The following is a 144,179-nucleotide window of genomic DNA, read 5'->3' on the forward strand; positions in this document are numbered from 1 at the left end:
AGATCCACAGTTGTCTGCAGGACTCTACATTGTCATTTGGAGGCATCTCTACTGACATTACAAGGTGCAGACACATACAGTGTGTTACAGTATAGTAGATGTGTGCAGTCACTGATTGTACTGCAGTACACTGTTACCACTTACGTATGCCTCTCTGGTGCACCTGTGAATTTGACTGAAGAATACAGATCCATATAAATGTGTCATGGCTCATGTTATATACCCACATGGAGCAATTAGCTACACTTTTTCAGGCCAGCAGTATCATCCATCGTCACGATTCAATATGCAAGTGAGTCATTGTAGCCACTAGCATTTGGCAGCCATGAATTTGTTTCTGTCTTAAAGTGTGTTGGTCATTTTTATAACCACCTTTTTCAGTCAGTTTCATTCCCCATAATATTCCTCCTGTTAAAACTGCAAGTTGTTTTCAAAACATGAAGATTATAATGTGCAGTTTGACTTTTAGTTTTATTGTTTATTTAGTTTTTATTTATAACCCCACCAAGAAAATTATGTCATGATATTTGGCAATAAATTACATGCAACTGAAATTTTTATGGTTAAACACAACCACTTTACCTGTTTAGAGAACAGCTTATTACTCACATTCTTGGTCCACTTTTACCAGATCTTGTTTGTTCATTTTCAGTGTGAGGTGGTACACCTTTAAGACTTAACTCAATAGCAGTAAAGCGAACAATTCTGACTTTACATTTGATTTTTCTCTGTATGACATTGATGAGGAAGCCATTCGTACTGGTGCCAAACCTAAGGAATTTCCACCCATAGTAGTGGGGAAAACTAACATGCAGAATAAAGGTACTGTTTTATCACAATCCATTTCCCACAACCACACAGGTGGATATGGGAATGATAACAAGGACACTTATTTAAATAAATTTTTAACTAGCAATTGTAACCTTGATAATGCTAATGGTAGAGGAGAAGGTTCCTTACATTTTAATCAAGAAAACACAGGAACCTTAAAGGATATGATCTACCTGTTGGGTAAGAAATTAAATGCTATCAATGGACTAAAAGTGGACAATGCATATTTGCACAAGTGTTTAGATTTAAAAATTGCTCCCACAGGCTTAAGATTTTTTAAGGTGCCAATGGGAATAGAAATAAATGATACAACTATTAATGAGTTTAATCAACTATTTAATGAATGTGGCTTCAATTTTATGAGGCTCATAATTAAATATAATGATGAGAAGCTTTGTAAGTTAGTCCAGGATATTGAATTGTTAAATAACAAGATAATAAATGATCTGTTGTTTTCCAAATGGGAAAGGCTATATAAACAGTACACATTAGCGGAAAAAAGATGCTAAGTATTAGCGAAAGGAAACATAGGAAAATTTCAAGGGACATGGATCAATATAAAAAAGGACAAGCATATAAATGGATAAGTGATAGAGATACAGAAATGATAAGTAACAAAGCATATAATGGTCAACACACTGGGAGTAATACACAGTGTAACACATATAATCAGGAAATAATTCACATTTTTACCAAGTAGGAGACAGACAAATGGAATCATATGGGAACAGGAACCCAGCAAACATGAATCAGTCAAGAAATTACAAGAAAACAAAGCCAGAAACATTGGGTGAAGGGCAAAAAGTGGAATCAAGTAAGATATTAAAAGAAACGAAAGGAAGCAACAACAGTTGATGGGCATATGTATAGTTGCAACAATTTCAACATTTTCAATTATTCTAGTGCACAAATACAGTTGGTACATTTTGACTTGTTAGCAAAGGGAATGAAATTCATACCCACTCCCACTTTTGATTTAGTTGATTGTTTATGTGAGATAAAGAAGTTTGTGAGGAAGATAAATTTGTCTATTTTGTTCAAAGATAGTCAGAAGTTGCAAAATAGTGGTACTTTGGAATTCAAAATAAAGAATAAAGTACTTTCATTCCCCCCAGCAACCCTCATGTAGACATTTATGAAAAATTGGTGATGCGGGAGATATATCAACTTTATTCTATGGTGAAAAATAACAAATCAGGAAACAATTTAACCAATGAAGAAATACAGACCTTAAGGACTCTACAAATGGACAACAATATTAGAGTAATGAAACCAGATAAAGGGGGAGGGGTGGTTATCTATGATAATTTATATATTAAAAAAAAGTATGATATTTTATATCAGTCAGGTAATTCTGAAACTATATCCCTCAATGAGGTTCATATTGCATACCAGTGTATAGATTCATATCTAGAGGAATTTCTTATTGATGGAAGAATAACAGATGTAGTATCTGATTGTTTGAAGGTTAAATATCCGAGACTTGCGACTTTGGTAGGCATTCCCAAAGTCCATAAAAATGTATCAGATCCACCCCTCTGACCGATAGTTTCAGGTAGCAAATCAAAAACTTTTCCAATTGGAAAAATTATAGATATCTGGCTTAAACCTATATACGACAATATAGTTCATATGGTGAAGGATTCTTGGGAATTTCTAAGCAACTCTCCGGTAAACACATGGAAATAAGAATGCATAGTAGTTACTATAGATGTTATAGATTTATATTCATGCATCACCAAACAGGAAGGGCTGGATGCCCTCTGTAATAGTATTAGAAGACATACCAATTTTGATTGGGATAAAACTTGTTTGATAATGGAATGTATGTCTATAATATTAGACAATAATTTCATTTATTATGAAGGTGAACATTTTCATCAAATTAGGGGAGTGGCGATGGGCGCTGCATGCACACCCATTTTTGCAAATATGGTTATGTTAGATTGGGAGAATACCATATTGTTTCCCAGCAAACATTTAAGAAAATTAAACATTACTCCAGATACCTAGATGATATTTATATACTATGGGATGATAGTATAGAGAATTTACTCAAGTTTATTGATTTCATCAATAACAGTAGTACATTTTTAAAATTTACTCATGCCTATAGTCAAGTTGGGCTGCCCTTTTTAGATACTTATATATACAGACATGAAGGGGAAATCAAATCCCGTATACATCAAAAAGGTACTTTCTCTAATGATTGCTTAGAATATGAGAGTTACCATCCAGAGAAAATGAAGTATAATATATTTAAGGGTCAATGTATAAGAGCTGTACGTATGACCTCACATTATACTGAGATGGTAGAAGAAGTAACTTTTATTACACATTTATTTGAAGAGAGGGGATATCTCCCAGGGGTGATGGAAAAAATAGGACAAAATATTAAATATGAGTGAGGAAGAAAATACAAACCATTATTAGGATCTGGAGATATTCATAGGTTTAGATTTAATAAGGTAAGTGATACAAAAAAGGATAATCAAATAGACACCATCCAATATGAGAGATCTTGCATATTAACATATAACTTGGAGGTAGAACAGGTTATGAACATATTAACTAAATATTGGTTTATGATGTTGAGAGATATGAGCTGGACAGATATAATAGGAACAAAACCTAGATTTGTGTTCAAAATGGGTCACAACATTAAATGGTATCTGGAGAGATATAATCAAACGACATCTATAATGAAAAATAACAGAGACAAAGGGAAATACACTGTAAAATGTGGGATGTGCAATCAATGTGGATACATATTAAAAGCAGCTAGTATAATGATAGATAATATAGTTCATACAAGGATTAAATTTAAATATGGTAACTGTAAGACCAAAATGATTATTTATCTGGCTAAATGTATAGCATGTTTGGGTTTTTATATAGGCAAAACCGAAAGATGTTTTAGAAAACATATATATGATCATGTTTACTGTATAAGAAGGAAATATACTACTAATGCATTATACAGGCATATTGAAAAGATGGGAGACACTCATGAATTTAGGTTTGCCATATTGGAAATTATTAATGCAGATCCCAGAGGGTGTGACCACAAAGCATTACTAGCATTCAAAGAAACATGGTGGCAACTATATTTAGATGCCACAAATCCACCTGGACTTAATGATTATATTTTCTGTAAATCTATTTTAGAAATGCTTTAGATTTATTTGCATTTGTGACTAGCAGTGTACAATTTGGTCATACATAATTTAAAAAAAAAAATTTTTTTTTAATTAATTCATCCCTAATCATACAGGGAGCGTTTAGTTTTTATATTTTTTTTCAATCATATAATATGATTATTTACAATAAGCCAGACATACATTATTCATAGAGTACAGGGGTATTGTGTGTATGAATTTATTTCTATAACAATATTCACATTATAGTTGATTATACAACATTTTTCAATGTATTGTATGTCATAGGTTTTTAGGATTTAGTAATGATTTTATTCATGTGATGAGTATATATTTTGATATGTATTAGATTCATAAGTTATATTTTTATGCATTCCATCCAACTTTCATTCATGAAGTAGATGCAATATCACTAGATGTTTATGTTTTATAAGATGTTTTTGTACACATTCTTTTGGGGATGCAGTACTGCTTGCTATGAGAGCATTAGTATACGGCTTTAAATGCCGGTTTTATTTTTGGCGCCAAATTTTAAATAAAAGGAGTCTTGTTTATCGTTTTTAGTGTTCTGAAGAAGTCCACATTGTAGTGGGTGAAAGAGCTCAACACTGTTTTTTATGGCTTAATGTGCTTGGAATAAAATCCGTTTTTTTACAAGAAGAAAAGGTTTGTGCACTTATTGGTGATATTGTGGTTGTATACCTTTAAGACTTAATTGACAACTTGTCTTTCTAGGAAGTAAGAAACTACTACTGATACATTTAGCATGGAAATACAGTAGCATATACATTAAATCAGGTAATAATGCATTATGGGCTCAGTCTTTCATGATGTCATGGCAGGGATTTTCAGCTCAGAGAAAACAATCAGGAGGCTGTTTTTATCAACAAAATTACATGTAAAAAAATAATCTAATTTTTGCATCAAAAATTGTATAATTCAGTTTTCAATATAGGAAGGAGATTATATCTAATTTAAAAGGTCTGTTACCTAGCCATGCTTCAGAACTTGACAAATACACTTTAAATTACTTGCTGTATCAGCTGAATATGTTTACCTGTGGAATGGTAATGTTGGCAGGGTGTGGTATGTGTGTACATTGCCTCAAACTGTGTAGACTATCACCCTTTTACTTTTTAACCTCACCCAATCATGCACTCCTTGTGATGCTGACAATTGTTCATGTGGGAGAGTTTTCCTCTCTTTTCCGCAGTTTAGTCTTTGTGTTGGATCACATACCTATTAGGGACTCATGGCACTGCTGTGGTACTTAGTAATCTATGCAACACTGACAGTATGATTATTCCTGTGCAACAATTATGCACACTGAATTTTTGTGCATGCCTGTGACTCGTGTGCATTTAATCACATTTGTGGGTTGTGTCTCCTCAAAGCATATGCATTCCAAATTTCAGGTTATTATGCAATGTTGCACAGAGCCATAGTAAAGGTGTATATAACCTTCACATGCATGTAAATGTACATGGCCCTGTTGACCACTTGTGGGTTCAATTCTTCCTCACAGTTACTTGCATCATATTTTGGACACTAGTGTCTACGCATCATGACATTGCAATGTTTATTCATGAGTTACACTATGACATTTTTGTATATTCCATTTCCTCCACATACAGTGGCACACTGCTGCATGACAATTTCACATGTTTCACATATTAATACCAAGGCCACTTATGGCCATGTAATGCAAAGTGTGCTGTACATATGTGTTCAATACCATATAATGTGACTCTTCATTTTAGCACATGCATTTTCCTACGTAGCTTCTCTCACATATGTAGGATTTTTGTTTCATATTCTTATGGGCATGGCATCTTTTACACTGTGTTTGCTATGTGGTGTTCTATCATTTCAGTAGCATTTATTTGAAGGTTCATCTATTTATGAAGCGATGGCTGTCTGCTGAGCCAGTTGCATTTTATTGCTGTGTTGTCAGAGCACTATGTACATCAGCAACTATCATGCTTGCACAATTACTTAGTGTGAGCTGTTTGCCTTCCTATCTCTGTAGTTATATATCTCTTTATAGCACTTATGATCCTACTGTGTCTGGATTTTCATTACATGTAGTATATTCTGTTACTGTACATGCACCACTCTATATACCCAGGGCATGTCTGCCTATGCTGTGTTTCCTTTTTGGACATGTATTACTCCACATGCCATGATTTTGTGCCATCCCATGTAAGTCTTCTGTGCGTCTGCATTTTTATTGTATATGCATCACATGCTTTCCCTTTTCATTGCACTGCCAGGTGTTTCTGTTTTGAGGTGTTCTTCATATTATGTATTTCTTCCTGACCCAGTTCTCCTCCATAATTACAAACAGCTCACAAAATCCTTCTTCTCTCTCAAAAAAAAAGTACTCCACAGCATTCCAATCATTCAATTTTGTATATGTCCATATGTTTACATCCATCCATCCACAACCCCTTATTCTCATTTTTGCATATGGGGTTGGGGTGTCACTTCAATGGTGACAATCATATAGAGCCAAGGTTTACATCACCAGGTGGCTAGCTCTGCAGCAGTAGAACTTACACATCACACACTGTCTGGCATGCACAATCATACCTATGCGAATTTAGAGTGTCTAATCCATTTACCGCATATCTTTGAAATGTGGAAGGAAACAGAATCACCCAGAGGAAATCCATGTGAACAATAGGAGGACATGCAAACTTTTCACAGAAGGCACCGTGCCCATATGTTTGTTTAATTAACATAATATAGATATGCACTTAGCCATATAATATATATTTTAGAGTATAACTGTATATGAAGCCTTTATTTCATGTATTTACCAAACCAAATTTATATAAAAAACCTCTTATTTCATTAGCATTTGCGACATATCTATGGGCAATTTTATATATGTAACATTTTAAAATTGACTTTTGTTTCCATTGAAGTGATAATGTTCCTGTATTTTTGCCTTTGTACTTACACTGACTTACCTGAACTACTACATTGTCCTTCAGTACTTAGTGAAGACTGCCTATATGTTAATTCTGCACAACATTTCATTTGCGTATCACGATGCTTGGTGTGTTTCTTCTGTGATACTCAATGCAGACCTCAGAGTTGTGCCAATATTTTGAAATCTAGCCCTCTTTCACAGAATATGGTGAATTGTGCAGATTTATTAAAAAGTTTAGAAAATGAACCACTGTGGCAACAAAGTGCTTATCAACATCACCCACTGTTTAATGTAAGATATGGATATTTAGCAAACAAAAAAACAATGTGATGGATTTGTGAATGTCTGCACTTATTGCTGATACTTGGTATTCATTGAACAGATCTGCACTTCATACCCACCCTCAATACAAGGGTATGTGGAAAATATGTTAATGAAGGCATACGTTGCTGTATTACTTGTTAATTAAGCAACCCAGTATGGCAGATCTATTCAATAATGTATAACATGAGAGTGTACACTCATTGCTCTATTTTGCCTGGAAATGTAATATTCTTTGTAATGCAACCAATAAGACACTTAGAAAAAAAATGTTAGGGGTTGCTGCTGCCATCATTGACCTGTATGCGCAACAAGCTTTAGTTCAAGGTGCTGCTGCTGCTGCTTCCAGACCGTGGCTTAGAAGGAGAAGGGAGTTCCAACTCCATTTGATATATCATGCACTGCATAATGCAGAAATTGTAGCGTGATACAGGGTGGACAGGGGTACACTAGGGAAAATACATAACCTATGCCGCCCTCACCTGAGGTCCCAGGAAAATTGTGAGAACCCATCCCATTAGCAACAAAAGTATGTGCAGCACTATGTATACTAGTTACAGGTACTATCTAGAGACCAACAGGGGCTTTATTAGGGGTGTCAGAGGCATCAGCTTCTAGAATCTTACATAAGTTTCTAAATGCAGTGCTACAGCATGCAAGGAGTCATATCTGTTTATTATGCACCCCAGAGGAGACAACAACAACCATGCAGCAATGGTATACCATAGCATGCTTCCCTGAGGTTCTTGAGGTCATAGACTGCACACAGACAAAAAATAAAAGCTCCACCTGGTGAACAGGGAAGAAGTTGTATAAACAGGAATGGATACCCTTCTGTTAACTGACAGGTTGTCTGTAATGCCCAAGAGATAATCTAGAATGTGTGTGTGCAGATAGCCCTGGCATTTTTTCCACAATTCACACATATGGCACATGATATTTAATGTGTGTGTGTGTGGGTCTGCATGAACACAATCAAAGCACTTGTCTTGGCACAACAGACAGTTGTGAGACGAGCATGGTAGACTAGTTTGTTTACCCTTGTCAATAAGAATTATCTCTGCCAGTTCATAGATAGATTAGTACTAAGCTAACTGCCCTTGTGAGCCATTTTTAGCCTAGCCAATTATCCCTTGTGAGATTCAAACTCTGCACCTTGTGTTTGTAAGGCAAACATCTTAACCATTAGGCCACCCTCCCAAGCCTGTTATCAGTTATTTCACTGCTAATTCCATGGCCCTGGCTAGAAGTCAGGGTGCTACCTGAACATGAACACTGTCTCCTGGAAGAGCTCCCATCTCAACTACATCCATGATCATGATTATCTGACCTACAAAGTCTGGGTGTGGACACATCAGTCACTGATGGAGCAGTGGAAGTAGTGCCACTGTGGGAATGGGATCTGGCATGGTCAGTTCAGGTAACGCCTGATGATGTAGCACATCTCCAGCCATGTGTCTGCTGACCCTCCTCCAGCAGATGTCACACACATGGTTCAGATAGTCCTGCATGTCAGAATGAACAACATTTAGTACTTGGATTATTTCTTCTGAGGCCCTGGAAGAATATGCCTGTACATCCATGGCTGCCCTTTACATACGTTGTCTAGCACCTCCTGACACACCGTTATCAGAAAGAGGGTGGGCAGCAGGCCTCCTCTAAGCACATCTACCACCACCCCTGTGTGGTACATCACCCTCACAATGACTAGGAGGAGACTCAGCCAGCTCTGCAACTAGAGTAACCACACTACCATCATCATCCTTCAACCTGCCCTGTCTGATGGCTCCGTGTAATGGCTATGTGTAGGCATTATGACTGTGTCCAAAACATAGGCAACAGATGTGGGAGCCACAATCTCAATGTCAGACTGAAAGTCTGCATCCCCAGAATGTATCACTTCATCACCACCATCATTATGAGAGGCTACTGATAGCAATTCCACAGTTCTGGTGGCAGGCTCACCAAAGATAATAAGTAATGAATGCAACAAAGAGAAAAATAGAATAAAAAAGATCAAACTTATGTTATGCAAAAATTAAGTAATAATACATTCAACTGTAGATAAAAATGACTTAAACAAGCCAACTTTATGTATATTACTATTAAAAAAACATGTATGTGACTAACATTTGCATGTGGCCATTGCACATCAGTGCCAAATGTTCCTACACAGAAGAAAAGGAGATGAAAGAGGATTTATAAGCAGTAAAATGGAAATGGCACCATAAACAGCAACAAGTCTACATATACCATACATCTGCATATTAAGAAACATCCTTTACAGCAATCAGCACTCCACTTTCCTTTTCTCTCCCCTTCTCTCTCTCTCTCTCTCTGTCACTCTCCCTTTCCCTGTCACTCACTTACTCTCTCTCTCTATACATATACATGGTTCCCTTTCACAAAGTCGAATGCTCAGAAACTCAAAATGCATATGTCCGAAGCCATATGCTCGAGTTTCTGAAACTTGACTTCATGAAAGGGAGCTAAGAAAAGAAAAACGTAACACAACAAAGTGTTTCTGCAGGGGGGCAAGGCCCCCTGCACACCCACACCCCCCACTACTTATTTATTCCAACTCCTAGATCGCACTACAGTGCAGAAAGGGAAATCTTCCATTCTGAGCTATATGCCGTTCCCCATTCACAGAGTCGAGCTTCCACAATTTCGAGCATATGGTCTCGGCCATATGACTTTCTAGATTGGGGCCGTTCGACTTTGTGAAGGGGAACCATATACATATATACCTATATACATATATATATATATATATATATATATATATATATATATATATATATATATATCTATATCGACATGTATATCTATATATATATATCTATATCGACATGTATAGATATATATATATATATATATATATATATATATATATATATATATGGGTTCATGTCAGACGGTCGACAAGTCATAACATCGACATTACCATGTTCGAGATGAAATGAATGACAAGTCAGATGAACGACAGTTGAAATTACCGACTTTCACTTCTTCGACAACTGAAAATGATTACGAAGGACATCCTTGTGTGACCTGCACACCACCTTTAAACTGAGTACATTATAGCACTTACAAACGGTTGCTTTTCAATCTGTAATGCTTACTTAATGTCCTGGTGAGTTACCATTTGTAGGAAGTGTTTTGTGTTTACGTTGTACGGCGAAGTGCTAACATAACCATAGTGCATTGCATAGCGCACTGTTGTCGGACTCTTCATTTTCAGTTGTCGAAGAAGTGAAAGTCGGTAATTTCAACTGTCGTTCATATGACTTGTCGTTCATTCCATCTCAAACATGGTAATGTCGATGTTATGACTTGTCGACCATCTGACATGAACCCATATATATATATATATATATATATATATATATATATATATATATATATATATATATATAAAATTATTAATATGGCATACCTGGAAGTTTACCACTAGCCACAATTAGCTCATCCTCCACCTCTGCACCTATGTCAACCATGAATCTGGAACTCACTGATGAGTTTTTCGGTCTCATACAGTGTACATTAACTCCACTTTCTCATTCAGTGGTAATTTGGCAGCAGGACCACCACCAGTTGCCCTCCATTCCAGTGTAATAGCAGCTGCACAGTTTTTGGTTTATGTAGCTGTCCCTATGTCTGATTTCCACATAATCATGGCCATGTCCTTCCATCACATGGACATCACTGACCACCCCCTACCAAATACGGTCACAGGATGACTTGCTGGCTTTGTGTCTGTCTAACAGGTATGGGCCATGTCAACATAGGGCCTAAACAATCACCTCATTTTTATATCTGGGAATGGTGGTTTATATGAACCAGATGTTTTTGGTACCATATTCCTGTATGTAATAAAAAAATAAGAAAAAAAGAGAAAATTAAGCAAAGTGACTGATAAAAGGTATATGGATGTGTGCATTCAATTATGACAAAATATAATTAAATGTATGACTCTCTAGAACTACACACAGGTAGTACAAAACTGTAAGAACTTCCACAAAAATATTAATAGCAATGATAAAACTTTTCTATGAGAATGACAAGATATTTGTAACTCTTTAATAGATAGCATCCTTAACTAAATTAGTTTGCTTAAAATTAAGGCATTTAGATATGTTTAACATGTTGGAGATCCCCTAGGTTGATGTCAGGCATACATCACAGTTTGAACACATTTGGCGGAGTACAGTTGTAACACTGCCATTGTTACTAGTCATATTACACTATTTTTATGACAACTATTCAGATTTCCCAGAGAAATGTTGCTACAAAAACAGGTAACATTACTTGAGTTTACTTAACAGAAACATAAATACCTATCAATGGACTAAACGCAGACAGCAAATAATTGCTACTGAGAAATGAATGTCATGTTAAAAATATTCTTTTGCAAATAAACATCACATGCCTTTACAGAAGGAATATTCTGGGCCAGATTCATGAAGGCTTACACGGAGTCTAAGATTAGAGTCTAAGATTAGAGCCAACATGTCCACCGAGCAATCCAGGAACAGCCGGTAGGGGCGTGCAAGAGAGCTCCTAAAACGTCTCTTACATGGACAGTGCTAGGTTATGCAGATTAGCTCATTTGCTGCTGAAAGCTATGCAGATGAGGTACATTTGCGATCCAGGAAACCATAACCTGTCTGAGTAAGAGTAGTGTTATTTGCAGAACTGTACTCCATTGACAACTGAGTACCTTTCTGCAAATAGCAAAATGGAGCCGTGACAGCTCCAAAAAAAGGATGCATCAGTTGAAGAAGCATGCCAATGGCTACAAATATGGCCACTGGCAATGTTCCCTGCTGCAAAATAAAAAAAAATGAATTTTTTTATCTCGATCTCCGAAATTTAAGCATAGCGCAGTGCTGCGCAAACCTGCTGTGCTTTAAAAACCAGAAAACCAATAATTAAAAGCCACAAATAGGGATTTTATTGAAAATCTTAATTTTCAATGCAAGGGAATGGCAGGCTGAAGACAACATGGCTACCGAATAGAGGTTGCTAAGGGGGGAAACTCAGTCTAAGAGATGTAACCAATCATTAGTAGGCAATCCTATGCAAATGAGGGTAAGAATAGTGAATCCCAAGTTTACATAGTAAATGAGCACAGTCAGTGGAGTGTATGAGTAGGATAAGGGCAGTATCAGAGTAGAAAATAGGGGAAATCACGAGGGGGGGTATGTATGAAAGAATGTAAGCTCATTGGAGCAGAGTAGCATGTGTTTGCTGTCAGTTACTCATCACTGGAAGAGGTATGTCAACAGGTATCCTAGCTAAAGGCAAGAAATCAAAGGTGTATGCCGTGGATAACACTAAAGTTTCTTGTTGAATAGCCTGCAACATGTTTGCATGTGGGTGCATGCCTGTATATCCGAGTAAGACTGTGTGCACGCGTGTGCGCCTTTGTGCGTGCGTTTAAGCCAGAGTAAGTATGTGTAAGGTTGTTGAAATGTGTGTAAGCACATATGCACCTGTGTGCACGCATTTAAGCAGGAATTAGCAAGTGTTAGGTGATGTAAGCATGTGTGCATACATGTGAACTGGTGTGCATGTGTTTGCGCTTGTGTGCGCGGTGCTGCCCCCTGTGGAAATAGAAAGGGAAAAGGAAGCACAACAAATAGTAGGACATTAACCAGGGAGAACTAGCAGAGCTAGCAGGTGAAAACAATCAGAATCAAGCAATTACACAGGCAGTACAGTAGCCCAGCCCAGCACTTAAAACTCTGCAAACAACTTTCCACCGTGTTTTCCTCAGAGACACTGCAACACTCAGTAAACTAAGAGACGTGAAAACTTAAAAAGCTTTACTGAGACAAAAAATGTTAGGGGCTGCCAATGTTGTTATAAGGCGATATATGCAACATGCTGAGGGTGGTGACAATGCGAATGCTGCTGAACAACCCACAGTGAGGAGACGGAGAAGAGTGTAACCTATTAGGGGCAACATGAGCTGGAGATAGTGGAGCGCTATAGAGTGGACAGAGATGCAGCAAATTGTTGAGCTGTGCAGGCCACGCCTCACACACAGAACCAACAGAGGGGAACCCATCCCAGTGGAAACCAAGGTATGTGTTGGCCTAAGAATACTAGCAGCAGGTACCTTCCAGAGATCAACTGGTGATATGATGGGGATATCACAGGCATCAGCATCCAGGGTACTGCACCAGTTCCTGGATGCCATGTCAGCACATGTCAGTGATCATGTATATTTCTCCAATTCCCGTGAGGTATTGGCCAGCAATATGCATCTTTTCCAGCAAATAGCGGAATACCCTGAGGTAGTGGGTGCAATAGACTGCACGCACATATGCATCAAAGCACCAGCCGTTGAGCGGGGTAAGGTCTACTTTAACCGCAAGGGCTTCCCCTCCATCAACTGCCAGGTCATGTGTGATGCCCAGGGCATAATACTGAATGTGTGTGCTGACTGCCCTGGAAGCTACCATGATTCCCATATCTGGCATCTGACACAGCTGTACCAGACATTTGCCAATAGGGACATCCCTCATGGTCACCTAGTGGGGGATGCTGGATATGCACTGGAGTCATGGCTGATGACACCCATCAGAAATGCACACACACCTGAACAGGAATGCCATAATGAGGCTCATGCACAAACACGAAATGTAATCGAGCGTGTGTTTGGGCTGCTCAAGTCACGGTTCCGGTGCCTGGACACATCTGGTGGAGCCTTGCAGTACTCATCAACTACATGTACCCAAATTGTCATGGTATGTGCTATGCTACATAATATGATCCTGTGAAAACAGCTGCAGCAGGAGCAGCATAGGGCCAGGCCAAACAGACCCCCACCATTGCCAAGGCCATCACAGGCAGAGCGTGACTCGGAGGAGGAACAACCTGAGCCTGCCCCAGTAGGCAGAAGGAGGCATGCCCAGTATGCTTTGGCCTTGGCAAAGAGGCAACGCATAGCACATACACTGGCTCAGTAGGAACCCTGGAAATGATACCTCTCTCTGACTCGCACATAAAGTAAAAGGGATGCCTAACTTGACACTACCTGTTTCTAAACATGTATAGGGAATGTACTATGTGCATCTGACATAGGCAGCCCTGCAGCACCACCTGAGGCATGATTGCCATATTTTAAGCAATATAAAGCAATGCTAAACAGCTTTTACCACTATTTAGTATATGTAAACAAAATTGCACACACTAACTAGCACAACTTTGGGCAATGTTCAGCAATATTGGGCAATGTTCAGCAATGTTGGTTAACGTTGAGCAATGTTGGGCAAGTTCGGTCAAAGTTGGCATAGTTGAGCAAAAGCAGGTAAACATGCTCATATTTGCTTTACTGGTCCTTAAGCAGTCTGGTCTGCCCAGTATGAAAATATAAAGCAGTGACAGGCCTCAAACCCAGAATATTGTGCACTATAGTCACAGTACTGAACCACTAAACCATGACAGCATTTCACTGGTCAGCCTGTATGAAGAAATGTTGATAAGTCTATGCAAAGTGTCTCATGGAAACCTGCAGGCACAGCATAATCCCTGTCGAGTTATGACATAAAGGTGAGCCCTGCAGTAAAAATATAACTTGATTTTCAACACACATATAGTATAAATGTTAATATTGGGCATGTTCACACACGTTAACAAATGTAGTGGGCTTCAGACAGCAACATACTGAAAGGTTAAACTGGGCATGTTCACACATTTGAATAAATGAGACAAATGTCAGGCAACAAAATACTGAAAGGCCAAACTGGGCATGCTCACACACTTAGGCCATGTCTGAGTACAGCAGTGGGCCACACATATCTGGCAGTTGCATGTGTTTACCCAGGAACCTCTCATTATTCAACAATCCTGCCTTGTGCACACAGTTATATGACAACAGACACATATATAATATGTTGGAACCCTGTCATAATCAAATATGTACTACAGATACTTAGGTTGTTCATAGAAAGTGGGAAAGCAAAGAAGATAAGATCCATGTGCAACTAACAGTGGGCAAAACTAATTTGCAGTTTATAGCATGCTACAGACCACCCTCTCAAAATCAGGAATCCCACTCAGCTTTCCTGAAAACATTGGAGAACATGAAGAGCTCTCCAAACACCATCATATTGGGAGATTTCAACTACCCAAACATAGACTGGGGGCAATACTCAAGCCCCAACACCCTAGCCCAAAGGTTCCTGGAATTTATAAACTAAAATGCCATGGAACAACTAATCACCACTCCCACAAGAGAGGAAAACATACTGGACCTGATCATCACCAACATGGGGACTCTATGCTCCAGACCAGAAGTGTATCCCTCACTGGTAAGATCAGACCATAAACTAATCTCACTGGATATTCACATCCCGACCCCACCCCCTGCCCAAAAAACCACACTGAAAAACTTCTCTAAAGCAAATTTCACACTCCTCAAAACCGAGGTTAAATCCTTCAAAGTCCCCGGGCCTGTGGAAAATATGGCCCAGACCGCAGAATCTTTTATAAACGCATTCTATGAACACCTTCAGGAATGCATGGATCATGCAATCCCAAATAAAACCAAGATCCAATCCTCCAAAGGCAGACATCCTGTCTGGTGGATCCCAGCCTTAAATAAACTATACAATAGAAGGAGGAAGCTACTACATGACAGAGCAAAATCCCCAAAAGGTAAGGCATCTCTGATCAGTATTAGCAAAAAACTACGGGCACTCATAAAATCGTCCAAGGCCAGCTTAGAAAGAAAAATCGCACAGGACACTAAAGATAATCACACGGCTTTCTTTAGTTATGTTAGGAACCTGGGTGGGAATTCCCAGATATGCTCAGAATTAGTACAAAATGACAAAAAATACACCGAACCCACAGTCATTGCCAACATCCTAGCTGAAAGGTTCAGCGCAAATTTCTCACCCCCCCTCACCACCAAAAGAGCAAATATCTATCCCAGCAGAGTGCTGCCCCCCTGACATCTCAGAAGCTCAGGTAAGAGCCACCCTCTCCAAAGCAAAAAACACAGCATCAATGGGACCAGACGGTGTCCCGGGTTGTGTCCTACATGAACTCCAAGAAGAGCTAAACCCAAACATAAAACTACTGTTCAATCTCAGCCTTACTACAGGATATGTACCCAAAGAGTGGCGTACAGCAACAGTGGTCCCTCTCCACAAAGGTGGCATCTCAACGGATCCTGGAAACTATCGCACCATAAGCCTGACTAGCCTGGTCTGCAAAGCTATGGAAAGGATCATCATGGACCTCATAAATAAAGACATTGGGGACCTACAGACACAGGATCCTACCCAGTTCAGCTTTGTTAAGGGCAGATCCTGCCTCTTAAACCTGGTCGATTTCTTTGAAACAGTCACCAAGGCCATTGACGAGGGGAAGGCGGTCCACACAGCCTACCTGGACCTCGCAAAAGCCTTTGATACAATACCCCACTCGGGCATTATAGATAAGCTCACCAGCTTAAATATAAACCCTTATGTCACTAGATGGGTTGCAAACTGGCTCAAGGACAGAACCCACATGGTTAGAATTGCTGGAGCCATGTCAGACTCTAAACCAGTTACAAGTGGCATCCCACAAGGCTCAGTCCTGGGACCTCTCTTGTTCGGTATATATTTCTCGGAGGTACAGGCCAACATGGAAGGACTGTGGCTGACCAAGTTCGCAGATGACTGCAAACTGGGTGCCATAATTGACTTTCCAGCTGACAGAAGCATCCTCCAAACACACAACCCTAGCAACTTTGGTTTGGTCATGGGCAGATCATGGTTCCCAAACCTACTAGACTGTTTGCAAAGCAGCCACCCAGGACATACAATCACTGAAATGAGCTACACATGCCCACATAGACTTTGAATAGCCCTTTTCCAACATCGCAGACACATGTCTTATCCACAAAATCAACAATCTGTGCATAAATATGTATTGTCATATGATGGACTGGCAACTGGTCCACAGATAGATCACACAAGCTAAGAATTGTGGAGTCCTGTTCAAGCTGTTAACACCTGCTGTCCCCACATGGCTCAGTCCTAGGATTGCATAAAACAAAGTGCACACACATTACCATGTCTAGTCTGATGATGTCAGCATCCTACAAATATAGCAGGGAAATGGAAACACCCATTAAAGCATATAGCGTGTCGTGTCAATGCGTATCTCTCTAGTGTTATAACATAGTTATGTAGGGGTTTGAATCCTGCAGTTGCTGTTTGTGGGGGTCTATGTTTGTGTGTGATTTCATTTGAGAGGAGTGCCCTTTTTGGAGACTAGGAAAACACCTTAAAAGAGGTAAATTCCTCCTTGGCAAGTCTGATGATGTCAACATCCCACAAATACAGCAGTGTACATAAACACTCCCAGTAAAGAATATAGCGCGTTGTGTTAATGCGTATCTCTCTAGTATCGTAACATAGTTAGGTAGGGATTTGAATCTTACAATTGCTGAGTGTGTGTGTGGGGGGTGTATGTTTGTGTGTGATTTCCTTTGAGAGGAGTGCCCTTTTTGGAGACTAGGAAAATACCTTAAAAGAGGTAAATTCCTCTTTGGCAAGTCTGATGATGTCAACATCCCAGAAATACAGCAGTGTACATAAAAACTCCCAGTAAAGCATATAGTGCATCGTGTTAATATGTATATCTCTAGTATCATAAAATAGCTAGGTAAAGATTTGAATCCTGCAATTGCTGAGTGTGTGTGTGTGTGTGTGTGTGTGTGTGTGTGTGTGTGTGTGTGTGTGTGTGTGTGTGTGTGTGTGTGTGAGAGACACTGTTAGTCAATGTGTTGTGGGTTTTGCTTTTACTACTGTATGACATATCAGTAAGACAACAGTATGTGCATTGCACACTTCAGGTATCTGTGTAGCAAATACATATATGTACATGTGACCTCAATTAGTTCATAGGTGTGAAGCCTGCTTTCTACATGAATACATCCGTTACCTTTGACAGATTGTGCTGCTGCTTCTCAGACTTTAGGTCACATATGTATGTTTGTGACAAGGCCAGCCACTGTAGTGATCTGTGGCCTAGGTCATCTGTGTCACACACACCCATGACAGTTTCTATAGAATAGTGTGAGTGAAGGTTCATGCCTGGGGTATATTTCAGACATGTTCAAACACAACAAAGTCTGTCAATAATGGAGATTCATTATAGGTGTACAACTTTGTGGATATGCATACAGACCCCTTATTGCTTATGTGATACACCGAGGGACTTCAGAATACCTTGGGAAATGTGAATAGCAAAGGACAGATGACATAACATGTGGCTGTATGTATACATCGGTACCCCTTCTACATGTTGTGGGCTACTACCTATGTGCTACTGTCGGGATACTATGTTTAGTAAATGTGGATGACTATGCTATAGTTGGCTTATAGCTTTACAGCATGGGTTGGACAGCAGGTATCTGTCTGTATGATACCCTTGTGGAGGATAAGTGTCACATCCGGAGAGTGCATTGCAGGCCACTGTATGCATTACCAGATGTGGACGGACATATCCCTAGTGTGTTTGCTTGTACCTAAGAGGGCTACATGCCAAACAGGAGTGGTCCCTGGAATGGGTGGTGGTCAATACTACTGGTTACTGGTATAGTATAGTACCAGAAGGATCCAAATGCTACTGTGTTTCCTACATCTGTGTGTCAGTTGTTGGGCGGACAATACATTTTTGGAATTAACACTGGTGCAAACAATACTACATTGATAATCATAGCTTTAATGCATCATGCCTGCTCAGATATACCTACAAGGATATAATTATACTTTACTGTTGACAACATGCTAACATTGCTACACTGCTATTAAGTCACCCTGTGCATCAGCACCATGTTAGCCTGTTCCTGCATCAATGTTACAGATGACAGGAGGTGGCACAGTTTCATCATATGCACAGGGTGTGTTGTTGGTTTGCCAGAACCTGACATTGACCCATCCAGTCGACGTGTGTGTGTGTGTGTGTGTGTGTGTGTGTGTGTGTGTGTGTGTGTGTGTGTGTGTGTGTGTGTGTGTGTGTGTGTGTGTGTGTGTGAGGGACAACAGTACAGCATGGGTCAATGTTGATGTAATGTGTGTGTGTATGTGTTAGCCCTAGGTGTTTGGTTTATGAGTGTGTGTCTGCATGCACACAGTTCCACCATGTGGCTGACAAATATGGGAGGTTGTGGGACAGCCACAGACTGTACCTGCCAGGTTGTACAGATCACAGTCTCTGGCCACGGACACAGTACCTGTGCCTGGCAGGGGTGCCACGGACAGTATCGGATACTAAGCCAGACTGGGTATTATCATCAGAGCCAGAGGGATGTTGACTGGACCCATGTCCCTGCTGGGACTGGCCAGAGCCACATGCACGTGGCCTTCTAGGATGGTCTATTGACAGCTCAGCCCCAACATTGCTGGTACTGCCACTACGGGGCTGGTACTGCCACTACGGGAGTGACTGTGACTTGTGTGTCGTCTGCGATGACTGCGATGACTGCCAGCTGGAGATGTTGCTGGCATACATCCACATTGACATCTCAGCCATCCTGCACTCTCCTGGCACATGGACATGACATTGTAGAGGACATCTAGTGTGTCCGCCCAATGTCTATCAATGACCTCGGTGTAATTACAGATGGCACCGGCAAGGTCACAGATACTGTCATTGATAGTGGTGTTATGGGCCCTCTGCACCCTTAGTCCCTGTCTGGTGTACCGTTCCATACGTGCCTGTGCCTGCATTACAGCCCGGAACATACCTGAGTTTGTAAGACCTGTGGGGGCATGTCTACCAGGGGCATTATGACCAGCAGAGCTCCCACGAGAACCCCTGGACATCTGCCTATGTGGTACAATTCCAGGAGTCTGGGTATGGCTGCTGTGAGGGGATGCATGTGCCATAGATACCACACTATCCTGGTCAATGCCTACTGTATGCTGTCCCTCAGCTAAGGCCATTGGTGATGAGGGATGTATTGGCAGTATGAATGTGCGCATAGATGGGGTGGAAAGCTGTGTACTGTTGATTGGCGGACCAACGACAGACCCTGTCAAACCTGCCTGTGCCACAACACATGTATCATCATTTCCACTATTTGTGGCAGTGACTTCAGGTTCCCTGCTGCACTCAACCAACACAACCTCAGCACCTGTGAGAGGAAGACAGGAAACACACTTTACAATCTGTACAATATGTTAGCACACATGAACACATGCACATGAACGCATGCACACATGCTCACATGCACACATGAACACATGAACACATGCACACATGCACACATGAACACAAATACACTACTCACTAAAGTTGACACACACATACACACACACACACACACACACACACACACACACACACACACACACACACACACCAACAGCAATCCAGAACATACTCATTAGTGGTTGATGGTGGAGTACAGTATCACAAGCCAAAGAGTCCTATGTGTGTTGCTCAACAGCATGCAGTGCGAGTGTAGAGAGTCCTTGCTAATAACAGTATACATGTCTTTGATGTATGTGTGTTGTTCAATGATTAGCCTCACCCTGGAACACAATGTGTACATGGACACAACATTGCTGTGCAAGTATTAAATGCTTTACAATCTCCTGTGCACCATCACTCATAGGTATACATACCATGGCCGGATGCACACAACTGTCAGGTGTATAGCAATGAATGCTATGTGTAGTACTGTAGTTACTGTAACCGGATGTAGTGTAGTACCATGAGCCATCATCCGGCAGCATCATGTGGTCACTCAAGGCCACTAATATGTGCCACACTGGCAACTATCTTGCTGTACCTGAACTGCACCACTTTGGCTACATTAACCATTTCACAGGCAGCTGTTACATGGGTATGTAAGGTGTTCAATAGGGAGCATTGCGTAACATGAATGTGTTGTGTGTTGAAGAGTATCGCACTGCCCCATGATAGGCCTCTACCCCTCAGGCATAGTATGTGTGCTGTGTGGATGACATTTGGGATACTGGAGTCTGACCTTACAGCAGGTGTCTAAATTCACCATGTGTATCATATTAACACTTACTGCGTATGACAAAGTGGTGTATGTTGTGTGCATGTGTATTGACTCTGCCTATACAATGTCCACTACAATGTACCACAATTGGTTGGGATGCTCTGTGTATTGCATGTGTTTGAGGCAGCTTCTCATGTTACTGGGATATGCATAGTCCCACAGAGAACATGCAGAGCATGCATTATGTGTAGGTGTTTTACATGTGTATATGGCTTACAACTCTCCTATGACATGCACATGTTATTTGTTATATTAAATGTAGAACACTCACTAGCATGGGTCTGCTGTCTTGCTGTTACACCGGAGGGACCTACAAGGATATGAGACAGTTTGTCAGTGTCAACAACTATGGCATTGCTGCTGTGAGTTTTAAGTTTTACAGTAGTACAATGGGTGACACTCACAGGCATTATGTTCCAAATTATCAGTATTGCACAACACCAGGCTCCACATCTTCTAAATACACAGTACACATCTGACATATGCATGTTCTAACAATCGAGCTAACAGTATTCTACAGATATGCCATGTTACCTGCACGCTCTGAGTCAACTTGCTGGGTGACTCTGGCCTCCATGATGACACATGTCTGTTGTAGTGGTTGGCCAGGAGACACTACTCTGAGGAGCAGCTCTTCCACTCTGGTGAGGGGTGGATGTGATACTGCACCACCACCTGTGGTAAGCTGTTGTCTGCAGACATCGGAGGCATGCTGCCGGACATGTCTAATTAAATCACTGCAGTGATGGCGTACCCGCTCATAAGTCTGGTTATGCATGCCTACGTCATTCACCCGACGGACAATGGTGAGACATGTCCCTGGAAGACAATAAAACAATAATTGTGAGCAAGTCATGTGGCACACTTAACATTCTGAAGTACAGACATTACTGAAATGCCATATATAGCAACCTATTGGCTGTCAGTAGATACACACTTTTAATACCACATATCAGTGCTCAGCCCACAACTGCCTGACAGTGCCTGGCACATTCTATATATTAAACCATGTTCTGCACAGCAACAAAGTGAAACCAGTATGTAAGACTATACAACAATACATGGCACACTGTATGTGACACAATGCACCACCTAGCCACAGGAGGTATATATCAAGCTAATGGATGAAGAAAGATGTCATCCATTGCAATGAATGTAAAGTACAGTTACAGTGTTACCAGTATACCACAGTAGTCTTTGATGCCAAACTCCTGCCTAACATATGTGCACAGTTGTTGATATAGGTGGCATACTGCTGTACTAGACTATACATGTTGCTAGATACACACGTATACCTTGTAACACAGATATGATTGAGGGCATGGTACAGGCATAATTACACACACATCAGACATACATACAGCACACAAATGTATAACCCAGGTGAGCTTTACCTGTGTATCATACATTACTGTGTGTCACTACTTACAAAACCTTATGCCTGAGGTATGTAATCTGTGAGGACTACAGGGAAGACACAAAACAGTGTTTCCAAGCAATGTGAACATACACCATACTGTACTGTTTAGGCCTACAGCTTCAGGTAGTACTACAGTTCATATGGGAGTTGGATTCACCAGCAGTACCACTCACTAAGCATACATGTGTTGCTTTAGCCTACAATGGGACACCACAGTCGACAACAAGGGACTACGTCACACCGTATGCCATACTACTTTTTTTGCCTAGCAATAGCATACACATCTTTTGCTGGGATCACAGCTAGGACACAAACTACCATGACAGAAACAATTTCACACTAAGCTATCACACCTTTACAGTCCTTGCACACATTCACCAACACATTCAGCATCACACTCAGTCAACCTCACATAGCAATTATTGCACTAAATACATATCTGTGTGCTTCGTGTCATGGGTAGGTAATACGTTATTGGCCCAGGGGCCTATAGCAGCCTAGCCATATGCTACCCTGGCCTTTGACACACATGTAATTTAATTTCACTTGCCCCTGTCAACCAGAGCAACAGAGGTGATTCCCGGGGTGTATTTCCTATCTCACAAACAATCATCAGGAGTATTTATGACAACTGCTAATGAGGAGCTTTGTTTGCTATTGATAGGTGGTTTGTTCCAGAGTATGGCATGTCTCTGAGTTAGGACTCTATCCCTCCAGCATGTGCTGTTTAGTGAGCTGAGAAGGTGTAGGGTCCTAGAGCGTGTATCTGGGAGGGATTGCAATATGTTTATGTGGAGGATGTCCAACAGCTATGGGTATGTCATAGCTCAGTATGTTAGGCAGAGGTCACCTCTGGGTAGGCGCTATGCAACACAGTGTAGCTGTGGTTTTGTGAGTCAGTCTGCATAGGCATCTGTTTGAGGCCGGTATTATTCTTTGTGAGGTATGTCTGTGTCCTTTCCAGTTGCTGTAGTTGGCATTGTACTCTCTAATGGGTTTTAAGTGTGATAAGTAGAGGGGAACACTGACCTATATTTTCCTAGATGACACACCTTTTGTGATGACGTGTACCATGTAGACAGAGTACATGACCAGTGTGGCACTGTGATTATCAAAGGGGAGGCTACTGTCCGCCTGTGTCCCATGTTCCTTTATCACACCTTCAGTGTTAGGTAGACTACCACCTATGTGGTAGTTAATGGGTACAGTGTTCTGGCAAGAAGGGATGGCACTGCAGTGTCAACATTGAGCTTCAGTCCATACCTTGGTCGCCAGGCACCTGTCACAGTAAGTATGCCCCATGTCACACACACATACATATAAACATCCATTGCTGTACATATAGATGTACATATAAGCACATATACAGTCCACTATTCATGGTGGGAATATCACTTATGCGACAGTTGTGAGATATACAGTTATGTAATAATATTGCACAGTATTGTGCAGACTGCATTGAAGGTGTCCTCAGCCCATGTAGCTTTAGCAGGCCTCACTAGCTGCAACACTGGAAAACTGACAGAGCATACCCACAGCGTTTAACCATCATATGTCATATACCAGACCAGCACTGCATGCCATTTTCTTTGCCACACACTACAATCTACATAGAAATATGCACATAACAACCTTCAACAACGTATATATGTACACCCTTCACAGTTGCAGTATGTCCCTTGCCCTATGCACATGTACAGATACATAGAGATACATACTGTTGCCACATATGGATGATTCACAGTATGTAGAGTATTCTTCATATACATCTACTACATGCCAGCAAATACATATGTGTTACATAGCTTTCGTTTGTATTGCTGTGTTCCATTTGTTTTTAAAGGAAATGTTTGTTGCTCTTTCATTTTCTGTGTTTCTCTGTCTGTCTTTGTCTGTGTCTGTGTCTCTGCCTCTGTCTCTGTCTCTCTCTCTCTCTCTCTCTCTTGCTGCAATGAGATTATTGCATGTGTAGACAGCAAGTACAGCCTGCTTTTCTAGGTATCTGCACATGTGCATGTGATGGCCTCGGCACCAATTGGTGCCCACCATTTACTAATTGCATACAGCCTGCTGTGTGGTAATTGCACTACTCACTGTCATAGCAGCCCACTGCTATAAAATGCTAGGTTAGGTAGGCATAGCCCTTTCAGCTTTCCAAAGTTGGGCCCATGCTTGTTTGCTGTGGACACTGTTGTGTCAGTCAGAAGGTTGGTATATTACTTATCTCTGAAGCTAGGGTTGTAGTCAGTGATTTGCATGTTGTACTCAAATCTGACTGTTGCTGCTTCTAGTACACGCTTGTCAGTGTAAAATTTTACTCAGCCCTCTACATGCTTGCACAAGATACATGGGAGTATGTACTTTCTTTTCTAATTAGACAATTAACTGCCATACAAAAGTAGTTATTGCAATGTATTCCTCTGGCACATGAACTGTTTGTGAACTACTATACTGTAAATATTAATTACCTCACTTCTGAACAGTTTGTTGTTTATTTGTGTTGACATTAGCACGGGCTGCTCAAGACAACTGGACACATTTCAGTACTGAGTATGCCTACCTACATCCTTGGTAGAGCCTGAATACACAGGTATATTGTTATTTTGGGTAGGGGTGCAGAAGTACAGAGAGCATTATATATTATTGTGTGGTGTTTATCTTGCTGAACATACAGGGTTGCTGTGTACCTGTTAGTCTAACAAGGAAAGTAGTCTGTCTGTGTAGCTCCCACTTGTGGACATATCCAGATGGTAGCCAGAGGTTAGCCTATTATTCTTTGTCTGTGCACCACACTGGTCTTTTCTGCACTGGAACAATGGCATTGTCACAGTTGGTTGCTAACAGTACATGGTTACATCCTTTGATATTTCTGTGTTGTACTCCTACATAAGGGAATGCTTGTGGGACTCGTTTCAAAGGTATTTGCAGATTGTGTAACTGCAGACAAGCTGAAATGCCTGTGTGTTTCTGCCTCTGCCAGACCTCTGATACACTCAGGTATATATTTGAACAGCCTCAGGGAAAGGTACATATAAGTGGGGTACACCTGTAATATAACAGACATTAAGTTGAGACTGTGAGAGAATCAGAGCATATGCATTAATACACCTTTTCTGACATGCATGCAGTGTGTACTATTACTTATTGACATTATTCATTAAGTGTAATTCCCCACTCTTCGGCCTACCGTCAGAAGTTTTCAGAGGGATTCTGAGGGACAAAGCTAACATTTGTTTATGAATCAGGGATATCCCTGAAAAGCAGTCACAGTTGGGAAGTATGGCCTCTGCCCTATTCAAATATGCCAGTGTTTATCCTGCTGTGATACTGTGTGGGGTTTGTAAAGTGCTACTGTAACATTATTTCCTGCTAGGATGGCTGTTTCTCTTTTCACAGTCATGTCATGCAATTCCACAACAACTGCTGGTAAAGATCCACAGAACAAGATTTGTGTTATGACATTCCTATTTTCCCTTTACATTCACTCTTTGTAATGCATGATATATTTATTACAGCACCAACTTGTTGTAAATTTACTGTGGACTAGTGGTACTTCATGCAGTGTAGTGTGTCCAAGGTCCGGGGTTCAAGACTGATGGAGGTGTTTTATTTTGCTGCTCAGCAGAACAAGGGCCCTGCCATGTAGAGTGACTAAGGCACTTTTAAACAGTTGTAAGTGGGTTTGTGTGGGTTTGCGCGATGCTTAACAATACTTAGCTAAGTGCACACATGCTCACACTCACTTAAACCCGCTGACTACTGCTTAAAAGTGCTTACTCCCACTAACCCCCACACTAATTTCTTTGAAAGAAAAGAAAATGGGGAGATAGGAAAGTGGTGAAAAAGGGGGCACAAAGAGGGAAAGACAGTAAGGAAACAAGCTTGGGATGTGCAGAACAGGTGTAGGGAAGGTCCATAGCTGCCCATTTCTTTACCAGCAACAGCTGTGCATATGCAATAAATTTGGAGTGAAATTTGAAACCTTTCACCCCTGAGAGAGGGGTGAGGACAACAAAGTATGTTGTACTGCCAATTATAATTATCAGTTTACATGTCCAGCGGACATGTGTGCAAAATGGGCAGCTATGTATGGGGCGTATTTTTTTTTGTGGGAACAGATTGCCCTTTTTTTGTTTCAGGTGAGAATGGAAAGTGAGGTAGAGGAAGTAAGTATATTTGGGGAGGTAGGTTGGGGAGGTAAACAGACAAGACAAACAAGATGCATACAGGGGTGGAGTATGACACATGGGGTGGGTGAACACAATTGACAGGGACGGATGCTTGGAAATCACAAGCCCATGAGCCCACAGATGGTAACAGTGGAACTGAGATCCCCACCCATGGGCAGTCACCACTGCATCTTCACAGCCCCGAGGGTGGCTGTGCTGGGGGCTGCGTAGGAGGGGCAGGCTAAACCGTGAGTCGCGCCACTCTCCCCTTGAACTGGCGTAGGGGATCAGCGACTGAACGCTGGATCTCCCTACGCACCACAGTCCAGACCGTTCGGAGGGTGACAGGTGACCCTTCTCTGCCCACACTTGCACGGGGGGATGAGCCCCATCCCCTGAAGTGCTTCCACTCAAAGGTGGCACAGGACCAATGGAGGAGGTGAGCCCGGGCTGGGCACCGGACCTGCTGGTGTCAGGTGCAATTGCCAGCTGAGGAGGGACAGGTGGGTCTGCTGGGGCTGGCCTTCCCATACATTCTGTGATTAGGTGTGTTTAACTGCAACATAAACAACAGCATTCCAAATTAGTTGTAACAGCATGCAGTAATATTCCCATTAACCTAACACATCAAGGTTCCAACAGTTGAACAGCAAGCATAACACATGCATATATTGAATGACAGTGGACATTCCAACGGCATGCAGGGATGATTAGTGGCAACAGGCCACCAAGATTGTGGTGTTTGAACAGGGCACATGCATCAAAGTAAATGTAGATATTTATAGAACAATAGAACATATGTCCCAACAAATGTTTTGAGATTAGACATACCCATTGAGATGTGGAATTGCATTGTTTATGCACATACAGTAGGGTGTAGAAAGAAACCTCAATTAACATCTTATAAGTACTTTTAGTCTACACTACATTCCTATTGACTGCAGGTGTATATCCCCTACATGTATTATTACACTTGGCAACATGCATTAGGTTGAGTAATGGGTTTGGCTAGTTCATTATATACCTGACCTATATCTGACATACTAACTGTCTGAGATGCAGATGTTACTGCTTCATAGTTATTTATTTTATTTATATTTATATATCTACATATCTGGATGTGTTCCCGTGACATTTTCAGTTACATTCCTACAGAAACCTAAATTTTGTGTAGCACACTCATATTTCTGGGAAACACATTAACAAGCTACTCGTGTGCCAGATTTACCTATGCATGCCAGCCATTAACCGACTATTGAGGACTGTATATATGCTTCACAACTACTGGCACTTCCATCAACCACTTTATATGGGACTGCCCAACTGTGGGTTGACAGCACTTAATACAGCAGTACTATTTATATAATGCAAGGGTACAACAACATTTCAAAGTAAGTGACACAGACACACTCCAAGTATTATACCTTTATTAATTACATTACACACTTTTCTACAGGCTCTCTCATTTATTTGATATTACAGTGCATACAGAAGACTTATTCAAGACGTATTATACCTTTATTAATAGGTTATAACACTCTTTTTCAGGCTCACTCACTTATTTTATATAACAGTACATGCAGAGATATTATTCCAGACTTATTTTACCTTTATTAATGGGTTACTACACTCTTTTTCTGGCTCTCTGACTTATTTTAAATAACACTACATGCATTGAAATTATTCAGGGCATTTTATGCCTTTATTATTGGGCTACAACACTTTTTTCAGGCTCTCTCAACTATTTTATATAACAATACATGCAGAATAATTACTAACCTGCCTGGTGGCACAGCCTTAGCAGCCTATCTGCATAGGCTTGCTGATTTACAGCACGGACACCTGCAGCTGTGAAGTAAATGAAGGGATATTGAGACATACCTATCCATTATATAGACTAAATTAGCATGTCTTACATACTGCATTCCATGGCTACCTACTCAGTAGTGGGACATCTTGCATCCCACGGGCCTCCTGTATCCATCGGTTCAGTAGGTCCTGCTTCTATCTCTTCAGGTCTGCATGGTGGTGATGGATCTGCTCACCAGTCTGAGGGATGCCTGTGGCACTGGTGAGATCATGAGCTAACCGGTTCCAAGCCTCTGCTTTGTACTCCGTCCCTTAGAACTGGCCCTGCAGGAGTCTTGACTCATGACGGTGGACAAGGAGCCAAACCATGTATTTTGACTCCTCGATGCCCCAGCATTGCGCTCGAAAGCATGTACCCTCTCCAGCACCAGCCATTCTGACTGCAGATGGGAGCTACAATCAGTTATGGCAAGTATTCCTGCCTATGGAGCTTTAATATGCTGCATTTCCTGCACTTTTTTGTGATTGGCCATTTTTGAAAATTCTCGGCTGACTGCAGACCTGCTTAGCAATGGTTAATCTACCATTTATAAGTATATGTATGTTAACAGTGGCTGTTTATCCAAAGCAGCAAAGCTTTCGGGTAAAACCCTTTCTCAATACTAAAACAATTACATTCAAAACATCACTTGTTTTAAATAAGAGCCCACGAATCACATGATAGCAGCCCATATCATGTGACCAAAACACCAAATCAAATTGGTCACATGATATGGGCTGCTATCTTGTGATTCATGGGCTCTTGTTTAAAGGAAGTGATGTTTTGAATGTAATTGTTTTAGTATTGAGAAAGGGTTTTACCCGAAAGCTTTGCTGTTTTGATAAAGTTACTTTTTTCCAACGTGCTGTGTTTTCTTCATTGGATTTTTTCTTATTCAGCGCCTGTTTTGTTGATGTTTATTCAAAGCTGTCATGGCTTAGTGGTTCAGTACTTTGATTATGGTGCACAGTGTCCTGGGTTTGAACCTTGTCATTGCTTTTTATTTTACTACTGTCCAGACAAGGTAGGGGGTGTGGCTGTGTTTAGGCAACTTTGCTCTACGTTGCTTCACGTTGCCCTACGGTGCGTTGGTTGGCACGGTGCTCACCTCCGTGCAAACTGATTGTGCTGGGTAAAGTGCTATTTAGCTGTGGGCAACTATATTCCGCTGGGTAAAGCACTGCTTAACTACGGGCGACTATATTGCGCTGGGTAAAGAGCTGCTTAACTACAGGCAACTATATTGCACTGGGTAAAGCACATTTTAGCTATGGGCAAATATGTTGCGCTGGGTAAAGCGCTGCTTAAGTACTGGCAATTACATGTCAGGATCCTTCTTATATTTATAAATATACATTTTTGTTCACTGATACATAGGCCATTTTAATGCTTTTTAATAAAAGTTTATTCATATATGTCGGGAATTATTGCATGTACTAATTTAAAACATAAAATAGAAAGGGAGTGGTGAGACTCAGACCGTGCATGCCTCCTCTTTGTGCAAAGGCTCTACCACTACGCTATTGCTATTTGGCATAATTCACATAAACATTCCTTATTATGCTCTTCAATGTCGAAATTGCTAACTGCAGCTTAGCAATGGGCACACACGTGCAAACATATGCAAATACGGGCAGCTATATCGAGAATTAGAAAAAAAATTAAAAGTTTTACTTTTTATAACTGTACTGGGGGTTTACAATGTGAGGGAGTGTAGTGTTGGGTATGTAGACATTTGAGCGGACTCACTCCTGTGTGTTAACATTTCACAATTCAGACACTTGCAGGGGCGTGGACCTTTGGACTGCTCGGCAGTCGGACACACCCCCTGCCTTCCTGCACGGTCCATGTTAGACTTGGAGTGGAGTCAGCATGCCCTCATGAATATGCATGGCACGCTGATGTCATACCGTTCAACTGCAGTCTCCGAGTAAGACTTATTTAGTCTTACACGGAGGATTTGTGAATCCGGGGGTCTGTATGAAAGTACACAATTACAATTCAAGTAGTGAAACAGCAATATCAAACTCTGAATCCAGTATGATTATACAAGTACCTTACCAACACGATTAGCTTATACAGTGCAGATTCAACCCTGTGAGAACTGTAAATATATTAAAATCAGGTGTGAACTCATTAGCATTCATAAATCCCACTGTTCTTTCTAAGTGCTGGGCAGATAAACATGATGTGAGGACCTTCACAATTCCATGGACATGCCTCAGCAGCACAGGAATGCACATTGAGACAAGTTACTTGCTAAGGCTTTGCAGGTGAGAATGATTAGTCTGACTGCATGAATAATTAGTGCTTCACACTCCTGCCACTTTGATATACATTTTCTGAGGGTCTGTCAGGGAGAATAGAGTTACGAAAAAGTCAGGGATTACATTGACTAAGATAGGATACAAATCTTTATAACAAGTTTATAAATACATACTTATGACTACACTGTGCCTCTGAGTAAAACATTTTCTGTATCTCAAATTAAGTACTTATCCCATTGAAATATATTAACAGATATCATAATTAGCTCAAATGGCATTGTATTCATGTAAGAAAACTATAGAAAAGAGAATGCTGCTTACAAAACAAAGAGAATAAAACATCTGTAGTATTGCAAATATCAGTTGCTACGGTGACAGGAAGTAATAGCTTAAGTGTTGTAAATATACCATTCATCTACACATTTACAAATCTACTGGCAAATGCTTATACGACACATCTAATGCCAAGTAATAAAGTGTCACATCTTGAGTATATGTAATCGACTTTCTCTCTTTCATAGTATGTATAAATACTGAAAATAATCTCAACTGCGTCTTGTTATGGCCATGGTTTAAAGGTTCAGATCTGGAGAGGATGCTGGTTGTGTAAAAGTAGTAATGTTTAAGCAGCATATGCTTATGTTATAAGACAAACTGGAGAAAACATCAGAAAGTTACATATGAAAACCTTGTTTTGTAATTTTTTTCTCTCTCTTCATCATTGTGTACCTCTTGAAACTGCATAGTGTTGAGTGACAGCAGTTACTAGCAATGAATGACAGTTCACTTTTTAAGGTAAAAACTCTCAAATTTAATTTAGAATGCCTTCAGTAATGTAAATGAGCTTAGTGCTAGTATGCTTCCAGCTGCACTCTGGATAGTACTGGCAAAGAATATGCATCTATCTCTTATTTATCTTTGTGGCATAAGATGTAATGCAGTGTGTTAAATAAATTGTTAAAATCAGACTGTAAAAATCATTAGGCATTTTAAAATGACAGTCAATAACAGACAGTAATGCAGGAAACTCAAGTATTTACTATACGTATACTCTAATGTACATTAGGAGGCAAAAAACCATACACAAACTTGTACAGAATTTTGTCTAACTTTATTTAGGCAGTGTTTGCCATTTTATATCATTTACAATCAGCTTTTGCCCACCTCACTGACGTGGTCAGTGACAGGGTCTTTACATCATAGTAACTTATGAAAAAGTGCTGAGATAGTGCTTTTCAAAAATCTTTTTCCCATGAGAATATTACAGCCTTGCAAAGCACCTGGTCAATCACAATGTCCTTCCGAGGATGTAGCCAATTCAAGGCTCTTAGATTAGCTCGAATACAATGGATGAATGTCTCTTTAATACATTTCTTTGTCTCTCTGTTCACCAGCTGGACATTATCTCTGATAGTGCGCACAAGGCCATTCTTCTTGGTGGAAGCAGGAAAAAGATACACATGCAGACAGATTCATTATTTTCTAACTTTGCAAATAATTACTCACTGAAAGACATGTTTCAGCTGAGCTGGCTGCCTTCAGGGTCAAGCCTTATTCACACTGCAACTTAAGCTTCAGCAATAATATGCAAGTTCATTTTTACTATTATTTTAGTAAAACAGAATTAAATGCATTACATATTATACTATTTTTCAACCTTTGCTCTTCATATAGATTTGAGCACATTTATTCCTGTCTAAAGCACACATTTCCCTAACAGTTTATAGATGTTTGAATACATATTTTTCTGACATTCTCCCTCCTGTTAATGCATTTCATTCTATTAGAAACATAAACAATATTATTTTATTTTTTTAGCTTTTTTCCTTTGAGGACTTTCAGCTAAGTTAGTTATTGGTTTTATATTTCAGAAAAAGCATCATCTGAAATTAATCTTTTAATTTCAACACTTTGGTAAAAAGCTTTAGTAACAGATATATTAACAAATTTTTGATTAATCTTTTCATGCAGGGAATTTTACAGTAAACACATGCTCCTATTAGGAGTATACCCACACAAATAGCAATTAAATGTTTAATAGGATGGAACCCCACCCCCCCAAACAGATTCTGGAAAAAGTCCGTCAGTGGGTTTGGGCCTGGTTTAGTCATTGCTGATACTTGCTGAATTACCTCTAGGTGGTCATTGATTTCATGTTGGTTGTCTGGAATGTATGCACAGCATTCTTCTTCGTGTACCACCTCTTGCCGCTAGGGTGAAGTAAAGAGCCATTCGATTTTGTAGCACAACAGTTTTTATTGCATTCAGTTCATTAGTCACCAATTCTAGGGTGGAAAAGTTGCATTGCTCATGACTTCTTGACAGCTTCCTCAGCTCCCAGATCGATTTGACTGCTCCATAGGCTGGTGGTATTCCTGCCCTGGATATAACACTGTTGCCCAAGTCCATATGAGTCAATTTACTTTTGTCTTTCACTGAATTATGGTCTTTTCAACCAGCTTCGATTTTACCAACTGGATTCACAGGTTTTTTAACTGGACCTTCAGATTCTTGAGCTGTTTTCCTTACGTTTTGTATTTTACCCAAAGGTAATTCTGCAGTATGTCTTATTGCTGAAACCAGATAACCCAAAAAACAACTGCCGGACCAATTCTCAGGTAACCATTTATATGCCTTTTTCCCACAAATAAAATCATTACTTTGGTACTAATACGTGTTATCCCTGCATGAAACATTTTTCTATCCTTAATAGACAATTGCTTAGTTAAGACTGGATTGTCACATACTGCATTTAATGTAGTTTTCATTGAACTCAGATATGAATCATGGTTAGTATCACAAACAGTACCCCCACTTTTGATTTTAATGTAACATTTATAAGACATTGTTATATTACCATTACTCCAGCCCACCTGGAGGGTATCACTTTTGTAGAAACATACAACTCCTTTTTGTGTGACAGGTAAAAATAAAGTTATTTTGTCCTGTGATCTCACAGTTTCTGTATAAAAAAACTTTCCAAAGTCTCATTTTATCCCCAGAGGGACAGTGGTCATTACAGTCTTTTATATGCTGTTGGTATAGCTGTACAAACCCAGCAATTTGAAAAGTTTATAGTCTCTGTATACACTTGCTTTATGGCCAGGTATGTGTTAAAGTTTGGATGCCAGTCTATAAACAGTTCATCACGTCTTCTCACTTTCACTTGTGTGGTTGAGTACAGGGAAAAACCACAATAAGAGAAAAAATTGTCACACTTATAGTTAACAAATGCACAGTTAACAAAATAATTATGCAATAGTTCTGGGGTTGCTCTGCTTTTTTGTTTGCTTTACTCTTGGCCATTTTGCCCTTGTGTATCAGTCACAAAGTTTTTATTCAGCTGAAAGTTCTTTTGTCTGAAAAAGAGTTAAACTGCAAAACAGATTTATTTATTAACAGTTTCTTTATATAATTAGCTAGTGAACTGTCAGCCTCCAGCTCTGCAGGCATGAGAGCTTTTTACTGAGGCACATAATATGCCCTTCCAAATACTACTTTAAAGGGGATCAAACCCTTTACATTTGTTACTGTTTTCATGCTCAGCAATGCTAGAGGTAAACAGCAAATCCAATTCTTCTGAGTCTCACTCATCAACTTTCTTAACTTGTTTTTTTTTTAAATTCCATTGTACCTCTCCACCAGTCCTGCTGACTGTGGGTGGTAAGCACAGTGATTCCTTAAGGAAATCCCAAAAAAATCTCCCAAGTTGTTGAATTGTCTGATTGACAAAATGTGTCCCATTGTCACTATAGATTCTTTCCGGTATGCCAAATCTAGGAATTATTTCCTTTACTAGGGCCTTTGCCACTGTTGCTGCATCCGGATTCCTGGTTGGAAAAGCTTCTACCCATTTTGAAAACATATCTATGATCACTAAACAGTATTTCTTTCCTTCACATTTATTCAACTCTATGAAGTCCATACAAATAGTATGGAATGGATATGGTGGTGTAGGGAAACTTCCTTGCTTGTTTTTAAATGCTCCTTGTGCATGGTGCTTGTTACAAGTGTGACAAGCTGCACAAAATTTTATTGTATAATTTATGTATCCATATATTTGGAATATTCTATTTACTAACTGTACCATCCCCCCTGTTGAGACATGGCTCTGCCCATGGCTCAACAAAGCTGCATATTTAAATAATTTAGACGGCAATATTGTTTTTTTTTTCTTTGGAAATGTACAGTCCATTTTCAAAAATTGCACCTTGTTTTACCCAGTTTTGTTTTTCTGCTTTTGTAGTAAGCATTTGCATTGTTTTTAACATGTCTAAATCTAAAATCTCAAAGGGTTGTAATTTTTCATTTAAAAGTAAAGTTTCTGAGTCTGAGGCTGCTTGCTTTGCAGCTGCATCAGCTCGTGCATTACCTTTTGAAATCTTATCCTGTTGTTTTGTATGAGCTACACATTTACAAATAGCTACTTTGGTAGGCAACTGAATAGATTCTAATAGCTTTAAAATAAATTGCGCATGATTAATAGGTTTTTTACTGGATGTAATCATCCCTCTATTTTCTTTATTGTTGTGCAAACACATGCACTGTAGAAAAAGCATACTGATTATCAGTATATATGTTTACTTTTTTGCCTTTTACTAAAATACATGCTCCTGTCAAAGCTACCAGTTCTGCTGCTTGAGCATACAAGTTGTGTGGCAAAGTTTGTGCTTCTAAAATTTTAGTGTCTGTAACTACTGCATACCCCACCAGATTTTTTCCTGTAGGACCCCTTCTGCATGAGCCATTCACGTAATATGTCACCTCAGCATCATTCAAGGGCATATCTGTAAGATCTTGTCTAGGTAAAGCTAACTGTTCATATGAGGTTGACTCAGCAGTATGGTCATACATGAAAGATGTCTAGCAGGAGAAAGGTATGCAACTTTTTCTTGTAGCAGAATTATTGCAACTGCATGAGGCATTCTCAATGTGAGAGGGTGGAATAACACCACTGAGGCTGAAGCCTGCACTGCCATTGCTGCTGCAACTACTGCTTGTACACAGTGAGGCAAAGATTGCACCACTGGGTCTAACTGTGATGAATAGTAAGCTATGGGGCATTGCTTATCCCCATGTTGTTGCTTTAATACTGATGTCATGTACCATTGCTTACAATCTATGGTCTAAAAAAACGTTTGTGATAACTTGGAAGTCTTAAAACTAATGAAGAAGCTATTAACTGCTTCAACCTGCAGAAAGCCATTTCTGCTTTTGTTTTCCATCGTAAAATAATTTGGTACCCAGCTTCAACAAAAATTAGTTGTACCTAAGAAAGACATTATTTCTTTTTTAGTTGTTGGTTTGGGTGCTTGCAAAATTGCTGTTTTTTTTTTTTTTTTTTCTCTTTTCCATTATCTAGTATTTTACCTTTATTGAATATCACATATCCCAGGTATCTAACCTGTGTTTTTTTTTTTTTCCCAAAGTTGTAACTTACTTCTGTTTACTTTGTGTCCTTGTATCACTAAAAATTTTAATAATGCTACTGTATCCACCCTGCACTGCTGCTGGGTGCTGCTAGCAAGATGTCATTTACATAAAGTAAAATTTGACTACCTTCTGGTGGGGTAAACCCTGCCAGGTTGCTAGCCATTTTTTGTGCAAATATTATTGGGCTCTTACAATATCCCTGTGGTAGTCGAGTATATGTATACCTTTTACCCTGAAATGTAAATGCAAACCAATATTGACTATCAGGATGTATAGGTATTGAAAAGAAAGCATTGCTTATATCTACCACAGTAAAATACTTCTGTTGTGGCTTTAAATCATTTAACAAGGTATGTGGGTCTGGCACCGTAGGTGCTCTAGGTATTACTGCATTATTTACAGCTCATAAATCTTGTACCATCTGCCATTCCCGTTGCTTTTTAACAGGAAATAGGGGTGTATTACATGGTGAATCAGGAGATTCTACCAGTACTCCTTTTTTGAGTAATGCTGCTTATTATAGGCTTAATTTTTACTTTTGCATTCTTTTTCAAAATGTATTGTCTTTTCTGTGGTCTAAAAGCTGACTTTGGGGTAATTGTAACTGGTCCTGCTGCTTGAATAAGCCCTACATTTAACTTGCCTGTTGACCACAGAGTTGTTGGAATTTTACACAAGGCCTCTTTTTTTTTTAATAAAAATGCTAATCAGCTGTCCTTACTAGATTGCAAGTGTACAGCTGTATGTGTCTGTGTCAACCAATTCAGTTTTGTTTTTATATCCCTTGTCCTGACATTTTTAAATCAGTCTGTTTTCCCATTTTGTTACCTTTTTTTCTAAGTCTGCCCATTTAACACTTTTGTTTTTTGTCAAGCTGACATGTGGCAGTCTATTGGACTTATACAATCTCATGAACTCCTGAGGTAATGAACAGCTTACTACACTGTTTCCCTCAGTATTCCAACATAAAGTTCGTAATATTAATTTGTCAGCAGGATTCTTACTTATATTTCTTATTAGGTCCTGGTGTGCTACAGTAGTATGGAGTACAATGTAACAAGTGCTGCTGATCAGTGTCAAGGGAGGGTACCTTACTGATGGCTACGTTTATCAGTTTTTTGGTTACTGCCCTTGGACCAGTCATAACTAGGTCCTGGCTGTACCAATAATAGGCTTTACCCTCTGATCACACCACAAAAGCATCTATTTGTCTTTGTGCTTCCATACCCTGCATGGTAGGAACTACTGCTATGCCAAATATCTGCACAAGGTCTTTTCCCAGTAAGTTTACTGGATATTTTTGCAGAAACTACAATTTTACTTTTCTGAGTCATACTTGAAACAGGGTCAGTTATTGCTATATTATGGGAAAGTGGTTCCCTGTATAGCTGTCCATTTGCTGCTTTTACTAATATATAATCAGGTGATTCAGAATGTTTTGGTATCTTGGAGGGGTGTATCAAAGTCCGTGACGCTCCTGAGTCACACAGGAATTTGACTTTTCTTTTTTCCACCAGAAGTGTTACTTCTGGTTTTGTATCTGCTAGGTAGAGCTCCAGGCTCAACAATGCTAAATCTAAAATTTTATTTTCATTTTTATTCTCTACATCTGTTTGTACTTCCTCTATTCCCTCTACTACATTCACATTTTCTTTTTGTTTATTAACCTTTCCTGATGATTTTTGGTTATTATCACTATCATATAGTCAGTCCACATCTCCTTTATCTTCTGTCATTGCTTTCTTATTTTGTTTATAGTCCCTAGCTAGATGCCCTTTTTACCTGACTGTAATACAAATACTTCAGCTCCGTCTTCAGCAGTGAAGACTTGTGCCCTTTCTTTTTTTTTTTTTTACTATTAAAGTGTCTTTTAGTACGTCTAGCATACTCAAGTAAGGCTTGCAGCCTGCTTGTTTAGTGATCTATCATATGCCTTGTAATAAAGCTACTGACAGAGGCAATGCAACCTTTTAAAAATGTATTTTTTTAATTGTTGTTTAAAGCATTCTAATAATCTAGCATAATATCCATCTACTGTCTCATTTTCCTGTTGTATGCATTAATTAATGCAAGTCCAGTCTGCTTTAAGTTTTCATTTTTCAGAGATTCTGTCTGTCAGACCTTTCACTCTGTTGTCTAAAAATGTTTCAGAATTTTTTAAGCTTCTGTTTTTTTACAATTTGCTTCCTCAATCCACCTATGTGCTTGAGGTATGCCTAGTTGGTGCTGTTTTTCTTTTGCCTGACGCCCTGCATCAGATTAAAGCTTGTTTAAGGAGTTTAACTAGTGAAAGTTTATCTAGTTTACTATCAAATTTATAGTTGTTAACACATTTTGCAAAATATCTCACATTATCTGCTTACTGCAATTGCATATGCTTCACATTATCCGTTAGGGGCGGATCTCATGATCTCTTAGTGCACTGATCTCCCATGTCTTAAAAAGACTGTTACGTAACCCTTCTCTTGTACCACGTGGTATCTTATTTCCCCATATCCACAGTAGTTTCTAGAATGACTGTTTACTTTGCTTCGTTATTCCCTGATCTATGACTCAAGATACAATACTTTGACTATTTTTCTCCCTGCTATCACAAACCTTAGCAATAGCACAGTGTAACCTGGTCCCTGATCTAAAACAAAGACAAAGAGGGAAATTCTTCTTACCTGAGCCTCCCGCTTTATGACTGTCTTTTTTTCTCTTGGGGCCCAGTCTTCCGCTTTTCAGCCACAGATCAGAAAGTGGACAGCCTCTTTACACACAACAATTCAGTCGGAGGTCTTTTCACTTTAAGAAGAACCATTTTGGTTTGGCAGCTTCTCCTGCGCAGATTTATAACCACCCATGCACTCTGTGACCTGCAGCTTACCAAGGGAATTCCGGCACGATTAGGACCAAAATGTTAAATAAATTGTTAAAATCAGACTGTAAAAATCATTAGGCATTTTAAAATGACAGTCAATAACAGACAGTAATGCAGGAAACTCAAGTATTTACTATACGTATACTCTAATGTACATTAGGAGGCAAAACCATACACAAACTTGTACAGAATTTTGTCTAACTTTATTTAGGCAGTGTTTGCCATTTTATATCATTTACAATCAGCTTTTGCCCACCTCACTGACGTGGTCAGTGACAGGGTCTTTACATCATAGTAACTTATGAAAAGTGCTGAGATAGTGCTTTTCAAAAATCTTTTTCCCATGAGAATATTACAGCCTTGCAAAGCACCTGGTCAATCACAATGTCCTTCCGAGGATGTAGCCAATTCAAGGCTCTTAGATTAGCTCGAATACAATGGATGAATGTCTCTTTAATACATTTCTTTGTCTCTCTGTTCACCAGCTGGACATTATCTCTGATAGTGCGCACAAGGCCATTCTTCTTGGTGGAAGCAGGAAAAAGATACACATGCAGACAGATTCATTATTTTCTAACTTTGCAAATAATTACTCACTGAAAGACATGTTTCAGCCGAGCTGGCTGCCTTCAGGGTCAAGCCTTATTCACACTGCAACTTAAGCTTCAGCAATAATATGCAAGTTCATTTTTACTATTATTTTAGTAAAACAAAATTAAATGCATTACATATTATACTATTTTTCAACCTTTGCTCTTCATATAGATTTGAGCACATTTATTCCTGTCTAAAGCACACATTTCCCTAACAGTTTATAGATGTTTGAATACATATTTTTCTGACACAGTGAGCTTAGAGAAAGACGACAGGCAACCCTGGGTTTAAATCCAGTTTATGGATATTTTTTTGAGAGGGTTCAGAATAAATACTGACACACAATTTTGTATATGAAATAAACAGTGTAAAGTATGTGTGATAAATGCTAAAACTCCTTTGGAATTTCTGTTACAAATGTATTGTTTTTGGAAACTCTGCTCTAATTATTAAGAACAATGTGCTATGAATGATGTAATAAATGTCAGTTTATAAAGCTTGATAACACAAGAAGCATCCGCATCTGAAATGTGAACATATTTCTCATATATCATTTAGTAATGATCCATATGTCACAAGTTGTAATCTTGACAGTAACCGATTTCATTTGAAATGTCATTGTTAATAGTATATACTGTGTCTTTAATGAGCTAATGTAATTTTCTTTTGTGACACCTTTGTAAAGAATCAGCATTGCATGAAAGCATTATGATGTGTAACAGAAAGGCCATTTGTGAATTGGCAAGCAGATGTTAAAAGTATGATTGTGTCATGTTAAAGTTTTAAGTTCTTTGTTCATTTCTAGATATACCCTTTAATTGTGTTAGTTTTTACTTATAATTTATTTGTATAGTTGCTATGGTAATTTTTTTTTTGTTTGCATTTTGCACTTGCAGGCCACTCAGCAGGATACAAAGGGTCTATATCATATAATAGAATGTTGAAAATGTCGAACGTTGTAAAGAGCAAAAATGCCAGAACTTGAACTCCTTATTGTGGGAGACTGCACCACCCACACCCCCCGCTAAATATATATTCCAACTCTGAGATCACACTACAGTGAGGAAAGGCAAACATTCCAATATTCACTGTACTGCAATCTCAATAAAAGAACTTCGAGTTCAGGCATTTTCGCTCTTTAGAGTGTTCGACTTTTTCAACATTCGAACATATGATAGAGACCCGATTCAAACACAGTTGATGGCTGAAGGAAAAAATTAAAACTTTAATTAGGACTGGACAGTTCTGAGTGAAGAAAATACACCTGTCTCCTACTTATCTTTGTGGCACAAAGTGTAAGTACGGTGAGTTTAAAGAAACAGGACAAGAAATGCAACATTTGGATGCAGTTTAGGGATAGTTTTACTGAAGGGGGTCAGAATACCCTCTGTCACAAATTTTGATTAGGAATGATTTTGGCCTAGCACTAAAGTGTGGGGTCATTTATTGCACTGTTGTGATTATTTTGCTGCTTGTGTATCTCTGCTACCTTTAAACTACAACAAAAAGAAAAAAAAAAAAATCTTGCTTTTTTCCCACTTTCTGAAAGTTAAGAAAGTTCAGTTACAGATTTGCTGTTCTGAACTGTTTGGAAGTTTCTAGAAGGCCAGTGCTTGCTTGGGCTAAAGGGAAGTCTCTGTGTTCACCAGTGGGAGTGGTTAACACTGAACAGCCTGCCTGTCCCTGGAGGAATGGTTACTACCTAGAAGCTGTAGTTTTATTGGCCATTTTGGGTCAATTCTAAACTCCTTGATCTCTCTCTCTTAAAACCCTACAACTCTCTTTTTGTGCGGTTTTGCGCACTGAGCAGCATCGGGCAGCACCGCCTAAACAGGTTTAAACTATTCCAGGCTCCACAAAGTCTGCTCTTCACTTTTCCCCTTAGAACTGTTCAAACTCTCAAAGTAATCACTCTATTCTCTTTCTAAAGCCCTGCACTTTCTCATCTCTTATAAGGAAACACTAACTAACTAAAGCACTACACCCTCCTTGACTTCTCATAAGTATTAGGCTCCTGATTGGTCCTTCCTGATCAAGTGAAAAATCAGTTCCCTTCCCTAATCTGATCAGTAAAAAAACAGTTCCCTATACTAATCTGGTATGTCCAAGGGTCAGTTTCAAGGTTACTCTCCAGTCCAGCTGGTGAATCTGGGAATTTTGAGGCAATGTTACAATTGCCTTATGTACACAGACAACCCTCTCCTCCTTCCAACAAACTCTAATACATGTGAGAAATGCAGTTACACAGCCAAACTGGAGGCAGAGCTCTCTCAACCCAAAACTGGCACAGTCAGGAGGAAAAGGTAACCACCCACACCACAAATCCAGTCTCACACAGACCTATTGCATCTGCATACCCAACACATAAACACACAAAAACATACCTGGAGGCTCTAAATAAAAATCTGCCTAAACAGCAAAGACCTCCTAAGCAGATATCCAAGCAACAGCCACCCCTCAACAATACCCATGAATCACATATCTCACAAAATCAGTGTGCCTCACAGTCACAGCCCTTAAGGCCAAACAACACACCAAATACACTGGTTATAGGGGACTCTATTGTCTGACACACTGACGTCCCGCTCACCAGACTGAACAAGGAGAAGGTCACTGTAAGCTGCCTGTCGGGTGCCAGGATCCGCCACATAACGCAAGCACTCAAGTCACTCCAAAGCAAGTACAAGTATGACTTCGTCATTGTCCATGCTGGTGTGAATGACCTGAGACATACCTCCCTGGACTACATGAAAAGAGACATAGAGGAGCTCCCTGACCATGTAGCCCAGGCTGGTATGACCCTGACCTTGAGTAGCATCTTGCCCTCACCAAGAATGATGCCACAGTATAAAGACAAAATGATCAGTTTCAACAATTGGCTAAAGTATTGGTGTCATTCAAAGGGGATCCAGTGTCTGTCAGCCTGGAATGACATGCTTGACAAGCCACGTTGCTTCACTAGGGATGGCTTGCACCTGTCACCCTTAGGTTTTCGTATACTGGCCAAGGCTCTTGCCACCCCCATAGTGCCTTTTTTAGGCAAGGTTCAAAGGACAAACCCACCTCCATAGACAACCCAAGGATAAAAAAACTAAAGGTAATGCTACTCAATGCCAGAAGTCTAAACCTCAAGATGCACGCACTCGAGGCTCTCCTCAGTATGGAGAAAATTGATGTCTGTGCAATAACAGAAACCTGGTTCAAGGATCCTGAGAGCACACCAGCACTACCAGGTTATAACTCATACCATGCGTTTCAGCTCCAAAACTCGGATCAAAGCACAAAAGGAGGGGGAGTATCTATATTCATCAAAGATACCTACACCTCCAGGTTAGTGGCACTGCACGAAGCATCGGAAACCATCCATGTGCAACTAACAGCGGGCAAAACTGCCTTTCAGTTTGTAGCCTGCTACAAAACACCCTCCCTATTACAGGAACCCCACTTGGCATTTCTGAGAACACTGGAGAATATGAAGGTCTCTCCAAACACTATGTTATTGGGTGACTTCAACTACCCAAGCACTGACTGGGAAAACTACTCAAGCCCAAACACCCTCGCCCAATGGTTCCTTGAATTTATAAACTCTAATGCAATGGAACAACTGGTCACCACTCCCAAAAAAAGGAACATATTGGACCTGGTCATCACCAACATGGGGACTCTATGCTCCACACCAGAGGTAAACCCCTCATTGGTAAGATCAGACCATAAACAAATTTCCCTGGACACCATATCCCGTCCCCACCCCCAGCCAAGGAAATCACTGTAAAGAATTTCTCAAAAGCCAACTTTGCACTTCTCAAGACTGAGGTGGAATCCTTCAAAGCCCCTGGGTCAGAGGATAATACAGCCCAATCCGCAGAATCCTTTACAAATGCATTCTATGAGCACCTGCAGGATTGCATGGATCGTGCTATCCCAAATAAAACCAAGACTCACTCCTCCAAAAACAGGAGACCGGTCTGGTGGATCTTGGCCATAAATAAGCTATACAACAGAAGGAGGAAGCTACTACATGACAGAGCAAAATCCCAAAAAGGGAAGGCATCTCTGATCAGTATTAGCAAGAAACTTTGATCCCTCATAAAATCATCAAAGGCCAGCTTCGAAAGAAAAATTGCCCTAGACACTAAAGATAATCACAAGGCCTTCTTTAGTTATGTCAGGAACATGGGCGGAAACTCCCAGATATGCTCTGAATTGTTGCATAATGGTACAAAATATACCAATCCTACAGACATAGCCAACATCCTGGCAGACAGATTCAGAGCAAACTTTCCCCCCCTTCCCCCCAAAGGAGCAAATGTCTATCTCAACTGAATGTAACCTCCCTGACATCACAGATGCACAGGTGAAAGCTGCCCTCTCCAAAGCAAAAAACACAGCATCTATGGGACCGGACAGTGTCCCAGGCTGTGTCTTACATGAGCTCCAAGAAGAACTGAACCCTCACATTAAGTCACTGTGCAAACTTAGCCTTACTACAGGATATGTACCCAAAGAATGGCGTACAGCTACAGTGGTCCCACTCCACAAAGGTGGTGCCACAATGGACCGCGGAAACTATTGCCCCATAAGCCTGACTAGTCTGGTCTGTAAAGCTATGGAGAGTATTATCATGGAACACATAAACAAAGACATTGGGAGCCTCCAGACACTGGACCCTACTCAATTCAGCTTTGTTAAGGGCAGATCTTGCCTCTTAAACCTACTTGATTTCTTTGAAACAGTTACCAAAGCCATAGATGAGGGCAAGGTAGTCCACACAGCCTACCTGGACCTCACAAAAGCCTTCAACACAATACCCCACTTGGGCATCATAAATAAGCTTACCAGCTTAAATATCAACCCCTATAATCACAAGATGGGTTGCAAACTGGCTCAGAGATAGAACCCACATGGTCAGAATCGCAGGTGCCATGTCCGAATCCAAACCAGTTACAAGTGGCATCCCACAGGGCTCAGTTCTGGGACCTCTCTTGTTCGGTATATACTTCTCTGAGGTTCAGGCTAACATGGGGGGGGGGATTATGGCTGACAAATTTCGCAGATGACTGCAAACTGGGGGCCATAATCGAATCTCCAGCTGACACAAGCATCCTCCAAAAGGGTCTCACAGAGACGGATGCTTGGTGCCAGAGCCACGGCCTCAAGCTAAATGCTAAAAAGTGCATAGTCATCCTCTTTGGGAAAAACAAGGCGTCCACAAATTACCACATAGGTGGTAATCCATTAAGTACGGAAGAAGTAATTAGAGATTTGGGGACCAACGTAGATAGTAATTTCTCCTTTGATAATCACGTTGCCAAAGTGGTTAGAAAGACCTTCTATATAGCCCACCTTATCACGAAAGGGTTCTCATCTACATCAGGCGAGGTCATTGTGCCCCTCTACTCGTCACTCATCAGGCCCATAATTGAATACAATGCCCCTTTTGGGATGTACCTTACCCGACACCTGCAGCAACTGGAGAGACCCCAAAAGTACCTAACCAAGTGGATCATGGGCTACAAACAGATGTCCTATGCAGCTCGACTAAAGAAACTCCAGCTCAACTCAGTTGCTTACCGCCTACTCAGAGGCGATCTAAGCCTGACATACAAAGCCATGTCAAACCCAGAATTAAGGGACATGCTCCACCTCAAAAAATCCAAGTCCCTTAGAGCTACATGCTCCAGGGACCTAAACCTCAGCACAAAAATAAATAGGACATGCTGGAGGGACAGATTTATTTCCCAGAGGCTCCCCTCACTCTGGAATAGAATCCCAGTACATGTTAGACATAGCCCCTCGCTGACCCTCTTCAAGCGAAATCTGGACGCATGGATGGGAAATCGCAAATTCACCCCAGGGATCTCTTCTGTGTCCCTGCTAGACAGAGGCACAGTAAACTAATCTTAAAAGCGTACCTTCTGTGACCTACTTTACAGAGGCACAGTAGGCTAATCTAATAGGGAGGCGGAAGCCAAATACACTCTGGCTAGGCTTATAAATGCCCTAGGGCAGATAGCCTAGTATCTACCTATGAACCTATGAACCTATGAACAGTATATACAAATGAGTGTCATAAATGATTTTTGCAACAAATTTATCCAATAAAATGTGTGTATGTTAAACATGACAATGATAGTAATTCAAAATACACCTGCACAGATGTGATGTACACAATAGTTTGTTATAATTATTATATATTTGTTTAGTAATTTGTAATCATTGTTATAATTACTGTGCTGGCCATGGACAGATGCTGTTGAATGTATAGGCTTATTTAGCAGTTTGCATTTTCAAATCACATAGTCTTAGCACAAAGTATACATGATTGTTAATGAATCCCTAGGAATATTTAATTCTGGATATGTCCGGCAAAGCACAAGGAAGTAAATGCTCCACATTATGCAAAAATACAACTTAATTATTGAAAAAGACAATGCCTGTATATATATATATATATATGCCTATATATATATATATATATATATATATATATATATAGGGTCCCTATCAAATGATAGAAAGCTCATTTGATAGAATAGAAAGCACAAAACACTGAAAACTCATTTGACTGAAACTCAAAACACTGAAAATGCTATATGCCCTTTTCCTCACTGTAGTGCGATCCTGGAGTTAGTATATATAGTTAGGAAGGGTGTGGGGGGCATAGCCCCCCCCCACATAGTTTATGTAAATATTGTTTTCTCCAAACAGTTATTCATTGTAGTTATAAGTATCCATGTGTAGGGTTTAAAATGTATGAAGTATGTGGGGGGCTATGCCCCCCCACCCTCCCAACTATATATACTAACTCCAGGATCGCACTACTGTGAAGAAAAGGGCATATAGCATTTTCCGTGATTTGAGTTTCAGTCAAATGAGTTTTCATTGTTTTGAGCTTTCTATGTTTTGGTATCAGACAAATGATTTTCCATCAAATGAGCTTTCTATCATTTGATAAGGACCCATATATATATATATATATATATATATATATATATATATATATATATATACACACACACACACACACACATATATATATATATATACACACACACACACACACACACACACACACACACACACATATATATATACATATATATATATATATATATATATATATATATATATATATATATATATATATATATATATATATATATATATACATATATATATATATTTATATATGAAAATGCCAGTCGTGAACAGAGGGAGTCTGAGAGAGAGAGAAACCCTGGCCAAAAAAAAAGTTTGCAATGAGTGATCTGTTCAGTTAATTTTTGTTGGGTAATGAAGCATTGTGTGTTGTGTTAGCCAGATCAGCTATTTTTTTTTCTTTCCTCTTCATAGCATTTTGCAACAGTCTGTGCAAAAGAGCACTTATATCATACTTCTTTCTAAATATTGCTGTTGACATTTTAATAAATCCCTTTAACTGACTTAAATAACGCAGTACTTTATTCTGAGATGACTTTACTCTTGGTATTGGCTGATCAGAAGTGGTTGTAGAGGAGTCGCTGCTGTAACACCTGGTAAATTTCCATAAAAAAGTCCCTGTAGCATGTTATTAGATATTACTATAGTTAACACTGTAATCAGCAACAGAGGACTTAATCAGAACAAGCTACAAAAGACGTTATATTTCTTGAGCCGAGAGGTGACAGTATAAAAGCTGCTTTAAACATTTGGATTGCATTAAGTAATAAGAGATGATCCAGAGCTACATTATATGTAAACTACCATTGCTAGGAATATCTCACCAAAAGTCATTTAAATGGTTTGTGTGTACCCATTAAAGCACCTTTATTGCCATCTTCAGTATAAATTGCCATATATATATATATATATATATATATATATATATATATATATATATATATGAAAACACTCCCTTTTAACTGTCCACTTTCTGTCATAAACAACTACACTGTGGTAAACAGCACATGAAATGGTTATCATCTAAGAAAAAATAAACTTCTTACTGCGAATCATTTCCAAATATTCATTGTAAGGCATGATCGTAGTATTAACAAGCTTTTCATCCTGGCTGACAGGCAATCAATACCTGGTCTGCTGTCCTCAGAAATCTACATGTTGGGACTTGTTATGTGTAAACCTAATCGTCCCATACCTTGTGAAAATGTCCCCTATTATAGTTATGAAATAATCTCCCATACTAACTTAGAATGTTAGCTTCCATTATAGTCTGTGTGTAATAGATTTGTAATTGTTAAAAATAGTGAGTCATCTCCTTTAATGTCATATAAACAGGCGGCTCCCTAATTAATAGCATAACTACAAGCAACTCTTTCCAATGATGCACTTGTTCAAGAAAAACATTAAATTAAACTTACTCAATGAATACAATTAACCATCAAAAACTGAGGTGCAGCCAACTACTTTAAACAAATTGAATAATAACCAGCTTATCGCGTGTCCAAGAAATGGGTGTCAACTTGATAGGTGAGTCTTGGTATCTATGTCAAGAACACAAAATAACATGTTATAATCTTAGACATGATTATAATTCTTTGTAGGTATGCAGGGTTGCTACATTTTCATGCTGCCATTTACTGGCAAATAATCCACACACCCTGTGTAATATAAACACAATCCTTGTCTAAGTAGCAACAACTTTTAACAAACCACATCCAGAAGCACCGACTTCAAATACCATATATATTAGTTGCAGGAGCAGCCTTAAGTGAAATGGAGACAACAACCAATCCCTCATTGTCTACTGTTCACTTGGCATACCTTTACTTTTCAGCTTGTTTATGTATCCTTTCAGAATATCTTATCTGGTCAAAACTGCTCCATAATAACTGTGGTGGAAACAACTTAATTTAGCTAGGAGTTTGGGGTTTTGCTGGGGCCCCAGAAACCACGGCATTCTAGATGCCCCGAGGAGCATTTTAAAAATGTTTTACGACCAAAGATGACCTGAACAAAAATAATGAAACAGGAAAAAATTGGCTTATTGTTTTCAAAAAAGAAAAAATTGTGTCCAGAGCTTTCTTCTCAAAATTGACAAAGCAGTTACCTATAGGCTGAGTAGTTACCATAAACTGAGAATACAAATGCTTGCAAAGACTCCTACGCAGAAAAAAGGTTGTCACCTTCTGTGTTCCCCACTGGTGTTAGGCTGGGATGAACGTGAAAAAAAAAGGTCAGAGTCACATATTTCAAATTGCTGTCATACATCTACACAGCATGTGCCCTCATCCCTATCCCAAAAAAGACAAATTGCTTCTGTGTACGCTTCTCATTTCAGACTGGGATGAAAGTGAAAGAAACAGAACACAGTAACATACTGTGTGATGCTCGCTTGTGAGGAAAGTGAAAAAATAACCATCATAATAATAATATAATCTAAGTTGTTGATCTTAAAAGAGGTAAGTTCCTCTTTGGCAAGTCTGATGATGTCAACATCCCACAAATAAAGCAGTGTACATAAAAGCTCCCAGTAAAGCATATAGCGCGTCATGGTAATGTGTATCTCTGTAGTATCATAGCATAGCTAGGTAGGGGTTTGAATCCTGCAATTGCTGAGTGTGTGAGTGTGGCACTGTTAGTCAATGTGTTGTGGGTTTTGCTTTTACTACTGTATGACATATCAGTAAAACAACAGTATGTGCATTGCACACTTCAGATATCTGTGTAGCAAATACATATATGTACATGTGACCTCAATTAGTTCATAGGTGTGAAGCCTGCTTTCTACATGAATACATCTGTTACCTTTGACAGATTGTGCTGCTGCTTCTCAGACCTTAGGTCACATATGTATGTTTATGACAAGGCCAGCCACTGTAGTGATCTGTGGCCTAGGTCATCTGTGTCACACACACCCATGACAGTTTCTATAGAATAGTGTGAGTGAGGGTTCATGCCTGGGGTATATTTCAGACATGTTCAAACACAACAAAGTCTGTCAATAATGAACATTCATTATAGGTGTACAACAACTTTGTGGATATGCATACAGACCCCTTATTGCTTATGTGATACACCGAGGGACTTCAGAATACCTTTGGAAATGTGAATAGCAAAGGACAGATGACATAACATGTGGCTGTATGTACACATCGGTACCCCTTCTACATGTTGTGGGCTACTACCTATGTGCTACTGTCAGGATACTATGCTTAGTAAATGTGGATGACTATGCTATAGTTGGCTTATAGCTTTACAGCATGGGTTGGACAACAGGTATCTGTCTGTATGATACCCTTGTGGAGGATAAGTGTCGCATCAGGACAGTGCGTTGTAGGCCACTGTATGCATTACCAGATGTGAACGGACATATCCCTAGTGTGTTTGCTTGTACCTAAGAGGGCTACATGCCAAACAGGAGTGGTTCCAGGAATGGGTGGCGGTCAATACCACTGGTTACTGGTATAGTAGAGTACCGGAAGGATCCAACTGCTACTGTGTTTCCTACATCTGTGTGTCTGTTGTCAAGACATCATCTAACGATTGGTTATAGTCAGGCTGTTGAGGTTGTGTATACTACCAGAATGCAAACCAATGACCAATATTAACAGTATCACCCACAGCATAGCGTCAAATCATGTCATACACACGTGTACCCAATTTAAAACATACGTGTAGTAAAATGCATACTGGCCACCAATAGAAACTATGAAGTGTTAACACTGTATAATACAGGGCATGTCACCCTTCCCATGTGTCCACTATGCACGTACATGCAGAGAGTGCACCTCCACCATGTTCACAAATGTACACCTGCAAATCTGTACTGCACACATCACACACGCACTGTCCACTCACCAACACATGCTGCCAGAACTACACACATCAGCCAAGTGGCACATGGGCGGACAATACATTTTTGGAATTAACACTGGAGCAAACAATACTACATTGATAATCATAGCTTTAATGCATCATGCCTGCTCAGATATACCTACAAGGATATCATTACACCTTACTGTTGTCAACATGCTAACATTGCTACACTGCTATTAAGTCACCCTGTGCATCAGACTGGGATGAAACTGAAAGAAACAGAACACTGTGTGATGCTCACTTGTGAGGAAAGTGAAAAAATAACCATAATAATAATAATATAATCTAAGTTGTTGATCTTAGAGTGTACATTGATCCTAAACAAGCTATAGTAACATTCTGTTTATACCACCGTGGTTTGATTTCTTTTTAGGAAAGATAAAGAAACAGCAACCACATAATCCCTGGTACTCATACATGTTATAGCAAACTTCTGTACCTCCTTGGTTTTAATCTAGGCAGGGCCCATAGCAGAGGTCCCTCCTAAGTTTGCATTAAAATTCACTTATATAGCCAGGGTTCAGGCATGTGCAACATACACGCACGTGCATATGCGTGCCCACACACACACACACACACACACACACACACACAGTGCCTCTGACAAGTCAGGAATATCACAAGCTACACTAATAATAGTAACAACAGGTACCAGTTGGAGGTGTCTGAACAAACCACAAAAGAAATGTGTAGCAGCAGCAAAAGGTTTAATACATAAATGCAAACGCCAAATACTCCAATGCATTTTCATCCACCAAACTTCATCAGATGTAACAACAAACCTTTAATTAAAGCAGCTTTTATACCCTCCCTTCCACATTTGCATTAATTAACCTAATAGAATAATTTATTTAAATAGTTCCCAAATTAGAGCAACTAAACATCTACTCTTAAAATTCTAAAAATATTCATTAAAAACATCAAAAAGTGCTTGTGCATAAATGAACAAATATACAAACACTACATGTTAAAAAATATATATTAAATAAGAGACTCCATGTTAATACAATCAAACTTCTGTATGATAAGTGACCAATTTAAAACAATGCTTTTACTAATGTAACGTGAATGCATACTAAAAACCTGTAAATACTCTTATTAAAATAATAGAAGCAATATATTAAAAATATAAGATAATATTTATACTGTATATAGGAAAAAATAAATGTAAATAGTATTAATATTATATGCAAAAAAATTTAATAAACATCAACACAATTACAATTTTGCAGCCTTCATTCTCAATATATGGGCAATGGAAATATGTTCATTGAGCCCAGGGAATCTATTAGCTTCCAAAAGTAATTGCCAATATACTTCTCTTACTTCTATCCTATTCTCCCATGGCCCCCCCTAGTGTCCTGGTGTACCATTTCAATTACAAAAAAGCCCCATTTTGCCTTGGGACATAACAAAGTGTGTTTGTATAATGCATTATTACCATTTTCTCTTCTTATAGCATTTAAATGTTCATAAATTTTCCTTTTTACTTTTCGTGTAGTTTTACCAATATAAAGCACAGTACACTCCTTACATAGACCTAAATAGATCAGCCCTTCACTATTACAATTGGAAAAACTACTACTTTTGACTAAATAATCCCTGTCCCTAATGTATACTGAATCTTCTCTAAGAATAAAAGAACATTGTGCACAAGATCCACACTTGTAAGTCCCTGGTTTTCTTCCATTCTGCCCCTTATAATTGTCTCCAACAACAAGAAGCTACACTAATGTTTCACACATGCACAGACATGCTGACATTGCCCATAGTAATCCAGTTCTATCATAAAATGCACAAACGCGCACACTGCATGCTTACCAGCAGGCAAACTGAGGGAATACCAATTCACCTACTCCATGCGTTTGTTGTGTTTGTTGGAGGAACCAGAGCACCTGGCTAAAACCCACACAGTGACAGGGAGCACATCCAGACTTTACATAAAAAGAGGCACAGTCAAGAACTCAGTCAGAGAGACAACTACTGCAAGATGAAAAACTTACAGTTGTATAAGATCTTACCATAACTCTAGATATTCTACTTCTAACTGTTGTAGTATTTTTTAGTCTCGGGAGATATCCTGCTGAGGATAGCCTAATGTCTGGGCAGCATACCAAACATTCTACACCTTCCAGGTATCGTATGTCAGACATATGTCCTATGAGCAAGGCATAAAGTACATATGTGATGTATGGGCACCTAATCCTCAGAAATGAAGTGCCTCAGGAGAACTCGTGCAAGCCCAGGGAAACAATAATATGCATATATAGGAAGGGAATGAAAATGAGAGAAGAAAAGAAGGATGGAAACGGAACCTCTCTGCCAGAAGTAGGGAACAAAATATAATAGGGAGCAGGAGGGAGAGAAGAATACACAGGGTGAATACGAATATGGAGGTAAGTGTCCTTCAAATCCATACAGACCAGATAAGCTCGGAGAAGCAAAAGAGAGAAAAGTTTCTGAAGAGTCAACACCCTAAAGGAAGGAACCTTGAGAAACATGCTGAAAAAGCATAGGTCTAAGATAAGCCTCCAGGACCCCTCCTTCCTGGGAACCAGAAACATTCTGGAATAAAAACCTGTTCCCTGATGAGACAAGAGAACAGGGTGGGTGGCTCCTTGTTCTGCCAGATCCTGCAGAACCAAAGGAAATGTGGAAGCTGGCAAGGAGTAGGCTAAGGAAGGCTAGAAACTGGAGAAAGGGACTTCCAAGCTATAAAATAACAGTGCAGGATGATAGAGAGAACCCAGGCATCTGTGGTTATCTGTTCTCAAACAGGAAAAGGAAGGGTTAGCCTGAGGGACAGAGGAATCTGGCCAAGGGGTGTGGAGGCTGGATGTCAGATAAGGGCAGATTTGTCAGAAAAGAAAGGATTTGGGAAAATCTGCTTGTAAGCCATCTTAATCCTAGTCTGCCTATGGACAAAGGAAGATTTTGATGGATAGTTCCTCTGAAAATTAGTTATAGGAGGAACAAAATTTAGTTGTAGGTCTTTCACAGCCTTGCCCTTATCCTGCAGAGTTGTAAACAATTCTGCAGCAACAGTGCCAAAATGATTCTAATTATCTAAGGGAGAAACTAAAGGTTTGGCCTTAATGTCCTCAGGTAAGCCTTGCAGGCACAACTAGGAATATCTCCTCATGATAAAAGCAGATACACCTGCCCTAGAAGAGACATCACCTGCATCATAGCTGCACTTAATGGAATGATGAGCCACATGACAGGCAGAGCTCAGCAAAGAAGATCATAAATCTTACTGTTGAAATCCTACACATCAGTTAAACCCCCCTCAGCTGAAATAGAGAAGCCAGGATATATCTATTCGAGTCTATATTACATGTTCGAAGTTTGAAAACTTTGAACGTTAAATAATCAAATTTAAATGTTCAAAGTTTCAAACATCAAACATATAATAAATAAAAAAAAAAACAAACATAATTAACTTGACTAGTGTAGGCCCCCTGCACCCCCACACCCCCTGGTCTTTAAATATACCAACTCTGAGACCACACTATAGTGTGGTAAAGGGAAAATTTCCCTTACTGCACTGTAGTGCGGTCTCGGAGTTGGTATATTTAAAGAGTGGGGGGTGTGGGGGTGCAGGAGGGCTTGCCCCCCTGCCTACAGCCATTAGTTTTGGGTTTGGGTTTTTTTTTAACATATGTTCAAAGTTTTATAACTTCAATCAGTTAAATTCAATATTTTAATGTTCAAAGTTATAAAACTTCGAACATATGATATAGATCCATCTAGTCATATGGGTCTGATAACTAATGGCCTTAAAAGCCAAAGTAGCAAAAGTATACACTTTTTTCCATACCTTTCCATAACATGGCTGCCCTTATCAGAAGGTAAAAGCTTGTAGTTGTTATCTGTTGACATGAAAATAACAGCAGGATCAGATGATGGACTTTTATACAAGTATTTATGATCCTCAGGAACTTTATAAAATCTGTCTGGCTTTTTAGGCACCAGAGATTGAGAGTCAAGAGCCTGAGAAGCTGCTGTAAATGTATCTAAAAGGGCAGCTAAAATAAAAGGGACTGCAGAAGGCCTGGGTGAGTCAATTTGTAAGAATTCATAATTTTTCTTTTGAACCACTGAAACCTGGGAAAAGTCCCACTTAAAGTGTTGCATAATATCAACCACTGTGTCCCCAAAAGATAGTTCCTCAAAAGGAGACCCAAGGGCAAAGGAGAATGTATCTGGGAGGAGTATGCTAAGGATTCTATATGAGAGTCCAACTCTTTATAAGAAGAATAAGATTTCCTAGCTTTCTTAGATGGGATGGAAGACCAGTGAATAGCAGCAGCACTGGGGACAGAAAATCCCTGTGAGAGTTTCAGAGCTATATGGGCATTTACAACTCCCTGAATAAGGTACTGCCACTCTTTGTGAGGATCCTTAGCCACAGTAACCACACATTTGGTTTTCTGTTTCTTTTTTAAAGGAACATCTGCCTTGAGAAAGCTAGGAGGTTCAGACCCCTGTATAGATTCAGTGAAGGTACCAGGCACGTCTTCCCTAACTGCAATTTGCTGAGATCAACTAGGCCCTTCAGATATAGTCATCTGTTATTCCCCCTCTGCGTCTGTACCAGACATATGCATAGCATCAGTGGACATGTGAACAGGTAGCGCCACATTGGCCTACAACTGGGCTGCAGAGGGAACTGGCATAGACACTAGCAGGTCCTTGGGTTCTTCATTTGACCTGAGGGTGGCATCCGGTAGAAGATGACCATCTTTAGGTTCAGAATTTGGTTTTTTAGATTTTTTTCTTAAGTGGTGGATGAACATTGGAACAGGCAGATTCGGCCATGGTACCCTGAGTCAATAATTTCAGGTGCTGGTTTTCCAAATAAATAGAAAAGTCTGACAGACAGCTGCAGAGTGTGTTAGTGACAAATGTCACAATGCAAATGGTCATGCATAGCACCAAGACAAAAAAGGCACTCCTCATGTTTATCTTTATAGGGCATCTGGCTCCCATACTCACATTTTCCCTTCATGGATGACATGAACACAAACTACAAGGAGAACAAAAGAAAGGAAGGAACCCCAATGGGACACTTATCTTTAGAAAGCTTGGTAGATGAAACAGCTCAGGATAAAGCCAAAATAATAGGGACTAAGACCCCAAATCAGGGACAGATGTTAAATATTGCTCTGATGTACTCAGAAAGTAGATAGAATAACAGACTTTCAAACATCTATCATTATTTATTAAATGCAATCCTCAACATTTTTCAAGAATGCCACCACTCTTTTGAGGAACAAAACAAAAACCTGAAACATCAGTAACATTCTTTGAAATTACTAATAGTTAGATATATGTGCTCATCATGTCTTAATTAATTTGCTCAAGAATTCTGGAAAAAGCCAAAAGTAATGAATGCAAGGACAAAGACCCCAGATCTGGGACAATTTTTTCAACATTAATCTATTTAAACAAGTAGTGAAATTACCAGGTTTTGCACAAATAAGATGCATTTTCTAAACAATAAGGCATACGAAACTCTAATGTCTGGCATTATTGACTGGCAATAATCCTCAGGGATTTAGCAGAAAAATCTAAAATTTTACAGGATAGAGTACATAAATATGAGGCTGAACTCAAGGACATTTGTACCTGTTTGCTTGCCAAAAAAAAAAAAAAAAAACACTTCGCTCACACTACCACCAATTACTCCATTGCAAAGAGGTTCACATCTTTTCCCCACCGATGAATTCGGTCTGTGTCAAAAATGCAAGGAACAAGGCCTTGTATTTATTGTTTAAACATCACAGTCTTCACAGCATTATTTTCTTCTTTCTGTTTTTCTTCAGTCATATTGACCCTTTCAGCCAGTCAGCAATAGGGAGGCAAATGCAATCAGGAAATAGGTGTTTGTTAAATGTCAGTGCTCCTTGTTTGTGTGACGACACTCTTAACATTTTAAATAAACACTGATGGCCCTATAGAAGCACACAAAATGCTCCAGAAACTGTATCATGCAGTTTGACAATCAGAAAACCAGACAAGCTGCTCAAATTCTGGATACATGGTAGAAAGCTGGACTGCCTTCAGTGCTTAGTTACAGATATGGGTGGAGCTGTATTGAAGATATGGAAGTTGGCTGTGTATGCCCAGGACTACACATGCTTGTGTGGTATTGAGTAGTATAAATCCCATACCTCTCTGTGAGATGGCTTACTTTAAGCTATCTTTAAAAAAAGATTGAATTCCCAGGTGGGAAACCATTTTTATCTGAAATTACAAAACTTCCCATATTAAAATCACCTGAACAGTAAATAGTGTGGGAAGAAATAGCCAGGGAATTGTTATGGCTAGGCTTGTATAGGCCCTAGGGCTGATAGCCGAGTACCAACCTATGAACCTATGAACCTATGAACCTATGAACACCTAAAACAGATAACTACAAACATAATTTTGAAGGACAATACACAAAACTATGACCTCACAAAATCAAGCAATCCTTATAAAACTGAGAAATCTACAAACGTTTCTTTTCTGTATAAAAATCAAACATGATAAAAATTGTTAACATACACATGATCTCTAGCCTGTATTTTATGTACATAGTTCTGCATATAAAATTATAATCTCAAATATTCAACATTAGTCCACGGCTGTGTAAAGTCCTATTATGTTAGCTCCAACAGGGTAAAAGATATACCTTAAAGTAAAATTAGACCCTTCTGCAACAGGCTTGGTTGAAATCCCAGTTAGACTTGCAGAACAAGGAAAGATATGAAAGTGTAGGGTGATGAGAACCCTCTCAGCCAAGAATAGAATGACAGAAGACAAGACCAGCTTCATTAATAGATGTGAACAGATGCAATAAAATAGATGGGGCAAACATATTTGGGCAGATATAGTGAAATAGAAGGAGAAACGTTATAGAAAGTGAATAAGACAGAATGTGTTAGAAAACTGGTAAAACAGATGAACACCATAGTCAGAACTATTAGGATAGCTTCATGTGATTAAACAGAAATAAATTTAGTATATTACTGTGCAGCTGAACTAATAACACATAAAGTGCTACCACCAGACCACAAAGGAAAGGACCAGAACAAGAAGAATACTGCTATGGAAGCATTGAACAGAGAACTATAAATTAACTAAAGCAAGAAGTGTCATTACTAGGAGACTATAGAAAAGGAAAGAGATCATGGAGAGGCAAGAAGAAATCGACAGAAAATGAGGAGGTCCAACCAAGCAATGACTGTTTTAGAAAGTAGGAGACTGGCATTAAATCAACAAATGTGGTGACCGTTGATACAAGCACCCCAATACTATGTAGGAAAAATGGGGTGAGGTAAGTGTGAGGGCGTTGACAGTGATGATGAATGATTCAGAAAGCTAGTGCTAAAGCAGCAAACTGAACTGAGGAAGCATGAAAACAATAAAAGGTCAGTGCCACTACAAACCTAACGGCTCTCCCTGGGCAAGTGTTCCTTTTCATATTCTCAGTATTGAAAGACAACAAGAGTTTTCTTAATAACATGATGAGCATAAAAGATTTAAGGTGTCCTGCAAATAGCTCATTCTCCTATTGGTTGGTGCTCTACATACATGTAAAAATGAGCAACCTTCAGATAAGCAAGTGGCCCGAAAGTCAGAAGTCTGACGCTAGCCTTCTGTGAAAAATGCAAGAAGTGTGTTTGTTTGCATTGTGACAGTATTGTAGTTTGAAGATATTTACAGCATCAAACTGATTTACCATTACTTGTATGTAGTGCAGATGTGAACATGTCTGTAGTGAATGAAACATATTGGTTAAAGAACACAAACTTCACATATTTGCTACTTTGCATGGTATCTGCCTAATTACAATAGCTACTACTTTTTGCCACACTGTCACTTCAAAATAGCCCAGTTGAGTACAATTGTCCATCTTATACAGTATCTAGAAATCTACAAAACCCAATAGTCATGACACAGAAAACCCTGCCTTTCCACTGATTAATGAATCCTCAGACATGGCGGATGCAGGCATTTTGTAAGTTCACTTTTTCTGACTTTCTTCTAAGGAGATCCAGTATTTTTCTACCTGGGACAACATGATCGACAGACCACGATGCTTTGCCACAGATGGCCTGCACCTGTCACCCTTGGGATTCCGGATACTGGCTAAGGCTCTTGCCACCCCTATAGTGCCATTTTTAGGCAAGGTTAAAATAACAAATTCACCACCGTAACAGGTACAAGCAAGCAAAATCTGAGGGTAATGCTACTCAATGCTAGAAGTCTAAACCTCAAAATGTACTCAGTTGAGGCACACCTTAAAATGGAGAACATCGACATATGTGAAGTGACAGAGACCTGGTTCAAAGCTCCAGAGAGCACCCCTGCATTACCAGGCTATAATTCATACCACACCTTTCGGCCACCTAACCCAGAATGAAGCACTAAAGGTGGAGGCATGTCCATATTCATTAAGGATATCCACACCTCCAGGCTAGTTGCACAGCATAATGCATCCAAGATTATCCAAGTGCAACTAACTCTGGGCAAGACCACAATCCAAGTTGTAGCTTTCTACAGACACCCCACCATGCCCCAGGATTCCCACTCCTCATTTCTTGATACACTGGAAAGTATTAGAGTACAACCCAACACCCTAATAATGGGCGATTTCAACTACCCCACCATTAACTGGGAAAACTATTCATGTACCAACTCTTTTGCTCAACGTTTTCTGGAATTCATAAATTCCAACACCTTGGATCAACTTATTCACACCCCCACCACGGGCAGCAATATCCTAGACCTGGTCATTACCAACATGGGCAACCGGTGTTCCACACCAGAGGTCAATTTCTCATTGGTGAGATCCAACCATATGCTAATCACCCTAGACATCCACATCCCGCCCCCACCCCCAATTAGGGAAACCACCGTAAAAAACTTCTCCAAAGCCAACTTCACACTTCTTAAGACAGAAATGGCAAACTTCATGACACCCATGCAGATGGGCAATAGAGGTACAACTGCTGAACCCTACACAAATGCACTTTATAAACACTTACACGAGTGCATGGATCATGCTATCCCTAACAGAACCAAGATGCTTTCCTCCAAAAAAAGGAAGCCAACCTGGTGGTTCTCTGCCATAAACAAACTCTACAACAGAAGAAAGAAACTGTTGCAAAAAAGAGTAAAATCCCATGACTGGAGGAACTCCCTGGTTAAAAGCTGAGATCCCTCATAAAATCCTCCAAAGCGAGTTATGAAAACAAATTGCCACTGGCTCTATAGACAACCACAAAGCATTCTATAACTATGTCAAGAATCTCAATGGCAACACTCACATCTGCTCTGAGTTACAGCACAATGGCGCTAAATATACAGAACCAACTGATATTGCCAACATCCTGGCAGATAGGTTCAGTACTAACTTTACCCCACTCTCACCCCCTAGAGGGCCCATCTCTATACTGGATGAATGCAAAGTTCCTGTAATCACGGCTGCACAGGTAAAAACACACTCACCAAAGCCAAGAACACACCATCCATGGGACCTGACAATATCCTAGGCTGCATTCTACATGAACTACAGAATGAACTGGCATCCTACCTAAGTACCATGTTCAGTCATAGCCTTACCTCAGGCTTTGTGCCTTCTGAATGGTGCACTGTGACTGTTATCCCACTCCACAAAGGGGAAGCCACAATGGACCCCAGGAACTACTGCCCCATTAGCCTGATGAGCCTGGTCTGCAAGGCCATGAAATGTATCATCATGGAACTCATAAACAAAGACATTGGCAATCTCCAAACTCTAGACCCTACCCAGTTCGGGTTTGCAAAAGGCAGATCGTGTCTCCTAAACCTGATAAACTTCTTTGAAGTAGTCACCAAAGCCATAGGTGAGGGTAAGGTTGTTCACACAGCTTATCTAGATCTCGCCAAGGCTTTCAACACCATCCCCCTCTCTGGAATTATAGATAAGCTCACTAAACAAGGTATAAATCCCTATGTCACAAGATGGGTTGCCAACTGGCTCATGGACAGAACCCACATTGTGAAAGTAGCAGACACCAAATCCGACTTCAGACCAGTGACAAGTGGAGTAACACAGGGTTCAGTCCTGGGTCCTCTCCTGTTTGGTATCTACTTCTCTGAAGTACAGGCTAACACAGAAGGTCTTTGGCTAACAAAGTTTGCAGATGACCTCAAACTAGGAGCCATAATCGAAACTCCTAATGATGTGGACATACTACAAAAGGGCCTCACTGAGACAGATGCCTGGTGTCAAAGCCATGACCTGAAGCTCAATGCCAAAAAGTGTATTGTCATCCCCTTTGGTAAAAACTCTGCACCTATGAACTACCACATAAGTGGTAGTCTACTTAATGCAGTGATAAGAGACCTTGGGACACACGTGGACAATAGTCTCTCTTTTAATAATCACATTGCCACAGTGGTCAGGAAATCCTTCTATGTGGCTCACCTTATCACAAAAGGTTTCTCATCCAGAAAAAAAGAAGTCATTGTTCCCCTCTACTCATCACTAATTAGATCCATTATAGAGTACAACACCCCTTTTGGTATGTACCTCACAAGACATCTACAACTGGAAAAGGCCACAGAAATACCTCACAAAGAGGATTACTAGCCTCAAACAGATGTCCTATGCAAACCATCTTAAAAAACTCCAGCTTTACTCTGTCACATATCGCCTACTCAGAGGCGATCTCTGCCTAACATACAAAGCTATGTCAAACCCAGAGCTGTTGGACATGCTCCATTTAAAAAAATCCCAATTCCTCTGAGCTATACGCTCTAGGGACCTAAACCTTGTCACCACAATAAACATAACATGCTGGAGGGATAGATTCCTGTCCCAGAGACGTCCCATACTCTGGGACAGACTACCTATCTGTGTCAAACAGAGCTCCTCATTAGCACTCTTCAAGAAAAATCTTGATGATTGGATGGAAAATAGGAAATTCACCCCAGGGATCACTTCTGTGGCTCTGCTCGACCCAGAAAAATAATTTTCTTGGGTGGCAAAAGCCAGGGTACCTTTTTGGCTAGGCTTATATAGGCCCTAGGGCTAATAGCCTAGTACCTACCTATGAACCTATACATTTATCAGATACTGTAGAAACTGCCTAATGTTTTATAATAGGAATACTTTACTTGTTTACAGTGAGACCATATCGGAGCAGCACAAAAATAGCAGCATACTTATTGCAAAACTCTTTCTGTATTTGAAGATATCGGTAAGCAACCCATTTCCACAGATCTTATGTTCAGACTCCCAGTACCTCATAACATTTCCAAGTTATGTTAGCAGGTAGGGACAATAATGTCAGGATATATTTCCATTTGTATTAAAACAGTTTGTTTAATATTGTACAAAATGGCAGCACAAAGAATAATAGTTTCTTCATGCATTACAAACTCGCCTGCAACTGGGAAACCAGCCTCACTGCAGTATAGGCGACAATACATCTTAAACCAGCAAGTTTATACATTACTTCTTAAAATGTAAATGCTATTTTTCAAATTCACTGTATAAACATGTGCATAGTAGCTATACATTTCTTATCACATTATCAACCCACTGAGGAGACAGAGAGCTTTCTCTGAAAATTACAAAGAAGTGATTATGTGCACATTCTGATACACAATTATGACAAAGAAATGAGGATATCAGAGCAGAAGCCCAAGTAGCTCTAATTGCAGAAAAGGTCAAATAGAACAGATTATGGTGTTTCAGACAGATGTACAGGAAAGCAGAAGACAATCTGGCAAAGAAGATTTGGAATAGACATACATAGAGGAATAAGGCAAGAGGAATCAAGGGTGTCCGACAAAGAGATGGATGGATTGTGTGAGAGAAGACCTACAACAGTCAGTCATGACTATTGAATAAGGTAGGGAGTGGCACTGAATTGAGAGAGATGGTGACAGTTGATGTGACACCCCAACTACATGTAGATAACAAATGTGGGAAAAGGGGGTGATGATGATGATGATGATTATGATGATTCAGTAATTTGAATGTTATTGTCTTAAGTGTTCTAAACCTTTACACATGCTAAACAAGCAATTAGTCATGAACTAGGAACAAGGGAGGCATATTACTCTTAGGAGAAATACCTTCTATATGAGAAAAAAATTGAAAACTGTTACTTATCACTCCATATTATTCATATATAATCTTAGTACCATGATGGAGTTTTGACTTTTCATCTACAATGGAACTTGGAACCCATGGAAAAAATGGTTACAGGAACAATTATGATGAATAGCAATTTATCTAGAATCATTTTATAGAATAGTCTGGATAGGGACAGGTACAGTCACACTAGGACTGACAGTACACGGACTGTCATCACACACTGTAGATTCAGGATCTTCATCCCTGTCTTAGATACTGGGTAGTCGTATTACTACCAAGGAAACCAGAACAGTCAGACTAACTGAAGACCATGTTATTCTTGACTCAGACACCCAAAGCTAACTCTCAGGAACTTAGCATTCATCTAAAGCTTATCTGGACTGGCTTAAATATGCTTCAGATTGCATCTATCTATAGCACACTTGGTTTGCACCATGTATGACCCTGACTCATTGTTTTTTTTTTTTTTCACTGCTGCACCAGTTCTCCCCAATGTCTCTCCCTGAATAACCTGAGGTGCACTACCTGGCCTAGTTGAGAGTTAGTAAGTGGTTGCGTAGTGTTGTCTGTTATAGCATTACCTTTCGGAAGCTTTATCTTTTTGGTCATTTTGTACTACAGACTCATATATGGAATGTTTTTTGGCTGAAGTTTTGAATCCAACATTGGCATGCTTATTCTTATTTGTCTTTCAAACATTAGCTGGGATGGGCTTACTGTTGTGACACTGTATGGAGTACATCAGTAGGACATTAAAGGTCTCTCTGTATCAGTCATTACTGGCAAATTGTTTAGTTGTTTGGACAGTTCTGACTGAGGACACTGAGGACTAGAGTACAAGTACAGTATAATAGTTAACAAACTATTGGAATTTGGTTGACACAAACTGTGTACCATTGTCTGTAACCATTTCAAGTGGACATTTTATATCTTGTGAATATGGTCTTGAGCCTTATTATCATTTATTTATTTAATTACTTGCAGTTTGTTAACCGGGAAAAGTCCATTGGGCCGAACAGTGCCCGTTTTCAGTGGAGGCCTGGGGAGAAAAGCTCCTTAGTTCAATAAAAAAGTAGAATTAAATAAAACTGTATACATTGGTAGTATACCACTATCTAACATGTTGGGTTACAAAGTTAAAAACACACACTTAACAATTTATTGGATAACGGTAGCCAGCACATGTAATATGGTTATGTTTATAGGTGAATACTCGGCTAAATGTCCTGACGTACCATTCTGAGCATAACTAATAACCTGAAGTACCATTCTGAGCCTAATCAATAACCTGGAGTTAGGCTCAAACCTTATACTTTGTGTTTATGAGGTAAAGACCTTAACCTTTATGCCAAACTCTCCCTGAGAATAATAGCCTGCTATTATCAATAAGCTTTTGCCCTTGACTCACACAGATCAGCAACTATCTTTTACCAAGGACCTTGTGGTAAGGATGGTTTATAGACAATAAAAAAATAACATATTGACACAACTTTTTAATGTCTAGATTAATGTTTGATGACCACACTTAACTTTTTTTTTTTTATGACATTTTGTTAGGCCTTTGTGTCCTTCATATATTTTCTTTCACACCTCAGTATATTGTGAAGAGAGTACTGCTGGTCTGTCTTGGTAGAGTAGCAAACCATCATTTTCAATAATTGTGCTCTAACTGTGCAGTACTTGTACATGAGATGTCATGTTTGCATCCAGCTGTTGGGACATCCCTCTTGGACATATCTGATAACAGTTCATAACTCATTGTTATTCATGGCAGCTTGTTTATCTAGTCTTTGTTAGCACTGATCATGCTATCATAATGCTCTGCACATAGATGGCAGCACCTTCCATTTCTGACTGCTGTTGATCACATATGGGACTTCTTTTTAAGCATATCAGTAATAACCAACTGTTTTCCAAGGACATGCATTGCTCTAAGTTGCCCCATCTCAGCTTCATGATTAGACTCTGACATCTAGATGTCCAGATCATAAGAACTGATCAGCGGATCCAATGGCTTGTAATCAGTTTGGAAATAAATACTCTCTAATCTTACCAAGTACATGAAATCTCAAACTTGCCCATACACTCACAAGGCCCTCCTCAATCTGGGAGTATCTCTTTTCAGCATCAGTTAGCATTATGGACAAGAAAGCAACAGGGTTTAACACTTCTTTATCCATCTGGAATAAGACTGCACCAGGCCATAGTTATTAGTATCAGCACTTGCTATTATCGTCTTGATAACAGCATAGTGTGCTAGCACTGGAGCTGTCATTAGAATTTACTGTACCATGCTGAAAGCTTGGCCTTGAACATCTCCCCATGACCCTGATGCATCTTTCTTTAATAGGTCTCTCAGTGGACATTTGACTGGTACAAATTTGCCCAAGACTGAAGAAGTTAAGCTTGCCATAACTCTGTCACACCAGCTGGACTTTTTAGCTCTGGTATTACACTGACACACTGGCCTCAGTCATATCTGGACCAATTACACTAGCGTCTATACTGCGAATAAACTATTGATATTAAGTCTTTGCAAAGCAGCATTTGTCTTGGTTTAGTTGAAATCCTGAATCTTTAGTGGTTTGTAACACTGCTTCTAATGTCACGTGTTTTTCTTTTCTTTCTTTCTTTCTTTCTTTCTTTCTTTCTTTCTTTCTTTCTTAATTTATCTGGAACCACCAGTAGTCAACAATAGCATGTCCTTTTAGCAAGTCACTTATTTTATGTTGAAAGATTTCTGATGTTGAGGTTATACCAAATGGTAGTTTCTTGAGACAGAACCTTCCCACTGGAGTAATGAACATTGTCCTCTAGGAATTTTAGCCAGAATCCACTGCAATATTTAATAAGGAAAACATTTTACACTGACTAATTTAAATACTAGATCTTCTTTTGCAGTTATTATGAATCTCGTTTGCATAACTGCATCATTAAGCTTTTACATTTCAACACATATTTGTACGTTGCCATTCTTTTTTTATAACTGGGACCACTGGCGTATACCACACAGTCATTTCAGTTACACTCTCTGCTATACACAGTTGTTATACCCTTTCATACCTCTCAACCTCTTAGAACAAGAAATCTGGCCAAAGACATAAATAAAAGTGGGGCAAAGACATCAAGTTAGGGACATTATTTAAATATTGCTCTTACAAACTTAAAATGTTGATAAAATATCAGGTTTTGCATTAGCATGTATTTTCTGAAGGGCGTGAAGTCAGAAACTCAAATGTCTGCCATTATTTTCTATTTTCAATCTTTAAAAAATTGCCACTAATTTGGCAGAAAAAACACAATTTTATGAAAAACAGACCAAAAATATAAGGCAAAAATCTTGACATTCTGCGAAAATCTGTACAGTTGAGAGGTATGCTGAGCCTTTTCACATCTGCTTCTACTTTACACAGACTAGGGAATGTTAGGCTTCTGGGTGTGGTCCAAGCAAGAATGGGACAGCATTTCATTTTAATTTTATTTTTACTGGATCACAGTTAAAGCAAATGAAATTCACCAAATACATCCACTCGACAATTTATCCTGTCAATCAGCCCTGTTTACATGCCACAGCTCTACTTAGCAGTTCATTCGTGTACACATAAATCTATAACTCATACATGTCTCCTTTCCACTTAGACATGACTAGAAATCTACTAATACACATACATTTTATTGCAGGCCTTCATATTTCTGTGTCTACTTCTTGCAACTACAGTCACTTCAAGGATCAGCCTCTGTATCAATCTTGAAATTCACTAGATTTCCATGAATAGTTTGACTGGCAAGCCTGACTTAGTATTAGGCATAGCAGTTTCTGAATCCAAGTAAAAACACTTTCTGAAAAAAAAAAACTTTCAGTTTTAGACTAAGAAGCAACTTTCTTGATTAACTTAGTCTTATAACCGAAAGCAAAATGTCACAGTCTTTTACATCTCTTACACCTTCTGCCATTCTGCTTTGATGTGACTCAGTTTCACCTCATACATTTGCCAGGTTTACCCTCAGTCTGCGTCTCATGTACATGCTTACTTTGACCAGAATTATATTTCTCTTTAAACTTTTTATTTTTCTCTGTATTTAACCTCTTACACATCATTTGTCATCTTTAAGGCAGCAGTTTGTTTTGTTACTCATTCAGCCTTTTTAGTGATTTTTTTTTTGCAAAGTTAAATCAACTTCTCATTGAAGACACTTCAACATTTTCCAGGCCATTTGCATCTCTATTCATCTTTCATTTCATTTATCCCACAGTTTTCAGCCACTTCATATATACACCTTACAAAAAGCATTAACACATTTACTTCTAGCTTATAAATGTCTGAAGAAGCATGTCCTTTCATATATTTTATTTCTTTTTATTAAAAACATTGATTATTTACTCATATGTAACACTTTGTCTCTCTCAGAATGAAAACAAATGTATAATATGTACATTTATTTTCTCATGGCATATAACAAAGTGCTCATCTGAATTTCGTCAGTTTCTTTGTTCAACATGGTTACTACTGTCAAATCTATGAACCCGCCTTCATGCTGGTCAGGTGAATGGTTTTGCAAATTCAAATGGCTACAGTTTGTTAATCTTTATCATATTTTAAAAATTTGGTTTTCAAGGACTAAATGGCTTAAAATTTAGTAAAACAACTACCTATAGGTTCATAGGTTGTTACTATACTAATGACTCCTGGGGAGAGGGAATTTTAAGCCTATCCATGTTTCATATATTTGGCAGGTTTTCATACCCTAGGGTTGTTTTATGGGGTATATGTAGGCTTGGGCTTGGTCATGGCTCATTAAGCATCTACAGGGCTGTCTCTATCAAGTCACATCTGAATTGGATTAGGGAAGAACTCTTCACATAGATGGTAAGCCTGTTCCAGAGAAGGGGTAGTCCATGAGACATATACATGTCCCTCCACTATGTCCTATTTTTGATGCAGGCAAGGTTTAAGTCGCTAGACTGGGTAATTCTGATGCTGTTGCAGATGTGCAACAGGTCTATTAGAATTGGATAATAGGCTGCTTTGTAGCCAAGCATAGATTGCCTCACAGCAGCCTGGAGGATACTGTATGCAGGGATAGGGCTTTGAGTCAGACTGCATAGGACAATGCTATTTATACCCTGTATTCATTTTGTGAGGAACCTCTGTGAATGGTCCAGTTGTATATACCAGGTCAAGTGAATACGGAAGGGGACATTGTCCTCAATGACTGATCTGATGAGGGCCAAGTGCAGCAGAGTAATGGCATTCTTACACCTAGATGCTGTACCATTGCTTATAAGTTGTGCAATATAGAACGATCTCCCTACAACCAAAGAGATATGATGGTCAAATGCCAGATTACTCCCTACACATGTTCTCAAATCCCTGACCACTGGGCCTACTCTTAGAGGTGTATTACCACTGTGGTAGTTTCCAGGGGCAGCCATCTTCCAAAAGATACTATCATGCATTTTGGCATTTAGTTTTAGACCCTGGCTCTGGTACCATTTATTTGTCTGGGTGAGGCCTTCTTGGAAAGTATGTATGCCTTTTGGGAATTCTATAACTGCTCCCAATTTGCAATAATCTGCAAACTTGGTCAGACAGAGATCCATGACGTTGCTTGAAATCAGAAAAGTAGATGACAAAAAGGAGTGGCCCCCACACTGAGCCTTATTAGTCTCTGATAGTGACTGGTCTCTTTGTGGAGGTAGACTTCCTCATCCTAACTTCTTGGGGCATATCTGCCATCTGCTATTCAGCAGGTGATAAAGGAGTTTTATACTTAATTTCATGTGTTTGCCAACATATTGTGTTGAATACTTTGGTTAGGTCAAAGTAAGCAGCATAACCCATTTTTCCCTAATCCATTGCTTTGATGACTTTCTCAAAAATGTTCACCAGGTTGAGTAGGCATGACCTGCCCTTGATGAAACCAGCCTGGGTTGGATCCAGTATCTGAAGGTTTCCTATGCCACTGTTTATTATTTCCATGATATCTCTGTCTATGATTTTATGCATGGCATCAGTCAGACTTATGGGCATGTACCTGGTCAGACTTATGGGCATGTACCTGGGTCTGTAAATGACTGGCTCTTGAACAGAGGGATGACAGTTGCATTCCTCTATTTACTGGGCATGAAGCCTGTTTGGAGTCTACTGTTAAATAGGTTTTATAGTGGTCCCAACTGGTCATGTTTTATGTTATTAAGGAGGCATCCTGAGATATTTTCTGGGTACACTGATGAAATGTTCTTGGTTTTGAAGAGTATATTAAGCACCTGTTCCCTAGCGATAGTTGGGGAAGTTTTTGTTCAGGGTATTTCCTGAGGGATGTCTGGGAGGAGGTAAAATTGGAGCTAAAATTCTCAACCTGTAGATTTGCTGTACCTTTCAGATCAATATTGTGGTTTAATTTAAAATTAGTTTGGCACATTGCTGTGTATTGCCTCTGAGGTTGCAGATATAGCTGAAGAAAGCCTTGTGATTGTCCAGGTTGGGGAGGTTATTTTTTTACCTCAAATTTGTCTTTGGTGACTTGGGTAGCCCTCTGAGTTATTTGTTTAGATTTATAATAAAGTTTTAACCTTGCTGAGCCTGTATTTCCTAATTTTTGCCATGATTTTCTTCCTTTTTATACAGTATATTGATGCAGGAATTCCATCACAGTGGCTTATTTTTAGAGTTTGGCATCGTTATGTACAGCTGTCTCTCTACAGATATTGACATGATTGTACAGGGTTTCTGTGAACAATTCCAGATAGTCAGCAGCATTCTCAGGGTTTGGGGGAGCTAGGGATTTTGCCATTGTATCATTTAATAATAGGAAGTTTGCCTTAGAATAATTCCTAAAAGTACCAGAGTTAGCTGGTGTCTTAGGTTTTATTTTTATTTCAAAGGATACAGATTTATAATCTGATCTGACCAGTGAGGACATTATCCTGGGGGCATGCAACTTTCTTAGATAGCAGTTTACACCAGGATTATCATGTGTGTCCCAGCTCAATCTGGGATGTGTGCACTTTCATGGGCTCAAGGTGACAAGAACTTTTAGTTGTATCTCCTTGAAGGTTTCTATGACTAGGCCCTTAATGGCTCCTGTGATTGTTTGCTTAGTATTGTTCCCATGTTCCTGTCATACGTTTCACAATCAAACCTATGAAGTAAATCATATTTGAAACCATTCTTTAAATGAAGTTAGCACATTTTCTGGAGTTTTATATTTTTTGTGTATCGGCCATGTTTTTGGACTTTCTTTTGAACAAAACAGACATATTTTCCTTCCTCTATCAAGAGTGTCATGAGTAAAGATTATAATTGTTATGTGCCTGCAGAGAGGTGATTGTAAAAGTACACCAGTAATCCACCCGTCTTAATCGTATAATTCATGTACAACTACCCTCTGCATGTAGACTTTATGAAGGCTTTTACCAATAACCCACCCCAATTAAGTCTTATCTTTTTATTAACTTTTTCATGGTACCCTCTCTGATTACTTCCTGAAATCTAAACAGACTATGCCCACAATCCATTAAACATCTAGCCAAAGATTTAATTAGATTATGTCAACCTGTTCTGTTAGAACATAGCTTTCTTGTTTTTGGCGTATTATAGTTCATCAGAAAGTTTTATACCTTTGCCTATCTTAATCTTAAAAGCTTTACCAATACACATCAGGGTATATTTAAAAAAAAAAACTAAGTGGCATCTGTTATGAGTACTATGGCAGGCACCAGCACAACTGCTCAGATATGTGCTGTGGAGTATCTGTGTAGTCTAGTCATCTAACTTACACAGGAAATTCTTTATCTCATTCTTCAAGGCTGAGATTTAGCATTTTAAGGTCTCGCTGTTTGACATACCTTGTGTGCTACGAGGTACTGCAGATCAATTTCACAGGGAGGGAATCTCAGTCTTTCTTCCTTTACTTTTATGGCGTACTTTTCAATGTCCATCAAAGAAATTCTTATTCTCTACACTGCAGCAAATCACCCAGTCTTTCCTACCCTTTCATCCTAAATTAATTCTTTCCATTCATTAGTGATTGTTTAAATCATTTTAAAGTACTAGCTCATTTTACTGCAAAAATGTAAGTGATGGTCTGTGGCATGTTGCTTTATAGCAATTTCCATAGATAAGATATTTTTGTTTTTATTCATATGCTGCCCCTGCTAAATGTAGCTGTTCTTACAATTTTATATAGTAGGCTTATCTTAGTAGCTCATTTTACACTACTGTGTGATCAGACGAATCAGTAACAGTGGCACAAATCACTGAGCTCTGGAGACTAACTCCTCTTGCCAGACCATGCTATGGTGACAAAATCCATTAAAACTTTTGTGAAGCATCTTGCTCCTTATTCTGATTATCTTCATACCTGATCCTCATATTACATGGTTGCACTTCTTTGTTTCTGTCCGCACTAAGAAAGAAATGTACACTAAGCTATGCCAGATATAAGAGAGCAAAAATAAAGCACCTTAGAAGGATGCAAGGAGGTGAACAGAAGATGCAGACACAGATCCTTTAAGTGCGTTCGTTCAATTTATTTCTTTGAACTTCATCAGAAAATTAAGAACATCTCACTCTTCCCACATTATAAGAAATTCAAACACAGTCACATGACATAAATGCTCCAATCACAATGCATTACAAATCTATAAAACAATGTAGTATAAAAATGAATAATAAAATATATATTTATGTGAAAAATAGAAAGGCACTAATAACACTTTGCAAGGGATAAAATATCACCTCAGTACTAGAAAGCACTTAATATTAATGCTTTCATTTAAACCTGGTACCTCTATCTGCTACCGGGTTGATTTGCCACAAAGATTCTTTGCATTCCAATACAATTTTGTAATTTCCTATGAAGTCCTTGTTAACAATGTTATCTAAAACAGAAAAAGTAAATTTCTTAAAGTCAGAACAAATGTTGGCATGTTTAGCAAGAGCATTAGTGAAATCCCACTTTTTAATGGCCAGTGTGTGTTCATAAATTCTCCTTTTTAGACTTCTAATAGTCTTTCCTATGTAAAAGGAACAACAGGAATCACAAGTGGCCACATATACTACATACTCACTATCACAGGAGTTGTAGTCCCTTGCCCAAATTATCTTATTACAGTGCCTAAAAAAGTGGATGAAGCATTGCAAATATGTCTACATTGCTTGCATTTTTTACATGAATAGGTTGCTTTCACATAATTTTGTCTTGAATTAGATGACTTATTTGGTACTTGTTTTAACATAAACTTAATGACAGAACATTTCTAGTAGGTGAATTTTGGTTTGTCACCAACAACCTGAATATGTTCTCTGTTGCCCATTAAAACCTTCTGATTACATCTAATAATATTTTTTGTACCTCACAAGACACCTGCAGCAGTTGGAAAGGCCACAGAAGTACCTCACAAAGAGGATTACTGGCCTCAAACAAATGCCCTACACTGACCGCCTCAAAAAACTCCAGCTTTACTCTGTAGCATATCACCTGCCCCGAGGTGATCTCTGCCTAACATATAAAGCTATGTCAAACCCAGAGCTGTTGGACATGCTACACCTAAAGAAATCCCAATCCCTCCAGACTACACACTCTAGGGACCTAAACCTTGTCACCACAAAAAACAGGACACACTGGATGGATAGATTCCTGTCCCAGAGACTTCCTATACTCTGGAAAAAGCTACCCATCTATGGCAAGCAAAGTTCTTCATTAGCACTCTTCAAGAAAAATCTTGATGAGTGGATGGGAAATAGGAAATACATCCCGGGGATCACTTCTGTGTCTCTGCTGGACAGTGGCACAGGAAAATAACTTTCTTGGGTGGTGTAAGCTATGGAACCTTGCTGGCTAGGCTTACATAGGCCCTTGGGCTGATAGCCTACTACCTACCTATGAACCTACAAACCTATTAGCCACAATTTCATTGACTATGGGCATAGGGAAGGCTATAGTAAAACCAGTGGTTGCCACAACAGTGTGTCTGACATCTGACACAGCACGTGCCTTCAAAATGGGTCTTGCTACATTTTTCCTGAGTACAATAACTTCATTTTCTATGTTGGCAAGCCAGGCTAACTCATAGCCTCTTTACCTAAAAAATTCATAATAATACCTGTCTCTTGAAAAAAAGTGTTGTCATCAGATGTAAGTTGACTCAATCCAATGAGCTGACCTTTGATGAGCCCCTTCTTCATGTGTGTGGGATGTAGTTTATCCCTGTGCAAATACTGGTTCACAAAAATATCCTTCCTATATATACTACTGACAAGCGTCCTAGTGGGTAGTTCAAACATCAACTGAATATCCAAAAAGTTGAGTTGTACCTAACCCTCCCATACTAAATTTAAGAAAATCAGTTGTATTATTTAAATTACTAACAAAAGACACAAATTCTTCTTTGTTTCCCATCCACAAGAAAAACAAATCATCTATATGTCGCTGGTATAAAAATATTTTGTGCCTTTATGGGTGGTTTTGTAAAAACTTTTCTTCTCACATAGCCATTACTAAATTGGCAAAGGCTGGAGCAACCCTCAGCCCCATGCCTATACCTCATATTTACTTGTAGTATTGGCTGTTGAACTGAAAGAAATTATTGTCCAGAATAAGCACCATTAAGTTACAAATAGTATGTATTTTCCCATTGCTGAAATCAGTAAAATTACTTAAACATTCTCTAAGATAAGCAAGTCCTATACCCTGATTAATACCGGTATATGATGAGACCACATCCAAAGATGTAAAGCAAAATTCACCAGCTGGAAGACTCAATTTACTCAATATTTCTAATAAATGCCATGAGGCCCTAAGATAAGATTTGGACACTTGAACAATTGGGTTTAACAAAAAAATCTAACCATAGTGAAATGGTCTCAGTTTTGGATTTCTTTGCTGAGATAATTGGTTGAAAAAGTGGATTTACTTGGGACTTATGCACCTTGGGTATTTCAAAGAATATACCCATACTGAGATACTCAACATGTAGGAACTCATACATGTCGTGATCTATGTTTCCCCTGACAAAACATATCAAACAAATCTTTATCTACCCTTAAGAAACTAGCTTTAATAGTACTACTATCTACGTTGATCTAGGTATTGTCATTCTGTAACACTTTTTCCCTGGAATTAACATAATCTCCAGTTTGCATAATGACAAACATACTACGTTTGTCAGCTCTCATAACTGTAAGGTTTTTATTTTTACTTAAATCACATAGTGCTTGATGTTCATTGATAGTCAAATTATACACATTTGCATCTTGTTTGATATTTCTCATATCCTTCTCACACATATCACCAAATACCTGTAAAGTGTTGCATAAGGGTGGATTGTAAGTACTGTTACATTTGAATTTGTTCATATTAGTAGTAGACAAATGGGTATCATCATGCAAAATGTAGTTGAGATTCATCTTTCTGAGAAATAATTTCAACTCAACAAATAAGTTTAGTAATGTTAACAGAATGGCTAGGAATAAAGGAAAAACCTTTTTTTCAAAACTGAAATTACAACTTGTGACAGTGTAACACTGGATAAATTTAAAACATGAAGGCCAACGTCCAATACAAGATTTTATTGGAATGCAAAGAATCTTTGTGGCAAATCAACCTGGTAGCAGATAGAGTACCAGGTTTAAACTAAAGCATTAATATTAAGTGCTTTCTTGTATTAAGGCGATATTTTATCCCTTGCAAAGTGTTATTAGTGTATTTGTATTTTCACCTAAATATGTATTTTATTATTCATTTTTTATGCTCCATTGTTTAATAGAAGTGTAATGCATTGTTACTGGAACATTTGTGTCATGTGATCATATTTGAATTTCTTATAATGTAGGAAGAGTGAGAGGTTCTTAATTTTCTGATGAAGTTCAAAGAAATAAATTGAACAAAAGCACTAAAAGGATTTGTGTCTGCATCTTCTGTTCACCTCCTTGCATTGCTCTAAGGTTCTTTGTTAATTTTAGTTTGTTTTGTGTTTCGTGAGTTTGCAAGGGGATGGCTTCAGAAGTGAGTTCACAGGACACTTTACTCTACCTCTCCATTCATTCAGTGCCAGATCAGCTTACATGCCTTACTGAGCACTTAACTACCACTGCTGCAGGTGCTATTCAGGATGGTTTTGCCAGGCACTTTGGTTTGCAACAGTGTTCTTCAGTTATTGGCAATGCAACTTGTCAGTCACAGAGTGACTCCACAAGGAGCCAAGTCTTCAGTAATGCCAGTAATGCTGCAGATGTGTGTATTCACGTTGATGGTAGAGTTTTAGAGTATGGGTTCAAACGAACAGACAATGCGTTTTGAACATTAATCATGGGCCCAGCAGTTCAACTGGAAGTACTGTTACTTCAGATTGTATTTTGAATGATACCATCAATTGTAGGAAGGACATTTTTGAACTAGAGCAACACACGGTTCAGTTTATTTCACTAGAGGTTGAAATCTTATATTTAGAGGAATGCATTAAGTGACAATGCAATCCTCAGGGGCTCAGAGCCTCTAGATTTCCAAACTGTGTTAATTTTGGAGATTTGCTTTACAAGAATAATGTAAATTTGTTTAATGAGACTGCCATCAACATGATGCAACTTTTGGTTACGCATTCAAGTGAAATGAAGAACATTAAGTGGGCCATGTTTGGTCTGGACACTAAAATCAAACAGTACAATTGTATGCTGGGTCATCTTTATAATGGTATTGGGGCTAAAGCAGACAGACATAGGGCCTCAGTCATTGCAAGGAAGCAAGCTAAGCTTTGGAGGGATATAGCAGGATATGCTAATTATACGGCCTATCCTGAACAACACTATGGAACTAAGAATGGGCCTGCTGATGCTTCAACCATTGATGATAATAAGGTTCAGACCAACAGCAACAACATGAATGATAATGTTAATGCAACTGGGGCACAATTACTTCTGATGCTAATGAAGCTCAGTCAGTAGTGGTTACTCATAATAATGATAACATCACTTGTGCCACAGTTGCTTCTAGTTCAGATAACACTCGTGCTTCAGATCCTTTTTTGATGGGCCAGGCAGGCAACAAACGAACTCCCAAGTGGTGCAATCAATCACAGAACAAGACGGAGGGGAAGGGGAAAAACAACAGGAGAAAGAACTAACCTCTGAAAATGCATTGGACGTTGGCCTTAATATTTTAAATTTATCCAGTGTTATACTGTCACAAGATAGAAGTTCAGTTTTGAAAACGTTTTTTTCCTTTGTTCCTAGCCATTCTGTTAACATTACTAAACTTATTGTTCAGTTGAAATTATTTCTCAAAGTTGAATCTCAACTACATTTTACATGATGTTACCCATATGTCTCCTACCAATGTGAACAAATTCAAACATAACAGTACTTACAATCCACCCTTATGCAACACTTTACAGGTATTTGGTTATATGTGTGAGAAGGTTATGAGAAATATCAAACAAGCTGCAAATATGCATAATTTGACCATCAATGAACATCAAGCACTATGTGATTTAAGTTAAAATAAAAAAACTTAGAGTCATGAGAGCTGACAAAGGTAGTATGATTGTCATTATGAAAACTGGAGATTATGTTAATTATAGGGAAAAAAATCTTACAGAATGACAATACCTACATCAAAGTAGATAATAGCACTATTAAAGCTAGTTTAGTTTTTAAGGGTAGATACAGATTTGTTTGATATGCTTTGTCAGGGAAACATAGATCTCGACACATACAAGTTCCTACAGGTTGAGTATCCCATTGTGGGTGTATTGTTTGGAATACCCAAGGTGCATAAGTCCCAGGTAAATCCCCCCTTTCTACCAATTATCTCATTGAAGAAATCCAAGACTGAGACCATTTCACTACAGTTAGATTTTTTTGTTAAACCCAATTGTTCATGCATCCAAATCTTACCTTAGGGACTCATGGCATTTATTAGAAATAGTGAGCAAACTGAGTCTTCCAGCTGGTGAATTTTACTTTGCATCTTTGGACGTGGTCTCATCATATACCTGTATTAATCAGAATATAGCACTTGATTACCTTAGGGAATATTTACATAATTTTTCTGATTTCAGCAATAAGATGCATACTATTTGTAACTTAATGGGGCTTGTTCTGGACAATAATTTATTTCAATTCAACAGCCAAAAACCCAAGCAAACATCAGGTGTAGGCATGGGGGTGAGGGTCGCTCTGGCTTTCGCCAGTTTAGTAATGGCTATGTGGGAAGAAAAGTTTTTACAAAACCACCCACAAAGGCACAAAATACTTTTATGCCAGCAATATATAGATGATTTGTTTTTCTTATGGATGGGAAACAAGGAAGAATTTGTGTCTTTTGTTAGTGATTTAAATAATACAACTGATTTTCTTAAATTTAGTATGGGAGGTTTTGGTACAACTCTTAATTTTTGGATATTCAGTTGACGTTTCAACTACCCAGTAGGATGTTTGTCAGTAGTATATAAAGGAAGGATATTTTGTGAACCAGTATTTGCACAGGGATAGCCTATATCTCACACACATGCCAAAGGGCGACTTACATCTGATGACAACACTTTTTTTCAAGAGATGGGTATTCTTAGGAATTTCTTTATGCAAAGAGGCTATGAGTTAGCCTGGCTCACCAACATAAAAATGAAGTTATTGTACTCAGAGAAAATGTAGCAAGACCCATTTTGAAGGTACATTCTGTGTCAGATGTTAGATACACTGTTGTGGCAACCACTGGCTTCACTATAGCCTTTCCTATACCCATAGTCAATGAAATGGTGGTTAGAAAAATATTATTAGAGATAATTGGAATGTTTTAATGGACAACAGAGAACTTATTCAGGCTTTTGGTGATACATCAAATTTCACCTACAAGAAATGTTCTAAGTTTAAGTTTATGTTAGAACAAGTACCAAATAAATCATCTAATATAGGACACAATATTAAGTGCTTTCTAGTATTAAGGTAATATTTTATCCCTTGTAAAGTGTTATTAGTGTATTTGCATTTTCACCTAAATATGTATTTTATTATTCATTTTTTTATACTACATTGTTTTTTAGAAATGTAATGCATTGTGATTGGAAGATTTATGTCATGTGACTGTTTGAATTTGTTATAATGTGGGATGAGTGAGAGGTTCTTCATTTTCTGATGAAGTTCAAAGAAATACATTGAATGAAAGCCCTAAAAGGATTTGAGTCTGCATCTTCTATTCACCTCCTTGCATCATTCTAAGGTTCTTTGTTCATTTTAGCAAAATAAAACTGACTTGAAGAGCATGTTTACCTTCACCATTAACTGAACTAGTTCTTAAAATCTGTGGAGTAGTCTGGAAAATGAGGAAAAGAGCAGCTATAATTGGCTTCCTACTAGGAAGGGGGATTCCCCAGTCTCATTGCAGCAATACCTGTGGTGTAGAAAAAATGAACTGTTACAATAACTACTGAGGTGACTATACTTCCTGAAAGAGGAGCAAGAATCTTATGGAAGATTAAGTCTAATTACATTGGAATCTTTGTAATTGTACATGCACTCTTGAAAGATGGCTTATAAAGAACAATACCAATCTGCCTCTTGTTCATAGGTTCATAGATTCATAAGTGTTTAATAGGCTAACATCACAAGGGCCTTTTTAAGCCTAACATGTATCCCAAATCTCTGACAAGTTCTGATACCCTTCATAAGTGTAAGCAGGGGTTTGGCAGATGAACCATTTACAGGTTACATGTGTCCATTAGAGACATGGGTGCCAAGCCAGGGATGGATTTCCTGTTTTCCATCCAATTGTCCAAGTTGTACTTGAATTGGGTTAGGGAAGAGCTCTGCTTCACATGGATGGGGAGCCTGTTCCATAGATGTGGTAGTATCTAGGATACATACCCATCTCTCCAGCAGGTCCTATTTATATCATAAGCAAGGTTTAAGTCTTTAGAATCGGTAATTCTGGTGCTGTTTCTTTTGTGAATATGCAGCAGGTCTATCAGAGTGGGATCTGACAATGCCCTGTATGCCAGGCATAGATCTCCCCTCCAAAGCCTGTAGAAGACAAAGTGAAGGGACAGGGCCTTGGGGCGGACTGCATAGGACATTTTACTTATGCTTTGTATTCTTTTAGTGAGAAACCTCTATGGATGTTTGAATTGTTGGATATGCCTGGTTAGGTACATACCAAAGGGGGCACTGTACTCAATGTTAGGTCTGATGAATGCCTAATACAGTGCAATAATGACTTCCTTGGACTTAAATGCCATACTTTGTTTATAAGTTGCAGAATATAGAATGGTTTCCTCACCACTGTAAACATGTGATGGTCAAAGGCTAGATTACTATGTATGTGTGTCCCTAAGTCCCTGACTGCTGGGTCAGCACTAAGGGCTGTGTTGTCAACATGATAGTTAACAGGGCTAGATGACTTCCCAAAGGATACTATTATGCATTTCTTGGCATTTAGTTTTAGTTCATGGCTCTGACACCAGTTGTTTGTCTGTGTCAGCCTCTCCTGGAGAACATGTGTCGGTGTGAGATTTAATGACAGCTCCTAATTTGCAATTATCTGCAAATTTAGTCAGCCAGAGACCAGTGGCTTTGACCTTGACTTCTGAGAAGTAAATGGCAAAAAGGAGCTGTCCAAGGACTGACCCCTGAGGACTCCACTTGCAACTGACCTGTTTGTAGAGGTGAACTCCCCAATTCTAAATTTCTGGGTCCTGCCTGTGAGCCAGTTGGTTATCCACCAGATGACATACAGGTTTGTACTTAACCTCTTGTGTCTGTCAACAATGCTTGAGTGGGGTATTGTGTCAAATGACTTGGACAGGTCAAGGTAGGCAGTGTGAACAGTTTTGCCCTCATCCATTGTTTTGGTGACCTTCTCAAAGAAGTCCACCAGGTTAAGTAGGCATGATCTGCCTTTGATGAAACCAAACTGGGTTAGGTTCAGTGTCTGGAGGTTGACTATATCTCTGTTGATCATTTCCATGATAATTATTTCCATGGCTTTACATATAAGACTAGTTGAGACTTATGGGTCTGCAGTTTCCAGGGTCTGTAGATGGCCCACCATTGTGCAGAGGAATGACTGTTGCCTTTCTCCATTCATGAGGCACAAAACATGTTTCAAGGCTACAGTTAAATAGTAATTCCAGAGGCCCTGATAGGTCGTGTTTCATGCTATTTAGAAGCCATCCTGGGATGTTGTCTGGGTGCATTGATGCAATGTTCTTAGTCTTAGAGAGAGTATTAAGGACCTGTTCCATAGTGATAGTAGGGGGAGTTATATTTGATGATATTTCATGAGGGAATGTTGAAGAGGTTAGAAGAATGAAGGTGGAGATGAATTTATCAACCAGGAGGTTTGCTATGTCTTCTGTCTCAGTATAGGTGGCTTAATTTACAATAAGCTATGCACACAACTATGTATTGCCTTTGAGGTTGCAGACATAGCTAAAGAATGCTTTGTGGTTGTCCTTGGCCTGGGAGGCCAAACTTACCCAAACTTGCATTTGGTAAAGTTTATTTGTCCTCTGAGTTGTCTGTTTAGTTTCATGAGAATGCTTGTATCCTGCTGAGTGCTGCACCTCCTAATTTTTGCTATGATTTTCTTCCTCATGTTATATAGCCTATTGGTTTTGTGATTCCACCATGGTGATTTGTTTTTTTTGAGATAGTTCTGTACTTCTTCCCGGTGGGTACAGCTGCCTCTATGCAGCTATTAACATGCTTGTACAGGGTTTCTGTGAACAGTTCTGCATAGACAACAGTGTTCTCGGGGTTTATGGGGGCTTGAAATTTTGCCAGGTTCTCACTTAATAGCAGGAGGTTAGCCTTAGAATAGTTCCTGAATATTCTAGGTTTAGCTTGGGACCAGGTTTTATTTTTACTTCAAAGGAGACCATTTTGTGGTCTGACCTTACCAGGGAAGGCATTACATTAAGAGGTGTACAGCACTCGCCCATATTAGTGAGGACCAGATCTAGTATGGCTACACCCCTGGTTTGTGCATTGACTATCTGGTCCAGGGAGTTTATGTTTACAAAATCCAGGAACCTCTCTGCATGTATGTTTGGTGTCGTATAGGATTCCCAGTTAATAGTGGAGTAATTAGAGTCACCCATGAATATGCTATTGGGTTGGATGGTTAGTGTTTCTAATAAGCTTAAATACATGGTATGGTTTTCCTGGGTTGGGGGGGGGGGTCCTATAGCTTGCAATGAAGTGGTATTGGATTTTGCCTAGGTAATTTGAAGATGGAGCAGCTCAAGTGCATTGTCCTGTTTGACCAGCTTGAAGTATATTTATCTTTGATGTAAATAGAGATAACTCTACCTTTAGTCCCTGGCTGTGAAGTAGTTGGCCTAAATGAGTGGTAAGTATTATAACCTGTGCTCTCTGTGGCTTTAAACCATGTCTAAATCACCGCACAGACATCAGCATTCTCTAGAGTAAAGAGGGCTTCTACGGAGTGGAGTTTTTTTAGACTCTTTTCATTAAGCATTAATACAGTTACATTTTTTTGGTTTTGATTTGCTATGCCAGAAATGCTTTCATTTTCCCATTGTCTAGAAAAGGCACTATGGGAGAAGACAATGGTTTAGCTAATATTTGAAAGCCTAGAGTGGAGAGGTGCAAACCATCTCTGGGAAAGCTGCATGGTCTGTTGACCATCTCTTTCCATGCAGACAAATATCACACCCACTTTAGAATGGTGCCTGAAACTAAGCCAATTATTAAATTCAGTCATATTTTGTCCATATTGTGGCATCATCCTTAGAGAAGGTAAAATGCCACTCAATGCTAGGTTCATACCAGCCTGAGACACATATTCCAAGAGCTCCATGATGGGACAGAGTAACTCATTAGTCAGTCCACATCTGATGGACAAAAAATAAGAAATGAACAGGTTGGAGGGATGAATTAAATGAGAACCCCTAACAGCCTTAACAATTATCTTTGCTGATTTACAGCAGTTACTTGCAGAACTTTTGACATCTTCAGATTGACTGGCCTAGCTGAGGTAATAGTAAGGTCATAGCATATCTAGACTTGATATTGTTATAGCCATCCGTTTGGTTGCCAAATACATAAATGTAGAGTGTGAGTGTGTCACTTAGGGTTATGACATGTTGGTGGCAGCCAAGACACTCTCTATATGGTATGCATTTTTACACCTTTGAAAAGGGAGCATGCCAATCTTTCAAGGCTAATTTTATTCCTATTATATCTATTTGCAGAAGTGTCCATTTACCAGGTCTATTCATTTCATTTGGAACTTCAACCAATGTCCTTCATGACAGGATTCAGTTTACTGTGTTGTTAAATCATGAAGTCAGCTAAGTAATACATATCAAAGAAGCCATACAAGTTATACATTCCAAACCTACAAGAGTTTGCTGTATAGTATATTTCTTTGAAGCAATACGAATTCAAATGAAATAAATATAGTTTATTTATGCATTCATTGGGTTTTTACCAGGAAGATGTACTGGCTTAAAGCATGAACATTTTCAGGACTAATTTTAAACAATAAATTAGATATAAGCAAATAACAATCACAAGATAAAGTGTGTAAGATAAGATGTTCTTCAGCTGAGACTTGAACTCAAGCCCTTTAAAGACTTTATTAATTATCTTCTGATATGCACTAAACACCAGGACCTGAAGGAAATGGTGTGCTTTATAGTTCTACAATTTGAACAGTTCTATGTGAAAGTGCATATAACTCTCACAGTTTGCAAATTTTTTATTACTGGAATATGTGAAACTCAGCTTATTTTTTTAATCATGATTCTCTTTTCTACTACTTGTCATTTGAAAATCTATCACTTTCCCCCACCAGCAAATTTACCCCACTGGCATGTTTATTTATACTGGAGAGTGACGGATATGAGAGATATGGATAAAAACTGGCCTTCACAAGAAATGTCAACAGTTATGCTATTAATTTCTTCCTGTGGTACATTTGTATGTGCACTTGCCAAATCAATGTATTGCAATATCAGCCCCCAAGGCAAGTGCATGTTTGCACAAGCATGGCATTTCTGAATACAGTATGTGATTGCTTCTTCTCAGAGCATAATATATGGCTCATTCCTTCTATTGCATGTTATAGTGGCTGGCTTTGAGTGTTAGGATAACAGCTGAATGAGCTATCCCTCCCTCCATGTATGGATAAACTAGTGTTAGTACGCCACTCCCACACTCTGTCTGGCTCCTTCAATGTCCAGATTACTAGCCTGTTTGAAGTATCCGAGTAATGATCAGGAGTTTATACTATTATGCAGTAAAGCTGGCTCAGCCAGCTTGGTTTGAATATCTAGGGTGTTCCTGGGAGATCTATTTGACTTGCAGCAACATGAATGCTGTCCTGATCTAACTCTGGAAACAAACTATGCGAGTGAATACTGATCATGCTTTTTTAGCAGAACTAATTACTTCTTGTCAGTTATGCTTTATTACTGACAGCATTGTTTCTAGCTGCTGGTGGTTTTGCTTTTAATGATTGCAGTACTCCGTGTACCTTTGTGAAGAAATGATGTTGCAGACATTGCACGCAAACAGAATTTCATAACCAGAACATCTTGTCATATGTTTATAATAGAGGCAGTTTCAGCCAAGATGCTACTTTACTTAACTTTAGGAAATAAGACGTTGGGTTTCCAAACTTGTGGTCGCCCTGTTTGCTTGGTTTTATGATTCCACAACATGTTTTATAAGGAAATTCTAAAGATTCAGAAAGTAACAAAAATGCCTGGTGTGCACATCAGTACAAATTATAACAAAATATAAACAAAGGATAGAATTCTGAAAAGCCTTACAACAAGCTACACCAAGTGTTTTGTGTAATTAAAGTAGCACTATAATGCTTTTGGAAGATTTAAAGTGGCAATGTTTGTGTGTAATATGCATGTGAATTGTAACATTAACTATAAAGATTTACAGATAATGCAGTATATGTGTCGAGGCATGACCATACTCCACAGTACTCCAACTATAATGATTTACAGGTAATGTAGTGTATGTATCCAGGCATGACCATATTCCACAGTACTCCAACTATAATGATTTACAGGTAATGTAGTGTATGTATCCAGGCATGACCATACTCCACAGTACTGTCTATGATAGTGTGTGTGTGTGTGTGTGTGTGTGTGTGTGTATATATATCTATAAATATATATATATATCTATCTATATATATATATATATATATATATATCTATATATATATATATATATATATATAAAATCTCCTGGAATGTCAGAGTTCTCCAGGACAAAAATAAAAGGAATCTTCGAATGCATTTATTGGTAAAAACAGAAGCAGATATCTGTTATATTCAAGACTCACATATGGTAGATGAAGACTAGGTAAAGGAAAGAAACAGGAAATGGATAAAAGACATTATTTCATCAGGAAACAGCGGTAACTCTAAGCGGGTAGCGATTATTATAAAAAGTTCATTTAAACCTTCCATTATTGACAAGGGTACAGATCAGGATGGTATATGGTGCTGCTTCACATGCCTAACCGTACTACTTGCTAAACCAATTTTATTCCTAAACCTGTATGGACCATGCTCAGGACAAAAGGGATTCATCTTAAAGGTCTATAACATTTTGCTTAATTTCTCCAACCATTTCTATATCCTAGGGGGATTGGAATGCAGTAGTCGACCCTAACATTGACTGCTCTAATAAATCCAAATCGTGTAACACACAAGCCTCCCTTGTTATAATGGAATTAATCTCTGATTTTGGTTTGGTTGACCCTGTTTCCTTTGATAATCACACCCGGAACAACAACAACTACACATATTTCTCTAGATGCCATAATTCTTGGTCATGCATAGATTTCTTTCTAATGTCTAGCACACTAATTGGCAAATAAAATATTAAACTGATCCCAGATTTTTCTCAGACCATTCAAAGATTGCTTTAATGACAAACTTTGCACTTAACACATCCCTGATAAATAAAGGTTTTTAACTGGCCTCTTAACAACAATGTCTTACGTGAACCCGACAGTTACTGAGGAGATAACTAATATTCTAAAGGAGTTTAACACTGACCCTCATGACACAGATATCCCATATGACGTCCGTTGGGCGGCATGTAAAGCTGTACTTAGGGGCATATTTATCCAAAAATCTACCTACCTTAAAAAAGAGGAAAGAAAAGGAGAACCGCCTAATATCCGAGATTAACAATCTAGATGATAAACTTCAAGTTAATTACACCTTTGCTACAGAAAATGAAATGATAAATAAGCAAAGAGAGTTGTTTGACCTGCATCAATCCAACTATTCCCTACAAGAACTAAGATTTATAAAATATATTCAGAATGGATTCAAACCACCTCCAAAGCACTAGCTAGACTAACTGAAAATAAGCATGAATCACCAAGAATAGCCCTTATCTATCATCAAGATACACTTTATAAATCAGATACTGAAATGATCCATTTATTTCACCAAGTTTATTCCGATATCTATGCTAGTAACAATCTCCAAACCCCAATCACAGAGATAATAAATTATCTTAACAACATCACATTCCCAAAACTAACTGAAAAACAGAAAGTAATCCTCTCTGCCCCACTGACTATCCAAGAATTTATAAAGGCCATCGGCAACCTTAAACTAGGGAAACCTCCAGGGCCAGATGGATACTCCTCAGATTTCTATAAAAGTTTTAAAGACAACTTAACTCCTATCCTACTTAAGCTATTTAATTGCATATCCATTAATGGTATTGTGGACCTTTATATTAACCACCAAAGACCATACTAATCCCCAAAAACAGCCTGGATAAATCAAAGCTTAACAACTACAGGCCAATCTCCCTAATGAATGTTGACATTAAAATTTTATCATCCATTCTTGCCGAAAGACTTAAAAAAGTTGTCCACTCCCTAATTTCTGCAGAACAAGCAGGTTTCATGACCAACAGACATACCTGGGACAATACTCTAACTATAAAAATCCAAGGTATGCAATAATGCTGGATGCATGCAAGGCATTTGATAGGGTCAACTGGAATTTTCTGTTTACAGTGCTGTCTTACTTTGACATACCTCCCGAGTTCATCAGTATCATCAAAATTCTATACAATAGCTCTTACACACACTTTATATAAACAAGCAATACTCACAACCAATTAAAATTTCAAATTGCACCAGACGAGGGTGCCCTCTGTCCCCTCTTCTTTTCAACTTATATATAGAACCTTTCTTCCTATCCATATTACAAAAAACATACCACTCAATCCCCAAAATTCTTAATACCAGCACCAGCTTGATCGCATTCGCAGATGACCTGAATCTATATTTTGAGAATCCCTTGTCGGATACCAAGAAAATAGTCACTACCTTGATCACTTTTGCTTATATCTCAGACTACTAAATCAACCAAAATAAATCTTATATTTTCTCGATCAATCCTTCAGCCCATAGGCAGAACTTCTTTCCAGGCTCATCTTTCCACATAGTATACTCCTTTAAATATCTAGGGGTCTGCTACGACCACTCTTCTTCTTCCATGTTACATTCCAATTTAACTAAAGTATGGGCGGCACTCTCACAAGACATGTCTCAATGGCAACAGATGAAACTCCCTATGTTATATAAATCATCTATCATTAAAATGAACATCCTCCCAAAGCTTCTCTATCATCTTCATGCATCTCTCTCCTCCACTCCCAGTGCTTTTTTCCCTAAAATCCATAAAGCCTTTGCGAAGTTCATATGGCACCCCGATTCCATAAGGGTGTCATATCAAAGACTTATACTCCCAAAAGTTAGGTGAGGCCTAGGTATGCCTAATCTTCAACTCATATAGAATCATGCACGCCAACAGATTAATTACAATTGCCAACTACCATCCAAACTATGTAACATGGACTCCCATCTAGGTAAAAATGTGGCACAATCATGCTCTGAATAATACATTTAACCCTAAAGCCCTACCTTTTTTAGGCCCATCAACTCTTAAGAATCTGAAACTGCAGCATATTCTAAAGGTTAAAATCAAAACCTTCCAAGAGTTTTTTAAATCCCTGAATCTAGAAAAAGCTCTCCTCCTTTTCCAGCCCATCGACCTAAACCTGAATCTCATATTGAACTATAGCATGATCAATTTGATCAACTACCCTCTAATAAAAGCATACATACTATGGGATATTCATAAGCATAGACACTCATCACTAACAGAACTTCGAATTTTCTTAAATTTACACAAAAATACATTATAATTCTAGGGCAGATAAGGAAAATTATTGCATCTTTACTTCATGACCATACAATTGTTGATTATTACTGCAACCTGGTTGCCAAGCTGTTGCAAAACTTAGCCAGCAAGAAGAGTATGCTGTCCCTATCATATAAACTTATAATCCCAATTTTATATCAGAAAAAAATTGTATACGCAGAATACTGGGATCAACAAGGGACAAACCTGCTAGTAGATCAGAAACTATCAGCTATTAAATCCACACTTTTGTTTTCCCCATTTAAAAAGTAATCCAAAAACTCCAAGGAAAGGGTGCACAGAACCAGGAACCAATAAAACCACAACAGGCACCCAAAGAGGCAGAAGGTAATAATAAAACACAAGCCTGTAGGTGTAAGCAGCAGCAGGTTTAATCACATACACACCACACAATACAAAGCGTTTTCGTCCACCAGACTTCCTCAGATGTAAAATGAAAGAATGAAGACTGTGCCTGCTTATATACCCCTCCCAATCTAATTAGTAGTTAAAACAATTGTTTAATTGACACCAATTAAATCCTGTAACTAAAATATTCATGACAACCTTTTCCACAAATACAGATGAAAGTAGATAAAAACATGCACATTTTTTAAAAGAACTTTAAAATAAATATATAAATATTAAAACCATCACAATGTGTTGGACAGATAAATAAACTTGAATCAAAAACCAACAAAAAGAACTTGCAAAACATTATATATACTTATTTTATAGTTTTGCAGGTCTCATTTTTAAAATAGGGGCAATGGATATGTATTCATTCAGCCCTGGGAATCTATTGGCTTCCAATAACAACTGCCAAAATATTTCTCTCACCTCTATCCTATTTTCTTTTTCCCATTTAAAAAGCTTACTTATACACAATTTATGGTTACCAACAATTTATACTTCACTCTAGTCCACTTAAACAAATTTAACCCAAATGTGTCCAATACATGCCCATGCTGACATCCTACATATAATATGGTTTTGTAGATACTCCCACAGTATTTGGTACTCTCTCAAGGTGAGACTTGACAATATGGGGTACCATAAATCAACCCTCTCATGGGAAATGGCATTGCTACATGTTAGTAACCTTAAAATTTCTAAATTAAGATTGCATATCTTAATAACACTTTGTTTATTAGTTAAATTCTATATTACCAAACACTGGCTAGATAGTTCTAAGATGTCCTGGAGAGGGTTTAGGGGTTTGGTTGTAAAATACATTACATCACAAAAATGTTTAATAACTAACTCCCACAAGCAGGCCTATTACCAGAAATTCTGGAATATCATATTTGAGCTCTTGACTGACAGCTAGTAACTATAAACTAAATTACTTCATCATTAATAAATGCCCCTCATCTATATGCTTATTTAATTCCTTTATTTCCCCCTTTTATCCCAGGTCTATGTTAAATGTTCGAACATCCAAAATGTCGAACATTACATGGTCGAGACCAAATGTTCGATATTTCGATGTTCCAATATAAAAAAAAAGAAAACACAGAAAAAAAACACTTTAACAGTGTAGGCAGGGGGGCAAACCCTCTTGCACCCCCACCCCCTACTTAAATATACCAACTCTGAGACTGCACTTCATTGGAGAAAAGGGAAATTCTCCCTATCTGCACCGTATGGTGCTGTTGAAAGTATATCTTCGAGCACTCAAAATTTCGAATGTTTGGTCTCGACCGTGTAACGTTCGAAATTTTGAGGGTTCGAAGATTTGATAGGTACCCTTTATCGCTACCCTGAGTAAAAGGTGGCTCAAGATATGTATTAATTCTTCCCCTTTACCTGTTCTATAAATTTTGATCGAAGGGCAATACAGTGTGTGCAGTTATTGTACTTATCTTAAGATGCAAAAACCAAACGGCTGCAGGTACACTGAGGTGCCTAAAACACACAACAACAGCAAAAGTAAATTAAGGCACCAAAGTTACACACTGGAAATCAGTCACTGTACTTTATTGCAGAAGACTTCTGCAATAAAGTACAGTAACTGATTTCCAGTGTGTAACTTTGGTGCCTTAATTTATTTTTGCTGTTATTGTACTTATCTTCTTTCATCTAGAGTTTTCATTAAGCTTATTCCCAGCGATTTTACTATTCTTAAGCAGCACAATTGTATATATTGTATATAATGACTGGTGTTTTGTTCTCTCCTATATGACTGTTCATTGCTAATCTCTAATTGTTTGTGATATATGTGTATGGCAAAATCAATAAAATTTCTATTGAAAAAAAAAAAAAGAACAGTGAAGCTTTCTTACTTAGCTCATGACATCATGCATTCTATGCATGCAGATCAGATTACATTACATCTAATGTGTATAGGCAAGCCTAATTGTGAATGTCAAGACTCTGTTTAGTTAATATAGCATAGTAGGCTTCTCTTATAAGAATTATGAGTTACACTGTCTGCAAATATTTTTATTGTTCCCTTTTATAATAATGACTATATTTTGTGATCAAATATATACAGAAATGTTATTTTTCTTGTAAACAGTTAATTATAGCCACTACTTCTAGTGAATATACTGGAATTTTTATAAATAATCTTTATAAATAACTTTCCTATGCAGTTAGCAGGTGTTTAGTATAGGCTTATACATTTACAGAAAATGCTTATGGCTAATGGTAATAACTGTAAGGATACTTGAATACCATACTAAATCCTAGACAATATATGTGTGAATAATGTTGATTGAACTAGAATTACTTTGCATTTAATATGATGAATTTCATATTGTATCTTAGATATTTTATATTTCAGATGTCATGTCCTCAGTTATTATAAAGTCATGTTTTTCTAGTATATTAACACTATATGACAGGTAAAGAGCTCAGTAATATCTATGACTTGTGATAACATAACAGAGAAGTTATGAGTTTCAGTATTACCCTATTACTATGGTAGATATTTACAGCGAACTCTAACTTAATTCTGTCTTTGACTCATTCACTTTTAAGACCTGTTATCCACAGTAAGTTTTATATAAATAATGTTTTTTTTACTAATTTTTGTCATATTACTGATGCCAGTTAATTATTATTAATTCTTAGTCAGTTATTTAAACATCTGCTATTCCAAAAGTTTAGGAGTTAATTAAAGACAAGTATGCCTTATGAGATATTTCTAAGAATCTATGTTAACATCTTTTGGGAATGACAGACAATCAACTATGTGTTAACACCTAATTCTTGTGATTTTTTTTTTTTTTAGTAGGGGATTGCCATGATAAGATTTATTCAGAGGGCAAGTAAATACAAATGCTAATGATTCTTTGATTTGTTCTGTCATTTGAAGTTTTTATTACAACTAATACAGATGACATGCTAAGGCATATTGGGTAATCACTCAGATTGTTAATAAAGCTAATGTTTTTTTTCAAACTATTAAGCACTAAATTTAGATTATATATATCCTAATATGTTTCTTGCTTCCTTAGTGAATGATTACTGTATAAATGTTTAATGTTTCTAACAATAGTGTATGTAAGTTATCTCTAAAACCTAAGTGGAATCAATATCTGATTAGTTGTTTATCACTACTATGTTTCTCTTAATTTATAATATATTCTCCATTTTTACTTTGTTTTCATGGGCTCAACCAACAAAGGTTGATGCTTGGGATATGTAGTCTAGCAGATTTAGTTTTGTTTGCTAGACTAGGAATGTATCTCATTCCATGTATAGGGTGTATTAAAGTTTATAACAGACTTAAGTATGCTAATTTTTTGTTATTTAACTGTTTTTCTAGTTTTTAAATGCCTGACGCAATTGTTTTACTTTTATCTTTTCATGGGGAAAGTTATTTGGATTGAGATAAAAAGAAATACAGCAATTGATATTCTGTTGTCTATTCAGGAAGAGTATTATGTATACAGGATTCTATTAATACAGGTACTTTTATTATTTGTTATCTTTAAAGAATTCTGATATGGATTTAACTTTGATATCCTTAAATACTAATGGCTTAAACAACTCATATAAGAGAGTGAACTAACTAAGGTATCTTAAATTAAACAAGGCTCAAGTAGTTTTTCTCCAAGAGACACACTTTAAAATAAATGACACATTTATGTGGGACCCTAAGGAACACACAATACTAGCTCAATCTTCTTATAAAAACAAGACCAAAGGAGTAACAATTCTATGGAAAAAGACTTTCTTAAATCCCCAAATTATTTACAAACATGTAGATAATAATGAACTCATAGCCTTAGTTATACCTAAGTTTAACAATAGAATTTGGACCCTGGTTAATTTATACTGGTTCCCAGGTATGGGGGTTCTCACACCAAGACTATAGACATTGTACCCAAACTAGAATAGATAAAATTTATATCTCACAAGCTTTATTCTAAAATTTTGAATTTTTCAATATAACCTTGTCCCTTTTCAGATCATAATTCCCTTTTATTAACAATTCACTTGGAATTCAATCAGTTAGTTATTATTTCAAGGATTCCCTCATATATCACAAAAATTAAAGACTTTAAATCTTGGATAACTTCTGAACTTCAGCTTTTCTTAAAGATTAATTACAAACTTGAACCAAGCACAATTATGGTTTGGGATTCTCTTAAGGCCACTCTATATGAAAAAAAAAAAACATTAGCTGGTACAAGAATAAAAGTGAAGAATGGGACTCAGAGTTACAGCAACTCCAAAATCAAATATTATCTATTAAATCTAATAAGAACTTAATTGCTACAGATAAGAAGAAAATAGAAGAAGCAAATAAGAAATACAATTAAATATTATCCCATAAAGCTAATTTAGCTATGGAAAAACCTGAAACTACATTCTTATACTACTTCTCCTAAGCATCTTCATAACCTACCTATGAAAGTTAAGATACAATCAAAAACTAATAATATTGATAGTATCTTTCATGAAGGGAAAAGGAAAAATGTCTTGGACATAGGGGAAATTCTGGAGGATTTTAATTATCATTATGCAGAGCATTATACATATAAAATAAGTACAAATTAATGTGAGAAGTTAGAGAATATAGTTCCCAACATAACAAGAAATCCTGAGGAGCTTAAGCTAGATTTGCAAAAACCTATTTCTCAAAAGGAAATTATAGATGGGATTAAAGGAAGTAAGTCTAATAAAGCACCTGGAATAGATGGCTCAAAATTTATAGATTGTTCCCTTCTTCTATAATCTCTCTCTTACATAAAACCTTTCTTGAAGTCCAAACATTAGCAAAACTTCCTCCTTCTTGGAGATATTCTCTAATTTCCCCTATATTAAAAGAGAATAAGGACCCTAATCATTGCAACTCATATAGACCAATTTCTTTGTTGAATAATGAATTATAAACTATGTATGTCAATTATGATCAACAGATTGAAAATACCCATATCTAAAATAATTAATGAAGACCAAACTGGTTTCAAACATAACAGGTATACACAGGATATTAAAAGAGTATTAACACTAATAGATTACCTCAATAGAGGAAAGCATGAAGCACTGATAATAGGACTAGATATTCAAAATGCCTTTGACTCCTTAAATTGGGATTATTTATTTAAAGTCTTATAGTTATTTGATTCCCCCCTATTTTATAACAATGATAAAGAAAGTCTATGAAAATAATCTAGCATATGGCAAAATAGGTCCCTTTACTTCCAAAGCAATCCAAATCACTAGAGGTACTAGATAAGGATGTCCTATGTCCCCTATTCTATTTGCTTTAGCTATAGAAATACTTTCCATCTTAATACGTAATAACCCAAAGATAAGAGGTATAAATATATATTACCAATATATATCTAAAATCATGATGTTTGCTGATGATGTCCTACTTACCTTACCCAACTCTAAGGAAGTGTTAGGTGACGTGGAGATAGTAATAACAAATTTCCAAAAAAAAATCTCAGGACTCTCCTTCAACAAATCTAAATCAAAATATTTATTATTAAATAAAAAAAAGAACATACAAGTTTCAGTTAATCATATTATTGGAAACCAATTTTTAACTCTAGACTATTTAGGAATAGTCCTAGGTAAGAATATAGGGGGACACCTTACAGCTTATCTATGCTAAAGCCATAGACTTAATCAAGACATTGATAAGCAAATGGAATAATATTTTTATGACATTCGATGATAGGTTACAACTGATAAAAATGGTTTTGTTACCTAAAATATTATATATAGCACAGGCTCTTATACTTCCACCAGAAAAGAAAATCCTTAAAGAAATCACTTCAGTTCTGATGAAATTCCTGTGGTACCCCAAAAGAAATAGAGTGGCATATTCTCATCATATCAGAAACTGGGAACAAGGGGGGTTAAAATTCCCAGAGACTGAAACTTATATAAAGGCATCTATAATTAAAATAGTGATGCATTGGATAAATCCTAGATACTCTTCTAACTGGAAACAGTTACACTCCATTATACTAATGAATGAAAACTATCAAAAAATGCTTTGGTAACTGACAAAGATAACAAGATATGGCACTATTTACGTATACCTTTATAGTATAGTACAACAAAATTAACTAAACTAACACTAATAATGTTTTTGATGTTTTTAGAAAATTCATCAACACAAATTTAGATATAAAACTGTGGTATAGATTTTTAATACCATTTACTATTACAAGGGATTTCCCTGATAAAACACAGAGGGATTTTTGGATTATGGGAGAATAGTAACCTATTTTGTTAGTTGCAATGTATAGAAAACTATCAAGCTTTGAACACACAACATATATTTTCAATCTATGGCCTATCCCCTAATGACTGGTTGGTTCTTCAGAGTGTCACAGCATACACTAAGTATCTGTGTAGAATAATACACAACTCATCCTTTAAAACCGTACCAAAAATTATAAATTGGATTTCTGGAATCCTATATAATAATATCAATATTAAGCATGAACTATCATATCTATATAACACTTTAATTGTCTATAAGACAGCTCCTAAAGATTTTTACTGGCAATATCTAACTCAAGCGTTTCAAGTATCATTATCAATGGAAGATAAAACAAACATTTTATTTTCAATTTAACTTCTTATTCACAATTCTGGATGAATTTTCATTTGAAATTTCTACACAGATCCTTTTTGACACCTGAAAAACTCTCAGAAATGAATCCTTCAAACAGCAAGTTATGTTGGACATGTCACCTGTCCACTAATGCTGACTGGTCTCATATTTTTTCTGACTCTACTAATATTAAACCATATTGGAACGGGATTAACAAATTTTTTCAAACCATCTATACAGATACATTTGTTTTGACAAAGTCTTTAATTTTATTGAATGTTGTTAATAGTAATAATATGAAGAAAGATTAAATGTATTTGTTGTGGACCATGTTAGCAATAGCCAGAAAATGTATAACCAGAAGATGGAACTTTAATGTAGCCCAGGAATTTCTATCTTCAATGAAGAAATGCATAATAATGGAGAAAAGAACTAAGGAGCTAAGAACTTTTCCTAAGCCATTGGTTAATAGTCCATGGAGGAAAGTTTTGAATTTGATTGATACCCTACAGATGGAACCAAACTCTTCCTAACTATTATTGTTTATATATTAACTTATTATTTAGTTACAAATGTTTTTATCTGAATCCTTTTTGTCAGGCTGAATGTAAATACTGTAAATAGTTATTGAATGTTATGAATGTATTAAATTCATGTGGTATTTCATCAAAATAAAACTCATTTGAGTAAAAAAAAAATAGAGAATTAGTGTTTAAACCATCTGACAAAGGGGGAAAATTAGTGGCGCTTCACTATAATCAATATCTGAATATGTATTATGCTCACTTAAGAGATGCTAAAGTTTATGCTTTAGTGGAACTAGGATGTTATCAAGAAGCCATAGCTAGATATAAAGAACTGCTGATGAAGTGGTTAAGACTGAAATATTTTTCACAGGAAGATGTTTACAAAAAAATTGCAGTTAAGGACAATGCCATGCCGCATATTTCTTTTCTGTACCCAAAATACACAAAAGTTTAGTAGATCCACTGGGACGTCCTATTGTCTCTGCATGCAGTTATTTTACACACAATTTGGCCCTTTTTCTACATTCTTATTTGAAAGAAGAAGTTGAGAAATTAACTTCATACATTAAAGATTCTTTTGATTTTCTAAATAAAATCAGAAATATAAAGTGGAAAAAAGACATGTTTTTCATTGTTATGGATGTTACTAGTTTATATACAAATATTGAACATGTACATGGTTTAGAAGCTTTACTGTTCTTTTTAAAGGATATAGCCAAAACACATTTCATTATTGAATTGGTACATTTTTGTTTAAACAATAATATTTTTGAATTTAATGGGGAACTTTACAAACAACTCCATGGAACAGCCATGGGGGCAGGTTTTGGCCCCATGTAAGCAAATATTTTCATGGACATGTTTGAAAATAAATATGTATGTAGTAATGAATGTTTTAGGAAACATGTTATAAAATACTATAGATTTAAAGACAATTTAATATTTATTTGTGGGGGGGTGGGAAGAAGTAAACACATTTGTGCAAAAGGCTCAAATAAACCCCTATAATATTATGTTTGATAGAATACAGAAAGGTGACAAAGTGAACTTTCTTGATATAACTTTGCAATGTATTAGTGAAGGTAGAATACAAACAAGTATACATAGAAAGTTTGAAGGGAGTGGCCATATATTCCATGGGGAAAACTGTCACCCCCACACTATTAAATCCATCCCTTATGGGGAACGTCTTAGAATAAAAAGAATATGTAGTGATAAAAAAGATTGTGATAAGGAAATAGAAAAAACAGTACACATATTTGTAACTAGAGGATATAATGAAGCAGTGGTGGAAGAAAGTAGAATGAGGGTAGTGCAACAAAATAACACCAAAAGAATGTATAGCCTGCAAGTGAGAGTGCATAAACAGGACAAACATAAATTATGTTTTGTGACTAAATACACAGTATTTACAAAAGTTTTAGTAAATTTGGTAAAATATCATTGGAGTATTTTAGAAAAAAATAAATTTCTTAATATAAACATTAATGAGTACACTATGTTCTCCTATTCAAAAGGTAGAATAAACTTTTTAGTGCATGGAAAGTTTCAGCTGCCTGCAAGCAATAGGAGTATGGTAGTAGATACAACAGGGACTTTCTCTTGTGAAAAGTGTAGTTGTTGTCAATATATTGTAAAAAGCTTTAAAAATATCAATGGAAAAAACTTAAGGAAGGTTTTCCTGTGACAGTGTAGATATAGCTTATGGTTTGAAATGTCCCTGTGGTAAAGTATACATGGGGAAAGTAAGAGAAGTTTCAAACAAAGGCTAAAGGAACATGTTAGGGATGTTAAGAAAGGGAAAGAAGAAAGCCCTGTTGCATTACACTTTACTGAATGTCACGATGGAAACATACAGGGCTTACAGGCTACAATTTTAGGGAAAGTACAACAAATGTATGATTTTGATATTAAAAAGCAACTTTGGAAGCTGGAATCTATTTTAATTTTGAAATTTAACACTTTAATTCCAAATGGAATGAATCAAGAATGTCATTGGAAGTGTTTCCTTTAATTGATTTAAAGATTGTGATTGGTTAATTGTTTGTACTTCCACTATTTAAAGATGGGATGCATGAGTAAGGATATTCTCTGCAAAGGCTGAAGAGCTGAAGTGCTAAGGAGATTTGCATTTTATGCATTGTGTTTGCTGCTAACCAGATTTTATTGGATCCAAGTATGTATTGATTTTACCTGTGCTGTGGGACTGCATTTTGGATCAATTACTGGACTGGAATTTTAATAAAATATAAAGGTAATCACTGGCTTCTTTCTTTCTGTGGTGGTGAACTGCAGTTTCCATTTTGTGGTGAAGTATAGTGATATGGAGAGATGTCTCAAGAAATTTCACAAAAAACTTTGGACATTTTTCTCAGTATGGAGACCATCGATGTCTGTGCAGTGACTGAAACCTGGTTCAAGGCTCCTGAGAGCACCCCAGCACTATCAGGTTTTACTTCATATCATGCTTGTATCCATATTCATCAAAGATACCCACACCTCCAGGTTAGTGGCAATGGAGACCATCCAGGTGCAACTAACCATAGGCAACAAACTCAGAACCAAGACACTGAGAGTATGAAAGTCTCTCCTCAACCCATAATTTTGGAGAGACTTCAACTACAAACATAGACTGGGAACATTACTCAAGCCCCAACACCCTAGCCCAAAGGTTCCTAGAATTCATAAACTCAAATGCAATGGAGCAACTAGTCACCATTCCCACAAGAGGAGACAATATACTAGACCTGATCATCACAAACATGGGGACAAAGATCAGACCATAAATTAATCTCACTGATACACACATCCGCCCCACCCCCCCCCCCTGCACAAAAGACCACAGTGAAGAACTTCTCAAAAGCCAACCACCTTCAAGAATGCATGGATCATGCAATCCCAAATAAAACCAAGACCCATTCCCCCAGGCAGCAGGCACCGGTCTGGTGGACCCCAGCCATAAACAAACTTAAAATTGCAAAAGACACAAAAAACAATCACAAGGCCTTTAGCTATGTTAGAAGAAACCTGGTGGAACTCCCAGATAATGCTCAGAGTTAGTCAAAAATTACACAAAATACACTGAACCCACTGACATTGCCAACATTCTGGCAGACAGGTTAACATCTCAGATGCCCAGGTGGGATCATTATGGAACTCAAAAACAGAACATTGGGACCTACAGACATTGGATCCTACCCAATTTGGCTTTGTCAAGGCAGCAGAGTCTCTTTTTGAACTTGGTGACTTTTTGAAACAGTCACTAAGGCCATTGATGAGGGTAAGGCAGTTCACAGGACAGAACCCACAGGGTCAGAGTTGCTGGAGCTATGACTGCAAACTGGGCACCATAACTGATACTCCAGCGGACACAAACATCCTTCAAGAGGTATCAGGGACCTAGGGACCCAGGTTGACAGTAACCTCTCATTTGACACTAGGACATGCTGGAGGGACAGATGAACCTATGAACCTATGATAATATAGTTCCAGCTGGTCAAAATATAAGCCAAGAAGGGGTAAATGTTTCAGCTCATAATTCAAGTGAAATAATGTCTGCTCCATTTCCTATGTGGGGAGAAAGTAGAAATCAACAGAACGGTAACCCTTTTACTGCAATTGGGAAGAGCAGGGAGATGGCAGCTACACCAGAGTTGCAACAGTTGTATGATAAGGTGGAGAGATTGATTTTTTAAGGAAACTTTAGTTTTCTTTAATACTGTCAGTCTGCAAAGATATGTGGAATTTAATATTACCCCTCAAGGATTAAGAGCAATAAAAAGTCCATCTTGCTCTTTTAAATTACAAGAGGAAGAAGAAAAAAGTGTCTATGCTAGATGGATAGCTGCTGCCCATAAATGCAGTACTGAGTGGGTACAGATCCTTATAGAGAGAGAGAGAGATGACCTTTAAAGAAAGAGGTTAGTGATGGAAATGAAGGAGGCATGGCAGAACATCATTCAACAATCTGATAATACGGTTTTAGAGAATTTTTTTTTTGCTGGAATGAATGAGAGACTAGCTGGATATGAAAAAGAACTTATCACTCATAAGAAGGATAAATTACAGAGGGATATACAAGATTATGAATGAATGTCTGCATTTATTGATTCAACTAATCAGTCAAAAAAATGTCATAGGGTTAGATTCCAGCAAGAAACAGGAAGAAAAGTAACGGCTATGTTTCATCAGCAGGTAGAGAATCCTCGTTCGTTAATGACAACAGTGATGAAGAAAATAAATTTCCAGGACTTCCTGAACCAGCTAACCTGGGCAACATGGCTAAGACTTTTTATGAGCCAGGGAGGAATTATGGTAAAAAGAGGTCCAGAAATTATGAACATGGACAGAACAGTTATGGGGAATATAACCCCAATTACCGGACATAAAAAAAAGGCAAGTGGTATTGAATTAAATGTTGTGAATGATGATTATGTAATTAATTTATCTGGATGAACAGATAATTATATTTTGGTGTTAAACAGAGGGTTAAAGTTCATTCCTATGTCTTTTCCAAGGGGATATGAAATGAAAATTGAAGTGTTTAAATTTGTTAGAAAATTATATTTGAAATCTTTTTTTGCACAGGATACAGATGTAACCTATGAAAATAATCTAGATAGTGAAGATGATTTAAGTGAAATGAGCTTCCATTCCTGTGTTTCTGATTTAGAAACTGATGCTTACTGTAAGTTAGATACTGAAAATGTGATGTATAAAAGTGACTTTGTTTCCTTGTGGAAAGTGTAGTTGTTGTCAATATATTGTAAAAAGTTTTGATAATATCAATGGAAAAATATAAACGTAATCACTGGCTTCTTTCTTTCTGTGTTGGTGAACTGTATAGTTTCCATTTCATGGTGAAGTATATGTTTTATAAGGAAATTCTAAAGATTCAGAAAGTAACAAAAATGCCTGGTGTGCACATTAGTACAAATTATAACAAAATGTAAACAAAGGATAGAATTCTGAAAAGCCTTACAACAAGCTACACCAAGTGTTTCGTGTAATTAAAGGAGCACTGTAATGCTTTTGGAAGATTTAAAGTGGCAATATTTGTGTGTAATATGCATGTGAATTGTAACATTAACTATAAAGATTTACAGATAATGCAGTACATTTATCCACACATGACCATACTCCACAGTACTCTAACTATAATGATTTACAAGTAATGCAGTGTATGTGTCGAGGCATGACCATACTCCACAGTACTCCAACTATAATGATTTACAAGTAATGCAGTGTATGTATCCAGGGATACACTAGACAATCTCGACGTACTGAAATCTCGAATTTCAGTACATTGAGACCAAACAGTGGAAAGTGCAGTTACTCGAAATTGCACTATGTCGAATGTGGAAGTGTTAAATCTGCAAATGTTGAATCCGCCGCTATTGTGGTGTCGTGTTCGTTATGTGTGTTGCGGTTTGTGGAAGTATCTGGGGTTTCAAGTAACTGTTGTGTGTTTGAGGATATTGGGCAGGGATTTTAGTGTGTGCAGAGGTATTTTTTGTGTGTTTGTGTGTTTAGTGTGACCTCGGAGTTAGAAAATATAAGTAGGGGGTGGGGTGCAGGGGGGTTTGCCCCCCTGCTTATATGTAGGTTAGGTGTGTTTCTGTGTGTTGTTATGTTTGTTTAGTTAGGTAGGTGTATGTGTGTGTGGTTATGTATTAGTTTGTGTGTGTGTGTGTGTGTGTGTGTGTGTGTGTGTGTGTGTGTGTGTGTGTGTGTGTGTGTGTGTGTGTGTGGATGGTTGCGGTTGTGGTATTCGTGATTGTGGGTTTTCGTGTATGTGGGTTTTCGACTATTTAGTCTCGAAATACTGAAATACGACATTTCAGTACTTCAAGATTGTATAGTGATTCCGTATCCAGGCATGACCATACTCCAGAGTACTCTCTCTGATATTCTCAACATGTGTGTGTGTGTGTATAATATATATATATATATATATATATATATATATATATATATATATATATATATATATATATACACACACACATACATATAAATACATATATATATATATATATATATATATATATATATATATATATATATATATCTATACACATATATATATACATACATATATATATATCTATGGATCTTGTACTATTGCGCGAAAACTCAAACAACCGAAACCACATCGGCCAAACACACTTTAGCGAAAGTGCTTTTTTCACCAAAAAAGCACACTTGCTAAAGTGTGTTTAAAAAACTAGAAAACGACAAAATAAAAAAAAAAAAAGAAAAGAAAAAAGCACAGTACTAACGTTTACACAGGGGGGCAAGCCCTCCACCCCCCCCTACTTTTATATTCTCACTCTGAGATCGCACTACAGTGGGGAAAAGGGAATATTCCCTTATCACCACTGTGCTACAATCTCAACAACAGCCATCTCCCCACATTTTTATCCTTATTTAAGCACACTTTTGCAAAAGTGCTTTTTTGGTGATAAGCACTTTCACAAAAGTGCGCTCAGCCATTTCACTTTCGGTAAAATGACCGTTCGATAAATCAGTGTCATCAATATCCACAAAAGTCGCCCACAACAAGTACTGCAGTGGAAGCATTACCATCTTTATAAACTGGTTTCCAAATGAAGTCTCACAAATGTAAGCAGTATTATAATATATAGGTAGTGTCTTCCATGAAACTTCAACAAAAACATGGCGACAACACTATAGTCATGCATATACTAAACACAGAGCTAAAAAGTTTTAAGTGGACTTACTGGTAACAGACAGTTGCATATTTTCTCTGTGTACAACTAATACCATATATCTTAGCATCTAAGAAAACTGCAGACTTATCTGACCTATTGAGCACAGAAAAATATGGAAACAAAAAACTAAACACAAATAAAACAACAAAATATCACAAATCAGCCTCTTTAATGTTTCACCAAACAGGTATCTGACATATTGGTTACCATTTTTCCTCTTCCATACCTCATATGATCATTAAACTTCATTTACATGCAATGTCTCAGAATTTTGGTGGCTGATAGTGCAGAATGCCAACGTATGGCAACCCTTTGTGAAAACAAAAGTATGAGCAAAAATCCAAAAGTTTTGCAGAGAAAGCCAGATCTGTTGGGAGTAGAGGGATTGTGTCTTTACTATGATCCAGGGGAAGCTGGTTTCAATTAAAGTCCCTATCACCTGTAAGAACTGGTTGGGGAAAGGATCAATGAGGCCTTCTTTAATTTCATTGAAGCCTAGAGTCATAAACAGTGGCCAGAGTAGATGAATTTGCAGTCACAACTTTAGTAGTGGAGTGGACTCACCTAATAAGATGCTCATGATGCCAGCTTAGAGACAGTTGGGGCGTCATAGAGGGGCATAGGTCTCCCAGCCCCATATTAAGTTATCCTTTGTGGGCAACAATGTTGGCTGTTAGTCACATTGTTCTCCTACATCCTGTCTTCATCAATTCATACCAGCTGGTGAACCTGGCCTGGGGGGAGGGGTTGAATACATGGGTGATGCTGTATAACTGTAGTTTCACAGACAGGAGGGATCAATAGACTCACACATCCTCAGATATAATCACATCCCACAGAAGCATCACAGATTTCCACAAAAGAAAAAAAGTCCTGCAGATAAATGTGTATGATGCAAGAGTACAACATGAGCATAGTTAGTGAAATGTCTGGGCTTTTCAGGTATGCTTTGAATAATGTAGACATTTACCAGACAGTGTAGTATGGCCATACACAGATACATATATATATATATATATATATATATATATATATATATATATATATATATGTATACTCAGCTGGTATCTGCTAATATGTAGTAGTCTGACTAGTATGACTATATGTATATACAGTTTTGAACAGTATAATGCAAAGTGTAACACAGAACTAATATTGTTCACATGTTCACATGTTTTAGTAACACAATTGCTGTGCACACAACTTTAAATGTAATAACATTGTAGCATATTACTTCTAAGTAGCATACTTACCAAAATTATAGAAAAGGTTATAGGATTGCATGACAGGAGATGTGATACTTGGTGTACCTCATTATTGGCATGCACAAGTATTTTCTTTACACAAGAGATTCAGCAACCACAGGTTTAGTGAGTGTTATGGATATGTAAAATAATAGGTGTACATTTTTTTCTTGCTGATAAATGTACTTTATTGTTGTTTGTTTGTAGTCAGCAGCTAGAGCTAGTAGGCTTTTGTGTCATGATTTTATCATGGTTCCATATGTAGTTATAGGTGCTTAAAGTAGTATGTTGCTGACATAGTTTGGTGTTGCTGTTAGATGTGTGCTATTGGTCCTAGTGCATGACTTCTGGAGATATATATAGCAGCTATACTTCTCTGACTTTGCTGGATGCTGTCATTTGGTTGATGGGAAGCAATACTTAGTAAGATGTACTGATGACATGAAATCAAAACTTGGCTAAGTTCATAGATGACTCAACCTAAGAGTAAGACTTTGAGATAATAATTACTTTTATTGGAACCCTACTTAGGGATGCCACCAACATTAATTTGCTTTTAACTCAGTCTTTGGCAATACCGATAATAATGTTCTTAAATAATTTACGTTAATATTATATTTTCCCAGCTTTGGGGTATACAAGAGTATGTACAGTACACCTTCCAAATATGGCTGTCAACTTATGAATAATGCACATTGAAGATGCCTATAACATTGTTTTCAGTGGTGCTATAATACATGGTATGTTGGAAGTGCACTGCTGTTAGATAATTCATAGGATTTATATGTGCCTCCACAAAACAAAGTAACATTTTAGTTATTTTGTACTACCTCTGTTACTAACTTCAGAATATCATACATTTTGCTAGAATAATGTTTAACTACTACGGGATACACAAATGCCTTACCTATACCAAACATAATTTATAAAGAATCATAAATAAGTAACAAAAACACAAACATTAGGAGACCCTATAGTTATAGTACAACTAAATGCAATGTTCACCTCAGTTGTAGTGGTGACATTTTATGCTTATACAGTCAATATATAATACACTATACTCCAATACAGTGCCCTCAGGGTACAGTCTGAGTACGTATGCAATTATGTTAATGTATAATTTTTATGTAGGTGTCTGACAAGGAACTCATGGGTAACATACAAACACTGTATGAATATCTAGTAGAAAAAAAAACCAGAGGAAAAATAATCAGCACGTAAAATATTCAAAATAATAAAATAACCGTGCTCCAATGCAAAGCATAGACTTTATTGTAAGACAATAAAAGGTAAGTGCTTTCATAGAACAATCTACTTCTTCAGACCATAAACTGACAATAAAAACACATTTTATATACAAATTCAAAAAATATCACAGCCAATAAGACAATACCATATAGTCACATCCTTGTAAATTAACATATTCTCTTTTTCTTCAATTTAAGTTTTAAAGAAACCTTATCATAAGGCCCCCTTCCTTATCTGCCTGCAGATGTAAAATCCAAAATAATTCTCTTCATTCAGTTTCATTACAAATGTCACATAACTTGCCATTTTCCTTAAGAGTTTCTATTACTTTGAACTTAAACTCATGTCCCCCAATTAGTCTCCATTATATTCCTAGCTAAATAATTGTTCTTATTCTGTGTTCATATATCCCTAACATGTTCTCTCATCCTTTCCGTAAGTGAATGATTTGTCTTGCCTATATAGAACTTATGGCATATAGTACACTGTGCCAGGTATACTAAATTGGTGATTATATATGCAGCAGATTTAGTAAATCTATATACTTTACCACTAACAGGATGTATAAAATTATCATCTGCATCTTTTAAGTGGAAAACATTAATTTTTTTTCATGGGAACGTCCCCAAATCATGAAACTGCTGCATGTCCTAGGGCCATAGCATAAATTAAACATACAGCTCCAAACTAAATAGGAAATGACCAAGACAGTATAGGTATTTTACAGCTGAAGTTGTACACTTAAACAATTTAAAAGCAGTGAAAGCAATGTGTTCTAGTAAGCTGTTTAATAAAATCAGACTAAGTCAAGCTGAAACAGTGTATTTCCAAATTGTAAACCATGAAATGCAGTAAGTTTATATCAGTTAAAGATGATTACTTCCTTAAAGTAAGCACACCTACAACTGCACTCTAATTAGGAAATGAGAGAGACAGCATAGAAATTGTACAGGTGGGGTTATACACTTAAGCAAGTTGTATAGCAGAAGTTTTAACACACCAGTGCACAGCCTCGTAAAATAAATTAAACAGAAACAGATTCCATTGAATCTTCTACATCACAAGTGGTACTTACAATTGTCCACACTACTGAGGGATACCCATGGGACAGACAGAAACAGAGTGTAGTCATGCAGAGGTTTTTAGTATTTAAAGATTGTGCCACAGCTCACGGGAGGAATAAGTAAACTCTCAAGAGGAAGAGGGAGGGAATATACAGGATTGACAGGGATGGGAAGCTTACAATAAGATTATGTTAGGAGACCTAGAGAAGGGGGTGGGAGGTGGCTTAGAGCCAGGGCTTGGAGAAAGCTGTGAGAAAATAAGTTTGACAGGGCTAGCAAACTTACACCAGAATTATGTTAGGAGAACAAGAAAAGGGAGGGGGGGAGGCTATGGACCAGCACTTGGAGAAAGCTGTGAGAAGGGAAAAACAATCAGCCAGCTAGTCCAGGTCAGCATATAAAGGTGCCTGTTCATAGTTTAGCACTAAGCTAATTGCCCTTGTGAGCCATTTTAAGCCTAGCCAATTATCCCTTGTGAGACTCAAACCCTGCACCTTGTGTTTGCAAGGCAAACACCTTAGCCATTAAGTCACCCTCCCAACTCCTCTTCCTTGTGAATTCAAAAGCAGATTTAGTAGAGCATCAGGGAAGTAGAATATAAAATAAATGTAAAGCTTTGGGAAACCTGTATATATTTGTTACAATAAATGGGAGAATAAAATATAAGAATATAAAAGAAATGTGATATACAAGATAAATAAAAAATTGTTACACTATAAATTCATGATGGCTTAAGGGAACATTAATGTTCAGCCCCAAATTGAAACTGTGCATGTTAGTCACATTGTTCTCCTACATCCTGTCTTCATCAATTCATACCAGCTGGTGAACCTGGCCTGGGGGAGGGTTGAATACATGGGTGATGCTGTATAACTGTAGTTTCACAGACAGGAGGGATCAATAGACTCACACATCCTCAGATATAATCACATCCCACAGAAGCATCACAGATTTCCACAAAAGAAAAAAGTCCTGCAGATAAATGTGTATGATGCAAGAGTACAACATGAGCATAGTTAGTGAAATGTCTGGGCTTTTCAGGTATGCTTTGAATAATGTAGACTTTTACCAGACATATATATATATATATATATATATATATATATATATATATATATATATATATATATACAGCTGGTATCTGCTAATATGTAGTAGTCTGACTAGTATGACTATATGTATATACAGTTTTGAACAGTATAATGCAAAGTGTAACACAGAACTAATATTGTTCACATGTTCACATGTTTTAGTAACACAATTGCTGTGCACACAACTTTAAATGTAACAACATTGTAGCATATTACTTCTAAGTAGCATACTTACCAAAATTATAGAAAATGTTATAGGATTGCATGACAGGAGGCGTGATACTTGGTGTACCTCATTATTGGCATGCACAAGTATTTTCTTTACACAAGAGATTCAGCAACCACAGGTTTAGTGAGTGTTATGGATATGTAAAATAATAGGTGTACATTTTTTTCTTGCTGATAAATGTACTTTATTGTTGTTTGTTTGTAGTCAGCAGCTAGAGCTAGTAGGCTTTTGTGTCATTATTTTATCATGGTTCCATATGTAGTGATAGGTGCTTAAAGTAGTATGTTGCTGACATAGTTTGGTGTTGCTGTTAGATGTGTGCTGTTGGTCCTAATGCATGACTTCTGGAGATATATATAGCAGCTATACTTCTCTGACTTTGCTGGATGCTGTCATTTGGTTGATGGGAAACAATACTTAGTAAGATGTACTGATGACATGAAATCAAAACTTGGCTAAGTACATAGATGACACAACCTAAGAGTAAGACTTTGAGATAATAATTACTTTTATTGGAACCCTACTTAGGGATGCCACCAACATTAATTTGCTTTTAACTCAGTCTTTGGCAATACCGATAATAATGTTCTTAAATAATTTACGTTAATATTATATTTTCCCAGCGTTGGGGTATACAAGAGTATGTACAGTACACCTTCCAAATATGGCTGTCACCTTAATGCACACTGAAGATGCCTATAACATTGTTTTCAGTGGTGCTATAATACATGGTATGTTGGAAGTGCACTGCTGTCAGATAATTCATAGGATTTATATGTGCCTCCACAAAACAAAGTAACATTTTAGTTATTTTGTACTACCTCTGTTACTAACTTCAGAATATCATACATTTTGCTAGAATAATGTTTAACTACTATGGGATACACAAATGCCTTACCTATACCAAACATAATCTATAAAGAATCATAAATAAGTAACAAAAACACAAACATTAGGAGACCCTATAGTTATAGTACAACTAAATGCAATGCTCACCTCAGTTGTAGTGATGACATTTTATGCTTATACAGTCAATATATAATACACTATACTCCAATACAGTGCCCTCAGGGTACAGTCTGAGTAAAGACTAGTATGCAATTATGTTAATGTATAATTTTTATGTAGGTGTCTGACAAGGAACTCATGGGTAACATACAAACACTATATGAATATCTAGTAGAAAAAAAAAACAGAGGAAAAATAATCAGCACGTAAAATATTCAAAATAATAAAATAACCGTGCTCCAATGCAAAGCATAGACTTTATTGTAAGACAATAAAAAGTAAGTGCTTTCATAGAACAATCTACTTCTTCAGACCATAAACTGACAATAAAAACACATTTTATATACAAATTCAAAAAACATCACAGCCAATAAGACAATACCATACAGTCACATCCTTGTAAATTAACATATTCTCTTTTTCTTCAATTTAAGTTTTAAAGAGACCTTATCATAAGGCCCCCTTCCTTATCTGCCTGCAGATGTAAAATCCAAAATAATTCTCTTCATTCAGTTTCATTACAAATGTCACATAACTTGCCATTTTCCTTAAGAGTTTCTATTACTTTGAACTTAAACTCATGTCCCCTGATTAGTCTCCATTATATTCCTAGCTAAATAATTGTTCATATTCTGTGTTCATATATCCCTAACATGTTCTCTCATCCTTTCCATAAGTGAATGATTTGTCTTGCCTATATAGAACTTATGGCATATAGTACACTGTGCCAGGTATACTAAATTGGTGATTATATATGCAGCAGATTTAGTAAATCTATATACTTTACCACTAACATGATATATAAAATTATCATCTGTATCTTTTAAGTGGAAAACATTAATTTTTTTTCATGGGAACGTCCCCAAATCATGAAACTGCTGCATGTCCTAGGGCCATAGCATAAATTAAACATACAGTTCCAAACTAAATAGGAAATGACCAAGACAGTATAGGTATTTTACAGCTGAAGTTGTACACTTAAACAATTTAAAAGCAGTGAAAGCAATGTGTTCTAGTAAGCTGTTTAATAAAATCGGACTAAGTCAAGCTGAAACAGTGTATTTCCAAATTGTAAACCATGAAATGCAGTAAGTTTATATCAGTTAAAGATGATTACTTCCTTAAAGTAAGCACACCTACAACTGCACTCTAATTAGGAAATGAGCGAGACAGCATAGAAATTGTACAGGTGGGGTTATAAGTTGCATAGCAGAAGTTTTAACACACCAGTGCACAGCCTCGTAAAATAAATTAAACAGAAACAGATTCCATTGAATCTTCTACATCACAAGTGGTACTTACAATTGTCCACACTACTGAGGGATACCCGTGGGACAGACAGAAACAGAGTGTAGTCATGCAGAGGTTTTTAGTATTTAAAGATTGTGCCGCAGCTCACGGGAGGAATAAGTAAACTCTCAAGAGGAAGAGGGAGGGAATATACAGGACTGACAGGGATGGGAAGCTTACAATAAGATTATGTTAGGATACCTAGAGAAGGGGGTGGGGGGTGGCTTAGAGCCAGGGCTTGGAGAAAGCTGTGAGAAAATAAGTTTGACAGGGCTAGCAAACTTACACCAGAATTATGTTAGGAGAACAAGAAAAGGGAGGGGGGAGGCTATGGACCAGCACTTGGAGAAAGCTGTGAGAAGGGAAAAACAATCAACCAGCTAGTCCAGGTCAGTATATAAAGGTGCCTGTTTATAGTTTAGTACTAAGCTAATTGCCCTTGCGAGCCATTTTAAGCCTAGCCAATTATCCCTTGTGAGACTCAAACCCTGCACCTTGTGTTTGCAAGGCAAACACCTTAGTCATTAAGTCACCCTCCCAACCCCTCTTCTGTGTCAATTCAAAAGCAGATTTAGTAGAGCATCAGGGAAGTAGAATATAAAATAAATGTAAAGCTTTGGGAAACCTGTATATATTTGTTACAATAAATGGGAGAATAAAATATAAGAATATAAAAGAAATGTGATATACAAGATAAATAAAATCTAAAAATATAAAACAAATGGAAAGCTTTGGGAAAAATGTATATATTTGTTACAGTAAATGGAAGGAAAAAAGGGGTCTATATTATAACATCGAAGTTCTCTAACATCGAATGTTATAATATCGAACCCATAATGTCGAACGCTGAAAACAGAGAAGGTGCAGGACATCGAATTATTTCCCCGGGAAAGAATTTGGTGGGCCGTTGCTGTGGCTTCGCTGTTTTCAGCGTTCGATATGTTGGAGTGTTATGGGTTGGGTTCAGGTAAGTGTGCGATTGTGTGTAGGTTAGGGTTAGAGGGCGGGTTAAGTGAGTTAAGGTTAAGGATCGGGTCAGGTAAGTGTGCGGTTGTGTGGACATTAGTGTTAGGGCACGGGTTCAGGTAAGTGTGCGATTGTGTGTAGGTTAGGGTTGGGGTGGGTTAGGTGAGTTAGGGTTAGGGCACGGGTCAGATAAGTGTGCGATTGTGTGTAGGTTAGGGTTAGGGGTGGTTAGGGGAGTTAGGGTTAGGGCGTGGGTGAGGTGAGTGTGCGATATTGATGGACCATAGAGTTAGGGTTGGGTTAAGGTAAGGGGATAGCTAGTACTGTATGTAAAGTTTAGTTTAGGTGTAGGATTTTAAGTGTATGTGTGTGGATGGCTGTTTTTTGTGTGTGTTTGTGCTGTGTGTATGTTTCTCGGAATAGCAATTTTTTTCCCTGGGAAAAAATTCGCTATTCTGACTGTTCGATGTTTTCACACTTTGGTGTTTAGGGTTCGATATAATAACATTCAATGTTAGAGAACTTCGATGTTATGATATAGACCCAGAAAAAAGGAAGGGGGGTCCAGCAGGGTGCACAGCAGAAGAATCAGTAGGAGTATCACAGAGAGAAGATTATAATAGACCTAAACTGCTCACAGTCTGTTGATAAAAGTAGAACTTGCAGTGGGTTTTACTGGTTTGTATGGGGTTGCGCTGTCCATGTTCTTGTATGCAGGCAGTTGCTTCAGTTTATTTTTTTTTTTTTTGGACCTTCTTATGTATTTAAGGGAACTACTCACAGTCTGTTGACAAAAGTAGAACTTGCAGTGGCTTTTACCAGTTTGTATGGGATTCCACTCTCCGTGTTCTTGTATGCAGGCAGTTGCTTCAGGTTTTTGTTTTTGGACCTTTCAATGTGTTTAAGGGAACTGCTCACAGTCTGTTGATAAAAGTAGAACTTGCAGTGGGTTTTACTTGTTTGTACGGGGTTCCGTTCTCTGTGCTCTTGTATGCAGGCAGTTGCTTCCGTTTTTTTTTTTTTTTGGACCTTTTTATGTATTTAAGGGAACTGCTCACAGTCTGTTGACAAAAGTAGAACTTGCAGTGGCTTTTACTGGTTTATACAGGATACCGCTCTTCGTGTTCTTGTATGCAGGCAGTTGCTTCAGGTTTTTTTTGTTATTGTTGGACCTTTGAATGTGTTTAAGGGAACTGCTCACAGTCTGTTGATAAAAGTAAAACTTGCAGTGTCTTTTACTGGTTTGTATGGGGTTCCATTCTCCTTGTTCTTGTATGCAGGCAGTTGCTTCAGGGTTTTTTTTTTTGTTGGACCTTTGAATGTGTTTAAGGGAACTGCTCACAGTCTGTTGATGAAAGTAGAACTTGCATGGGGCTTTAACTGGTTTGTATGTGGTTATGCTCTCCATGTTCTTGTATGCAGGTAGTTGCTTCAGGTTTTTTTTTTTTTGAACCTTTGGATGTGTTTAAGATAAGTTGTATACACTAGTGTGGGATGCCCGTGGGACAGACAGAAACAGTCATATCATGTTTTATTTCAAATGCCATGATATATATATAAGTAGTGTGAACCTTATTTTCTCCATTCTCACACATAAACCCCAGAAGGTATGTTGGCACATTGTGACTTAACACTAAGTATCTTATGCATGTGTGTGTAGCTCTCCCATACATTTATGCATACACTACAGGTAGCACAGGTAGTGTTAACAGTCTCTTGTGATTTTTGTAGATGTTTTAACCTCGTACTTGGAATGATAGTTTCACTGCTCATGAGAATGAAATAATAATTGATCCTCTTTGGAAGCAGGGCAGCAGTCTTATAGGCAGACTTGGGGATAAAGTTTGGCAACACCATATATTGGAGGGTATAGTCAATAAAGTCATTACTGCTGGTGGTCATAAAAGGACACCCAGAGCCTGTTGTCAACACTGCCATGGCATGATTCCTTGCGCTACATCACTTGGTAGATGGTACAGATGTCAGTGGGATGACACTGGGGGGTGAACCAACAATTCCTGCATAGGCATACACTCAGAAATTTCTGGAATTGCACCACTACCTCTGACAAAATCATCAAATATCAGGTTGTGGTATTGTGGTTAGCCTACCTAGACACAGCGGTATAACATTAATTAACCTACCTCACATTTACCACATTAGTACATATGTATCATACATTAATATAAGTTGATTGTTGGGTTTTCTGTCCTCTGTGATGGATTTCTACAGATGACATAATGCATTTATCAATCAATGCCCAACATCTTTGCATTAGTTCTCTGAAGATTTTTCAGAATAAAAGATAATTAGGGAGAGATATTTTCAGGCCATGCAAGAAATTTCTCATGATCCTGTGTGGTTGTGAAAGGGACTCAAGAACAAGCTATAAATTGAAAGGGTCAATTCAATAATGAGAATTGGAGTTCTACAAGCTCATTGGAGGAGTATTTGGGTATCATGTTGGAAAGGATAATATCCCTGATGAGCAGTTTAACTACTACAACAGTTAGCAACAGGCTTAAAGGCATGATAGGCATAGAACATCAACAATGAGTGAGTGTACTCATTACACCAGAGCATCATCTCAGTGACTACACAATCGTGGACTCATTCAAGTTGATGAATGCCTCCAGATCAGGCAGTTTATTGATAAGACTCCTAGCAGCATTGAAAAAGTTCACCTTGATGTTCTCCAGTTTGTTATGTTGGGATGTTCATTATATGAACTCTTGCTAAAAAAGGGACAATGGAGGTGGCAAAGACTTTGCCAGTATGCAGAAACCCATGACATATCTTTCAACTGTCCAGATCTTCATAGAATGTCCAGATTTTTGCTTCATATATTTTAGTCTTCTCTTCATAAAATTTGTGGTTTTCTAGAAAGTTATTGAGGACTGAAGTCACTAAATAATGAAATATATTTGATTTTCAGCCTTCTTATCCTTCAAAAAATTCATTCTAACACAACCCAGTTTATCCTAGCAACTTCCTAAGCTTATAAGAGAAATATTTAAAATGTATCCCTATTTTTGAACCTTTGTACCCCCATTAATTTTGGCTTTGTCCAGAATTCATGTGCTAAGAGGTTGAGAGGTATGACCCTTGAACTAGTGGTGTAGACCATTCATCGCAAAGCAAATTTGATTATTAATCATCTTATCCCAGTGAGACACTTGTTAGGACCCCCTCCACCCCATTATTATATCCAGTTATGTTTTTCTTCAATCTAGGCATCATTGTCTCTGAAAAGAGGATAACATACAAAATCTCAGAGTCTTATCTTTGACTGCAGCAGAAGAGTTAAGATAATATTTTTTATAGCTTGAGGGATGTTGAAATATGTTAGACTGCATGATATATTCACAAGTGCCACAACACCTGCATTTAAAAATCTTTTTTTCATGGTTCTTGTAATCGGTGGATAGCAGCTGTTATCAAAAAAATATTTTTAATTCTGTCCCGTTTAAAAGAAAAAAAAACAAGAGTTTGTGCTCACAATTCTGGCAATAGTTTGATTAGACAATAAGATGTCCCAGTTTCTTCTAACTGTAATTTTGACAACACTGCTAGATGAATGGCCACATAAGGAAGAGACAGGAAACCTGCAAAACTGTCATTACTCTGATGATATAATTTAGCATTGTAAACTTTATTTTCAATAATCACTCTGCTCAAAATAATATGTTTTCATCTACTAGGTCCTCTTCCCTGATTTTAGCATCATAGATATTTGTTGTAAACCCCATAATATTGTATTTTAGGGTTTTGTAACATAAAGGGAGAACGTGAAGCTTAAAAAGTTAAAAAAAACACACAAAAAAACTGTTGACAGTGATATGAAAAATGAATGAATTAATAAGTAAATACATAAATTGTTAAAATCCATAAAACGTTATGAATAAATATTTAAAATATTTTGTCATTTTTAAATTGTTTATTGATAAAGTTTTATAACTTCTGAGCTTTCCCTTCATTATTTAAAATAACTTTTAGTTTGCAATATGGTTACTTCTTTGTCTTTTGGCTTTTAGGGGTCACCACAGTGGATCATCTGTCCACTCATGATTGGCAGTGGAGTTTTATGGTGTCGAGCTGCCAGCCCGGTGCCCAACCTTCCACAGAAGGCACACACATGCACACACACACACCTAGGGCCAATTTAGAGTGTCCAATCACCTACTGCATGTCTTTGGGATGTGGGAGGAAACTGGAGCACCCGGAGGAAACTCACGCGACCACAGAGAGGACATTCAGACTCCACACAGAAGGCACCCCAGCCAAGAATTGAACCAGAGAACCTCTTGCTGTGAGGTGGCAACGCTAACCACTGCACCACCGCGGCTGCCCAGTTTGCAATATGGTTACTGAGGAGGTTTAATAATGTATTCAAAATGCCACGTGATCATTATTATGCTTTCTCAAGAATTCATTAAGACTCATAGCAATCATGTTAAGGGCTGCGGTAAAATGGGCTCCACTTTTGTGGTGTGGAGATTTCCAATTCAAAGGCATATTCATGGGAATGAGGAAAGACCTTATTTCTGTTTATGTGCATGTCTCTGAATCACTGTTAACTACCATCACTACAGATTAGCATGTCTCTGTGGTGGTTAACATTGACACCCTCATTGTATAGCACAAGCAGTCCCTTCAGTCACTCTCCCACATACACACACACACTGTAAAACACATATACCTATACACACCTCATACCCATACCTGTTCTTGTTACCAGAACATTCACATTTCTTTTCCCTGCCCACATAATTAATAGAAGATTACTGACAGTCCTTATCTACAATTCATATCCTTCAGTAAATGAATGTTAGTGCAAAAGTTGTTATCCTAGCTTATTTTTACATTTATAGGTGGAAAACGTACACTCCCTCTATGATTTTGTCCCATGATTACTTTTGGCTTTTGCCCTGATGCCTTGCACTACAAGGTTTAGAGGTATGCTTAACATTCCCTGTCCCTCTCTCGTGTAAGTCAAAAATGTTGCAGGCATTGTATAATTCCCAAGATCCTCAAAATATATTAAAACACAAAGCTTTAATGCAATGGCATCATATGATAAGGGTGCAGGGTTCCAATTCTCCCTCTCTCTTGTTTTCAGCATGTTATATATGTTGTCTAGTGGTGGTGATAAGGAGAACTAACATCCTCTGATGGAGGTGGGCAGGTACAGTGTTGGATTCCCTTTTAAGGCACTGTAATTACCACTGGTACCTAGTGGTTCATCACACCATGCTTTGTTTTTGGAATACATGCCTTTATGGCACAGCAAATAGTGTATCCCTGATGTCTAGTGTTCCCCCTCTACCCATTATGTGTCTAAGTGTATTTCAGGCACATCATACAGAGGATTTTCTGATGTCTAGTGTTCCCCTGGCCCTGTGTTCCATTAAGGCATGTAGCTAAAGATATATCGCTGTTGTCAAGTAGTTCCTCAGTCCCCATCTATGAACCATTTAAGCACTGCTTTGGCATGAGTTTAGAGAAGCACCCCTGGTAGCTTGTGGTCTCCACCCCAACTGATTCCCATTTTTTTATGTGCAATTCTGAAAGTTTAAAGAGGTATCCCTGGTGGTTAATGGTTCCTCTCACACAATATTGATCTTTCATGTAGGGATGTGTGGAAGTATGACAGCTGCAACAACTCATACACACACACACACACACACACACACACACACACACACATGCATACACACTTGCCTAACTTAACCCTTCACTAACTCCCGTACCAATACCTCCCAAGCAGATGCACATATGTTTATATACAAACAAATTTCTCTTATTTGCTATTTTAATCACAGTAGTTTTCATATGTTGAAGATTTGTTTGTATCTCCTGTTCTGCCTTTATTAAGCAATCAGAATGACTGAACATTAATATCAATATCATACAAATATTTTTCTGAAGACCTTTATAAAAAAAAAAAACTGAATAGGGAATGCAAACAATATATAGTTCAAATACTTTGCTAACCTTGGAATCAATAATGAAAATTGCTCATATTCAAACTTATAATATTCATTCATTTTGCTTATTTACATTTTGGTTACTAGGGTAGAGACCAGATCACAGCACGACCAGTTCCAGCCTCAGGCTCGGCTGCTTTCAAAATAGTAGCAACAAAAATGTATCGGTTACAACCAACAGTGGAACCCAAAGGTAATACAAACTGGTCACAAAAAAGAGATACTCTGTACAGACTTTTCACCATTTTAAAGTGTATGTGTTACAAGTGGAAAAGTGGAATCACAGGAACTGAACTGCAACAAAAAAGAGTGAAAAACAGGTTCAGCCTTGGAAATTGTAGGGGTTAATATTAGGTGTTTAGAGATCAAATCAAGAGATAAATATTGATAAACAGATAGAGTCTAAAGAGACAGAGAGACTGAGAACGGTAAAAGATGACAGTGACCGAAAAGAAAAAGAAGATATGTACATATTTACAGAAAACAGAAACATAGTAATAACCCAAAACGGAACTCGTCAGTTGTCCTTTGTCCACCTTATTATTTAATATATATATCTAGAGCCTTTATTTTTATATATTAAACAGAATGTATATCATAATGCCCCAATACTATATGGAACCAAAATATCTATGGCGGCGTTTGCTGACGATCTTAATATATACTGTACAACACCAATTACAGACACTAAAAAGTTACTAAAAGTGGTGGATGACTTTGCAGTAATATCTAACTACAAAATTAACCTTAAAAAAACAAATATATTTTCTTTAAAAACTTCCAAACCCTTTTTGCTTTTATCATTGGTAGGGCAGGTAAAATCTGAAGATAAAATTAAATATTTGGGTATTACCTTTTCCACAGATGATAAAGATTTTTATATTACTAATATTAAATTGGTTTGGGATCAAATATTACTTGATTTTAGGAGATGGAATAATTTAAAATTACCAGTATTAGCAAAAGTTTCAATTATTAAAATGAATGTATTACCCAGATTATTATACATTTTAGATCTATTCTAGTTCTAATCCCTAACAAGTTCTTTAAACAAATTCATAGGGAGTCGACAAAATTTATCTGGGACCCAAGAAAGACTAGGATATCATATGATAAATTGATGACCCCAAAAAACAGAGGGGGATTGGATTTACCAAATTTTGATACTTATTACTTAATAATAAACTCTAACAGAATCTTAAGAATTGCTAATTATGATACATTTAGTAACAAATGGTCACCAACGTGGTTAATTCTGAATTATAAACATATTTTGAATCTGAATATTAATCCCAAAGCATTACCTTTCTTAGAAAAAGAAAAGTTTAAATTATATGATATAATGGATCACATTAAATTATATATAACATCAGTACAAAACTTATTTCAATCATTAAATCTCATTCAACATATAATGGTCTTCCAACCTTTTCATAGGAATACCAACCTGAAATTTAATAATAAATTAATAGATCTTAAAAATTTCCCTTCTATGATTAATTTAACTTTACTTGACATATACCCATACCTCAATTATTCAACTAATGAAATAAGACAAGAAATGAATCTGCCCAAATCATATTTAGTTATATTGAGACAGATTAAGGAACTTTCCATAAGTTACTTTAAGGATTTCAAACTTAAAGATGAGGATTTAACAAAATGTTCAAACTTGTGGCAACCTCTTCAACAAGATGTTAAATTTATAGCAGCTACAAATAAATTAATAAAAGATTTCAAATTTCAGAATAAAGTTCTTTTGTCAAACTATTGGAAAGAAAAAATGCCATTGATAGAAGAAAACCAAATACTTAAAGCAATTAACTTAACAAAAAAATCAATTTCTCTTCAAAAGTTTATGTATACTCAGCTTATGATATTCAATAATGCTTATTATACATGCCTTAGCTTGCATAAATTCAATTCTAAAAAATCTCCAAACTGTCCATACAGCAAAGATCAATCCGTAGACCTTCTCCATATGTTCTGGAGCTGCAAATGTATTTATAAACTTTGGAACTCTTTAAGAATACAACTTCAAAAGATCGGTTATCAAAGTTCATTCAACACTTTCATGGGAATTTATGATTTTACATATCCCTCCAAAACATTTCTCTAGATCCCAAATGACTATACTTATTAATATTTTTGTTAATGAATCTATATATAGTTACAAACTGGTTAAATCCATCTGAAACTTCATGGGATAACTTTAAGATTCTAGCAATGAGACAGATATTAGCCCACAAATTACTCTTTAATGATCATAATAAAAATATCAATAATCCGAAAATATGGGAACACATTTTTAATATTATATTGGCGTAATACATTGCACCCAAACTTACCCTGAGACATATATACATTATAAGGGAAATTTATTAATAAGTAAAATTTTTAGATATTTGATCTATTTTTAATTCTCTTCATATATTCTTCTATAATTTGTTGTTATAGTTGGAAGCATTCATGTAAATATTGTATATATGTTGTTGTGTTATTATTAGAAACATTAGTTGGAACTTATCGATATTTCTGTTTTGTTTAAGTTTGTATGGAAAATGGTAAAACAATAAAGATTTATTATTGAAAAAAAAAGAAACATAGTAATAACCCATAGATTACATTGTAAATGGGGTGAGGTGCAAGGAAATGAACATAGTACAGAGGAATCCTGATTAAGTAATACATACTGCATTCTGACATTTGTGTTTGCATTACTCAAGCAGATACTGTTTGAATTGGGATTTGAACTTATTATAGTCAGTGTGTTCAATGAGATAGTGTTGAAAAGATTGTTACAGTTGTGGAGCAAGTAGAGAGAAACTAGAGTCAGTGTTATGTAAGTTAGGAGATACGTTTGGAGAGTAGGGCATACTGTACCCTGACTTCGGAGGTTGTAGATTGAGGATGGGGGCATGACTAGTTTCATTGTAAGTGGAGAAAGCTCAACTATGCAATATGCAAATAAAATTCCTTAATGATGTCAGGAATGTTGATTTCTATCTCTAAGATCTTTATCAAAGAGTGTGCCCTGCCAAGGAAAAACAAATTAGGTAGAAAGTATAACAAACTTAAATGTTTTTTACTTGTATGCCTTGCACACTTTCATGGTGCTCACAAGCACTTAACCAAAACATTTGTAAATTAAACTGTTCTAGCCTTGAATTGTCTCTATGTAAGATTGTTTTTAGTAAGCCACTTTTGTTCTTCCAATATGTTCAGTAAGACAGGACAATGTGTATCAACACTGTTAATCAAATTATGTACTTTGCACATAACTGACAGAACTGTGGCATTGCTTTCCATCAAGCTGATCAACTGTGGTAAATCAAAATGATTTTCATAGTCAGCAGTTGAAATTTACAGCTGTATCTCCTCTGCCTTTATGTCCTTTAAATTATCCTTACGTCTATCGTATTCTTCATCAGATATATCATAGGTGCTCATAAAATAAGACAGCCTGTTACCTGTACTTTCAGAATCTGAAGCATACTGTTAGGGTGTGTCAATGTATTGCACTTTCATCTTGGGGATTCAATAAACTCCATGTAGGCTTCATGGTAAACCTACACGGGGTTTATGTGTTTGTGTGATGAGTAGTTACTAATTATATATTCATGATGCGCATCACACTTACACTAATACAAGCACAGTTTCATGGACAGTAACTGTGTTGGTAACCAGGAACCCATGTAAAGGATCATGAACAGCTGCAGACATGCAAACCTGTTTACCTATGGGAAAACTAGTTCTGTAAGATTGCGCGGACAGCCACAATGTCTACCAGAGTTTAATGTAAGGCAATGAATACAGTTCTAACACTTTATAGGACAGTATAGTCCAGCAGAGTAGTTTGCAAACCTGTGTTAGGTACATACCTCATAACCTCTTAGAGCAAGAAATCTAGACAAAGCTATAAATAAAAGGTAGACAAAGGGCCAGAAATAGGGACATTTTTTTAAAATATTACTCTTACAAAATTATAAAATTGATAGATTAACAGGTTTTGCATTAGCATGAATTATCTGAAGGGTATGAAGTTTGAAACTTAAATGTCTGTCATTATTTTCTAACTTCAGTCTTTAATGTTTTACCACCAATTGGCCAGAAAACCACAAGATGATGAAAAACGTATGAAAAATATGAGGCAAACATATGGACATTTTGCAAAAATCTGCACAGTTGAGAGATATGGAAAGGTTAAGAATTCTGAATAAAATTTTTGTGATTGATCGGCAAAGCTAGATAGACTGTAATATAAATACTTATTCAGAGGAAATGTGTGCATTGAAAAGGGCCACACACATGACTTGTACGAATGAACAAGGGGAAGAGGACAGGTGCAACAAGGTAATGTACGGCAGATGAGGGCATGTCAATGTACGTACACTATAAAGACAAGACAGTTGTAGCCTGTACACAACTGACATATCTACATGATATAGTATGTGATGCTGTGTACACCTCCTGTGTGGGTATAGTCATATCATCATACAGTTATTGTATATTATGTTACTGTCACAGAAGGTGACATATTAATGGAGAGGATTCTTTGTGACATAAGCATCCTGACATGACCTATGGAGAGGACATATATTAAGAACAGTATGTACCATAGAGTGTAGGTACATAATGTGAAGTTGTTCAAAATGAGTTCCCTAAATATGAATATAATGTCAGCATAGGCCTCAACCAAGTGGGACACATAGCAGCAGGATCATGGACAACAGTGGACAGGAGCACATGCAGTCATGGATAATATCAGCATACTAACACCATTAATCCATGTCAGTGACATAACATGTGATCATGGGTGACTAAACATGGATCTGCTAGAACATACTTGTACAACAGTTATGTTTTGTCAGCAATCTATGAGGGGAATTAAGCACACCTCCCTCAAAAATTAAACATCTTTTAGAGGTGTATGGTGGGACACTGTTACACCTTTATTTGAAACTACAAGCAAACCTGGCTAGTTGACACATGCATTTTGTATAAGAGCTAGAAAGGTATTCTGCACCATCATCCCCTAATGGTTATACACCAAAAATAATACTTACATATGGCTGATAAGATGTGTGGGAGCTCACTGTAGCAAATGTGATACACTTCAGTAGCTCATCCCTGGAAGATGTGTTGGGAGGTGCATGAAAAAAGTTGCATTGCACTCAGTTATTGGTGTGATGAGGGCTGAGAACTATGGAACTTTAATGCCCTTTGATGTGGATATCACAAACATACTCAGGAGTTGTACTACATACAAGGGAATAGTCACTACTGCGGGCACATGCTGATGGATGTCCCTCATACCATCTACCTGAATACACAGGTCACATACCACTTAGTCCACTCATAGGTGTGTGCTCTGTATATTATTATTAGCTTGTGTAGTTGCTTTTATAACAGAAGTATTCCCTCCATGAATTTTGATAATCTACTGTGTCTCCTCATCTGTGACAGCAATCCTTTGTGTGTGTTGATACTTGTTGGACAAAGGATGTGTAAGTCAGTCATGGCATGTGTAACTTACAATATGAACAAGAAAGGGCCTAGCATGGAGTCCTGTGGTACAGACTTGGTCACTGAACTCTACATATACATCACTTCACACACTTCAACATATTTATCTACCACGTATGTGATCCAGTGGTTTACCCACATGGTGACACAGGAGTTTATGGCCACTTCAGACAGTTTCTCACTAATACCCGAGTGTGGATTTGTGTCAGATGCATTGGCTACATCAAGTTATGCAGGATAATAGTGTCATTATCATACATGTCTTTGCTGACCATCTGAAAACACTGAACAGCTATAATGGATATGAAGTAGCTTGAACAAATCAGACATGATTTTGGTACTCATTCGGGATATTACCTGTGTCCTTCTAGAGAAGGTCCATGATGAGTCATTGGTTGACCTCACAGATAAGGAGAGTCAGGATGGGTCTATAACTCCATTCATCAACTGATGGTCACCCACAGTAAGAAGGAGGCATATTTATGTACTCCCTTCTACATGAGTATAGGCTGTCGGGAGGCTGTGTTGAAGTATGGATTCACCTGTGTGTGTGTTAAGTTATGTTTTCAGTCACACTACAGGCAACCAGTGATGTTGTAATGGACCATTTATTCTGTACAGAGTGCACATATGAGATGCCACCTTTATGAATAAAAACTGAGTAATGTTTGCATGTATACTTTGGCTGATGATCATTGGTGATGGGTGGTGACATGTTAGACAAACTGTCATCTAGCAGATTGTCTATTTACCCTGGTTGGGTATGTCTCTTAGCATCCACATACATATTCTGCTAAATTGTGTATTCCCCTTAACATTTCACATTTATTGAATTAGTAAAACACAAAAGTGTGTAACGTGCAGCTGTTAACATAAAACAAAATAAACAAAAAGCTCACGCATTGCTGAAAGTTCAAGAAGGTATACACTTAAACACAAAGAGTCAGAGAGGACTTTAAACTTAAAAAAAATAAAAATGGTCAAGCCCTTTCATCCCAAACACTATGAAACTTCATCAGAACCATTAAAAAAAATCATTAAACCTGAAATAAATGTTGTTTGTCTTTTCGGCTTTTCCTGGTTAGAGGTCGCCACAGTGGAACTCCGGTCCTCTAATGATTGGCAGTAGATTTTCACGAATGCCAAGGTACCAGCTTGACATCCAACTTTCAACAAAGGCATGCACATTTACGCATATCTTTCGAATGCCACCCAACCGCGGGGAGGACATGCAGACTCCACACAGAAGGCACTCCCCGCACTCCAGCCGAGAATCGAACGGGAGAACCTCTTGCTGTGAGGCAACAATGCTATCGCTGCCCCACCGCGGCTTATTAAACCTGAAATAAATAATTTCAGAAAATCATATGATATATAAATCATGCATGAAACCACCAATTAAATCCTTATAATAATTAACAATTGTTATAAAAACTAAAGGCCATTATACAAATAATTAGTCAAAAACATCAATGATACATTTAAATATGTTTGTACAAAAAATGTTCAAATGTAAATAACAAAGTAAAAACTCATAAATCCAAAGCTCTCATCTTTAAAACCAGGGCTATAGAAATATTATTGTTTGTACCAGGAAGCATTGTGGCATTAAATCTAAGCTACCACATTAATTCACATCTCTCCATCATATTCTCCCCAAAACCCCCTCTTTCATCTCTTTTAATTATATCTAAAATCCCAAATAAAAAGCCAGAGTGTTGAGAACTGTGTAAGGTGTGTTTGTAAATTGCGTTTTTTTGATTTCCTTTTTCTATAGCATACATGTGTTCACAAATGTGTTTCTGTAGTGACCTTTCTGTCTTCCCTATATAAAAAAATCCACACCTTTGACAAATGGCGATGTAAACTTGCCTCCTACTAGTACAATTGCTCTTAACTAACCTAACGTGTTGTGGGAGATTCCCTGTGGTGACATTTTTGTTCTGTAAAATATATTTGCAATATTTACATATACCACAGGGATCGGTTGTTTGTGGCTCCTGCAGAACGCTTCCTGATACACATGCTAATAGTCACATAATGGTGCTGCTGACCACCTCATTAATCCTTGGATATAGTGACACAACTGAACATACACAGTATTCCACAATGTTGCAACTGAATCCAAACATGCAATACATTGTTTATTAATATCACAGCATAACACCATGTGTATGAAACAAAACTTGTGTGACCATGTAATTAATATATGAATTTTATACTGATGTCTGTTACAGGACATTCAATGATGGTATGCAGGACCATGCACACCTGTGCCATACTGCAAGTGTCACTGTGATGGTAGAATGTAAACTGAGTAGAAGGTTCATCTGCTCCAGTACAACACATGTCCTAATAAGCCAACAATATACATAGTGTATCATACCATGTCAACAGTTCTCAGGAGGCGTATTACTACAGCTGTTATAGAAGGAGCATGTACTGCAATGGTAGCAATGGCCATCAGTGCATTAGCTCACATCACAGATTATAATACCCTCTTGTATCCATACTGTACCTCCACATCTCAATATAGTATGGCAATGACAGCAACATTGACATGTCGACTCTTCATAGAGTCATAGGACATTAGGCTAATGGCCAACATCACATGAAATCCTAGCCATTTGTAGACCATTTAAAATATCCCTGTATCTATATTATGAATGATATTAAACCTGTTGTGCATATGTTTATATTTTTTGGATTGCATTACATCCTGTCACTGTCCATATGGGACATGGGCACCACACCATGAGAGAATTAGCAATCACACATGCAGTGGTCTGGAGATGGCTTGCAGAAACTCATGAAGGACTCTGCTTCATGATGTGTGTATTCATATCTGACATGACAACATCCTCCACTCCTCTGCAGGAAAGATGTCATCTGGCCAGAGGAAAAAATATGATGGTGGATACATCCAGTAGTCCTCTAGTAGTTGTGAAATGAGTGATTCCAAAGATCATATATTGACCATGATGTACTACTAACCACACGCACACACACACACACACACACACACACACACACACACACACACAGCAGTAGATTGGGCCTGATTTGAACATTAAACCTGTGCAAGTCTTGAAGATGAATGACATGCAGTGTCACAGTAGCAACACTGCATATGCCTGACTGTAACACTGTCACATTGCAGTTTATGGAATATTATAACATCATTATATGCTGAGGAGGACATCTTGGGAGGAGTGTAGGGCATGGATGTGGAGTCATATCCCTGTGGAAATTCATCTCAAAAGTGATATTTGTATGTATAGACATTCAAGTTGTCTGCTGTCATATTGGAACTCTTATATGTGTAGGGAAAGTAGCTTGCAAACATGAGTTATTGGTACTGCCACAGCACAGGTTTGTCAGGAAGACTGTCAGAGTGCATGTTATACAGGTTCATGATCAGTGTATACTACAACAAGTTATTTGGAGGAGATTCTGGTATAGCGGTTAACTCACGTTTGTTCTAAAGATTTCACTATAGTGATTGTTAAAAGCACACACAAATGACTACAGTGAGAATAGAACCCCTACCTATGTAGTCCCAAAGGAAAGTACTTAACACAAGCACCATGGCAAAAACCTAAGTTTTACACTGCTGCAGGACAATTTATAGTGGATGATATCAGCAGTGTATGTTGAAAAGAAGATGGTAATAGTACTGTCCCACATGCTGATGTAATATGCTCTTTCTAATGTCAAGCAAGCGCACAGACAGATGTACCAGTTGACCGCAGTAAGATTAGAACCTCTACCTGTTTAGGTACAATGACTAGAGACACTATATTTAATGCAAGCATCATGGCACAAGTCTGCTTTTTGCAAGGCTGCAGGACAATTTATAGAGGATGACATTATCCTTGGATGTTGGTTAGAAGATGTTGGGAGTCCTGTCTGAAATGAATTTGTAGGCATTTCCAGGTGTCAAAATATTGTTACTTCATGTCATTGTAGTGATGACTGCAGGACCTACAATTATGATCTTCTAACTAGACACACACACCAGTTGACCACAGTGAGATTAGAACTCCTACCTAACTAAGTACACATATTAAAGAATTCAGTACTTAACACAAGTTGAGAATCTAGTCCTCACCCACAGGACTGTTATCACTGTCCTTTTACTCTGGTGGCTGTTGGAATGCTTTATGACTTTTCCTTTGGACCATAAGGGAGAGCAGCCACTCCATCAAGCATAGGTATGCACTAATGGTGTCATGCATGACCATATACACCAACCCTGGCATCTACTAGTAGGTTATAAAATCCTCACCTCTGCCAGTACTCCTGGAATGGGGTCTATATTACAAGATTGAAACTTTAGGTAGTCAAATACCTAAAGCTTGATCTATAAATATCAAAACCTAAAAACCATGAATGGCCACTTCCACACATGGAAATAATTTGTTTGGCTTTATTAAAAAAAAAAAAAAAAAACTTTTGAACCCAAATCATGGGGGGGGGGCTCACCCCCCCAAACCCCTTGATGTGGGGGGCTGTGTGGGCACCCCTAACTCAATATACCAACTCCAAGATTGCACTACATTGGAGAAAAGGGCAAATTCCACATAACGGCCAACCAAATTTTTTTCCCTGACGGAATATTCGCAGAAGTGGCCGTTCATGGTTTTCACTATTTATGGACTGAGTTTTAGATAGTCAACTACATAAAGTTTTGATCTTGTAATATAGACCCTCCCAGAGGGTACCACAGCATCAGCTGCCAGGAGAGTGCTATCTGAGGGTGCAGTACTACTAGTTTGCATCTCAGATGTGCTATGCGTCAGTGCCAGAGCAGGTAGAGTGAGGGCAGGCTGAGGCACTGGGGCTGGCTTACCTCCCTGTGCTGTAAAGCTTTTTGTGATTTGTCAAAGATGGATGACATGGAAATGTTTTGACAACACATATAAAGTAAAAAAAAGAGATAAGGTTTGGTGTGGGAGAAAAAAAGATATATAAAATTAGTACCATCATGGGTTCATAGATTAGTACTAGGTTGACTGCTCTTGTGGACTATTTTAAGCCTAGCCAATTACCCCATGTAAGAATCATAACCTGCACTTTGTGTCTGTAAGGTAAACACCTTAACCATTGTACCAACCTCCCACCCAAATAAGCAGCCCTTGCAGGTCTTGAACCCAGGACCCTGCACACCATAGTCAAAGCAATTTACCAGTAAGTCATCTGAGATCATATGTGACATACAATGTATTATCATAATAATAAAGTATTTTATCTTAATTTTAAACATTCAAGTATGCTTCTTAAGAACTACAAACTATAATTAAGGATTAGTGAAAGTAATCTTTGCAATGTGCATATATTGCACATATGCTTGGTCCAACAAATGAATTTATGTAATCGTTTTATAGGATTTTACTATGCTATATTTGTTACTTGTGGCATTTGAACCCACAACTTCTGACTACAGTCTTAGCCTTGAGTCATATAGTTATATTAAAGCATGCATGCTTGCTTTTGCTGTTATGATATTCATGCTTACTTTGCTACAACTGTATATAACAGAAATACATTTAAAAGCTAAACTAATACTTCAGTTGTTCTGCATACATACCTCTTCTTTCCCTCATTCTGTCTAGATGCTCAGCATGGGCCTCTCTATTTGCCATAATCTCTGCATTGGCTATGGAGTAAAGAGAAGAGAACAAGAGAAGAGCATTATGCACAACAGCATTGCCTATATGCAGCTTTCTATCTACTATAAATTCTCTTTACCAATATACTTATACATTTATGGGATATCAGCAGTCCTGAACAAATCCAGCCACTGGTTGAGTATATCCCTTTTGTACCTTTTCAGGTCATTAAAGTGATGCCTACATTGTTCTGCAGTGCATGGAATGTCACTTGCACTGGATACAGCCTTGGCCAGACTATTCCATGCCTCAGACTTGTACTGGGAGCCAGAATAATCCCTCTGCAAGATCCTTCGGGCTGTGGCACATTAAAAGGAGTCCAGTGTAGATTCTATCTAGACTCCTCAGCATCCCATGTCTGTGACCTAAATTGGGCACCTTACCTTCTACCACCAGACATGTCCAAACAGGCAGAGCAGCAATAGCTATGAATGATTTCCTACCAATGCATGTTATCTCATTTAATGCTAGTGCACAAACCCAAACAATTATGCCAACCACATTTGTGTGATGTTAAGTGGAAAGCAGCAGTGCCAGAGAGGAAAGCAGTTTTGGAAATTGAAAGGTTAATCTGAAACTTTGCATTGTTTTGAGGGTTGTTTGCTGCTGGAACTGTTAGGTGATTTAACATTGCAGACATGCACTGGTGGCATAATTGTCACGACCTAACACATTTTTGTTTTGGCTGTATACACTGATAAAACTGATTGTTACAGTGTGGGATTCAACTCTGTCCATAATGGACAAAACATTGTCTTTAATTGCAGTGATTTTCCATCCTTGACATAAAAAGTGCATCTCAGACAACCCCATGACTTCTATATAACTACACATGACAGATTGAGGGGTTAACCATGTATGTGTGTGAGCTGACAGGGTCCTGATTTATACAGTCATGTGTGTGAGTCTTATTAAAGTCTGAATAGCATCCAAGGCCAGACAGTAGAATTATAATTACAGAAAAAATAGTAGTCAGTATATATATATATATATATATATATATATATATATATATATATATATAAATTTCATATGAACTGCAGATGTGCTGTTATATACAGTTATTTAAAATTGTTTATGTGATATTTACTGTTAAGAGAAATGTAACAACAGCAAAAATATTTGGAATTTCTTGTATTAGGACCCAGGACCATCTGCACTGCAGCCTTATACTTAACACCTGCTGCCACAGAAATAGTTAAATAACAGTCATATCTTTTCCTATTCATAATTACCTTTTGTGTGTTAAACACATCGCACCTCTACTTAGCATGTTTGCATGGTGCCCAACATACTTAATAGAATGTATCTGTTTTGAAACTGAATACTGTTGGCAGGTGTTCAATCTGTGTGAAGGCAAGCAACATGCACATGGGAGAAGCAAGGTTTACCTTGTTTTACTATGATAAGAGGTGTTTATTGTGTTTCATACTTAAAAGGTAAATGTGGGACTTGAACTATGATCTATAACTACTATGTACTGTGTGGTTCAGCATGTTTACCAGGTGTGATACACACACAGTTGACTCACAGCTGCAATTTATTCAGTCTGCATCACAGAAGTAAGTTACATGAAATGTAATGTATTTATCCATTTCACCATGTTTGAGCTAAGCTGCAGACTGTGCAGGTATTAATTATATATATATAAAAAATAAAGAAAAAAAATACATAAGCACCATAAAATAAATTGTAGCACACATTACACATGCTGGATTTGAACTGTCACACTAATGAAACTACAAAACAGAATAAGGGTATCATCTCTTTTTGTCACATAAACAGCTTTACAGCAGGAATACAAATCATTATGAATAAAAGCAAGTCCAATTTATCCACACTATTAACAAGACATCTGACAGTTGTACACTATCAGTTGTTTGGACATATATGAATTGCAGATTTAGTGCAATGACTGATCACACATCCATTTATGACTATTTTTTTTCCAGCAATGCAGCTCTGTCTTCTGTGAATGGTGTTCATTCTTCTCTCATCTGAGCAGTAATCTGCAACATGCATTCTGTAATGCATTTTGAATCAATGTCCTTGAAATGTATGAGAATATTAAATGGCAATAATATACAGTTTTGAACAAAGTCAGGGGAGTTTAGATATTATTGAGTAGAAACTGAGAAATGTGTGCTGCTTACTTAACATTTAAAACCTTGATACAATTACTTCTACACTTCGTAACTGTAACTTTGGTGGCACACCCACTGCAAGTAAGGGAGTTTGAATTGCTGTTATGTTTTCTTTCTCCCTACCAGTAATCATTCACAGGTGCAATCCACTAGCAGCAAACACTGAGGTAGTGCCTACACTATTTTTACATCTGCTACACAGAGACAAAAGTTTGGGATTCAGCAATTCAGATGAGTTCACATGTCATTTGCATCTTCCCCATGTTCAGAGGCCTGAATCTACACTATAAGAAGGTAACCACGTAGTCAGGAAAGATGAAAGTAAGGAGAGTTGTGTATGTGGACAACACAGAAGGAAATTGCTATTACTCTGGCATTATCTGCACAGAAGACGTCTGATCTTGCTAAAATATGACTGAATTTTTAAACTACATACTAGATTTGTTCACGTTACTATGAAATATATGTATGTGTGTGTGTGTGTGTGTGTGTGTGTGTGTGTGTGTGTGTGTGTGTGTGTGTGTGTGTGTATGTGTGTATATATATATATATATATATATATATATATATATATATGTGTGTGTGTGTGTGTGTGTGTGTGTGTGTGTGTGTGTGTGTGTGTGTATATATATGTGTGTGTGTGTGTGTGTGTGTGTGTGTGTGTGTGTGTGTGTGTGTGTGTATGTGTGTGTGTATTTGTATATATATATATATATATATATATATATATGTATATGTGTGTGTGTGTGTGTGTGTGTGTGTGTGTGTGTGTGTATGTATGTGTGTATTTGTATATATATATATATATTTATGCAGTTTACTATCAAATGACTGAAAATCAAAAGACTGAATCCCAAAAAGACTGAAAATTCAAAATATTGAATGATGGAATTTGCCCCTTCTTCACTGTTGTATGATCTTGGAGTTGGTATATATATTTAGCAGGGGGTGTGTGGGGCACAGACCCCCACATGAGGGAAGCAGGTGGGGCTTGCCCCTTCAATTAAAAATGTATTCAATATTTTGAATTTTCAGTCTTTTGGAATTCAGTCTTTTGATTTTCAGTCATTTGATAGTAAACCTATATATGCATTAGCAAGGGCAACTTTTATCTGTACACACTTCTTAGAACTTTACTGATGGCGTAGGTATTTTTGACATGGCATTTTACATTCTGAGATTCACAGCCTTATTTAGTTTCATCACAAGTGTTACTGTTACAACTGTTTCTCTTACACTCTTCTATGTTATTTCAGTGAAATGTAAATGTCCTATATTGTCAGTGTCACAGGGATGTTAGCCTTTTAGTTTGACCCATAGACACCTCTAGCAGAGTGCTGAGCACAGATAGAGTTGACTGGCGATTGCATAAAAATAACTTTTGTGGTAAATGTATACATATTGCCTGAATGTTCGTAGGAAAGCTCTTACAACAATTGACTGATATGTTATTCTGTGTTTGGTACAAATGTCCATTTTTCTAGAGGGGGTGGGGACCAAAGTTCCATTTCTGTTTTACCACAACCCAATCATTTTTACAGAGGTTTGTTCTGATTAGTCCTATGTTTTGTATCAAACCTTGCTTTATGGCTGAATTGTGATATATTCCAACCACATATAATCCCCTTGTTTTTATATTTTAATTACTGATATTTAGTATTTCTCCAGCTGGTTATATTGAAAAAATACATTGTTATGTATAAGCAGGACTTTTATTTTTGTGATATTTATGTATGGTATCCTTTTTTGAGTTTTTGTCACCTAGGACTATGACACTAAAGGGTCCCAATCTCCACAAGCCCCCTTCACTGATTCTGAGAATGAAATACATGTTCAAGCATTTTGGCAACATGGTGCCTTTCTGCTTGAGAGAGGACATGGGGAAGTGTCTGGTAGAATACAAATTTGGAACCAGATAGTGGACAACGTCAATGCTGTTGAAGGGTGCAGCTGGACATATGATCAGGTGCATCATAGGGCCACTGATGTCATTTCATCATCCCTGAGGGGAGCAGCTGCAGTGGCCTGTGAGTAGCTGGCTATTGGAGGGGCTGATACAGAGCCACCCTTAACATCAAATGAAGAGTTCATGTCCACTGTCAGGGATCCAGACAGCTCAATGGAATGTGCACAATAGCTTGTGATTGATGCTGAGGTTGCTGTTTCAGGGTGGACAAGTATGTCCTAGAAGGAGTTTCCAAGTAAGCTTACATATGTCAATTTTTAACAGTTTTTTCTTTATTAAAATATCTATGGCACTAGTTAAATTGTTTTAATTATTTTTGGGTGGCTAATTATAGATTCCAGTTAACAACACATTCTGGTTCACTACACATGAGCTTGGAGTGGAAATGTCAGCCAAGTTTCAGTTCAAAGTATTGTTACTGGACATATAAAGGAAGAAAAGTGTTCTCCCTGTATTATTGCTATTGTGATGATGGTGTCCTTACCTTTTGCTTAACTTCTTCCAGGACCATTCTCCCTAGCAAGTGTGGAGTCATCTGCAAATGGTAAGTCAAATATTTTTATCTGAGTACTGTTGAGCATTTGATAGAAATATGCATTTATTTGTATGTGTGAGGTGTGTGTCGGACTGTGTGGGTATTGCTGTACCATATGTGATAGTGGCACCACTGTTAGTTTGTTAGCATATATTAAATAGTAGCAAGTGTAGGTATTAATCTCTTTCCTGTATTTGTTGCTTGCTTGACAATCATTATAGTGGAAATGCAGGACTCTTACCAGCAGATGTCAGAGTATCGCCAGACTCCGATGATGATGGTGGCCAAACACAGAAGCAGTTGGGGGGGTGGACAGGTTGAATCTGACACTGAGGTTGACATTCAGCCATCCCCTGTATTTCCATCAGACACAACTAGTAGGCCTAAGCAAACCTGTTCCACTGAACCCTCCAACATTGGACAGGTGGTTGGTGAGAGAGGTCATCGGCTTAGTATCGTTACTGTGGTTTCAGTGACTGTTGACAGTGGCCATAGCTATAGTGTTGGGGAGGTGCCATACAGGAGGGTTTTTAGGGGTGCTTGGAGGAGGTCTGCTGTCCATCCTCCACCTGATCCTGATCTGTCTTTCCATGACACTTGACGAATGTTTAGGACCATCATGGAGGCACGGGCATGTTCCAGTAGGGCTTCAGAGGAAATGCTTAGGATGGTAGATGTAGCACAGGCTGACATGTCTGACTGTCTCCGTCATGTTGCCAATTCAATGGCTCAGATGTATGACAGTTTGAAACAGGCAATTTCTGTGATGGAACATCTGCTTGGAGGGGACAGCATCCACATCTGATGTGGCCATGCCCAATCATGCACCCAAATTGGCAATACTTTAATTACTCTGTCAGTGGTTGAGGTGCCCACACTCAGACATGGTAGGCCATGGGTCATGGTCCTGGGCGTACCTGTGATGAGAGCTCATCCAGCATATATCAGTCATGTTCAGGTAGCAGCAGTGCATCTGACCCTAGGAATGGACATGCCAGTGCAACTATTGGCAGAACCAGTTATCACAGTCAGGAATGATGACGATGAACTTGTCACCTCAACAATGCATGGCTCACACCTGTCTGATATACAAATTCATACAGCTAGCACAGAGCTTGGATGTGCTCTTGCAGACACTCACACACCAATTTCACTAGAAGTGCCCATACAGGCAAAGACATATAACAGTTACATGGGTCAGTCATGAGGCTTACAGCCTATTCTGCCTCAGTGCCCAATTGCTACTTTATACTACTGTCTGCCTGTTTCTCTTTCTTACTCAACCACATCAAGGGAATAATGCAGAACCTTATCAGAATAAGAACAACAATCTGGCCCAGATCAGACCTCTTGGCCATATCACAGGTGTTAGTTTTATACTGCTTCACATCCTTCTTGATAATTGGAGCATATTTTCTATCACTTTCAAATAAGACTTGGTTGTAAAATTAATATATCATAGAAATAGGGTAACCACAGTCAAGGAACATATATTGATAGGGTGATATTCAAAAAAATTCTTTACAAAAACTGTCCCCTTTTACAGTGTGATGATGAACTACAAGTTTATTTGAAGATCCTCCAAGTTTTACCTTCAAAAACAAACCCAACATAAAGAATCTTTTAGAGAGACTGGTAAAAGAAAACAACAATAATTATTTTCAGACATCTACATGTGGCCGTTGCCACCAATGCCCCTTCATTGAAACTAAGTATGAAGGTGTCCTTACTGAAAAAAATTTGAGCATGAACTCCAGTGGAAAATATAATTGTTTTACTGAAAGGGTTGTTTATCTGGCTAGATGCGACTTATGTTCTGACTTTTATGTTGGCAAAATGAAGGAAGCGCTCAGCAAAAGAACCTACTAGCATCAGTATAGTATTGCCAGGAATAACAACATGTATGCTTCAGTTTGTTTTGGGCTTTGTAAATTTAAGTTTATGGTATTTGAATAATTTGATTCTGCAATGTATTCAGGTGACTGGCAGAATCAATTATTTCACAGAGAAATGTTTTGGTAGCTCCAACTTGATGCTACAAATTTTCCAGATCTCCATGAGAATATATCAATTTTTAGTGAATTAAAACTATGGGCTGCCAGACTGTGATTTATGCTGTTTTTTTTATATGAACTACCTTTGCTTGTTTGTGACTGGTGTGTATTACCTTGTCATGTCTTTTTAAAATTTGTGTGGACTTTTCAGCTAAGTCTATTCCTGATTGGTGCTTGGTAGGGGTAAGTCCTTTGTCCTACATTTTTTTAAATGTGATGCAACTTGATTTTATACACGGTTCTGAAGAACTCTGTTAGGACAAAAGTGCTTAACCATGATTTCATTGACACATTCAGGATGATTCCCTTAACATTAAACATGATCTGGCTGGTAATGGACTGAAAGCCCTTATGGTTATTGTCCAACCTCCCCTGTTCCACAGGTAAGGCTTTACTCTCAATGTGCATGCTGGCTATGATACCCAGGACTTCAGGGTAGTGTGCTACAAGGTAGAAATCCTGCATAGTTGTGGCCTTTTCCTGAGGTGTAGGGGGAAATATATGTAGCCACTAATATGTTATAGCATTCAGTTACTGATGCAGTATCCTGGATGATGACGCCTCTGACACCCCCAACATGTCGCTTGTTGATCTCTGAAAGGTTTCTGTAGCAAAAATTCTCAGTGCTACACATACCTTGGTCTCCACAGGTATTGGTTCCCCTCGGTTTGCCCTTTTTCTCAGCTGAGGATGACAGAGGTTGCAGTGTTCCTGCAGTGTGTCGCTATCCACCCTGTAGTGCTCCACAATTTCCACCTCATGCAGACTATGAAAAGTTAAATGAGATCTAAACAGCCTTCTTCTTCTTGCCTGAGGTCTATTAACTGCAGCAGAAGCATAGACCTGAGCCTGCTGCACATATACATGAATAAGAGCCAAAGCAGCCCCTAACCTTCTTTCTCTAATTAGCATGCCACGATGTTTACCATGTTTGTGCATCTGTACATGGAGTGTAGAGATGCTTACTGAATACAAAATGATGCACTATCGTGTGCACATCACACCACAACTGTGTAGGTTTTTATTAGATCCAGCACTTTGTCTTTTTCTTTTTCCTCCAAATACAAGCACCTATATAAAGTCTGTTATATGTTAATATGTTCATAGGATGATACTAGGCTATTGGCCTGGAGGACCTTATAAGCCTAGCCAAGAATTTCATCCATGTTCCCTCAAAGTCAGCACCTGTATTCCCTGTCCAGCAGGGGCACAAGTGGGATCCCAGGGGTGTGTTTTCTGTTTCCTATCCAGTCGTCCAGGATTCTGTTAAAGAGGGCTAGAGAGGTACTCTGCTTGACATGAAGAGGGAGTCTATACCACAGATGGGGGAGTCTTTGGGACACAAATCTATCCCACCAACACATTCTATTCATGTCACAGACCAGGTTAAGATCTTGCATGTGAGTTGTACAAGTGGAGTTTGACATATGGATATGCAAGAACTCCGTAATGGCTGGGAATGAGATAGCCTTGTATGCCAGACACAGGTCACCTCTGAGCAGTCTGTATGAGACTGAGTATTGGGACAGGGCTTTGAGCCTATCTGTATAGGATAGGTGTTTGAGACCCTGGATTTTCCCTGTCAGGAACCTCTGTGGTCTCTCCAGCTGCTGCATGTGCTTGGCAAGTTATATGCTGAATGGGGCATTGTACTCGATAATGGGCCTGATATGGGAGGAGTACAGGGATATTATGAGCTCCTTGCTCTTGGATAAAATACCCTTATTTATGGGGTAGGCCATGAAAAGCCTTCCGTACAATGAAGGCAATGTGGTTGTCAAAAGCCAGGTTGCTATCAACCTGGGTGCCCAAGTCCCTCACAATTGATTGCATGTTTAGTACATTGTTATTAATATGATAATTAGTGGGGATGCTATTTTCCCCAAAGGGGATAATAATGCATTTCTTGGCATTCAGTTTGAGACCATGTTTCTGGTACCAATCATTAATTTGGGTAAGGCCCTCTTGGAGGATGTTCATATCACTAGGGGAATTTAAGACAGTGCCAGCTTACAGTTATCTGAAAACTTGGTCAGCCACAGACCACTGGTTTTGGCTTGCACCTCAGAAAAGTATATCCCAAACAGTAGAGGCCGCAAAACCGATTCTTGGGGTATACTGCTTGTTACGGGTCTACTACTAGAGGTGGCTTCCCCTATTTTGACTGAGTGGGTTCTATCAGTGACCCGGTTAGCTACCCATTTGGTAACATATGGGTTGATGCCTAGCTGAGAGAGTTATCTATTATGCCTGAGTGGGGAATAGTGTCGAAGGCTTTGGCTAAGTTAAGGTAGGTGGTGTGCACCGTCTTCCCCTCTTCAATGGCTTTGATGACTTTTTCAAAGAAGTTGACCAAGTTTAACAGGCATGATATCCCTTTGACAAAACCAAACTGTGTGGGGTCAAGCATTTGGTACATCTGGACTTACTAATTTTGATATTCATAAGTCTCTAGTCTTTTACATATAACAAAATATCTTTAAATTCAATAAACTACACTTGTTTATTATATTTCATCATTTTCACCTTTCATTTATCAGTGTGCCTCTTGAGCCATCCTCCTGTGCCTTCAGCATACTCCAAAAGTAAATGCATGAATCTGAGGCCTACATTTAAATTTTGTGGTTACTACTCCTACAGTTCATAATTACCAGCTACAGATGCTGACTGCTGTATATTCATTAAGGCAAGTGGTTCCCTTTTTACCATTAAACAGGTGGTAAACACATGTCTGTGCCAGTATAGTTTATAAAACAAAAATGTCTCTCAGATACTCCTATAAACCTGCCTATGTAATAATAGTTCCAGTATCACCATTAACAGTGCATTTAGTGAAGCTATTGCACAAAAAGTCGGTCTGTCATAATCTGTGCCACATTAAGCCCCTATCCATTTCCGGTAGTCATTTATCACAATGCCATTTAATTATATCTTATTACATGGGAACAATAAATAGCAGAGAATATCCAAATACAGAATGCTTCATGTGCTGATTAAAATCTGCTGTGTTTTGCAGATGAACAACACTTGGCACTCTGTTTAACCACAACCTGAGCACTGGCTTTTTTCCAGCAGAGTGAAGAACAGCAGCAGTAATCCCCTTGCACAAAGGGGGCCCATCAACTAACCCTGGGAACAATAGACCCATAAGTCTAACCAGCCATATTTGCAATGCCATGGAAAGAATCATCATGGACCTTATCAACAAGGGCATAGGCAACCTTCAAACACTTGACCTGACTCAGTCTGGCTTCATTAAGTGTAGATCATGCTTATTAAACCTGGTGTACTTCTTCGAGAATGTCACCAAACTCTGGATGAAGGCAAAGCAATACCTCCTATCTTGATTTAGCCAAGGCTTTTGACACAATCTCCCATTCACTAATCATTGAGAGACTCTCCCAGTGACAACAGTGTTTTGTGTACAGAGAGACATAAAGTCATAAAATATCAAGATTTGCAGGTGGACATGTGAGCAATGTGGAAGAAAGATACCCAAACAGTTCCAATAGTAGTAGGAGCAACTGGTCTTGTAAAAAGGAATCCACAACTGTATTTAGATATATTACCAATACATGTAATCCCATATGAATTGTAGGAGTCATTAGTGGGCACATTGCCGGTGCTGAGAAGAGCACTTCTGGATGACATCAAAGATTGAAACAATACTAATTTCATGAACTTTAATCATACTTTGACTAAGGAATGGGGTCCGTTCCCATCATGCTATTACAAACCCAAAAGATTTAGAGAAATTAAAAAAAAACTGGGGTTTAACCCTTCCATCACTAGATGGGTAGCCAACTAGCTCACTGACAGAACACATACTGTCAAAGTTGGGGATTCCACCTCTACCACTATACCAGTTACCAATGGCATACCACTAGGATCTGTTCTGGGCCCTTTACTGTTTAGAATCTATTTCTCTGAATTCCATGCAAAAGTCAACAGCCTGTGGCTTAACAAGTTCCCTGATGACTGCAAACTGGGTGCAATTATTGAGTCCTCAACAATGTTAACATATTACAAAAGGGACTAACACAGACAAATGATTGGTGCCAAAGACATGGACTAAAACTAAACACAAAAAAGTGCATTATTATCTCCTTTGACAAACAGGAATTCCCTGTAAAATTACAATATTGAATGCACCCCTTAAGCTCGAATCCAATGGTGTGCGATTTGGGAATGCAGGTTGATAGCAATCTAAACTTCAATCAACATGTGTCTACAATGGTAAGGAAAGCCTCCTATATTGCACATCTCATATGTAAGGGTCATACCATCCAAGACTAAGGTTGTTATAACTCCTCTGTACTCCACCCTCATCAGACCTCTAAAAGAGTACAATACCCACTTTTGCATGTACCTTACCAGACATCTGTAGCAGCTGGAGAGACACACAGGTTTCTCACCATGAAAATTCAGGGCCTCCAAATCATGACCTATGTAGAAAGACTGAACACCCTGTCACTGTACTCTGTATCATACAGGCTGCTGACAGGTGACCTGTAGCTGGCCTACAGAACAGTCTCTGACCCTGCCATGATGGAAATGCTGCACATCTGCAAGTCAAATGAGACAAGAGTCACTCACTCCAGGGATCTCAACCTAGCCTGTGACATTACCAGGGCATGCTGGAGAGATAGATACATCTCCCAGTAATTGCTGCTCTTCTGGCATAAGCTCCCACTCCATGTGAAGCAGAGCTTGTCATTGACCCTATTCAAGTGCAACCAAGATAATTGGATGTGTGACTGCAAATTCACTCTTGGGGTGGCACCTATGTCCCTCATGGAGAGGAGTAGTCAGTGCTGATCATAGACTAAGTGAATAATGACCATAAGATCATAGGAGATTATTAGGCTACCAACCCGATGTAATATTGTAGAGGTACTAGATAATACCCAAGATTGCATTTAGTGATGACTGCCCATGTCCAGGAAGGTTGTGGGTGCTATCCCCTGTAAGAATTTACAGTGCCCCATCCACTCATCCAGGTTCCTCTTGAACAGTGTCATAGAGATGCTCTGTTTGACATGAACTGGTACCCTGTTCCAAAGATTTGGCAGTCACTGGGAAATAAATCTGTCCCTCCAGCATGTCCATGTTTAAGTTGCAGGCCATATTTAATTTCCTGGAATGAGTAGCCATAAACCCATTTGATTTACGGATATGCAGTAAGTTCATTAGGTTTGGGTCTTGGGTTGCTCTATAGACCAGGCATAATTCTCCCCTAAGAAGTCTGTATAATATGAAGTATAGTGACAGGGATTTTAGTCAGTCCGTGTAAGGCACATGTTGGAGGCCCTTCATCTTCTTTGTTAGAAAACTCTGAGAACTCTCTAATTGCTATAGATGCTTAGTATGGTACATACCAAATGGGACATTATACTCAATTATGGGTCAGATAAGTGCCGAGTATAGTGGGGTAATAACTTCTTTTGCTCTCAAGGCGATGCCTTTACTAATCAAGTGAGCTACATGGAAAGCTTTCCTTACAATGGTAGACACATGATGGTTGAAGTTAAGGTCACCGTCAACCTGAGATCCCAGATCCCTTACTACTTTATGGGTACTTAGGGTATTGTTATTGATTTGATAGCATGAAGGGATATTGTTTGTGCGAAAGGGAATGATGATGCATTATTTTGCATTAATTTTGAGACCGTGACTAATACACCAGTTGCTGGTCTGTGTGAGACCATCCTGGAGTGTACTGACATAATTTGGGGATTTAATGATTGCACCTAGTTTGCAGTCATCTGCAAACTTGGTCAGCTAAAACCCTTTAGTTTTGACCAGAACTTCTGAGAAGTATATACCAAACAGTAGGGGGCCCAGCACTGACTGCTGTGGCACCCTGCTGGTAACATGTCTGCTAGTTGATGTGGAATTATCTGTTTTGATAGTGTGTGTCCGGTTTGTGAGCCAGTTGGCAACTCCTCTTACAAAAAAGTGGCTTACATTCAGTTTGTTTGCTAAGTTTATTGGTAATGCCTGAATGTGGGATTGTGTTGAAAGCCTTTGCCAAGTTGAGTTATGCTGTCTGCACAGATTTGCCCACATCAATGGCCTTGATCACGCTTTCAAAGAAATCCGCCAGATTTAACAGGTAGGATCTGCCCTCATGAAGCCGAACTGACTAGGGTCCAGGGTGTGGAGGTCATCTATGTCTTTATTTATGAGGTCTATAATGATACGTTCCATTGCCTTACAAATGAGGCTGGTCAGACTTATTGGTCTATAAATCCCTGGGTCTGCTGCTAGGCCACCTTTCTGGAGGGGAATAACTGTAGCTGTTCTCCATTCCATAGGAACAAACCCTGTGCTTAGGCTATGATTGAAAAGGGTACTTAGTAGTGATCCTAGTTCACATATTACCCTGTTTAGAAGAAAGCCTGGTCTGTCATCTCGTCCCATGGAGGCCATGTGCTTTGCCTTGGACAGGGCTTTGAGGACCTGCTCTTCAGATATGTAAGGTGCGGGAGGGATTGGGAGAGGGTTTGTTGTAAGTTAGGAGGGAATAAGGGAGTGAAATTTTCACCATACCTATCCACTAATGGATTTGCTATCTCTGTGGGGTCAGTGTGTGTGATACCATTGGCCACCAGTTCTGCACATGCTTGGATCCTACCCTTTAGGTTATGTACATAGCTGTAAAAGGAAACATGATTATCCTTGGCACTGCTTGCTATGTTTCTCTCAAAGGAGATATTGGATGATTTGACAAGTTGTCTTATTTGCCTTTAAAGGCGGAGGAAGGTGTTCTTCCATTGCTGGGTCCTTGTATTTCTTTTCTTGGACAGCAACATTTTGCATTTATTGCAGAGTTTGTTGATGCTGTAAGTCCACCATGGCAGCTAGATTTTACTTGGGGCTCTAGCTTTGATTTCTATCTGGTACAGCTGAGTTTATACACATATGCAAGTGGTTGTAGAGGGCTTTAGTGTAAGCTTCAAAATAGTTACCACTTTCAGTGGGGTATGGTTTGGAATACATTTATACCTTCACCTAGGAGGGTATAGTTTGCCTTGAAGTTTTATAGTCTCATTTCACATTTTTTGTGTTCTGGTGTGACTGCCAGTTTGAAGGTGACTGATTAGTGGTCAGTTTTAACTAATGAGCATCCAAAATTTGCAACAGTGCACCTGTTTTACATGTTGATGAGGACCAGATGTAGCATGTTTGTTCCTCTTGTCATGGTATGTACAATTTGCTCCAGGGCATTTGAATTCACAAAGTCAAAGAAATTTTGTGCTAGTGAGTTTGGGCTAGAGTAGGTTTCCCAGTTGATGGTGGAATAATTGAAATCCCCCATAACCAGTGTGTTTGGTAAAATTTGGATTGTCTTCAGTTTGGTTAAGTAGGCTTCATTGGTGTCATGACCCATGGAGGGGGATCTATAACTGGTTAGGACTTGAATGGGGGGGGGGGTCTTACCCACTGTAACCTGAACATGGAGTAACTCTATGGACCTGTCCAATCTAACTAGAAATGAGGTGAATTTATCTCTAATATAGATTTAAACACCGCTTCCTTTGTTTTTTACATGTTCCTTTTGTGATCTAAAGGTGTGATAGGCATTATAGGCTTGCGTGGCTGGGGTACTCTCTGAGACCTTAAGCCAGATTTCTGTGACTGCACAGATGTCTACATCTTCTAGTGATAGAAGTGCTTCCAGGGAGTGCAGTTTTTGGTTTAAGCTCCTAGCATTTAGCAGCATGACCCTTATTTTGCTCTGATTGGTTAATTTCACAATGGTAATGTTGTTTTTGAGACATTGCCTAAAAAAAGCACTATGGGGAGGCAAGAGTTGTTGCCAGCAGCTGAAAGCCTATGGGTGCCAGGTGCAAACCGTCTCTGGCAAAGCAGGGATGTTTGTTGACCATGGCTTCCCAGGCAGACAGGAACTGGATCCCCTTCAAATGACACCAAACACTAAGCCAATTATTGAATCCAATCATTTTTATTTATACTGTGGTATCATTCTAGGTGAGGGTACTATGCTGCTCAAGGCTAGGGACATACCTGTCTGGGACACATACTCACAGCTCGACCATGTCTCTCTTCATCTAGTCCAGTGAGGTACATCTGAGGTCATTCACACCAACATGAACTATGACAGTCATAATGGTACTTGTGGCTGAGAGACATGAGTGTATGTGTGATTTGTGAATGCTGGCACTGGACAGGCAGCTGACCATGACTTTCTCCTTGTCCAACTTGGTGAGTGAGACATCTGTGTGTCTCACTATTGAGTCTCTGATGAGAATAAAACTTGATTTTTAAGTGTTACACCTTACGGGCTTGGTGGGTGAGATAATGGTAATGGTATGTGCCGTGAGTGCTGTGGTGACTGTGTTAGCTGTAGCAGACTAGTGTTTTGGAGGTTTCTTGTATTTCATTACATTTTTTGAGAGAACCTCCATGTATATGGATTTATGTGTTTCATGCATATTATGTGTATGAGTAGTGGTATGTGTAGGAGTTGTGGTACTACGTGAATATGTAGTGGTGGGTGAATTGACAACCTTCTCCATGTTATTTGTTTGAGTGAGAGAGAGCATGGGTTTTAGATTCTTGGTGCAAATACATCTCTCACACTCTGTACTAGACTATGTTATTAGTAAAGGATTGTTTGTGCACATGAGGCAATTGCTACACTACCTCAAGAGATCCAAGTCAAAAAGGCTGGCAAGAAAAACAAGGGTAGTTCAACTATCCATAATGCTAAGTTGAAGACTGTTGTCACTAGGGGTGACTTTTCAGAAATGATTATGGAAGAGCTCAGTGACTAGCTATTTTTGTTTGGGTTTTAAGGGAAAATTTTTGAATTTAACTGTCCTGCTTTGGCACACAATTGCAAGGCAGTGCATGGTGCTGCATGATGCACAAACAAGCAGAAACCTGCTCAGATGTAGGGCCTAAATACCAGAAGCTAAAACCTGAAAAAAATCCCTATTAAAATTCAAAAGAGCCAATGAAGGTGCTTATTCCAAGCCCTAGAAAATCCTCACTTTACCAGTCAGCTGCCAATCAAACACAATTCTCTCACAAAAGTGCAGATAGGCCCCTTCCAATCCAGTATGGCCTGGAAAATTTGTTCAAAACAAACAAAGCATTACAGTTCCAGAAGCAGTAAGCTTGGATCCAGACTATGCTACAGCTAATAGTTACCCTAGTTTCAGTGGGAAACACTAGAGAATATTTAACACAACAGAAAAAATAGTGAGACACTAAAAATAAAAAATTTAAAACAGCAAAAAATCAGCCAGGAGGCTCTGAAGAATGATTTTAAACAGTTAACAGATCAGTTAAATACTGTTTGGTGGGAAAATTAGATCAAGCAGAGCAGATAGCTTTAAAACTGTAAAAAAAAATACAACTAAATACTTAAACAGTGGAAACAAGAATAAAGCTTGCTAAACAGCAATAAAATGTAATTTTACAGGCACAGTGTAGCATGCAATTGCAGTATAAAGTGTAGTTTAGTACACAGTAAATAAATACCGTATAAAAGTAGGTGGCAGTCAATAAAAGGTGCAGTAAATTGTTATAAATAAGTAAAACAAAACAGGTAACTTATAGGTTTTTGAAAGCCCAGAAGCCTCTAGTCAACTGACATCTCTGAGTTGTGGCTGGTAGCCCACCTCAGTTCAGCTCAGTACAAATAAGCAGAAATCTGCTCAGATACAGCGTAAATACCAGAAGTTAGGACCAATGAGGATGTATATTCCAAGTCCTAGACTGGCTCTAAAGAATGATTTATACAGTTAATGGATCAATTAATTAAGTACTGCTTGGTGGGAAAACCAGAGCATTCAGAGCAGATACCTTTAAAACAGTGACAAAATACCAGTAAATACTCAACAATCAGTAGAAACAACACAAAAGCTTGCTAATCAGTGAAAACAGCAATACAATTGGATTTTTACAGGCACAGTTTGGCAGGCAATTGCAGTGTAACAGTGTAGTTTAGTACACAGTAAATAAATACAGTATAAAAGTAGACAACAGTCAATAAAAAGTGCAGTAAATAGTATAATAAGCAAAAAACAGGCAACTTATGTTTTTTTTTGAAGCTCAGAAGCCTCTAGTCTCTGGTATCTTAGCTCAGAGTTGTGGCTGGTGGTAGCCCACCGCAGTTCAGCTCGGTACAAACAAGCAAAAACCTACTCAGATGCAAGGCCTAAATTCCAGAAGATACAACTTGAAAAAAAAAACTCTAACAAAATTCAAAAGAACCAATGAGGATGCTTAGTCCAAGCCCTAGACTGGCCTCCCTTTACCAGTCAGGTGCCAGTCAAACACAATTCTCTCACAAAACTTCAGAGAGGCCCCTTCCAGTCCAAGATGGCCTAAGGTGAATTAGGGAACATGGGTATAACATGGTTAGGCTTGTAAAGGCCCTAGGGCCTTTAGCCTAGTAACATCCTATGAACCTAAGAACCTTTTGGTGTATGCTTTGTTAATATGTACATGTTCACTAGTCTATAACAGTTAACATCAGATAATATCTATTCAATTCTGAGCAGATATCTCCTAGTTCCCATTAATAATAGAGCAACATCTTTATTAGTTTTCATAAAACACCTAGTAAGATCTGCCATACTTTTATTCAAAGTGTCTCTTTCAAAAGGTTTCAGATTAAAATTACATTTCTTTGCAGGCTGATTTAAAATATGACACAGCTCCCTTTCACATACTGCCTCAAATGTGGCAGCAGTCACAGCTGGTGTTAGAATTTTGGAGGTCTGTAACAAGTGTCATGTTGGAGGCCCGTGGACA

Source organism: Protopterus annectens, chromosome 5.part0 (assembly GCF_019279795.1).
Source record: "Protopterus annectens isolate FY-2018-M chromosome 5.part0, PAN1.0, whole genome shotgun sequence".
Classification (NCBI taxonomy): Eukaryota; Metazoa; Chordata; order Ceratodontiformes; family Protopteridae; genus Protopterus; species Protopterus annectens.